This window comes from Vidua chalybeata, chromosome 3 (genome assembly GCF_026979565.1).
Source record: "Vidua chalybeata isolate OUT-0048 chromosome 3, bVidCha1 merged haplotype, whole genome shotgun sequence".
Lineage (NCBI taxonomy): Eukaryota > Metazoa > Chordata > Aves > Passeriformes > Viduidae > Vidua > Vidua chalybeata.
The window spans coordinates 79,293,208-79,408,745 of NC_071532.1; the positions used below are offsets into that span (position 1 = coordinate 79,293,208).

Sequence of the window (115,538 nt, forward strand, 5' to 3'; positions counted from 1 at the left end):
TGGGAGGTTAAATTAGCATTTGTGAAGTACTTGGAGCTCTTTGAATTCAAGACACCAAAGAAATGAAGGCTAAAGCAAATTACATTGTGATGGAAAAGTGTCAACAGTGAATATTATTCAGTAACAGCTATAATTTTTCTATTAACAACACGTAGAAATGAGGCTCCTGCTAGATGTGGATCAGTTATTATTTTAGACTGAAATTTCCAGATAGGCACTTGATTGCATACACAGGGATATAAATAAGGAGCCCAGTAGACATGACCCATTAGGCAGTGTCTGTCTACATATTGATCTCAATCCATGCTTGCTTCTAGAGGCTGTTCCTCTCTTTCAAGCACAAAAATTTGTAGCTATCTTTAACCTCCTGCTCTTGCAAGCTCTGCTATTGTTCCTTGTATGTGGCTCCACTCTGAGAGTACTAGATTATCACTTCCTTTATCACACTCCCTGGAGATCATTTTCACCATTCTACACACTAGAAGCAGCATTTCTTGATCAAACCATGCAGGCTGCATATACAAGTGTGCATGCTAAAAGAGCATTGCGTTTTCCTAATAATAGCCTTGAGTCCTCTAAGTCACCCCAAATTTAGCACAGTATTAGCTCTCACACATGTAATTTCTAATCTGAGGTAGGGTTAATAACTTGTTCCTGTCAATCTTTGGATCTTAAAAAAACACCACTTTCTAGAGCTTCAAGATACTCAGAGTACCATCACTTTCAAGGAGAGTGCTGGCACTCCACTTCTAGAAAACTGTCTCATTAGATAGCTAAATAAAGATTGAAAAATATCAATAATGTTGTGCTTATTCTTCACATAGGATTAACTAGATGTGGCATCAGGAAATATTTGTCCTTTTTTTCTGTACTCAAAGCAATTAACAGGTAATTTTTTTTTCCTCCTACACTGAGTATTCTACAGCAGCAGGATAAACGCAGTTTGGCTTTGTTAAGGATGATGCTTAAGCACATCTTATGGTAATTAGTATTTTTCCACAATGTGTTTACCCAATTACACTAAACTCAAGAAGAAATCAACTTTGATGCATATTCTTTAAGTAGTAATTTAGTTCACTAAGGTCAGGTGCTGCACCTCCTGTAGAAATTAGGCTTTCTTGTGATAACCTCACTGTGTAGTGTGTGAAGAAACATTCCTATCACGGTCTTAAGAATAAAATGAGCTCATCTCCTCATCTATGACACTATTTCTTTATAGCCCAAATTTTCAAGAAGTTGAGGATGGCTTTTCTGGATCTCTCTTCAAGTATAAGCGATTTTGATGAAACTAGAAAATCATCTCACAAGAAGAAGACACATGGAAAGAAATGAGGAATACCCCGTGGGTAAGAAAGAAGTGTCTCATTATGTGCTCTAGATAGAAGTGCTGAAGGAAGAGCAGCTATGAGCATCAGGGTTGTACTGGCATAACCTATGCCAAATACTTACTTGCCAGGGGTGTGGCCATAGGAGTGGCCAATTTTCTTCCTGTGCTGGAATATGTTTTTTCCAATTAGGTGGTCATGATCAGAATGCACAGTGAGCTAAAGAATGGGCAGGGGAACTTAACATTTAACACGGTTCGTTACAGTTGTCTGTGTTTGGAAATTGCAAAAACCCTGAGTACAGTCCCAACCCTGTGAGAGCCAGTGGAAAATCTTTTGGCTTGGCTCTAGTTTGACCAACCACTCTGTGCAAAAGAATGAAGCTCTCTCTTCACAGGACTAGTAGCAACATCTACATCTGGGCAGAAAAAGAATGTCAAAAATAAAACACCTCTTACAGGTGCTCCTGACAAAGATTATTTGTCCTATTCTGCTTCCACTTTATCAAAAAATTTAGCCAATTCAGAGAAGAATTCTTTCCCTTTAGGGAAAGCAGCCTACAGTCATGGTATACATGTATCATGAGGGTATGCATGGACTTCTCTATAAGGAGGACGGAAAGATCCTTCTAAAACTCTAATGCATTTTCTCAAAATTCCATAAAGAGGACATGAAAATAGGAATTTAAGCAGTCTTGTAGTGCCAGTGTCATTCTAGTCATATATAGAAATGGAAATGACACCCCAATCCTGTTGGGAGTATCTGATTACAAAGTCTTAAGCCTGACAAGGTCTTTCCACATAGTATCACACTGAAAGTTCAAATATGTTGTTTGCCTGCAATGACCCCTAATCCTTTTTCAGAGAAAAAGCTTTCCAGCAACTAATCTTATAGGATTTGCTTCTAGATATATAACAATGCTTTAATGCACTTGACTGCATTAAAGCATTGTTAATGATCCTAGTTTTTCAAGCAATCCAAAATCAGAAGGGCTTAGTCTTTTACATGGTTGTGACACAGTCAGTATTGTGCAAGCAAGCCCAATTAAATGTGAGAGTCATAAAGTCAAGAAGAAGGCGTAAAGGAGTTGATTGACTACATCTCATAAACAAAATGGTTCTTAGGTTGCCACTGGAGGCCAGTACAATCAAAAATGTCCTCCTGTGGGTGTACAGATTCAGTTAAAGAGCAACTTCAAGCCTGGAAGAGTAGGAAGTGAGAACTCACTAAGCTGTACCAGTCACACTACCACTTCAAAAGCATAATAGCTGAAGAATTTGATCTTACATTAGCAGACTGAGTTTTAGGCTCACAACCCTTAGTAAAATTATGATGTGCACTGAAAATACCAAAATTATTAAAATATTAGGAATTAAGTATTGCTAGAAACATTACTATTATATACATATTTGCATATGTAAGTCTTTGCCTACGTTCATATCTCTAATTGCATAAATCAGCTTTTTTTCAAGTGAACAGAGGTCATACTTGGTCATAAGGCATCACAATTCATAATCTCCCTTCCCTATTAAATACATCCTTATCTTTTTTTGCTTAAAATTTATTTTACCCTCAGGGTTGAAAGTTGTACTCCTATTTGACATATATCTGGCATCTATTGAACTTCTGCTGAACAAATCTGTCACTGAAATTATAACCTCAGAAATTTCCTAGAAGACTTTGACTGTCACTTGACTATACAGCTGAGAATTTTTGAGCCTAGAGCAGCAGCAGACAGGGCAGGCAGTACATGCTTGAAAGCTCAGTCCTGAAGTTCAGATGGTACCACACTTCCATGGACCATCTGGAAAACTGTTATTGAATCCCTACAGCCTCCTTCTTGCAGGTCAGCTTCATTCTAAGACACACCAAGTTCTTTTCTGGTTAAAACCTGCTTCTAGGATGTCAAAAAGCTCAAGTAAACAGTCACATCACCTGGTAGAGCTCTTGAAGAGAAGGTGGGTCACCCTTCCTGGACCTGGCTGAAAGCCCACTATCTTAATAGCTTTTGCCTAACACTCTTTGTCCAGCAGCTCTGGCAGATACTGGACAACTTGTACAATTTAAAAAAAAAAAAAAAAAAAAAAAAAAAAAAAAAAAAAAAAAAAGTTCTAAATGCACATTATTTGCAAAGGAGTATTCAGCATGTTAGCAGTTACTGTTTAAAACAGCCCTGCTTTTGCAGAAACTGGGGCTTTGCCAAGAGCCAGAGAAGCAGGTGAGAGAGCAGGCTTAGGCTTCAGGATGGCAGCCTTTATTGATTTAGCAGAGCAAAGAAATGGCATTCCCTTCTCTTGAAATCCTTTTCTTTTTTGGAAGAATATAGTGAGGCTTTCTCCCTTGAAAACCATTGCTAGCTGCTTCTCAGGCCTAGTTTGTACCAGTTGTGCTCAATGTAAGATACAGCATTTAATGCTTCCCCTGGCAGAGCAGACAGAAGTCAGTGAAGCATCCTTGGTTCTATACATGATGGTCATAACCAAGATACAATTATTGTATTGTATTAAAATACAATTGTGACAGGTGTACAATTATTACTATTATTAATACAACAATTCACAATTTACAGCAAAATGCTGCCATGGACGAATACCAAAATAATGAATACCAAAATATGAATACCAAAATAATACATCTTTACCAAAAAAAGTTGATTTTTCTTGAAAAGGAAAATTGAATGTCCAAAAAGCCAAGGTCTCTTAAAAGCCTGTTGTCTTTCCATAGATCAAAATTTCTGTGGTACATGAAATTTGATTTTTATTTCAGGCAGCATCCTGCCCTCTTGGAAGAAATGATGCAGCTGGGATCAATGCCTTTAGAATTACTTTGTATTCAAAGACATGACTGTCAATTAGTCAATGAGTAACAAATTTTAAACGTCAGTTAGCACTCAATTATCTGTTTATCTATACTCCTGCAAATCTGTTTTATGATGTCTGCGAAGCTCAGTATAACCTTATCTAATTTTTTGATAAATGTTGCCATTTCCAATAGCAACAGCTTCAATGGAACACAAAACGTTTGTATTGAAGCTGACTTGCAACTTTCTTAAATTAATTCTCCCCTCTGTCTAATATCAAAAGAAAGCTGCTTTTCCCACATTGACTATATTAGAATACATATTAACTATAGAAGCAGGAAGTTGGGTAGCTTTTGGTACACAGACTTTTAAAAATAAATCTGTAAAAGATTAGTGCTCTGTGTAAAAGAAAAGGTAAAAAAAAAAAAAAAAAAATTAAAAAGAGAGACAAATTTAAGCCTAGTCTTAATCTGTTATGTGGAAGTGCAATACACTTCATACCTCCAGACTTTTGCATTGGAAGTTCTATCAGGATTACAAAATTAGTGGCCAAAATCAATACTAAATAGTGAGGAATTTCACAGGTACTGACTTTCACAATTGCACACTTTCACAATGACTTTTGCTCCATTTCTGATACATATGTCCATCTGTCCCCTTTCTGGTCTATTAACCTCAGTGTTATTGCCAGACATAACCCAAAAAACTACTCCAGCAGCAAAAGCTATCCTTGTGATGTGGGTGATGGGGTTCATTAATGCATCAGTCAACAGAGGTCTCTAAGACAATACAGATTTTAAGGTGATCCTTGTAGGAACCAGCATGCTGGGTAAGGGGAAGGAGCACACCTTTATCATCTGTACAGAACATGCCAATTACCATCTTTCTGTAACCATCAACTCTGTAACATGCAGACACTCCATATTCTTCAGAACATGACCTCACTCTGGCATGGCTTAACGAGCAGTAAAAGAGCTCATTGGCTATGCTTTGTGTAACTTTTCTCTTCTATTAATTCTCTCTCTTATCTAAATTAACTTTTTCATTTTCAAAGTTCTTCAAAGACACAAAAAAGGCTTTTCCTATGGGATGTAGAGTATATACTCATGCCACCAAGCCTGTACCTTTACCACTGTGTATGGCTGTTCTCTTAGATTCAGTAGCTCAAGTAGTTCTCCAAAATGAGATGAATCTTCTGCCTGGGATGTACAAACACATTCAGGCTGCATCCTTCTCAGACCATCATTCTGACTGGAAAATTGACAAACTGCTTTAATTTCTCATTGCTGCTTTATATCACAGCAACCAAAGGAACTACTGAAACAAATGCCATTAAGAATGGTGAGTACAGAGGCTGAACAAACAGGACAGAACCTACACAAGACCAAGCAATGAGGTTATATTTGACAGCACAATCCCAGAAACTCATGAGTATTGCATGATTACAAACAACCTACTGTTGTTTTGCAACTTCTGTTGCATTGTAGAGAAAGCCTAATGCAAACTATCTGGCTCCATCAACCTGATACAAAGTCAGGAGGATGCTTCTCCTTTGAAAAGTTTTTTTTTTTCCCCCTCCCCAGAGCTAAACAGATCTGTTCAGGACTGCTGCTATCACTATGGTCACAGCCAGCCTCTCCAGGAGCTCTGTTTGTACCACTGGCCCTAAGAGTAAGAAGGAGAAGCAGAACAACAGTGCTGGGCCTGATGCAGGCTCAGGCACAGACAGGCTGGGGTCTAAATCTCTGCCTGGCCTGTGAAGACAGGAGGAAAGGGCATTGAAGCTGGCTGAAGAACTGGAAGACTTGACAGGAGAAACTGGGAGAAAAAATGGAAAAAAAGCAGAATTATGGTGAGAAACTCCCAAATTTTCAGTGCACTTTAGTGCACGAAAATAGAGTCTACATGCCTTACGTCACCCAGGAGATGGTCATCTCTGGGGCAGAATTCAGGTGTGAGGTGTGATGATTCAGCCCTTACACAGGCCTCCTTCTCTCCACATATTCTTGAATGTGAGGTTAATACAGACCAACTCTATTTTTCTCACTTCAAATTCAGTTAAGAATTATCTTTCTGCTTCAAAATGGCTATTCAGTTAATGGCTATTAATATATCTCCTCTTCTTTAAGGCTTTCATTGTTAAGTTGAAAGCACAGTTACAAAGAGTCAAGAAAGACATCATTGATTCTGTGTTATTTTTAACAGCAAGAACTCTTTCCAGCTGCTTATATGGCCCTCATCTAGACCTCCACCAGTCATGCTGTGAACCAGGCTTTCACAGAGCCAGCACACCAGGCAACTTTTTGGGACTTCATCTAAAACTACACTGTGAAATGGCAACCCCAACTCCCCACCTATTTAGTCCTGGGCAGCTCTCTCCATGGTATATCCTTATTCAAGATGGTTCCCATTTCCTGGGTGGCTTTCAGTACAAACTCCTGTTTTGTGGGGTCGGGTGATTTTTGGGGGAGTGGTGTTTGGTTTTAAATCCAAAAGCAATACAGCTTCAGTAGATCACATCCCTTCACTCTGAATTTAAAGAGTACTAATGTCTTCTTGACTTACCTTCTTAAAGCATCTTAGGTTTTCATTAAGAAACTGCATAAATTTAAGGCAATAGTACAGATTATCTGACTTATCTTTTGCTTCAATATTTTGACAATATGAAGATATAAAATTAGTTGAGTATTAACAAACACAATTTTTGGTGACACAGATAAGAATCTCAGTGACAGTAACTGTTAATAACAACATGGACTAGTTCAGAAAGTATACAGACCTTCACATGGAAGATGTACCTAGATGTTAATAAAAGTTGCATCACTAATTAAATACTTAGACTAGCATAAAGTTGAAAACTATCCTGCTTGCAGAAAATAAAACAACTCTAAATTTCTGCTGTGTGGAGTCATGTAATTCCAAAACAATTTGTGTTTTTCTTCTGTAATATACCAGTTTAAAAGGAAGTTTCTCTTTTAAAGTCAAGCTGTTCTAAACTACTGTCAGTATTACCATGAAAAGTTCAGAGTCACTCTTAACACCAGTAATGGAACACGAAGTATCATTAGATCCCAACTGTTTCTTTCCTCTGAAATCAATTGGGAGTATGACCCCAATAACTGATTGTGAAGTACAGAGGAAAAATTGTTTGTGTGCCTCTGCTAAGACATGCTTTTAGCTGCCATAAATCATGTCATTAATGACAAATTCCTACTCATTGAAGTTAACATTTCTGTGGTAACAGAAACAATTTCTAAGTATTGCTAAAATTTGTCCATACTTAAACAGTGGACTATAGTAATGCTAAAGAGCAGAGTATTATCTTTCTGTGCAATTCCATGGTTTATTTATTTGCTACTCAATATGGAACAGAACTGAGAAGCACGGACACATTCTCACTACTGGAATATGAGAGTCTTTCTTACGGAAATATTCGAAGTTTGCAGATTCCTAATGCTGATTGCTAACAGTGGTATACACTTTACATCTTTTTTTGAAATTGAATTCCTCTCCATAGTCAAACACTGTATTTAAGAAAACCTTTTAATCTTGAAATCCAAATATCTCTATCTGCTCTGCAAAAAAGAAGAAGATTTAACCAATATCAGAAATGTGCAAATCTGGACACCTGTTTTCAGTGGTCCAAGGCACCATTTTACAGCTGTATTGGAAGAGATTTCCCACAGAAAAGCCACCTTGAACTTTCGAGCATTATTTTAACAGCATTCTCAAGCTTTCAGGCTACCTAGGATTTTAAAACATCTGTGTTGTTGGGTAAAAAAAAAAAAAAAAAGAAAGAAAGAAGTAGTAAAAAATCTGCTGTTTCATACTGTCACAGACCACAATCCCTTATCAGTGTTCTGCTCCTGTTATAACAAATGAAAATGGTGCCGTGTGTCTTTGTATGCAACACAACCCAATTATCACTCAGTGTGCACAACTCTTCAATACTGACTGTACATAGTGTTTTCTCCAGCTAATTAATTACATGCGCTGACATCGTCTTCTGAAATTCGTTCTACCAGCAGCTCGAAGTAATTGCTACCAGTGCCATTTCGTTTAGACCCCACCCACTTAAATCACTTTACTCCAAAACTAAGTTCAGCCAATTTATGGTAATATATGTACGCCACATTTCCCAATACTCCACGGATCACTCCGGTAGGCTTCAATTACACAATAAAATTGTAGCAATATATCCTCCCGAGTGTGGTTGGGTTGTAACCAAGACCCGTAGGGTACCTTAGATAACAGAGAGAAAACCCTTCTGGGGACATATTTCAGATGTTTTTGGTAACAATAACACCATAACAACATTCTGGAGAAATCTAGTCTATGTGAGGTTTTGGGATCCCTCAAGGCGCTATTTTAAGCGTTCACGACAGGACCATGATGCAGACCGGGGACGCATCAGTGGCTTCGGCTCCCCCGAGTCGCGGATCCCCACCGGGACAGCCCCCGCGTGGGAGCAGCTCCGGCCGTGCCCGCCGCCACCTCCGGGAAGCGGGATGCGGGTGGGGGAACGGGGTCACCTGACTGCGCCGGGCCACCGATCTGCGGCGGCAGCGGCAGCGCCGCTCGGCTCCGCTCCGTCCCGCCCTCTGCACCGGGGTAGGGGGCGGCGCTGCTGCGGCAGTAGCGCGGGGATTAGGCTGCGGGAGGATTAAGCCGCCGGCTGGAAATAGCAGCGTCGGCTCCCGGGCGTGGACGCCCAGCGCATCCCCGGCGGCGGCGGCGGGAGGGGGCAGCCCGCCCGGCACCTGGCGGGGCTACCGGGGCCGGGGGGACGGGGGGGGCTGCTGCGCCGCGGGGCGCCTCGCCAGCGGGCCGGGCCGGGCAGCGGTCGCGGCGGGGGCCGGCGGTGCCCTCCCCGGAGCGGCGGCAGGAGGACGGGAGGGAAGGACGCGCTGACAGGTCGGCCGCTGGCGCTCGGTCCATCCCGCTGTCCCCCCGCGCCGGGATGCTGCATGGCGCTGGGCGCCGCCGCCGCCGCATCCAGCGGCGCCCCGCTTCCCGGCGCGGGGGAGGGGGGGGGTCCCTATCGGGGCCGGGGGTGGCGGTGGGGGAGGCACCGGGAGGGCAGAACATGGCGCAACGGTGCCATAATCTCCCGCCGGGGAGGCGGCGGCGCGGGCGCTGCAGCGGGGCCGGGGCGCGGCGGAGGCTCCTCCGCGGGTCGGGCGCTGCCAAGGCAGGTGCGGGAGGGCTGCCTCCCCCCCCATCCCGCGGGCTCGCACCGTATTTGTGTGCAGCCTCCTTCAGCTGCCGTCATTATTTCCCCTTCATCTGTTCCTCGCAACGCCTAAAATACCCTTCTTCCTGCCCCGGGCGGCTTCTAGCGAGGCAGAGGCTTACACAACGGGGCGGGGGGGCTGCGCCTCGGGAGGGGCCGGGCTGCCCCAGGGACCATTGTGCGTGTGGCGGGGCTGTGTCAGTGCCCGTGTGCGTGCGCCCCTGCCTGTGCGCGTCCCTGCCGTGCCTCCCCCCGGCCACAGACCCGGCATCTCGCCCTCCCCTCCCGTGTCTTTCGCCCCTGCAGAGCAGGCAGCAGCCCGCACGCCGTTCGAAGATGTCGGGTCAGACGCTGACAGATCGCATCGCAGCTGCTCAGTACAGCGTTACGGGATCGGCCGTGGCCAGAGCCGTCTGCAAAGCCACCACGCATGAAGTGATGGGGCCCAAGAAAAAGCACCTGGACTGTGAGCATCCCTTTTTGTTTCCCCAGCGAAGGCCCGGGGCTGAGGAGCCTGCCCGCAGGGCACTTCAGTGGGCCTTTGAAAGCCGGCTGGCTGTCACGCTTGCTCTAATCCAGCTTGCAAAGCATGAGGGTGATGGGAAATCTCCAGGAGAGGATGAGTTATTATTGCATTTCTTCTCTTATTGCATAATACTGCTCTTTCGGCCATTTTTTCCCTCATGACCTCTTGCCTTTTATCCGGGAAGACAGTGGAAAGAGCGCCTTATGGAGCAGGGGCTTGGGAAGAAGGGGCACAGGGCAAAATGGACACAAGCTTGTCACTGCCGACTTTGGTCAGGATTAAGCTAGGGTGAGATATACACAAATGATCTTCCCAGAGCTGGCCAAGCACCAGCCAGAGTGGGGCCATCTCCACTTCTGAAGAGGTTTGGATGATGGCGTGCTTAAATGGCAAAGCGCTGGGATAACGCCGTGCTGTAGCTTGGGGCAACCTTTGGAGAGTTTACAGGCTGTTTGCTGAGGTCCCAAATATTGGACAGCAACTTTGTGAGCTGTCCAGTAGTTTGTGTCAATGTTTTATTGAAGATGGCTGTTGGCTTTATCTCAGATTTTAGATGTATTCTGGACTGACATTAGCTAGTTAAGGCATGAAACAAGGTTGAGGCAAAACATTTATTGGAAAACAATGAGCTAGTCGTGTTTCATCCTGACAATTTCATTTCAACTGTCAGCCCCTGCTTGGAGACACCAAGCAGCAGAATGGTGAAAGAATTTGGTGGTGTGATGTTAATTGGCCTTGTTTACCAGTAGTATCTCTGTCCAGCATTGAACTTGGCAGATCAACAGCAGGTGTTAATATGTAAAACTAAGTGGATTTCCCATGTTTTTTTTGGACATGGTAAGAAGTACATTCAAGTAAAGATCAGCAGGTTTTATACCAAGCAGTCTCTTGGCTGCTGGCCATTACTAAGTAATGCTGGTGCAGGTGTTTGTAAGTACAGTTCTAATGATGCAGTATTTGCTAAAAGGAGGTAGCATTACTTCTGGAAAATAATTCCAGATTTCACTTCTAATGACTTTGTAGCTTACCCTCCAAGTGACAAACAGTAGGCTGGTCTTTCAGTATATCTAGATACTCTTGCATATGTGTCCAAGAAATGCTGATGTAAGCAGCATTGATTGAAGACTCACTGGAGTCTAAACTGTTATTTAAGTAGATAATTGGTCTTGATATCATGTATTCTGTCATGTTTTCTTGTATACTTAAAAAATAATTTTAGTTATTGATGTCTCTTCTATCTTGTTGTTCGGTAGCCATCAACACTTTTTAATCTTTTTAAACACTTTTTAGGCTGTGTCTGGATTGTCCTATACAGACCATATCTGTTACTAGAAGTTTTAGCTCAAAAAAAACATAGCTTATGTATTTGAAAGCATCCTGTGTCTACGTGTCTCTGTGTTTCTGTGTGTATATACATTTATAAATAAAAGTACTGTCTGGAATAGGCAGGATTAAAGTGAGGTAGAAGTACTCTACCAGTGTTACAGTAAGGACTGTAAAGGATTTGTATTTGGATATTGGTGCTGATAGTACTATTCAAGAAAGTGGGTGTTCTGGGAGACAGAAGCCAGTAGAATTCCACAGAATTTCTTATCTACCTGCATGTCACACATAAAAGAGGAAAAGAAGTTATAATTTCCTGGGAAGATATATGCCTGCTTTTTTTCTTTTTCTATTTTACAAGCTGTAAATAACAGTTCAGAGTTTCGTTGGCTGGGTGCATTTCAAGTTGGAAAAGTAGCATTTGAAGATGTGACAAATGAAAGGTAAAACTTTCCAGTGCCATAGAATAAGTTTTATGTCAAGGTAATGAAGGATTTAGATGATTAAAAATTCAGGCTCCAGAGAGTGATGGTTGGAGTGACACCTTATGAAGAGCTGTAATTCTGGTATTGATGTTGGGGTTCTGTGTCCTTAGGGAACTCTATAATTTTATTTAGTGTCTTAGTGGCCAGGTGTCAAGTCACACAACCTCTCTTCTACTGCCCTACTTAGCAACTGGGCTTTATAAATTAAATTGAGAGATCAACTATTTAACATGTGTTAAGTAGTCCTGTAAGGATAGGATACAATGATGCCTGTTCTCATATGTTTTCTGTAGAAGATAATAATTCCAGAGGGTTATAGGGAGATCATAGGTGACAAGGTAAAAGGTGGTGTATAAGTAAGGGAGAAAAGAACAGAATTAATGTCTTCAGGTAGAAAAGCTGAGCTGCTAAGTGTTTACTTTTGTGTCATTTTCTATACTTGCTATAGCTTTCAAATCCTGACTCTAATAGAGATGCTGCTGTCTTTTGGCATGGGCTCTCAATGCTGGACAGGCTGGTCATGTGAATGAGTACTAAAGTATCATTCAGTTACCATCTTATGCTTGTTAACAGGATTTACCATTTTCTTGAACTCTGGATCTCTTATTAGTGAATGTTCAACAACTGCTGGAAGTAGTACCAGATGGCATTAAATGAGCTTCTCAATCCCTGTCGTGGGAAAAAGAATGTAAATCTGGGATGCTCTGACGGTTTGGGACAGTTGAGCTCTGACCATTTTCGACTTACAAAACTGTTGTCATCCAGGAGTTGTCTAAAAATCACCACAATTATATGGATTCCTACCCTCAGCTAACCAATGTTTGTTAGCTAAATTATTATTCCTGTGAAGAAGTGGGGAGTTAGCAACTTTATTTTGATGCAGTGGGAAGGGCCATTGCAGTGGGTGAATGAGGCATATGGGCTACATTTAGGATATATAAGCTGATAATTCGAGTGAGAAGGCAATACTTGTGCACAGCATAGGAGCTTGATTCTTAGAGTTGTTTTGAAAGATTTGTTAAGGCTTCACCAAGGGTTTAATTGTGTGGGCCAAGTAAAAGGCTGCTTCCAGCCTCAAATGGGAATGACTCTGATGGTATCAACAGGGAGATGCTTTTGGAGAAGGGAAATAACATGACTTTCAAATATGAAAACACATGATAGATGAGGGAAAAGTAGGCAGATCTCAACTCAGCTCTTTTTATAGGATCTCACTCAGAAAGAGACCTTGAAGCTTTCATTTAGGGAAGTGAATTGGAAACTAGTGAGGTTGTTGCATCTGCAGGTGGTTGTAACAAGTTCCTGTTTGTGAAAATGATAGAAATGGCTGGGATTTTCCTTGACTTATTTTGCTGAGTGAATTGCTTTGCAGCAGGAGGAAGTTCTGCAGTGTGTATTCTGAAAAGACCACATGTGTCTCCTTACTTCTTCAAAATAATTTTCATAAGGTAGAGGACCTTCTCAGAAGCCTGATCAAGAGCTGGGACATGTTTGTGAAAAGTCAAAACAAAGCAGAGGAATATCAGGATTTGATTTTCTGTTGCTGTGGAGATGACCTGTGTAACTTATTTACAGATTACAGATCTTCTTACAGATGACACGCTGTAACTTATTTTCATCCCAAGTCTAATTTTGCATATTTGCATGGACCTGGCAAGCAGAGACTCTGTTAGTCTGTTAATAGAAGTGTCTGCTGACCAAAAGCAATGTGTTAAACTTTTTTGCCTAGGCTCAGTAAAGATGATGTTGCTAAGGTTAGTCTTAGAAGCCTCTGTCTTACTCCTGGGGAATATGTCTGTCTCTGATTTTTGGGAAAAGTTGAGGGTCAGTGGACTACCTTGAGTCCCTAGATTTCAGTGTCTGTTGACTCAGTGGGTTAAAGGACAAGGTTAACTAGGATGTGCATATTTCAGAAGTTGTTTGCTGTTGAAGTGATCTGGGGAGTGTTCCAAGACTGTTGGCACTTGTGGCCCTCTCCTAGTGGGAGTAGTGCAGATGTACTGCATTGCTCTGCAGTCCAGGTGACGCTTGGTCTCTACAGCTGTGGGTGTATCTTCAAGAAAATTGCCAAGAACAGAGTCCCTGTACACAGTGGGCTTAATCCTTCACACTTTACTAATGAAACTGCTTTTATGTCTCACTGTTTCTTGTATTGCAGTAATTTGTCACGGTTTCTGTGAGTCAGAGAACTGACTTTGTTTAAAAGTTACTGCTGAAGATCAGTTGGAATACTGTGTCTCAGTTTTTGTTGTCATAGCTGGTGTGGATTTTGTAGTGTGAGCTCCTCTGTTGCTCCAATGAATTGCTCTCACACCTGAAAAGAAAAATATCCAAGCAAGCCGTTGTTTTCTTTAATTCTTTATTAGATTAGCACATTTATTTTGTGTAAGGACCCATCATCAGTTTTTGTGTTGAATGGCTGTTTCTGTGGGCTTCTAACATATCCTTTCCCAAAAGGGTATTGAGGACACAGTTTGTAGGCATGCAGATCTTTGAATAGGAGTAGAAATAAATGTCTGTCATGGGTAAGGGGAGGTAATAGAAATGCTTTTCAGATTAGTTGTTCTTGAGTATTTAAGTGGCATTAACTTTCAATTCCCCCCAGCCCCATACTGTTCTTAAGGTATGTGTAATACCAAGAGAAGGCTGCCCTTCTAATCAAGCTAAGACTTGGTCAATTCTTCAAAATATGTTTGAATCAGAGTAGAAGTTTGAATTCATGTTAAAATCCAAATGTTGAAATATGGGCAGGATCACTTGATCCTCTGCATTTCAACTGTTGTGTGTGTAAGTTGTCTCATGGTGCAATGCCTAAGGAAAGGAAGAGGGAAGATGAGGGAACAGGAAAATGAATAGGCACTGTAATATTAAACTTTTTTTCATGTAAGCAGTGTAACTTGATAAAGATTGACTAGTTCTGAGGGCAGGTATTCTTAGTCTTTTTCAAGAGTAAGTAAGATCCTTCTGTTACACGTGCTTTGTCAAGGTCATGGATGATAAATTCTGGGACAGGTCAGGTCTTTCTGTTGTACTGACTTGCATTGTAGACCTTGATAATGGAGTAGCTTTTTATGAGATGGTCAGGATGGCAGGGACCAGAGAATGGTTTTAATCACTCCTATTTAGTAGTTGAGTATGTTTCATAATAGTCTCATAATGTTGTTCCCTTAGATCTTGGCAGCAATTGAACATCTAAATGACAACAACAAAAATCTGCAGGTTTGATTGATTTTCTGTGTTTTGATTTCATCTATGTCTGATTTCCCAGCCTCACTCTTAAACCCTTTATCTTCTGTGCATGCTTTACATGAGCCTGTCACACTAGTGGGGAATTTTGTGAAGAATGTCCAAGAAAATGCTCTGTAGGCGTGGTCAGTCCATGCTTCTGTGTCTCTGCCATGTGAAGGATCCTCTGAAGTGCTTAAAAGTAGAATGACAGCATAACTTTGAAGGGCGTAAAGCATTTTGAAGGCTACTCATTTTCTCTGCTTCTTGCTGGACTGAGAAATTGGTAGCCAAAGAGAATTTCCTGCTCTCATAGCTCTGACTTTTAAAGAAATGGTAGTGTAGTAGAGGCACACTGCTTTTAGCATTTTTCTGCTGCTGCTCAAGATTCTTGAGACTACTTTGCTCTTCCTGCCCTGCTTACCTTCCCCCAGTGCTGGGTGTCCATGACAAGCTGTTGGCTGCATGGCTGGCCTCTGTGAGAAGGGACCAGGTTATGCTCTGTGCCAGACACAACCACCTCCATGCAACACACAGCTCAGCCCATCCACCAAGCTTCTGGCACCTCAAGGCAAACAAACATAAGAAAAAGCAGAAAATACTGGACAGACAGAAGAAGTGAGAAAATGAAATGGCAGAGAGAACACCAGGTTAAAGGTGTAGCAGGAGGTACAGGATGCACTCCATGGTGCTGGAGCAGATATGCTCTCAACCTCTGGAAGGGACCCCTGTTCTCAAAAGTCACAGCTGCATCTTTTCCCAGTGCTACCAAATCCTTGCCATGTACATCGAATTCACTCCCTGCCACTGAAGAAAACAAAGGGATAGACCTTCCTCAGTCAGCTGTGGACATACAGTATTGCTGAAGGAGCTGGCTCCAGTATTTCTGAGGATGGGGAAAAATTGGGAGTGGAGTGATGACATTAGATCCCCTACCTTAGCCTTACCATAGCCTAAAGGTGAGTCCAAGCAGTATCCTTAAGTTACCCTGCCCTGTTCCTTTTTGGAGCACAGTTTGGGATGCTGGTAAGGGTGAAAAAGCACAAGTTCTGTTGTGTGCCTTGGGTAAATACAGGAGCCTTACCAATGAGTGATAAACATTGCATCTCCAGGCTTCAACACATGACATGCAGATTAGGAATATTGTTCTGGCTGGTTTGGAGAGAGGGGTTTCAAATACCATGAAAACAAAAAAGCAAGGACTAAAGCAAGCCAGGAAATCTGGGTCTAGATCTCATTGCAGGAGATACAAAGAAAAGGATGGGTCATTGGCACAGGACTGAACCCTGATCTCAGACTAAATGAGAAGATAGAAGAAGTCTGCCCAGTAGCCTTGCAGGCAGTGATCCGTAGCGCAGGCTTTGCAGCAGTACTTCTGTTTCTCTGAGTCAGCAGTATCAGCAAGATTGCAGTGTGAAGCCTCACTGGTGAACTGATATTAGAGTATCCTGCCCCAGCAGATTCAGCACAGCTGCTTGATTTTCCTTCTGTCCAAAATTTTGCTTGGATGAGAGGTGGTGGCTTAAGTTAAGCTGAATAAACCAGATGTTGGCAATTGCTGGAAGACAACTGGAATACTTGGCAGAGGCTAGCTTGTCACTTTGCAGAGTATGGTAAGGTCTGCTTTTTCTGGAACCTTGCAAACCATATGCTGGACCCTTAAAACAGTTTTCAATGCTTTTAATCTTGCTATTTTGATCATGTTTACTTCAGAACTGGCTCAAAATACTCAAAATCAATACAAAACATGTTTTGCTTGTGCTCATAAAGTCTTCTCTTTAGGTTGTGAAGCTTATTTACTAAAGCAGTTGAGAGTTGTAATTCACTAAGAGAGGGAATATAGTATACTATCCATCTGCACTAGCATCACAAGTGCTGTTGGACATCAGCCTTGAAATTAATGTAGGTAGAGTACTAGAACAGTATTTTCTGGCAAATGGGGCATTCACTGGGCATCAAGGCTTGGTTGTAGGCATGGGAAATGACAGTGCTCAATATTACCGCTGACTTCTGGACCAGCCAAGCCTAAATACCTTTCTGTTTCTCTTTTCTGCCTGGGATAATGTGATCTCATGCTTTGTTGTAGATTATATCTGTATCTTGACTTAGTTTAATGACAGGGATTGGATGCTAAAAGGCCCTGATGTTATGCTAATGTTGTGTCTTTATGTAATTTTTACTCTGGCCATCTGAGCAGAGGCAGCATGTCAGCCAGTTGCCTTTTCTAGAGTCTGGTTTTTTCTAGCTATTGATAAAACCCAAATGTGTAGAGGGGATTTTGTGAGTAGATAGACATGATCATGCTTGAAGACCACCAAACCCTGTCTCTCACGTATACTGAGAATTGCAGGTTGCTGACAGGACGTGTCTGCAGCTTGGGTCTGACTTGTGGCAATCAACTCCTTTTGGTCGTAGGCCAATGTGCGAGAAATTACCACAGGTAAAAAGCCAATTGGCAGGAACTCCTGTGTTGCAATTGGGCTACAGAGTTCTGACAAAACAGTTGAGCCATATGCTTTGACAAGATTGCTGTACTGCCTCAAAAAAGGAATAAAAAAGAAAATAGCATTCTTTGCTCATTGTTCTTAAGTGTTTAGGAGACTAGGCTATGGCTGAGATGCAAAACACTGATAAAAGTAGATTGGAGAGTTTGGTGTCCAGTTGAGCTAAGATTGTTCTACCATTGCACTTAAAGGACCAAAGGACACGTCTTTTCAAGAAAGTGTCTTAAACTTTTCTGTCCTAAGAAGTGATACAAGGCTGTGGCTTGACTGCTGACAGTACAGTGCATCACTTCAAAGTGACTTTTGGCTTTGCACGAGAGCAGGTGACATGATGGCAGCGGGTGCTTCCATAGCAGATGGTCAGGGGTTAGCCTGCAGAGCCTGGCAGGCTCCTGGTGCCTCTGGCATCGTTTTGTTATATATCTTAAATCACTCTGATACTTTACAGAACGTTCTAAAATGGTCCTCCACAGAAGTGAGAGAAAGACATGACTGCTTGAAGCATGAATAAAACATGCTGACTTGTCGCCCACATTGTTGAAATGTATGCAAGTTTACAAGTGTAGGGGAAGGTCCTCAGAGTAGGGCGGTGATGGGTGATCCTGCCACAGTGCAGGACGGGGCTGGGAGGGGCACGTCTTTAACAGAATTGAAGAGCTGACCTAGATGCACTTCAGTGGGAGTGCAGACTGCTTTTCACAGGACTCATCCTTTCACTTCTCGCTTCAGGGAGGGTAGGGCTTGTATGAAAGGGGCAAACCAGCTGGCCTGTTTCCTCCCTCTGAAGGCTGCTGTTTCTCATTATATATATAAAGGTCAAATATAGATAAAAACTTTAACTTATCATTGCATCAGTCCTTTAGCACCCCTGGAGTTTTCAAATCCAGCCTTTTCAAATGGAGACTTGGGTTTGGATCCTGTTGCGTGGCTCTGGAATCCAGAGTATGTTTATTGTATTTGTAACTCCCAACCTAAGTTTTATAGCTTCATTTAAATGTATTTATAGGAGAATGTACATTCTGCTAAAGGACAGCAAGCCAGAAGCCACTCACCATATTTAGTGTGTCAGTGTTTTGAAAATATGTGCATTTTATTAGGAGTGATGTTTTGTTGCTGGCAAGTGAAACAATGGTATTTTCATATGTGAACCTTATCTGCAACTTTTTGATCTGATCTTTCGTTCTATAAAATGACTATGAAAGACTCTACATTAGAGTTTTTCTGGTTTTGAGAAGTTGATTTAAACTTCAGATTGCTTTGTTGGTGGTGAATGGCAAGAGTGTTAACAGGCAATGTTTGCTATGTTTGTAACAGGTGAGTTTAAAGAGCTGCTTCTTGTTCATCAGAAAGCTGGAAATTGCTTAGACAGTATTATGAGAAACTACCTTTCCAATATCATGCTCCATATCATGCTTAAGAGTTAAATTGACACTTCTGGGTGTTCCAGTCTGGAGATCTGATTCTGCACAAAGCTTTGCTGCCTGGATGTGAGGCTGTGTGATGGATTCCAAGTTCCTCGCTCATCAGTAGCTTCGTAGAAGGATTCTACTGCCAGTGGCAAATGCATCATCCAGAGGCATTGGTGACTTTAAACTGTTAATAGCAAATTAGTACTGTCAGGTTTTTTTTTAATGTTAGTAGTCCTTACTGCATCTTCTATCTCTCAGGTGGATGTTCCATTGAATGTAACATTTTGGAGTTTTTTGCAACATCAAGAAATCAGTAGTAATTGAAAGGCTACCAGCTCATGTTGAAGAGTCAAGTCTTGGAAGTAGACTTCACTGTTTTCAAGATTTTTGAGATTTAAACTCACCTGTGTGGCAGAATGGAAGGATTATTGTTTAACTGATATAGTACAAGGGAATGGACATAAAGGAATTGTGCAGTTTCATATTTTACCTTGATTTTTTTGTTTTTCTTAGCAAGGAGAGGGTAAAGCTTTACTTTTCCCAAAAATCAGAGACAGACATGTTCTTACAGACAGACTAACCTTAGCAACATCATCTTTACTGAGCCTAGGCAAAAAAGTTTAACACATTGTTAATATGAATCACATATTTGTTAAAAAGACTGTTTTAAGGCACAGCAATCACCTACAAGGCAGCCACCTGGTTTTATGAATTCTTCTGCTTTATGGTAGGTACATAGATACAAGATAATGGATTGAAATGGTAGCAACCATGTTACAAAGTACTTGCTGCTTGGTTGGAGCTGCTTCAGTGTGCTTCCAGGAGGTCATACTGTTGCACTGACTTGTGCAGAGCTTTGCATTACACTTGGTTTCTTTTTCCTGCAACTATGTACATGTTTTCAACAGGGCTGCCTGCATGGTTGTGGGCATTTCATTTCTAGTTAAAAAAATGTGGGTTGTGTCGTTATGGGGTGTCCACTGATGAAAAAACTGGACTCAGAATAATCTTGCTGAGGGAGTAGTAAAAGCATGGACCATGGTCTGGATAATGAATCAGATGTGTCAGCTTCTGAGGTTGCCTAGTCAACTGATCTCTTTCCAGCACAAAGGCTGTTGTAGCTAATTACCATGTCACAGAAGTTGTTTGCACGTTGTCTCATCCCCACTCAATTTTTTTTTGTTTGTTTTATTCATGTATTCCCAAAATGTAACAGCTAAGTATTGGAGCTGGAACATCAGGCTTCTTGCAATATATTTTCAGTCTCGTTCAGCTTTTTAGTGGATTACAAATTGCTGTTCTGAGCAGAGTTGATAGTGTAGTGATAGTTTATTAAAAAACAGATGGTTTTCTGAGGAAAGGCAATAATTTGGGGATAGAATTCTTCTCAGACTGCAGCATGGCAACTGAAAGAGCTCAGGTAGCAGGCCTCAGCTGATTACCACTTTCTGCCACATGTGTTTGGAGTGTAAGATCAGCCCAGCATGTAAAGGCTGATAAGGATTAGAAATTGCTGTAGTGCAGAGATTACAGTAAATGGCCCAGTGCTATTGTGGCAAATGTGAAATCCTTGTGTTTCTAGTGTAGCTGTACTCTCTGCCTAAAAGCTGCAGTTGATCCTGTTACTGATATTCCAGTGAGCTCCCAAGTGATAGGAGTTATGAATTGATACAACCAACAGGTAATGTTAGGGGTTGGTCACTTTCATTGAAAGGATAATCACAGGCCACGGCTGGAATCCTGGTATCAGGTTGTGAATGTGCCTAATGTCAATAGGCAATTGACAATAGTAATTTAAGTCGATTTTGTTGACTGTTATCCTTCTAAGCAATAATGTTGCAATTCTATAATGCCTTTAAAATTGCTTTGTTGTTTGCAGCAAGAGCCAAGATGCAAGAGAACTGTCACTTTAATGCTTGCATGGATGGAGAGAACAATTCCCTTAGAGGAAATGGAATAAATGCTTTGAAGGCTCGACAGAAGATTGGCTGGTGATTCCAGTTTTGTCTCTAAATTAATGTGTATTTTGGTTAAAGCTTCCAGGTTGGAAGTGCTGAAGGAAATGTCTTGTAGAATGAGGTCTGAGATTTGCCATGCAGGATAAAAGTTCCTTTTCATGCAAAGTTATTGGTGAAAACCTATTTAAAATGTTAGCAGGGTTTTTTCCCATGTCTCTTCTTCCGCTAGAGTCTGGCATTTAAGAAGCCATATTACAATAGGATGGGGAAATAGCATTTCTTCGAGACAACTGCTGTTATATTTTAATCTTATAACCATTGGTTGGTGTCCACCAAATGCAAATGGATTTTTTCATATCTTAAACCATTAAGAACTATGCAAAAAAGGCACTTCAATAATGATTTGTGATTCAGCTCTTACTTCCAGTAAATCAATAAAAGAGAGAAGTGGCACATTTAGCTCCAGAATTACTTGGTGTTTCATATCCACTTAAGCAGAAATGCTTAATTCTTGTATTTGAGCATGTTTCTGTTGAGCTAGTTGTGGAACAGGATTTGTGTGGAAAGAAGGTTGTAAGTGAGTTCTGTGGGTGAGAGGAAAAGATCATTAAAGCTGTGATTTCTCATCTTTACTTTGCTGAATTTGCATTATAACCTGAGACAGATTCTTTGATATTCAAAGTGAGTGAATTCTGTACAAATGAGGTTCAAGACTCAGCTTCTTATGACTTTGGACAGGGAGAATATTCCACGCTTGATAATGAATACTTTTCCTATAGTGAAGATGCTTTAAAAAGCTGTAGTAGCTGTAGTGGGGAAGAAAGCAGGCAGAATTCTTGGACCATGAGGCCTTTCCCCTTTGTTTGAAATTCCGGCTTCATATGTGTGAGGCTGAAAAGGTGCTTTCCATAGTATGTTTGTACTAGATATTTTGTGTAGCCTATCTTCTGGTATTCCAGGTATGTAATTCCAGACTAAAAATGAAACTTTTATTCTTCTGACTGGTTTCATCACAGGTGTCAGCAAGGTCTCAGACTTTATTCATAAAACAAATATATATTTTATATTAACAAATATATTAATATCTATAACATATATTAATCACTAATTAATTTGCAGTCTTAAAGACTATAATTAAAACCTCAATGAGTGCTCCTTAAGACTTCTTTGTGCTGGAGTACTTGTCCTTTGTATTGGCGTTGTGTTCTAAGTATTTGTCCTCACAAGAGTCTGAGCTTCTGCAGCTGGCCTGTATGTCAGTTCTATTGCTCTCCTTGAGAGAACTCCAATGTAAACATTAAAGGCAGTGCACACTGTTCTGCCCAGTGCACAGAGGCAGTGGAGCTCTAAGTTCTGGGAACTTTTATGTAAATAAATATTCATAATTCATGAAACTTGAAGGAATTGCTTAAAGCAAGATAATTTTTTTTTTTTAACACAGTGTAATCACACTTTCCCCCCATTATTAATACTTAGAGAGACAGCTGCTGTAGTTGCACCCTTTTAGACCCAGTGATGGTTGCCTTTTGTTTCCTGTTTCCAAGAGAGCTGAACCTGAACCTCTCAGGAGGAAAAGCCATACATATAAATAATTAAGTGCAGCATAACTGATGTAACCCTGCTAAAGAGCTAGGGTGATTTTTGCAGATGACTTAAAGCCAAATATCTTGCCTTGATATGTTGGTTAAGGAGGGGTGCAAACCATATGGAAGTATGTCAGAATAAAATCCAGCAGTGTGTATGGGCAGTAGATTTTTCACTTTGTTTCAAAAGAGGTATCTGATAATATAGGAGGTGGTGCACTGTTGTATTTAAAAAGGAGTAGTGATGTAATAAGATTATTCTAAGGCTAATTAAAATTTCAGGTTGAGAAATTGGAGGATACTTCAAGAGAAATTTGCTAGTACTCAGTCATTTACCCTGTCTCTCTGCACATCCTTCATGATACAAAACAAAACACTGCAAAACACTTAGTACTTTACATACTCACGATATGCCTGTGAGTAGGCAGAGAGGAAGAAATTGTATATAAAAGCTTGTCTTGGTGTGGGATGCTGTTGTGTGGTTCAAAGACTGATTGTCGTGACCTCTCAAACTTCAGGATCTGCAGCAAGTATTTGTCCCCACAAGAGTCTGGGATTTATTTTGGAAAGAGGAGATATTGGAAATAAGGCTGGAGAGAGGAGGTAGCACCCTCAAGAGCTACAGCTGCATTGCTGGGAGTGTAAAATACCTGGAGAGCACATGCTGAGTGGAAGGTTGTGTTTAGGTTTGCTGATTTGGCCTAGGCATGGAAGTTCCAAGGAAATATCTGAAAGATGCTGGACTTTGATAAAAGGTAGGCTTGCTGGCATCAAGGTGAGATACAGCAAGCCCTGAGGCAGACTTTTGGGGAGGAAGGAGGAGACAGCATGCACTGCTGTTGGGGTCATTGTTGCAAGCCAGATCAAGATGTGCATTCGTGTAGACAGGGCAAGCTGGAAGTGAAAAGAATAAATAATAAATTACAACCTCAGAAACTAATTCCAAACTCTTTCCATGTAATTGCCTGATAGTCAAAGCCAACAACATTCAAAGTAGCTGATGGTCTTCTGAGCAATTGCAGACGCAGAAACTGGTAACTTTGTTCTGCTTTCTGATACTGCTTTGTGGTCAGGTTTCTGTAGACGGGGAAGTTCAGCTCTTGCATTGGTGAGCACAGTGCTCCAGTAGCTTCCTAATACAGTTCTGTATGGCAGGGGAGGGACTGTACTCTTACTTGCCTACTTAACTTTCTTAGTTGAGGCTTGTAAACTCTTACTCTGAGCTGCTTCTTTCTGTTCTTGACTCGCTTGGATTTGGAACAATCCTGCATTTCCTTTTCAATAGGTTCAAGGCATTATTTAAATACTTATAGGTGAGGGAAAAAACCTCCTGAAGACTATTGTAACATTTGAGTAGTAGTGAGGAAGGTCTGTAAGGGGATTACTGCTGGAGAGATTTGGCAAAGTTTAGGAACTGAATGTATGACACAGCTCAGATGCTGAGGCAGCTTGTGTGTTAATTCAGTCTGGAATGACAGCTGCTCTTAAGTTGGCACTGATATTTCTCTGAACAGAGAGGTCTTGTGCTCTGCTGCTGTTTCTGTGCTTACTGCAATGTAAATTGTGAATAATTAATCATGAACTGGGAAATCCCAGGTCTGCTTATTAGAGGATTTGGGGGAAGGGGATGAGGCAGGAGGGCCAAAACAAAACAGGAAAAAAACCCAGCCTAGATCCAGAATGCCATCTGGAAAGTTAAAGGACTAAGAGTTTCTTCAAAGTGTTGTATAATCTCTCTCGTCTGTTCATTATGAAAAAAAAAAAAAAAACAAACTAGGAACTAGTTTTTAATGAGATGGAAAGAGTCTGAAATTCTGAAACCTTTGAAAAGTTCTTACTGTTCCCTTATGAGCTTAACAAACACTAAAGCTAGTCCCATCCTTTAGTGGACTCTCCAAAATGCCATGAAGAAGAGCCAAGGTCTCTTAAATTACTTCAGTGTGCCTCAGTGAACCCTCTACCATTCTTCCTCTATTTGACAGGTTTGTCTTTTTATTAATGGAGGTGTTAATTACGGAAGAGAAGTAAACCTAGAGTATGATTAAGTTGCAATTGTCTTAAGTCTGGGTGAAAAAATTGGCCTGTCCAAGAGCTTAAAGTCTGCTTTAGATTTAAGGCTGCTTAGATTAAAGACTGTTTAGATTTAAATTACAGTGTCAGAGAATTGATAACCATTTATTTCTTCTATTGCATTGATTTTCCATCTCAAAGTGTAACTAGAAAAAGTATATTGAAGTAAAATTATAATTTTAAAAAGTATCTTTAATTGGAGAAGTCTTTAAAATAGCAACTATGAAAATGTGGAAAGAGGAAGTAGGAGAAATCACATATTGTGATTTGACAATTGTGATTTAGTCCCACAGTAAACAAATTGATTCAAATAAAGCCTATATAGGTCTTAATTCTCCAATGACTTCTCTTCTGTGAAATTTGTGGTAGAAGCACTTGCTGCTATTGCGGTACGATTCAGATTTCTGACTGTGCTTGTAATTTGTATTTGAGCTCAGTGTCTGGGTTTGGGGATTAGCTGTCAGTGTACTGGATGCCTGCAGTAGCAGAAACTTCTTCAGGAAGGTACTTTTAATCCTTGTTTGCCCTACCTGTGTGTGCCCCAAATGGAATCAACTTTGCAAGATTGCTTCATATGGTTTCTGTTCTGTTGTTCTTCATCTGTTACTCCTTAATGTTACCTATTTGGTATTAGCAAATGTATCTGTGACTTCCTTGGAAGACTAAGCTTTATTGTCTCTTGTCCACCCAGCAAATGTCTGAATCCGTATATTTTGAAAATATAGTTTCTAGATTTTTTTCCTGCATATGATTTCTTTTTCCTTGTATCTGTTCTTCCTTACCACATTAAAGTAAAATTAATTTTCCAGCTCTTATTTTAAAATTTAGCTTAGCCAGCAAACTCTGCTGCTGAGTTTGGTAAAATTAGCTGTGCTGGTGCTTCATTCCAGATCCTGATGTTTACTGGTTAAGCTGAGACTCTGTGATACTGGGAAAAGAAACCCAGGAAATTTGAATACCTTATCTTTGTGGTGTGACTAAATAGGAAACAGCTCTGCAAGAATTATTCCCCCACCCCCAATCTCCTTTTTCTGGCCTCAGATGACAAGCGACATCTTCATGCATGGTTTAATTCTTTTCTGTGCTCTGAAAGTAGTAGACTTAATTTTAATCATGCCTCTCTATTTTGCACTCTATAATTACTCATGTCCTAAAACATTCAGAGCTGCAGACTGAGATGCTGTACCCTCCAGCAGTTTGGAGAGGAGGCAGAAATGACCGAGTGGTTGCAGAAGCAGTGCTGTGACATCATATAGCAGTGTCTTGTTGTCTCCATTGCCAGCATTTCTGTGGATGGACTCCTCTGGGGTTTCATTATCTAAAGTGCACTGATGGAAATCACAATTTATAGCGTCGCTCTTTCACAGAAATCTACATACTGACATTTCAGCCCAAGACTGAAAGCTGACAAATTTGATGCATGTCCTTATGTGAATAAGACAAATGCTGTCACCAGCAGTAAAATCTCGGAGTGGGGTAAACAGTGAGTAAGCCACTTGTGATTTGCTTCTAGGCTTTTACAAACCACTGTCTTCTGTAATGCATTAATCAGCAGTACAGAATAAAAGATCATTGGCCTGTTTGTACCACAAGATCAAGGAGAATTCTTGGAGCTCTGTGATCTTGAGCTACTGTCATTCAATAGCATGGCTTTGCTATTATAATATTTTGTCTGCATAACTGCCTCCTTCAAGGGTAGTATTACTGAAGTTATAGAAGTAAACACATTTCAGAGGTGTTCTGCAAAAAACTTCAAACCCAGCTTCCATAACCCAGACAACAAAATGCCATGACAACATACATTTTCGTTCAAACTTGGCAAACAGATCACACAATTTTTGTCTCCTGTATCATCCCAGAAAAATCATTCCTCTGGCCTGAAACTGAGGACAACTTGCAGCTTTTATGCCCATACAATAGACAATTTCATATGCAAGCAAGCACTATGGTTTACCCAAGCTTGTGACTCTGAGCTAGGGATCTCTTGGATCTTAAATAAACAAAGTCTTTGTAATAGAAGGTAAAGAACCCGTAAAGATTATGTGCCAGGAATTTAAAAAATACACCAACCAACCAACCGACCAAAACCTGAACTTTTGAATACTTCTGGTAACAGCAGCTTAGGTTTCTGTACACACCAGGTGGGTCTCAGTCGTTGATGTGACTCATTGATCTATTTAAACAGATTTGTCTTCTGGACTTTTCCTGTTCTGCAAAGGCAGAATCAGTAGTTGAATTATGAGCCTGGACTTTCCACTCTTAGCAACATTAATACTCTCTATTGCTTGGGATTATGTAGGGGAGGCAAAGGAAGTGAAGTGGTGACCCTACTGTGAATTGAACTCCTGTAGACTCACATAGTTTAAGTGTGCAAGGATCAGTCACAAAATATCCTGTCTGCTTTTGAGGTAGAATATCTGTCATCACTGAATTACTTGAACAGTTGGAGGGAAATTTCTAGTCTGGAGGTGGGGAAGAAATCATTAACAATGATTCCTCTGAGGGAAAATAAAAGATGAGTATTTTCATTTCAGATAATGCTTAGTCTAGTAGTTAAACTTTTAATTTTTTTTCTGCTTAAGTCTTCGAATTTGAAGCCTCAGCCCTACAATGAGATCTGTGTTTTGTGCTCTTCATGCTGCATGAAGTCGTCTCCTTGAGTCTTGCTAGGGCTATGTCTGGCATCACAGAGGTTTTGGGCATGCAGTTGCAGTATGCAGTTTCCAGCTGTGTCTCAAAAATAGGTGATAGCTTGTAGAAGGTAATTGCTGGCTGCCAATTTGGAGTCGGTAGATAACAGGGGATGTAGTAAATCACAGATGCTGTGGGATATAGAGGATAGTGGAAAGCTTGCTGCCCCACTGTTCATGATCTAACTGCTTACCTTAATTTCATGCACTCTTCTGTTCAAGTTTACATATTCTTAATGTACAGAACACCAAGCTGTATGTTACTGTTTTTCCCTGAGACAGTCTTACTTCTTCTATGTAAGGTGCAGTTGCTTCAGTATAAAGTAATGTCATTCCTTGTGTTCTTTCTCACTGTTAAAGAAGCCTTAATGCATGCCTGCATGCACTCTTCTGCTTTCTGGGTCTGTTGAAGCTCTAGGAGGTGTGCTGGAGCTTGCTGATTAAAACAGCCTCTGGAATGACAGAGTGTCTGTTTCTGGTGATGCCTCTTTTTGCTGATGTGACTGGGTTCAGTGTGCTTGACATGTTACCTGTAATTGAAGAATTCAGAATTAGCACCTCTAACCCAGAGGTAATGAACTGAGACAATTAACTTAAAAACCTGCAAGCAGTAAAGTCATATGATGTTGTGCTCTCTAACTTCAACTGGCAAAAAGATGGAGAAACGTTTGGTCATAGCTCAGGACAGAATTGTTGGAAAACTGTTGTTGGATGAAAGAGTTAGACCACTGTTGCTGTCAGCATGTACTAATATAATCTCTGTTTGGGTTTTTTGCTGTTGTTTTTGTTTCTTTTTTTTTTTTTTTAATGTGGAATGTAAGCACTGAACTTCCTGTTTGTCACAACCATGGCCAGCAGCCTGGTGGTCTGAGATCTTGTCCATGCTGCAAACTTTTTATCATACTTGTAGAACCTAACACCTTCCTTTTGTCTCTCCCACAGACTTGATCCAAGCAACTAACGAAACAAACGTGAATATCCCTCAGATGGCTGACACGCTTTTTGAGCGAGCAACGAATAGCAGCTGGGTGGTCGTATTCAAAGCCTTAGTCACCACACATCATCTAATGGTCCATGGCAACGAGGTAAGTGTGAACAGCTCTCTCAAGGCCACCTTGGCACTGAACACTCTCCAAGCCAAAAGCGTTAGTAGTGCAGAGGCATCTTGCCTGAACCAGAAAGGACCTGAGAACAAAGGGCAAGAATGATTCTTGATGAAGAGAAAACTTACTGTTAACAACAGAGTTGAACTGTGTCTCAGTCTCTCCATTTACAAAACCATAAGACCAAGATGCATCCTGTGCCAGGATGCTGACAATTTATTCACTGAATCTGAAAACAGCTACACAGGATTAAATACTACTTGGGATTTTTTTACTAAGGTCAAAGTTGGTGTTCTGGCACATGTATACTGCCATCCAAATAGTTGCCTTCTCTGCATGGCTGTTAAAATCTTCCTAGAGCTGTAAATTTAGCTTGGTAGCCTTTTAGATCAAGTTATCCTTATCCTTGCTTTTTATTGACCTGTATAGACAGGTGTGTCTGCTTAAAAAGAGACAGCACAGTTAAAGAACTTCAGTATGACTGTGAAACATTTCCTCCCTGGCTGTATATAAAGTGTTTTCATGCAATGAATTTCTCACAGTGTAAATTCTTACTCCCATTTTTCCATTCCAAGTTTTGGTCAATGTTCTCATCTGATTTCTCTAACTGGTTCAGGCTGTTAGTCCCTGTATTTGATGAGGGGCTTTGCTTGTTATTAAAACAGGCCCTCAGCTTGGCTGAAACTGAGGGCTGCTGGATTGAGAAGCCTGGGACTAGCCTGGATGTGTGCTTTGTAAGCAGATAAATCTTGACCTTCCTCAAATCCCTCAAATGAAACATTTTTTATTGCTCCTTTTGCAATATATTTTGTGTTTTGCACATAATCTTTTTTTTTTATATATACCGTGGAATACTTACTAGGGATTCTGACTAAAAGTAGTTAATTTGAATGCACAAAATGTTTTGGGGAAGGTATTGTAGGCTAAGACAAAAATCAGTGGTTTCATGTTGTATGCTGAAAGTAATCTTGCTGCTAAAAGGTACAAAGCCTTCAGATACAACCTGTGATAAGAAAAATTACTTTGTGTTGCAGAGATTTATTCAGTACCTGGCATCTAGAAACACATTGTTCAATCTCAGCAATTTTCTGGACAAAAGTGGATCTCATGGTAAGCCAACTTATGTATATAATCTTAACAAGATTTTAAATGAGATACTATTGTTAATTTGTTCCTTAATTCATAAGATATAAATAAGATAAAAATGCACTACTGGAGCCTTTTTATAAGAACTTAATAAATACAGGAGCACAAATTAACTGCTGAACAACTTCAGAACAATGTTTTTCATTTCCTGCAATATTTTTACTCAAAAGGTGAAACTGTACAAATCCTTTAAGTGCTGGTTGAAATCTGGGCTGGGTCAGCTATCTCCTTAACTCTTATGGATGTTAAAAGTTGAAATGGATAACTTTCCATTTCGTTTTTTTGGGTTTTACTCAGTCTTAAATAGTAATTTGGTTGCTTGGGGGCTCTGTGCTTTTTAGACATTATCTATAACTTCTTAATGGTAGGACTGTTGGCACCAAAAGAACTGGTTGGTTTTGATTTCATTTGAGTAACGAATTTAGAAAATCTAGGCAGAAATTAAAGACTTTTCTTCCTCTGAACCTTACAAAGCCTGCTCTTCTACTTTTCCCTCTGGAATTATTAGAGAATTTTCCTGTGCCCTCAATTAACGGAGGAAAAGCTTTTTTCATGGTAGCTCTACCAGAAAAGAGGGAAAATATAAAATATAATTCTTCAACTGTCACAGAGAATTTGTAAATTGTATGCAGACTACAGACTTGCTACAATAATGGGTAAATTCAAAGCAATGCTGCATTATTTCATGTCTTGTTGTAGACATGTGACACCAAAAAAACTTTAGCATCTTTTAGATGTGGTAACAGAAGGAGCAAAGCTAAACAAATACTAAGAATGTGTTAATTCTGTTAAATTCATGCACTTGTGTTCTTCACTACTTTCTTTAAACTTAGATTGCCATTTCATAGATAATGCACAGTGCATCATAGATAATGAGGCATGAGGTTTGGTAGTGTTGTGCTTGAGTTGGCAGGGATACTTTAGGATGAGAGATATTAAGGGAAAATACAGTCAGTGACTAAATTGAGGGGTGTGGATTTTTAGAAAGGTAGCAAAAAGGGACCTGAATTGAAGAGGAGGATGAGTTGCCTTTTGCACACATTTCTGTGGCTTAGAGGAAGAAACTTTGGAGGATAGACTGTAATGCTAACTGCTCAGGTGTCATAGTCCTGAAAGTCACTGGAGTTTGAGGCACCTTGTACAGTATTACGTGCCTTGAGTATTTCTGGTGTAACAGTTCAAGGAAGGCAGTAATCTCTGTGGATGTCATCATGATTTCTTTGTTCTGGTAAACCAAGTCAGGGGAATTTTGGAGGTCCATGTAAGAGTCAGAGTGGCTAACATATATGAAACATCAAGAGTGTTTAAGTCGAACTTGAACTATGTCCTGGAAGTCATGTTCTAGTTCAGTAAAAACTTTTTGTTAAATTAGTATTTTCCCCTGTTAATAGAGGGGTAACTTTTTGGCCACCAAGTGATGTTACCCCATAACTATGTGGGGGCCTCTAGCAGGTTTCCCCTGGAACCATGCCACTGGTGCATTGTATGAATCTCTTGGAAGCAGAGGACACTGGTAGATTGTTTTGGTGTACCACTACTGATTTTTCTTCAGAAGCTGGAAGATATCTTGTGATGGCTGTTCTGTATGTGAAATTGCACAGTGTTTCAGAAATCACATAATCTTGGGGTCTGATGGCTATATCTTATTGTTTACTAAAGTACTTCTGAACAAGCATGAAAATTAAATGTAAAATGTGAAACTGTTTTTTGCAGGTTATGACATGTCCACCTTTATAAGGCGTTATAGTAGATACTTGAATGAAAAAGCATTTTCCTACAGACAAATGGCATTTGACTTTGCAAGAGTGAAGAAAGGGTAAGCAAAGTTTAGATATGTAAATTAATAAGGTTGCCTGACCCATGAAATTCTTATCTGTGGCATTAGACTTAGTTATAGTTTATCAGTAACTTTGTTGTTACTTGCTTTGTGTAGCTGCAATGAAAAACCTGATTTTTAAAGTACTTGTAATTGGTTAAAAATTGCCCAAAGAGGAGAGGAAAGACTCTACTTACTGGGTAGTAAGACAAATATTGAAGACCAAAGTAAGGTGCCTTGTGAAACTGGGAGCTTTTAGTGCTAGGTTTAAATCTTACCCTAATTAAACTTTGCTGCAGTGAGACTTTGTTTAGGATTTGAAGAAGGAAACACTCTGAAACTGTGTTTAGGATGTTTCATTATTCTCCAGACACTTCCCCTAAGAAAGATGGCTGATTGCAAACAAAGCCTGGAGTGAATTCCCCAAGTTCTTAGCAGGCAACAGAGCAAACAGTTATAAACTGAACAGAATAAGGTTGTAAACTGCTGGCTGTATTTCCCACAAGAGCTGTGTTAAAAACAAAGTTGACCCAGCACAGAGTAGTGTGTTGGTATTTACGAGGACATTTTTCTGGTCTCTGACTCCTCTAACTGGGACTTTAAGGGCACTAGATACTCTCTTGAAGCACAGTTGACACAGCAAGTGGCTTAACACCCACTGAAGATGCAGCTTGATGGGGTGCATACTAAAGATGCTCCTGCTAATCATGAATTACATACAAGATCCTTCTGACAGTTCTGGTGTGTTCTGCAGCTTGGGATTCTGACCTGTTAATGCAGGCATCACTACCAGGCTGTTCCCTCCTGCTTCTCAAACAGCAAAGAAGTCTAGAGTTCACCATGGCAGTTTTGCTGTGTAGCTGGAAGCCATTCCCTTAGTGGGCACCATACAAGTTCACTCTTGAACACTTGATGTTAAATAAAGTTAAGTTTGGGCTGCTGGGGATCCTACTATTCCTGCCTTGCTCTAAATTCCTGGAAAGGCTTTCTATGCCTGTTATTTCTGGTGCTCAGAACAAGGTGCTGCCTCAGAATATAGCATAAAATAATTAAGAATAGTGATATGCATTTCCTGTCTGCAGCCAGGACAGGGCAATACATAATGATGGTTGTGCAGGTTTGTCATAATCAGAGATAAAAATGACCATGCTTGATGACTGCTATAAGACTATGGATGACACTTAAGGAATGCTACACATCCATGGACATGTCAGCAATGAGCTGTCATTAGTTATTCATAACAAACTTTGTGCACAAAGTATATCAGTTCTCTAAGTACTTCTGTGGCAGTATTTCTAGTTAGTCATTTAAGCTCCCAGTGTCATCTTTCCATAATGAGATCAATTCCTTGCATTCATCACTCTAACACAAAACCTTTCCTCATTTGCAGTCAGGAAGGGTGGCTGGATAAAGGATTTTTCTTACCAGCTCTCACAATGACATGAAAAGCAGGAGAATCAGACTGTGGTTTTGAAATGGTTTGAAATGAGTTACAGGTGCTTCAAGCATAAATTTTAGACAACAGATCAGTTTGGGAGAAGGGAGAGAGGAGATAGCATGGCTTCTAATCTGTATTCCCTCTTGCAGAGCTGAAGGTGTAATGAGAACAATGGCTCCTGAAAAGCTGCTGAAGAGTATGCCAATATTACAGGAACAAATTGATGCACTACTTGAATTTGATGTATGTATTGAAGCTGACACAGTATTAACACTGGGCAGTGACTTAAAAGTGATGCATTGTAATGAACACCTTTCACCTTGTAGGTAATGCTTTACTCATCATCCCTTAGTGAGGGCCAAAAAAATCCCCTTTTCAGTGTCCCACTGAGGTGTCGCGACCAAGGATGGCCCTTGCCCATATGCATGAAATGTAAAGATTGCACTTTTGGTTTTGTAAAGAGAGAACTTGGAGTGTCATCTGCATCAGTGAGGGAGAAGAAATGGACAAAGCAAGGACACTTGCTGAACACTGTTTTCTGTCTCTTGGCAACCAACTTCTTTTGCAGGGAGGAAAAACCCCATTAAAATACCACATGTACATTGTTTGGCTTCCTCAAAATCATCATCTGGTTTTCAGCTGTGAACTAAATTGGCTAATGTTTAATTTAAATTGTTCATAGAAATAAGTGTGCACAATATATTTATCATGTTATGAATGCTGGTGGGATTGTTTATCTGACCTAAGGATAAAACCAGGAATCAGTTGTTGTAGAAGTCACAATGTAACATTTCAAAGAGGTTTTTGAAGGAATTCGTTCTATTTTTGGTGGGCAGCAAGATACACTTTGAGGAAGAAGGCAGAGCCCACTACAGCTCTCAGAGGAAAGGCTTTGAAGTACATGTCTCATTGTGCTTTCCATTCCTTAAATGGCATAGGAATTGTGATAGTGCTCTCAGAAGAGGAGATATTTTTAAGAAAAGAAAGACCTTTTAATAAATAAGCACATATTTTCTTCCCAAGTTAATGTGAGAAAGGATCTTGACATCATTAGTCCAAATACATTATCTCATAGACTATTAAGTTTTTGTTGAACTCTGCTGTAATCTGACATCTTTTGTCCATTTTATTAAAACTGTAAACAGCATCTCTGACTTCCTCTTCTTCATGATAAGTGAAGGAGACAAGACTAAGATGTTTACTGTTGATGTGGATACTCCTCTGCTATAGTAGATTGTTTTGGAGTGGTGGAGAAAGCAATCCTTGATCTGCTAACCAAAACTTTTGTTCAGTGTCTTAGCATGAAAACTTCAGAGCTCAATTCTGTCTACAGCAGCACCAAATACCTGGTGTAAGCCAAAATGTTTGATTGCATTTGACAATTGTTTTGTAAATAACTGATATTTTATTTGTAGGTTCATCCAAATGAACTGACAAATGGTGTCATAAATGCTGCATTCATGCTTCTGTTTAAAGATCTCATCAAACTTTTTGCTTGCTACAATGATGGGGTTATCAACTTACTAGGTAAGTAACCTGGCTTTTATCTCACATACCATACATGAGTGAAGAATCAGTTTCAGATCTGCTTCAGATTTATTTTTACTTAACTTTCATTAAAGCTACATTTTTCTTGACTCTCCTCATCTGAAATGAGAGAAAAATTTAAGCTGTACCCTCTTCCCCTTGTGTTTATCTGAGGCTGGATCATCACATGTCCTTAAAAGTGTGTAGATGCTTTAAAGACAGTGACCATTTCTGTGCTTAAAGAAATGCACAGTGCTGTGTGAGCATGTGTAATATGTCCTGCAAAGTTAGAAGCTTCTGCATTTTTAAGATGCCCACATTCTTCTGTTATATATCACAGAATCAATTAGATTTGAAAAGACCTCTGAGACCGGTGAGTCCAGCCTGTGGCTGCACACCATGTTATCACATAGATCATGGCACTGAGTGCCACATCCAGTTTCTCCTTAAACCCCTCCAGGGATGGTCATTCCACCACCTCCCTGGGCAACCCATTCCAATGTGTGATCACCCTTCTGTGAAGAAATTCCTCCTAATGTCCAACCTAAGCCTTCCTGGCACAGCTTATGACTGTGTCTTCTTGCTGGTTGTCTGGGAGAAGAGACCAAGCCTCAGCTGGCTATAAGCTCCCTTCAGGTAGTTGTAGAGAGTGATAATGTTATGTGATAGCCCTGTATGAAGTAATACACTCCTGAATGACATTCCTGATCTGCCTGAAAGCATGACTGCCAAAACTGGATGCCCTCCACAACCCTACCTACCCTCAGCCCACAAAGTGTAAAGGAGGCTGTGAGCGTGTTCTGAAGCTCAGGCAGCCTGGTGTGATCACCAGCATGACACAGTGGGTTAGGCATAAAAATTCAGTTGCAGTTTCACTGTCTACTGCTACTTAAAGTGTAAGTTTGGGTTGAAATATGTGGCAGCTGTGTTTAATAATGGACATAGATGGACTTTGGAGACTACTTAAGTGAAAAAATACAGTTCTTTGGAGTAAAGACAGTTTGGAGAGGATATATATTAGTATGTGTTCAGGTATCCTTAATTATTTTGAACTTTAAGTTGGGTAGCTACTTCACCTGCTTACTTTTCAGTCTTTAAAAGAATGTTTGACATCACACACAATGCTGTGGCTAGCTGAGGGTCAATTTTATGGTCTATGTAATTATTCAGCAGCTCAGCAAGCCCAGCTTCCAAACTATACTAGGCAAGAGATGCCACTAGATTAATGTCCAAGTAGTAAATGTTAATATAGTGTCATATTCTCGACACGTGATTTGTGTGAAAACAAGACTTGCTGATATAAGACCTAATGTAAGACATCTTAACTGAAAATTACCACATTATTTTTTTAGAGAAATTTTTTGAAATGAAAAAGGGACAATGTAAAGATGCCCTTGAAATCTACAAACGATTTCTAACTCGAATGACCAGAGTATCAGAGTTTCTTAAAGTTGCAGAGGTAAGTGGCTTTCGGTCTTCTGGAGGCCAGCATTTAAATACTGTGTGATTATTTTTTGGTTTTGTTTGTTTAGCACCGATGTAAAATATTAATTGCACTTGTTAAGCATCTGTCTCAATGGATCTTGGATCCATCGGATCCATCCAAGTGGATCTGGATCTTGGTCTGCTTCTTCAGGTCTTGTAGTTATGCCTGCTTAGGACTTCCACATGTCTCTATGGTGCAGCCAAACTCAGCTTTCCTGGTTAAATTAACAGATGACATAACTTGAAATGTTCCAATATTTTTGAGAAATGCTGTGGTAAGGGCATGCTTCTACAACAGGGTTCAACATTAGAGGAAGATGCAGCAATTGGGAATAGAAGCATGAAGATTTTTTAAGTCTGTTTTTTTGGTCTTTGCAGCCAGCATTAAGTTAACTGTAATGTGAGATTTTCCCAGTTTTGCTCTTTGTGATCATCCTCTTATGTGGATAATAGGAATATTACATGGTTAATTAACTCCTTTGCTGGATTCTCATTTGTGGTAGTTGTCTCTTTGGCACAGGGTGCACATTTTCCATGTTTCATGCTTCATTATAATGGACAGTAGTAATGAGCTGCATAAAAAGTTTGTTTCTTTGCTAATTCACTTATCTATGGAGAGACCTGATAGACTCCTTAATGGCTTGTAATGTCAGATATGAATATTGAACTTGAGGGAGTAAAGTACTTTAGAGACACAGGTCAGCTTTTTGGACAGAGGTTATAGTGACTCTACTTCAGGATTACAAGGTGCAGTGGAGCTTGCTCTTCTGCAAAAGCTGAACTAGCAGTCACTCTGAAGAACCACAGTGTGAAGCAAGAGGGCTATTAATAGAAGATTGCAGACTTAGACCTTAATTTGCCATCCTCTGAACAGTATATGACCAGTGTATTTCAGTATAGAGTATGAGGTCCATATGTGTGAAATCAAGCTCCATTTTCTTATCCTTTTATTTTAAATGGATATTTAATTTGTGGGAAAAAAAAACCCAAAAAAAAAATTAAAACAAACCTGCTGCAGGTTGTTGAAGGTAGCTACTGTAAAGATGGACATGCACTTTCTAACTTAGTAGTATTTTTCAAAAGACAGGGTGCATTATAGCTTGAAGAGCGGGTCTACTCAAAATTAATGCCTGCTGCAGTGGAATAATGCACTGAGATTTTACCTTTACTCTTTTATCTCCACAGCAAGTTGGAATTGACAAAGGTGATATCCCTGATCTTACACAGGTAAGCTTCTCTTGTAGTCTTTTTGCATTTATGTAATAAATAAAAGTTCTGTAATAAGGAAAGCACACCAGGAATGCAAATGTTGGTGAAGTCATACCACCTAACATGCTGTAGCTGCTGGCCCATTCTAAGTATCACTTGCAAATTGGCCTGGGTGCCCGGCTTTGTGTTTAATGTGAAGAGGATATTTACTTAGAGGAGGAGATCCATGCTGAAGAATTCACCTGTGGCAGTTTTGATGCCAGTAAAATTAGAACAGAAGAGCAACCCAAACTACTTAGCAGCTGCAAACCCCAACTGTTCACATAGTTTTTGTTCATGCAGTTTTTGATAGCCTCTTGAAAGCCTGGTTTAAATCAACATTAGAATAGCGTCTGTCTCCGTGAAATGCCACTTAAAAATTCTGAAAGTGAGACATCACGAGAAGGTGGAGATTATTAATCTTTGTGGATTTCAGATACAATGGGGCTGAAAAGTCTGGCCACTCTTTCAGCAGCCAAAAGAAGCATGTGCAATATCAGACCTAATCTTGAAATAGCTGACACAGTATTTTCCCCTAACTCTGTACCTCAGGGGCTCTTTTTTAACACAGTGCAGTCAGTGATGAACTAAGTCCTTAAACCAGGAGAAATCACCTGGAACCCAGTTAATGAAATATACTTTATTTTTTCTGTGGCACTTCTATCTGCTTCTGCTTGTGTTGCACCAGCCTGTTTTGCATCATCAGTCAGTGCTGCACTTACTCAGCAGCACCTTAGTTACAGCTACCTTCCACCCCATGAGCCAACACTTTAAAAAAGAACAGTTCTTTTGGAAAGAAGGGGGTCTACAAGGGGGTCTCATCCAACTTCCTGATCATTTCAGTCTCTGCCCAGGTAGTCCCTCACAGCTGTATTCTCCCAAAGGCTGCTTGGGACTCACTTGCTAAGGTTAGCCTGAGACATGCTGTACAGCCTACGTGTAAGACCTCAACAGTGTATTTCAGAGAGAAATAAATAAAAGGTGAATAATAAAACGGAATTTCAGCTAACAATTACCACACAATTCTATGTAGTATCAATGGTACCCCTAAATTCCTATAGCAAGCCATGGCAACAGTGGTAGTATTGTGCAAGAGGTTGGTTGTGTTGACGCTCCATGTGGACATACTCTGTAAATCTAGACAAGTGGTCCCAATAGTGTAATTCAAGCTGATAGTTGTCATCTTTGGACTTTATAGTTTGGCTGCAAAATTTTGGAGGCTGAGAAGGCATCTTAGTAGCTAAAAATCTTGGCTCATTTTTATTTACTAACATTTCCTAAAGTATGACAGTTTTGCCCCTAGTAGCTGCTGGGGAACCCATATCTAAGCTTCCAGCACAATGCTGACTGATAGATTATCGAATGTTAAAGCAGTATCTAGAAGAAATTAAGCAATGTTTAGTGTTGCAAATTGGGTACCAGATAGTATTTCCTTTCCAAATTGTTGCATCTGATTAGAAATTTTCTGGAGCTTCTTCTCTGAGTTCTGCTTGATAGATAAGTTTTATATTACCTTGCTGGTTTTTAAGAAACCTTTGACTAATATATTTTAAAGCTATCTAAAATGTCTAGAGGTAACTGGACAGTAAATCATGCAAGCATTTTTCAAAATCTTTTTTGTTTTTAAACATAGCTTTTACTTACATATTGAAGTCTCACAACGTGTATCTTACAATATAGTCTTTTTGAATACGTAAAAGTCTGACTCTCTCTGGATTTTTTAGTTTGTTTTACCTTTCTTCTTTTACTTCCTACTGGAGAATTCTTATAACTAGGTCACTTGTGTTTAACCAATTCTTATTATGCCCAAATGAATTAAAAGTTAATAAATATGCCTGTAAAAGCAGCAAGGTCAAGACATCTCTGCATTGCTTATATATGTAGGACATATTTAAACTCAATCTCTCATTTAAGATTATTTTGAGCATTTTAAATTTCTGAATGCATTAAGTTACTTGGTTTAATGCTGAAATCAATATGCAGGCACTGGAGGTACACAGCTGTGCATTGGTACTCACAGGTGCTATGCATCCTGAAATATCGGATTCAGCCAGCTGGCTGGTTTTCCAGTATAGGAGCAGAAGACTGGCTGTTTCCAAGCATCACAAACTAACTTGTTTGATAATTATGTCTGCCCTGAAATTAAAGATGTTATTTATGAAAAACATCAGAGGTATTGCTGTCAGGAATTGTGACTGATCTGAAAGAGACTGGTAAAGAGAATTCCCTGTTTAGAGACTGATGAACTTTTAACCCCGATGAAATTACTATATGCTACTGTGTCTCTCAAGGATTTCTTCCCTGCTTGTTGATCTTCTAGGAGTCTACTTATCCAGACTCTATTTTTATATTGGAATAGCTAAGCCCAGTGTGCATTTAAAACTACTTTTTCTATCTGCCATTGTAACAGCAAGTGCCTGTGGGTATTGGCTGCTGACCACAAAAAGGTTACTTAAAATAAAACCTAAGATCAGGGATGCCTGAAAAAGCCTAGTTTTTTTATAGTTGTCTAAAATAGAAATATTTCTGCACTTCAAGCTAGCTGCACAGTAACCTCTGCCAGGGTACCATTTTGAGAACAGCTATAAGGTTTTGTGATGTTGGGAGTCTTGAACCAAAGGGACCTCCTTCTAGGGGCATTGGAAAGGATTTTGTTTTATTTAGGCTGTAAATGCTTCCTAACCCTCTGGTCATGAAAGAGGTGTTGAGGGATCTGACTACAAGCAAAACTGATAGTGTGACCTTGAACCCTTGAATCTTAAAATCAACCCTGTGGATGCCTGTGCTGTTGTCAACATTTAACACTGATTTAAAGCATGATGAACAGCACATCCTGGATTTAGGCTTCAGGTGCTGCATAGTGGAGGTAAATGTTTTCTCTCTGCAAATTTGGATCCAGTAATGTATTTTTAAAAACTGGCTTTGCCTGAGTACTTCTAACATGGAAATCCACTGTTTCCACACTAATGTAAATAAAGTAACTCCATGAGCATCGTGGACTTCAGGGAGGTTGGTGCTGGATTTCAATCTGTGGTTAGATCGCTGCAATACATTGAGGTGTGTATCTTTGTCTTCACTTTCAAGGCTCCCAGCAGTCTCATGGAGACCCTTGAGCAACATCTAAACTCACTGGAAGGAAAAAAACCTGGCAACAAGTAGGTATATATGTTGTACCATGTATCTAGGCATAATAGAGACAGTGTGAGATTAGATGATGTTTAGGTTTGCCTCCCCCGACCTCCTTTTGTCACTTAGCTAGAAAATAAGACAAGGCTTTTCCTTTCCTTTACAAAGTCATCTTAGTGGCAACCTTTTCTTTAATTAATGGTGGTGGGGGAAACACACGGAATGACTAGATGCTTTCCAAAATGAACTAAAATTACTTGAGGAAAACTAGAAGGAACTGGGGCTTTGCTTGCTGCTAAGGCTTTTATCATAAAAATCTATTTCTTTTCTAATGGTTTTGCATCTTCATACTAGATACTTGCCATGGCTAAGTCTAGGAACGATTAAGCTAAACCTCTCTTTTCTCTTTTACTGTTGCTATCCTTGCAATTTAGTGAAGGGTAAGTACACACCTTTACACATCACTTACTTGCAAGCATGGTTATGTGTATTTTTAAAATATTTTCTTGAACACTTAGGTATTTTTTGAACACTTAGATATTATTTTTGAGTTGAGCTAAACTGTTCTTTGCTTTTGTATATAGTCATTAAGTTATTTTTTTGTCATTTCTGTGATTAGAAGATCTGGAAATCTTCTAATCTGTTCTATAGCTCCTAGGACTTACCCAATCCAAGTAATTTATGGGATGGATGCTAGTTCAATACTGGTGCAGCTTTATCTTCAACTCCTCCTTTCATCTCTTAGATCAAAGCAGCTCTAAAAATATGTAGCAGTATTTTCATACCTCATAAGGAAAGCAAACAAATGCACTGAGGTGCATTTTAAGTTATGATTAAGGCTCTGTCAGTTACTGTTAGTGTGATTTGTGTGCATGTGGAAGAACTTTCAGCTTGAACTTTCCAACTCACTGTTTTCATACTTTTAAATGTAGTTATTTTCAAGTAATTCTGACTTTCTTTAAAAGAAAGTAGACTTTGAAAATTTGCTGACACATCTTCAGAAGACTTATGTTAGATAACTGCTTCAGTATTGGTGGTGTTCTGCTGCTGTTGCATGGTTTTCTAATATGGTGACATCTTGCCCCCAGTAACTCTTTCCTGCTGGGTCCTGTAGGCCCCAAAGCAAGATATTTGCATGCATCTCTGCATTTCCTCCATTCAGTAGAGCTTAATAACCCTGTGATGCCAGTTAGCATAAAAGATTTATTTAAGATTTGAAGTAAAATTTGTATTCCTTGTCTAAAGTGGCACATGGAAGTTTGAGAAATGTAGAGGGCATGCAATTGAAGAGATCTTCAGAAAGCTTTCATGCTTAGGTTTTGGTCTTTTTGCAGGAGTTTTGACGATCAGAAACATAGTATCAAAGCTGTACTTATCTGAAAACCCCCTTTTTTTTCTAGATCTGGGGCTCCTTCTCCTCTGAGCAAGGTAAATACTGCCAGTTGCTATACTAGATAATTCTTGTTCAGGTGATACGGTTTAGAACATTGTAAGGAGTTAAATTTCTATCTCTTAATCTATTTTTTAGACTTTGCCACCTAATTGACAAAATTTGATCTTTTAATGGCTTTATAAATAGTGGCCCCATAAGATCATGTCACTGTTCTGAACAATGCAGCGCTGCAGTCTTGTGCCAGTCAGGATGCTAAGGAACTTCACCTGGATGTGATGACTGCTCCTTGTGAAAGCATAAAAGATGCACGTATTTTTATCTCAACTTCTTTTTTTTTTTTTGCCTTCACTCCACCTTAATTCTCACGTCACCAAGAAACATGCTCCAGGGTATTTCTCCTCCAAATCCTTTACCCCTTCACTCCCTCCTCAGCTTTTTAGGAGGAAGTTCTGACTCTTTTAAAACCCATGTTCATATGAAAATCCAGGAAGAAAGGAAGGAAATTTTCATTTGATATGTCTAATTTCAGAAATGACCTTCATTTGTGGGACTGCTGACCTTAAAGCAAGAGTTGCCAGTGAAAATGGCTTGGTTTGAGTGTCAGATAAACTAATGAGCTTTATGGTGTTAGTAATAGTAGCTCCTGGTATCCCTGGAGCATTGCCAGGTGCCATAGCTGTGTCTCATAATGAGTGTTGTCGAGGAAAAACTCAATAAAATCTTCTTAATCTAATGCAGGGAGTTCAATGCTTGATTCTAGAGAAAGCTCTTAAATTTCTTTCTGAAAAGACCTTTACTAAAAAAACCACAACAAAACCAACAAAATACAACCCCCACAGCTCTGCTGTTAAATATGAGAGCAGCTGGTAAGAGCTACATGATGGCTCAGAAAGTGTTCTTATAGCTTTAACCACATCTTCCTTTGTGCACATGAGGGATTGGGACCATTATAGTCTCAAACCTTACTAAAGCTTTGTTGAAAATCCAGAAAGCTTACACCCATCTGCTAGAGTTATGATAATGGGATGGCAGTAGAAGAACTCAGGAGAAAATATCTTCAAATTTGCCATTCTTTTTCCTTCTTGGAAGTGGTCAGAATGGCAAACAGTACTAAAATTAGGACTTGTTCTCAGTTGTTAGGTAAAGGATCTCTAGCATGTGAGATGCTATGCCAAAGCTTACAGTATCTTTTAGAATTAAATTGACACACTACAAGGTAACTTGAGTCTTCAAGTTCACAGAGGAGTTGCAATAGAGTCTCCTGGGTGTCTGTCCTTGCCATACTTGAAGTATCTTTATCCAGAATTGGAGCAGCTAATGAAGCAAAGTCATAGGATGAGCTGTCTTTTCTATCTTCCCAAGGACTTAACCCTGAGCGCTGTTGATGGCTCTTTCAACTCTCTTCTGAAGGTTTACAAACACACCTTTAACTAGTTTCTAACCATTTCTCTTCTCTCACCATTTCTGTGGTTAGAGTACTGAGGTGCTGTTGTGGACAAACAACTATTTCATTCCATAGACAAAATGAAGAGTCTGACAGTTACAGAAACAACTCCTTTAGAATAAACCTTGTAGAAACTTTTTTTCCTTCTTTGAAGTCACCTTGGGGTTTCTCAGCTCTACTACCATCTGAAAACTTAGTCCAGTCTTCCTTAAATCATTTCAGAGGAGAAAACAGCTCACAATAAAAAGACATGTCAAAATTGGGTTCTTAAAGTATGTGCATCTGTGCATGAGCTGGTTGGGGAGAAAGGCTGGTCTATTGAATGTATATTTAAAATATTTCTCCAGTCTTCTCCAGCCACAACTGTTACATCTCCTAGTTCTACTCCAGCAAAAACTATTGATACATCTCCTCCAGTTGATCTTTTTGCAACTTCATCTACAGCTGCTCCAGTCAGGTAAGTTAAAAAGTGTATTTAAGTTACTGAGCTTGATGTAGGTACCAAAGTCATTTGTTTGTTCATTGCCTGGAAATGGAGGGTTCTTGCTTTCTGACATGGCATGCTGAAATATGGAAGTAGAATGGTGCTGGTTTCAGTCATAACAGTTATTTTCTCTGTTTTCAGGCACCACCTGGAATTTTTTCATTTTCTCTTTTTGGGTGTTGTGGTGGGTTTCTTTTGGTTTGGTTAGTTGGGTTTGGGTCGTTTGTTTTTTTTTTTGTTTTTGTGGTTTTTTTTTTTTTTTTTTTTTTTTTTGTTTTTGTTTTTTTTTTTGTCGTTGTTTTGTTGTTGTTGTTGTTGGGTTTTTTGGGTTTTTTTTGTTGTTGTTTGTTTGCTTACTTGGGTATTTTTTAAAGAATTTTAAGTTTCATAGATCTGTTGTAATGCAATTATCAGGCAATGGAAGTAAGTTAAGGTTCCCATCCTGGGTTGTAGCATATTCTTGGGTGCTTACTAGAGGTGCCACTGCTCTAATGCTAAAGCCTGAAAAAAGTGTCTCTATGTCATCCAAAATAAGGTTGATTCCTTAATCCAGTAATGACATTTAAAAAAAAATATCTTGAAATGGACAAATTCCTCCAGTATTTAATGTCTCTCTTCCTTTTCTTGGCAGCTCTTCCAAACCATCCAGTGATCTTTTGGATCTCCAGCCAGATTTTGCCGGTACTGGGCAGGCAGCTCCAGCACCTGCTCCTGTGGGCGCTGCTGCTGCTGCTGCTGGAGGCACTTCATGGGGAGGTAGAGAAACCTCACTGTCAGCATCCCTTCTTGCAGTCTCCATCTTCTTGCCTGCCTGAACTGAAATCAGCCTCTTTCTCTGCTAGCACAAGATGTTCCCAACTCACTCCCAGGCTTCTGCTGACCTGACAGTCAGGCATCCCTCTGCAGCACAAGGCTGCTCCTTCTTTCCAGGGATATGCAGAATAGTATAAGCTGCTTATAAGTGCCTGACTGCAAAGCTGAGGGAGCCAGGATTATGTGACTAAAAGTGAGCAGGAAGGGGATGGATGAAGGTGAGCAGGTGGGGTAAGCACTTCAAAACAGAAGAACCAGAACTGCTTGTGTGTTTACTGGCAAGGTGGGAGCAGAAACCAGCTCTTCTGTTCATGGAGCAAAGCCCACAGATCAATAGGAAGAGAAACAAAAATAGCTTTTAAAACAAAAATGCATGTAAAGCAAATGGTGGCAACTTAGTTCTACTGCAAGTGTGATTACCTCTGACAAGCCTTAACATATTTTAATAAAGTATCTTTTGTGTGTGCTTAGAATATCAATATATAAACAGAAGTAGAGGGCTAACTGCTTTCAAAAAGGAGTAACTAACCAGCTCTCTGAAGTCTGACCCTGTTGTTCCAGGCAGCAGTAGCAGCTGGTGAGATGGAGGACCACAGTAAGTGTAGGCAGTGCTCGCTCTTGTCCTGTTAAAACAAGGAATTAGGCCAGTAAATGTGATTTAATTTATACAGTTGTAAACCGATTGTGGTGTAATCTTAAGGGATCCTGCGTGGCAGCTTAATGAACTCATCAGCCTGCTCCCAGCAGGAATGCAACACTGAGTCATGCTGACTCTGCTATCAGTGCTCATACTGCCAACTGGTGGCTTCTGCAGTCCCTGTTTCTGTTCTTAGCTGTAGTTCATTAAAGATGACACTGTGCTTCAGCCACTTCATTAAGAGAGGATAGCTAGGGCTGTCATGTAGACACTGTATTGCATATTCCAGTTTAATCTGTTGAATTAATTTCTTTTTTTTGTCCCTGAAAATTTCAATTTTATTAACAGAAAGATAATCTTACCCAGACAGCAAGACCAGAGAGTCATCTATTCTGGGATGCCTGGGACTAATTATTCTGCAGTATTTTGACTGTGTCCTATTTATCTTACTTTGTCATTGCCAAGCACTGAAATACAAGCTTTGAGATGTTTGAAAGAGCATGACAGAGCTAACTTTTTTAAGCAGTTGCTCATTCCTGCAATAATAGAAATACAAATAAATAGCCAGTAATATTGTAAAGTATTGATTTGCACAGAAAGTGAAAGTTGATTTGTTTGGGTTTTTTTTTCTTTTTTGTTTGGGTTTTTTTAGGGGGGGTTGTTTGGTTTTTGTTTGGGTTTTTTTGGTTGTTTTTTTTTTTTTTGGGTTTTTTTGTTTGTTTGTTTGTTTGTTTTTGGACAAAACACCCATAGTTTGGAACTTAGGTGTTTTTATTCTTCTGAATTACTAAAAACTTTAAAATTGACTAGTAATGCCCTTAGTCTTACTCCATGACAGAAAAGGACAGCTAATTATTTTCCCATGGCCAGAGATGTTACTACCCTCATTAAGTATACTTCAGTCTTATCTTGCAGAATATCATTTGGGTAACTTAGTAAGCTTCAGCTTTGTCTGCTTTACTGCTGGCAGCAGTCCAGGTATGATGACCTGTTACTGCACTGGAATCTTGCTTTTTGTTATTGTTGTTTTTTGGTTTGGTTTGGTTTTGTTGGGATTTTTTGTTTTGTTTTGTTTAGTTTTGTTTGAACTCTCTGACAGAATAAAAATATTTCACCTGGAGGGTAGGGCAGAACTGAGGCAGATCCCTGATGTGAGCTAGTGAACTCTCCATTCCTGGAGATTTTTCAAGACCTGACTAGTCTGAGCTGTGACTGACCTGATCTGGTGTTGGGAGCTCTGTTGTTCTGAGCAGAAGGGTGGACAAAATGACCTTCATTCCACCCAGGACTTTTGGGAGGCTGTGTAGCCATGCCTCCCTGCTACTTGAGCTGCTTATTCTTCTGGGCCACAGCAAGTTAATGTGGGAACTCATGAGAAAATAGTGCTAGAGGGAGGCAGCTGGAAGAAGTGCTGTGGTTCAGAATAGTCAGGAAAATGTGAATATCAAATACTTCATGTTGCAGCACCCATACATATCAACAATAAACAGTCCTGCTTTTCTCAGTCTCGCTGTCAGTGTAGATTCTATGTATTTGGGCATATGCTGTATATTTAGTATATTTGGATAATATTTGGGGTTATGTACAGTACACTGTATATTTTGTTGTATATCTACTGTATTTCTGAATACACAATATGTAATTTACCAAATGAACTATAACTTGTGAAAATATACACTTCTGTGGTATCAGGAAACCATCAAGATAGGATAATATGGTGCCTTGCAGCATACTGCAAGGAGAATAGATAGCCATTTAGCAAGTGGAGTAGACTATAGAATTACAAAACATACAGTAGGTCAAAGTCTGGATCTTTGTGAGGTTTTACTCTTGGATATAAAAGCAAACTGGCTTGAATTTCTGCTCTGAACTACCTTACAGTGTGCCTTAGGACATGGATTTGCTAACACTATTGTTACTTTAATATTACTGTACAAAAAACCACTGTTTTAAATCATTCCCATATTAAGACTAAGTGTAGATTGGTGTGCTGGATAATTGTAATTTCACTGCATTGAGTTCTATAACATAATAATAACAAAAAGGCATTGAAGACTAAGCTAATAGAACTTAAAAGTTTGCCAACAGTTGTTTATTTCAACTCTAGCTGTGAGACATTCACCTGGTGTGCAGTAATGGGATATACCAGAGTGCTGCATTTTTAATGTACTGTTCTGCTCTTTCAGAATGGTATTTTGGCTTAGTTCAGCTTGTGCCATCAGTCTCAAGTACAGCCTGCCCAAGGAACCAATTATGAAAATTGTAAACCTAAATGTAGGTTTTTGCTGCCTTTTTTACAAGTGTTGTAAAATCAAGACAAATTTGTGAAGGTAGGGCTGTGCCTGCTCAAATCATTTTGCTTCCGAATGCTGACCCACAGGGGACCATCAGGACTCTGCTTGCTGTTCAGTGTGGATAAGATGAACCCATGATCTTGTTATGGGTACAAAGAATCTAGGAGCAGCACCAAGACACTGGTTACTAAATAGGGAGCTGCTGAGCTCAGACTATCCTTACTACAGAATAAAAATTTAATAGGACAAACTCATTAGTTTTTACATGTTTTTATATCTTGTAGTTGATTTTTATGTAGGCAAAACATAACTCTGTGTTTGAGCTCAATCTGACTGATCTTAGAGGACATCAAGTGGTAGGAAAGTCTGTCATTAAAGATGCTTCATTGGCTTTCAGAAACAGTTGACTAAGGAGCCAAACTTGGAGCAGAGCCAGTCTGCTAATGCTTATGCTGTCAACATTCATACTCCTAGTAGCAAGTGTTAACAGAGTTAGTTGTTCCTGCAGAGCATGTTTGCTCTATCATAAATGCAGAAAAGGCTTTTGAAGAGGAGCTGCTCTACTGATTTATTTATTTATTTTGCACTTGACAGTTGTCCCAAGTCCAAGAACCACCACCTGTATGTCTTTCAGAATGTATTTGGGGACTAGGGGTGCCATGTATCATATCCTGAAGTAACAACACTATTTGCAAGCTGCTCACTGCTAAAGTACCCTTGCTTTAGTGCCTGTTCTGTGAAGGGTTCTAGGGATGTACTGGTTCTGCTTTGAAGAGTTATTAAACAGAATGAGCTTTGTCATTTCAGAATAACTTCCTGAATGTTAGAAAAGCAAGTGTAGAAATTATGTTTCTAGACATAACCTAGGCATGTGATTTAGAATGAACATTTGGCTAATGAACATCTTCGATCTGGCAATTCTACTAATTACTCTGTTTTTTTATTCTGCTGTCATTTTAATGGACAATCACTAGACCTCTTGGGAGAGGGTGAGTAGTATTTTTGATTTCTAAGACCTCTATATGTTAAGACTCCTCACTAAAAGCTCCAGCTTTCTGGAGCTGAGCGATTGTAGTCTTTGCCTTTCCCCTTACCTTTCCTGTTTGATCTTCATTACATGGTTGCCTGTAGATAATCTGGCTGCACTTTCCGGTGTTACCTCTGAGCCACAGATTTCAGATCCATTTGCCCCAGAGCCTACTGCAGCTACTGCTCCAGCTACTGATACTACAACTACTACGGCTGCTGCCACTACAGCTACCACTGTCCCTGCTGCCACTGCTGAAGTGGATCTCTTTGGAGGTTAGTTTGGTTGCTGTAGTGCTCTACACCAGTTCGTGATGCAGTCGAAGAAATACTGAGCTCAGCTGTGTAATAAGGCCTCTGGTTTCACCAGCTGCATATATATGGAAAAATATATGGAAAACTGTAAACCTTAAGACTGAATAACCTTATGATTGAACAGCTAAGAACAGTAGTTCTCAGGTGCACAAGGGCATAAGCAGGAATTGTTTCCACATTCTTCAAAAACTATGCACTCTACTACAATTTCTGAGAAAAGCAGCTGTGTTTTTGTAGTTGAAGAGGATGGATGTGGCAGTGCCCTTCCCTTTGTTACGTGTCACATTTGTGCTGTGCTGTGTTTCTTTTGGGTATTTCCTGCAAATAGAGTATGGAGCCAGCTGAAATTACTGTATTTCAGCAATCTTGAATCTGGGTTTTATTTCACAAGTATTTGCAGTAAATTGAAGGTGTGATGAACTGGGACTCAATGCCAACTATGCAAACAATAATACGTAAAGGAAAAAAAGGAAAAATATTCTTAGAGTTTAGTCGTGCTCATTCAGTTTCTAATGTTATCTGCTATCCAGTTGAGTAATAATACATTTCCCACTGTATCTTACCAGTTTTCTTGGTACTCCTGTGGAGCAGGGGGCTTCACAACAGCATGCCAGAAAGTACATTTTTTTGTACAATATACCAGCCCAGTAATGGAGAAATCTTCTTGTTTACAATCTACGTGTAAGATCACCTGACCACTGTGTTTTTCTAGTCTTCTCTCATGCATACTTCCAGCGTGACAGGGAATGTCAGGAATAAGTAATAACTTATTTGCTCTCAAGACTGAATTCCAGTTTATCTATCATTTCTACTGACAGGAGTGCCAGAGAGGTCTCATACACAAGCAGTTTGACTACAAAGGTGTTTCCTTGAGACTGAAAGTTCCCAGTTAGAAGGTTTTTTTAGGACTTCAACAGACAGCACCAAAATATGCTCCTGTAAAGTGCTGGAAAGCTGTAAGAAAGGAATGCAGCTGCTACTTGCTGCTTACCCCTCCTTTTACAAAGATTGATAATAATCCAGATGCCACAAGATCAGCCAGTTGGGAAGCATCTTCAAAATTGTCATGGGCAAGGTTCTGGATGCCACTAGGAGTGAGAGAGAGTCTGATGTTGGTTGCTGTCTGCCTGTTGCAGAAGCCAGGGCCTGTGCTCATTAATAACCCTGGAGATGCATTGAGTGTGAAACTTATGGTATGTAAGCACTGAGGTCAAGCCAGTCTTGGATACAACACCTTCAAATTGCATTATTAATTTATTAACTCAGTAATTTAGTAATTAATTAATTTAGTAATAGGTATATGAGTTTTTGAAAAAACGAAAGAATAGTTAAATGGATAGAAATCACTGTAAACTTGAAGCAGGATTAGAAAAACAACTACCTGTGCTTAGTCTTCCAGTCCTGCAGCAACAAGATGCAATTGTTTTTTCCTACTTTTCCAGTACTCTGTGCCTGGAAAAACAGCTACTGCCAAATCACGTGCCTGCTTCCAGGCTTGTCAGGCAAGGACTAGGATGTGTTTAGTTTCTAGAGATTTAGGTGATCATTAGATAACTTAGTGACGTACGTTAAGAAGTGGAGCTTCACCCTTCAGTGTGGAAAGAATTTCACTCTTGTGGGATGTGGACTTCTGTGACTTGATCTCTTCCTTTTAAGAGAATGTATTTTGTCACTCAAATGCAATAAATCTCCAGTGGATTATATATTAGATGCATACTGATTTTTTTTTTCCTGGAATGCTTCAGAATGGAGCACGGTTCTATTATTTATGATAGCAGAAAACCTCTAGTTCTCAGTTAGAAAATTCTCCAAACACACTCAGCAGTAAAGATACTTTTGCAGTGCCTTCAAGACACCCAGTGGACAGACCCTTTGAAGATCTATGAGTCTGTATTGAACTTCCATCTCTCTGCTCATGGTTTGAGTTTTTTTCTTTGTTTTTTTTCCTGAAGGCTGTGGTGTAAGTATATTCTAGCATCACATGCTGACAGTCTTTGTTACCTTAAGACTGTGTCCAGTGCTAGAGGAGGTCATTTTTGGGCAGACACTGCTACTCTCTAGTGTTTGTGATGCTAGACATGCTTACACTTAATCCTATTGAGTAGGTATTTCACCTTTGAGGTCTGTTGGAGGTAGAGTCTTCAAGGTCACCTTAACTTCTTGCAGCTTGCCAGGGCTTTGTTGTTTCACATGATTTCTTGTGGACAGGAGAAGGTACAGGAGCAGTGATCTCAGGAGAAAGAATGTAAAGAGTCTTCAAGGAGTGTCTGTGTAGGCAAAGAAGCTGAAAGCTGCAGGGAAAATGTAGCCAAGCTGAAGGAAGAAGCAGTAGAAGAGGCTTTGGAATAATTGTTGACTGCACTGTATGGCTGATGCTTCAGCTGATAGGAGTCTGCATGCTGCCTAGGACTGGGCTTTGTCTTTGAGAGATAAGCTCTCCATTATGTGTTCATTGCTAATATGGTATTGGAAAGCAGATGAGACATGCAGGATTGATCCAGCATAGCTTTTTTTAAAGAACTCCATCTCATTAAGAGGCAAACTTTCAGTGACCTGGGCCAATTTGAGGAACTCCTAATCGTGTTTTAAAGATAAACAAGAGGAGGCTGTTTTCAAAGTGTAGCTGGAATCATTCCTGTGAAAGAGAAATGCAAAGGTAGAGGAAAGGCAAAATACCTTGATATGCCACTCAGTAATAGAATTTGGGCACGGTATTTTTGGACATGTGCATTGTGCACTTGCATTGTGCACATATGTTGTGGGATTACTTTGTAATCAGTGCAAGTAAAAAGTCATGGCAGACACTGTGCAAATGTCAGTTATTGGGCATTAAGGTGACTTGAATTGTAAGTAGGCAGAACTGTGGTCTTCCTGTAAAGAAACTACAGGCAAAGTGGTGAAGACTTTTGGCAGTTAAGGGCTAATGAATGTCCCTTATGCTGGTACAGGCTGGTATAGCAAGCTAGCTCTTAGTTAATAAATACCAAACAAAAAACAAACACTTTGCATAATTATTATTATTTCCTACCTCTGAGCATTATGAAATATTTATTTATAACTCATGTCAGGTGTTATATGTCAAAAAGTAATGAAGGGTGACTGAAGAGGGAAAAACTCTCGGAACAGTTTCTTGTGTATGCTTCAGTTCTAGAATTTTTCCTCTACTTGTGACTTCCACAGGATTGTTTCACATGTTTCATAATACATTAATGATTATAAGTCAGCTGTATCATTTGTGTGAGTAAATTTGTCATATATTGATACCATGGCATCAAATAAAGCCCGAATTTATGATGTAAGAGATCACTCTGCAGGAACACTTACTTTGCTGCAGACAAGATCTATTGAAGCACTACTTCAGTGTTTAACAAATTTGAAAGCCTCTTGTTTGCACATTATTTCAGTAAGAACTATATTTATGAATTCAAGTGTAATGCAGTGCATAATATATACCTGTCACTCCTGGTAGATGTTCCATGCAGTGTGAACTTGCAAAGGTTTCAGCAACATCTTGTTAAGTTTTCAGGATGTCAGGAAAATCAAGTGAGGACCATATGTTACTTGATTCTAGAAGTCAAAAGCTAAATTCATTTTTTAGACAGGAGATGCAAAAATAAAAAGAATACAGTAACTGTGTTAAAGGGAGAAAATCTCTTACACTGCTGAATGTGCAAATTTAGAGTTACTACACCAATATGGAGGAAGAAAAAAGAAAATAAACTGTCCTTTTTATTAATAATAAAATATGCAGATGTAATTAATCCATTTTTGCATGTTATGCTAGATTTTAGAAGAGGGCAATTGTGCAGGAGCAGCAGAGCCTTTTGAAAATAACTTAAGCATTAACTTAAAAAAAAAACCCAATGGCAAGCCCTTGGTTTAAACTGTGAGTTGTAGGGTCACCTGTTCAGGTTGATGTGGCTCTATGTTCATTTAGGTTTCTTGAACTAATCAGAGTAACTAACATTCAGAGTTTTTACTATGACATGTTTCGTTTAGATTCCAGTATGAACATAGGTGTTTATCCCACCTGCCATTTAACCCAAGTCTGATGCTAAAAAATTTACAGTGCTTGGCAAGAACCTCACTCAGAATTAGCAGTAAAAAATAAAGAAATAAAGCTGGTGCCAAACTGTTTCCTTTCATCTGTGGGCTAGAAGGAACTTGTGCTCACCTTAATATCTGTGACTGATACATGGAACTTCAATAGCCTAAATCTGGCCAGGAATAGATATCACTCTGAAGCTGAAGTGATCCCAACATAGAACTAGTGACTAGCTTTATACATTCTGAATTTCTGCCTTAAATGTTATCTGGAGTCTATCCTTTCATTCTGGGAAATAATTATTAATAGGGTTGACCAATGTCTGTGCTGTTGGCCTACAAGCTTGTGTGGGCACAAATATGTTTTTTTGAAGGAGACCAGGGTGCCCCTGCATGTGAAAGCTGGCCCTGTAGTGCAAAAGTGACCACACATGATGTTACACAAGACATCTTCTCAAGCAGGATGATGCAAAACCCTTCAGTTGGGTTCTGTGCTGAATTCCTTCCACACGGTGCATGCCAGTGTCTGGTACACATACAGCACTGGGATGTTTGACTCATTCTGATGTTTTTACTTGGACAACTGCCATCCAGTTTTGTTGTTGAACAACCCTGTTACTTGAAAAATAGAATTATATTTGAAATGGCTTATTAGCAGGCCTTTTTTGCTACTAACTCATTTTAATTCTATTGTACAAGACTAGTGGGCTTTCTTCTCTTCTGTTGAAGTTTTGATGCATGTTCTTTTGAGCTTTTTAGATTACCTGGCACGAATTTGTTTGTAAAATGGTTGTTTTCATTTTAAAATTGACATTCAAGTTAAAGCATGTTAAGCTTTTTCCTGTGCTAATTTGACAGCGCAATTGCAGTATTCCCCAAAAGATTTTTTTTAACTTGCTAGTTTTTGTAGCAGTAGAAAAATGTCCTTTACAAGCATCTTGAAGTATTTAATCCTTATTGTGCAGTCTTTTTTTGTGGAGAAAATGCTTGCCTATGAGGGTAGTCCAAATGGCACTGCCCATTAGGACTACTTCATAGAATTAAGAGCACAAATGCTGATTTAAGCCTAGAAATAATGCTGTTCATAGCTTGAAATTTAAGCATGCCACTTAGGAACTGGAAAACAAAAAGAAAAAAACAGTCAAAGAGCAAGCAGCAAACAAAAAAAAATTTAAAAAAACCTTATGAGCAAGTCATTCCAAAACCCCAAACTAGCCGCTTTCTCTAACTTGGCTGGTTGGCCTAGAAATGATCCTAAAAGGACAGACAGGTTATGGCTGGCCAGCCATTAGTTAAGATGGACAATCTTGATCTGTTTGAAGCAAGCTAAGTAAATATAACCTGTGCATCACGTTATGGCTTCAGAAAGATCCAGTTGGAATACTGTTAAGAAACAAGTAAGTTCAATTTTTCAGATGTTGCATGACTGACTTGGCTCAAAGACCAGAAATGGTAGATGCAAATATCTACCAGAGTAATTGGATTGTTATTCATAACAGTGCAAAGCACTATGCAAGTAAACTCACAGTTGTGAATTAATCACATGTAATACAGGCTTTGAGCATGCAAGTTGTTAATATCTGCTCTTAAGTTAATTTTGTTAATTAGTTAATTTTGGGTAGTACATGAGCATGCTGCTCTGAACCCTTATACAATGAGAATAATGCCTTCTTTTACACTCACTGTGCTTATTGTGGGCAACGCAAGAAGCTCCATCTGCAAACCCTGTCTAGAACCTGCTTGTGTGGGGTTGGGGGAGAGACAAAGCGTTTTGCGCTGCATGAGTTGTCTTGCTGTTGGAGTAATTACATTCATGTTGTATAAGGGGATCTACCTATGCAATTTAACTTGGTTCTTTTACTATATTTTTCTTCTCTTTATTCCTTTTTGTTTTTTTTTAATTTCTGTTCTTAAACTGCACCCAAGATGCCTTTGCAGCTTCTCCTGGGGAAGCCCCTGCAGCAGCTGAAGGGGCAGCAGCACCAGCTACCCCAACCCCTGTAGCAGCAGCTCTTGATGCATGTTCAGGAAATGGTGGGTTTTATGTCATTAGATAGTCTCTTGTTTTGCTGATTTTTGTTTTTTTTCTTTTTTTGTTTAAACTACATGGCAGTGTGTTTTTCTGAAATTTTTATACTGTTTGCAATTGGTAAAAACAAACTTTAGGCTGAAGAGCATGCTTAACAAAACTGCTTGTTTCCGGGTCCCAGTGACTTCGTATTTATTTGGTAGTGCTAATGAACAATTCTGTCAGTGCTGAGTTGTAAGCAGTAGCCTGGATAGTTCTTTGTCATATTTGGTTTTTTGGCCTTGTCAAAGAACCTTTGAAAGTTCTCCCCTGTAGTAACTAGACTGCTCAGCCTTTTAGACAGTCTTTATTTCAGAAAAACTTAAGTAACATGTCTGCATAAGTAAGCTAGATGTTAGAGCGACCTCCTCTGTGTGTGTGCGTGTATTTGCAGTATATGCATTGCCTACAGTTGCTTTGTTCTTGACTTCCTCCCTCACTGATCCTAAATATGCATACACATATATTTCCCCTCTCCTTTTTACAAGACCCCTTTGCCCCATCCGAAGGTAGTGCAGAGGCTGCTCCTGAGCTGGACCTCTTTGCTATGAAGCCAACAGAGACTGCTGTTCCTGTAGTTACCCCTACAACTAGTGCAGCCACTCCAGTTCCTGCAACAACTCCTTCTCCAGCTGCTGCTGTTGCTGCTGCTGCTACTGCTACTACAGCTACTGCCACTACCACCACTACTGCCACCACTTCTGCTACCGCCACCACCTCCGCTCCTCCTGCTCTAGATATATTTGGTGGTAATTTTGTTTTTAACTCTTTGATTCTGGTGGATTGATCTGTCAGGAGTACCAAATGAACAATTCGTTGTTGCATGCGTGTTGTGTGCTAGGCTTTCAAACCAGAGAGCCTATTAATTTCAAATATGATGTGCAAAACTGGAATCATCTGTTTTCAGTCCTGCCTTTCAAAAATGAGTTAAAGATGTGTTGTGTTCTTGGCCTTAGATTTATTTGAGTCTGCTCCTGATGCACCTGCAGCACCCAAACCTGATGCTACTCCTAGCATAGATCTCTTTGGTACAGGTAAAGAGAGAATTCTTCCCATACTCTGCTGCTTTGAGGCTGTGCAATGGTGTAAACTGATTTGAGTGATATTATTTTTTGTTCTTTTTTTCATTTCTGGAAGATACATTTTCATCTCCACAACCTGGAGCTTCTCCTGTGCCTGAGAGTTCTCTCACTGGTGATCTTTTATCTGGTGAGTGCTTGTTTGCTTGTTTTCACAGGACTTTCCACAGACTTCTTGGGTTTGGATTTTTTTTTCCAAAAGTAAAAAAAAAAAAAAAAAAAAAAAAAAAAAAATTAAAAAAAATCAACTTCCTGCCAATTTACATCTTCAAACTGAAATATCAAGAAATATTAAGTTGGGTTTGCTTCTTTGGTCACAAGATGTGCACTTGCTGAAGATGCAAATCATGAAGTGGCTGCCACAAGTTCAATAAGTAAGTGATGTGGTTGTTGAGAGAGCAAATCCTCCTCTAAGCATAAGAAAATGCGTAATAAGCAATGTTTTCTTTAAAGTACTGTGGTTTTCAGTTGCTGTGTGAGAAATGTAACACTTTCTGTTTGCAGTTCCAGAGACTATTACCTGAATTTACCAAACTTCTGGTACTAACTGTTGGAGCCCATGTGGCTTTGAAATATTTAGCTATCGCTGTTGCCTTGCTGATACTAAATATTATTTATCCTATGCTTACTGCAGTGGATGCATTTGCAGCCCCCTCTCCTCTACCCGCTGCCTCTCCAGCAAAGGTGGATTCTTCAGGTGTGATTGACCTATTTGGTGGTGGGTATTTTTGTTTCCTCACCACTTCAGAGTTGAATCACTTCATTTCAATTACCTTTGCTTTGCTAAAGCTGCGGGTTTCCCCTTCTCAACTTTTCTGTGTGGCCTTAGGGCTGAGTCTGGCACCTTTGGTTCTTAAACTTGCACTATAACGAACTGCAAATAAGCTGTCTGTGTGGTCGTTCTGTTGTCATGACACTTGACATTCTGTCCCCAGTCAGTGCATGCGTGGCTCTTCCTCAGATGTCCAGTGAAATACTGCTCTGTCCTTTTTCTTCTTTGCTAATCTCCATGGTCATGCTGTTTCCTCTCAGTTCCGTTTCTCAAAGCAGCTGAAGTTTTTTGAGGGTGACTTGTCTCAAACTGAATCACAGGATTTGACAAGGTGGAAATTAGGATGGACACAACCAACTCTAGCCATGTTGAAGAACAGAAGTGCTGCTTAGAAGCAGTGTGTTTCAAACATTAGTAAGATATGCCTTGAAAAAGATTTCATGTGAGCTACTGCCTTCTGGCTGGAATTATTCCAAACTTTCAGCCAGTGCATTCATCTCCAAAGCCCTGTTGTCTTGAATGCTGTGATTTGTGTCTGAGAAGAGGTCCAAATAAAAGAGATTTCTTTCAAGTACTGGTTTGTTGTACATCCTTTTTTCCACCTGGACTTTGCATCCATGGTACTGCTCTGCAATAAGGATGGCCAAGCAGTTTCATTTTCTTCTTCTGATGTGTGAAGTGGCTATTCTTTTGTCATCTTTTGATAAGTGATGAATTGATGTATTTAATATTGAATGCCTCACTTTTTCTTGATGCTTTCTGGAATTGCCTTTAGATGCTTTTGGAAGTAGTGTTTCTGAACCCCAGCCCACTACCCAGGCTGCTTCTAGTTCCTCAGCTTCTGCAGACCTACTTGCTGGTAATAAAGAACTTCTAAAAACTTGTTACTTTAGAGCAATACTAAGAAACTGTGTTTGAAATTTTTTATGTTCTTTATGTGTAGATACTGAAATAAAATACTTATTCACAAGATTTCTTAGTACTTTAAATATTTTTATTAAAACTAGAGTGACTTATAATGGAGGCAATATACTGAAGTACAAGCTAACTTCCTAGATTATCTTCTTTCCAAGATCTTTGTTTCCCTACCTCCCACACAGCCATATTTTTCTGTACTGTTCACTGAGTATGAGTGTCTCCATAAAGTTTCTTAGGCTGTCTGTAGCAGTACTAAAGCAATATTTCAGTCTATGCTTCTTGTTCCTTACTGCTAATTAAACTTTGAGTTCATTCAGTTCGGTTTCTTTAATTGGGTCGAACACCTAAATGTTAGTAGCTTGAATGACTGACTTGGTAGCAGTCTTGCATTTAGGCAAGGAGAGTGGGATGATGAGAGCATGGTTTTCTGAGCTCAAGGACAGAGAAGTGATAGAGACCCTCTCCTTATACTGGGTGAGATGAGGTCTCTCATCACTCTCACACCCTCTATCAAAGGTTGGATAACTGTATTTTTTTAGTCTGCACCCTGCAGGTAAGCACAGCTTCAGCTTAATTCTTTGTGTACTACTCTCCAAAATTCATGTTATACCATGTGTTGTAGTGGCTGAGTTAAACAGCTGTGACTCATCCCCATTCCAGTTTGAAGCTTGTAGAGAACAAAATCCCAAAACATGCACTTCTGGTTTGTAGAGGACTTGTCTTAAATTCTCCCATGTTTCTGAAAGGGGAATTTGTGTCATGATTTAAATTAACGCTACCCCAGCCAAAACCACCACAATTGGTAGAATTGGTAGGTAGGTTATGACTACATTTTCAAGTACCTTCTCAAAGTGTGGACATTGTCTAGTTGGGCCACAGGAAGGAAGTTGTCTAGATAATAATAAGGCATACATCCATTCTCAATCAGCAAACCAGATTCTTAAATTGGGACATAATGTGTAAATGCATGCAAAAGCTTTAGGACAGACTGCTTCAGATTTTAAGGTGGAAGACTATTTTTTTTTTCATATTGCTTCAATAGGTCTTTGTATTAGTTTATAGATGGCTTAGGGCCATAGATCAGATTTTAACTAAGAGATTCTGGAACATGATTGTATTTTGCAGTTGCATGTGCTATCAGGAGACTGGGTGCAACGAGGTTGTTGGACAGAAGCTAATTCTACTTATGCAAACATTACAGTACAAAATATTTTGTCGTTATCTGTAACTAAGCTTAAGTGCAAGTAGGAATTGTGCTCCAGATGGCTTTAAACTTCAGCAATGTGCACTCTGAATCTGATGAGTTGCATTAAATCAAAACCTAAATTATAAAAGGGATGTGTTCTAAGTCAAAATACTCAAGCAGACCTGAAGCAGTTGGGGTGAATAGATGATTTTTTAAAATTTATTTTATTTATGTTTTGAATATACATTCCAAAGGGCTCCAAGTAGATTTGATTTTTTTTTTGGCAGACAGAGGGAGTCTATAAACATTGCAGCATATTGCTAAGCATTTGTTCACTCTATATAATGGCAGATGTATAGCCTGCAGTGTAATCCAGTTTTAAATTTAAGAGTGTCTGGAGTTCATATCATGGCTGAAGGCTTGTCCTTCATGGTTTATGAGTGTTTGGTTGTACTAAGTGTTTATATGCATAGTGTTATGAGTATACTTACTATTCATAATTGTCTTATGTGTTCTGCTGTCAAATGAGTTCCTGCCCCTTCTTGGCTTGCTTAGGAAATTTGGAAGAAATGTTTTCCTACTCTAAGCCTTTCAGCAGACAAAATCAGAACTATGCTGATAAATAAAACAGTCTAGCCATTTTCCCTTCTAGATCTTTCTATCCAATTAAACTGTGTGCTTGTATGCCCCAGTGTGTATACAAATAACATGTTCTTATATGAAATCTTACTTGACTGTGTAAAAGCAACCTCGAAATCAGGCAGTTGGGGGTGTCCAGACAACACATCTAACTCAGTTGCTGCTGTTTCTGCAGGCTTTCCAGGGGTCTTGTGCAATCTCTAGATACCTAGGAACTTGGTTCTTTAAAGAATTTTTATGGCTTCTGTGCCTGGTATTCCTCTTAAATTGCACAAGTCGAAAAGCCATCAGATTAAAACCAGTGATATACAAATCTTCACCAGAAGCTGGGGAGTCCTCTCTTCTGCAGCTGGAAATATAGACACTTTATGGAGCTTTGCAAAAGCTTACAGAACTTTCTAAACAGAGTCTCATTAATGGATATTGGCTCATACCTTTCTGCCAGGTTCCTTGTTCTCCCTCAGGAAGTGGAAAGACAGGCTCTTTAGATGGCTCCTGTGCTTTAGGAATTGCTGCAATGAACTGCCTTTGTCATCCCTGGATCTGTTCAACCTGCTTCTGGTCTGCTCCTGTGGAGATTAGTACTTGTGTGCAGATAGTTTAATGCACAGAGCTTTACCTTGGGCAAGTGGGCGGGTGATGATCTAGTGTTTTAGCAGGTATCTGCTGCAGACCACCTCCTGAAGAAGAGGCAAGTAGAGGAAACCTCTTTTAGGCAGCTGGAGAAAGCATCACTATCACAAGCTTTGGCACTAGGGCAACTGGAACCACCACAGTATGTGCTGGAAGGGAGATAGGGAATGCAGCTGGGCATGGGTAGTCTGGAATGTGTTAGAGAATCTCTTGATGTGGAGGATACCAGAGTGAGTTCAGCAGAGAGCCACAGAGATGGTGACTTGTGCATATGACATATGCAGAGAGGCTGAACTGGGCTCATTCTGCCTTGAGAAGGCCAAAGATGCTTATAGTTGTCTAAACTCTCAGGAGTACGCAGAGGAAATTCTTCTTGGAGGTGCACAAAGATAGTAAAAAAAGGAAATGTGTGTGGGAAACTCATTAAATACTGTAATGGTCTGATATGACAACAGGCCACCCAGAGAGCCAGTAAGAACTCCTCATGGAGGTGCTAAGGCAAATATCTGGGCAACTTGATTTGATTAGATTTGATTAGACTGACTTTAAACAGGATGTGTGGCTGGCTGACCTCCAGAGATCCCTTCCAACCTACATTATTCCATGACAAACTCATGTCAAGAACAGACTGTGGAGAGATGAGGGCAGACTTCTGATGCCAGTGCATTTTTCCATATTCAGGGTTAGCTACTGTGAGCATGAGACTTGCTGTGGGCTAGGATTTGGGTTATGAGGGCCTCTTGGTTCCATTATACTGAAGTAAGCCTCATAAACATAGGGAAGCTCACATAGGCTGCTGAAATGTTCTTTATTTTAACATGGTCTAGTAAGAATTGTCTTTATCATTCCACACTCTATAGAATGAGGTTTTGGTAAACACAGTCTAACAAGGCTGACTCTAATGTCCTCACCTCTCTTATGTGTTTTTTAAAGGCTTTGGAGGTTCCTTTATTGCTCCCTCTCCATCACCATCCCCAGTCACTCCAGCTCAGACTGGATTACTACAGCCTAACTTTGATGCAGCTTTTGGGACAACAGCTCCAACAACTGGCAGTTCATTTGATTCATCAGGTGAGCTACAGGGTTTCTTCCTGTGAATTTTCTAATACGTTTTGTGTGGTAGATAAGTTAATGACACCATATTTAGGCTCTGAGTGCAAGCAATATCAGTGACCTCCTTTTTCTTTCTTACTGGAAGACCCTCAGGGTGGTGATAAGGCCGGTGTGTGCCCAAGAGCTCTCTCTACCCATTTTTTATTCTACCATGTCAGTAAAAAACAAGCTAGTATATACATCATCCTTGCATGTGCTTGATAGCATGAATCAGGAATTACACAAACTAGGAAAACTCTACTCTGTAAATCAAGTATACAGGCAAGTCATGTTTCCACTGCTTCTGATGGTGCTCTGGAGCCTGCATGGCACCCAAGGGTACACACAGCAGAAACTGCCCTAGAGTTCTTTGCCTGACTATAAGCTTAAACTTTTATCACTGCTATCATTTTGTTTGCATCTCTTCCATTCTATATTTTTCATGCTGGGTCCTTGCTACAAACTTAAAATTGGTGAGTTCTACAACTGTACAAGAAAAAAAGATGGAAATAGTACTGCTGCTTGGTTATTTGGTTGCTTGCCAGTGCACATGCTACCCCTCCCTGTTGACTTAACATTAGCATGTACCTCAAATACAGATCAGAAGATAGAACTCAGGCACGAGATGTACCAAGCAGTTTAACTTCAAGGGATCTAAAAAATGAACTTCTGAGTTAGATGACTGGACTAAGGAGAATAGCACTGTCTGTGTGGATGATTCTGGTTCCTTCTGATCTCATAAGATGTTAGTAGGTTTTCCTGATTCCCTGCTGCTTGCAAGTGAATAGTAACATCTTGAGACTGCCAATCCTGTTGCTGTGAGATGTCAAGGTATAAAACTGCCTTTGCCACAGTAATTCTGACTGGTGTTTGCAGCAAGATGTTCATTTTAAAAACCTTTAAATGAATATCTCCTGACAAATGTGTGTGTATCTGACATCTCTGTAAGGATGGTTGTAAGAAAAATAGTGTCATGTGGAAGTGGTGCTGTATCTATGTAGATTCAATGCTCCAGTTAAATCCCTTTTAGGCATGTCTTCTCATATTAATTTTCATTGGTATAGTTTTTTGAGGATTACTGTACATTCAGTGTCTAGTAAGATGACATGCATGCCCTTGTTGGCATTACTTTTAATGTCAAATGGTGTTTTGGTAAGACTTGTGGTGTGGTTGTCTGTGGTGTAATCGTTGAGCAACAGCAGAGTAGCAGGCAGTGCATTTTTGATCACAGCTGCTGTTCTAACTCACTTTCCTTTCACTTCCAGTGTTTGATGGTTTAGGTGATCTTCTTATGCCAACTATGGTTCCTTCTGGTCAACCTGTAGCACCTACAGCCACAGCAACAGTCCCTGCTGCAGCAGCGAGCAAAGCCCTTGGAAGTGATCTTGATTCGTCTCTTGCAAACTTAGTAGGCAGTAAGTGACAAATTTTGGTTTTAAGTGATGCGGCATGCATGTTGCTTTTCCATGGAGCAAATACCCATCTATTTTAGCTTGCTTCAGTGTCCTCTTGTTCTGCTATGGAAACTGGGGAAGCTATCAGCAGGAATAAGGCTTGGTTCAGATGGTCTGGGTTTGTTCTTCTTGGAGCCCAGGATCTGAGTCAAATAATGGCATTTGTTTGGTAGGTGTGATTTGTAATGTCTGATCATCCCAGCTACATTTCAGAGGCACATCAGACTCTTAATGGATGTGCCCCTCTGTAATAGATGGAAAGGTGAAAATTGTCCAAAGTGTCTGATGGCAGTTTAAGCAGCAAAGCTAGTGAACACAAATAGCTGACTTCATGTTTAATGAGAGAAAGAGTAGCAGTGGGATGATGAGTGCACTCAAGAGCAGGCCTTCTTTCAGGGGCAGAGAACTTACCAAACATGTTCTTAAAATGCTAAACTTAAAGATGTACTTTCCTGTAGTAGGAAAAAGATTTGTAATTAGAGATCAGTAGCTGCAACCCCTCCAAAAAACCTAACAGAAGCCCACCTACGCTAAGGTGTAATCCTGCTGAAGTTGTATAAAATATATACTCCCTTAGTATATGTAAACACACCACAACAAAGATGCGACTGATCTTATAATGCAGACATGGCTGTTAGATGTGGGGGAAAATACTGTGCTTAGAAGTCAACAAGACTCTTAATCCCTTGAAATGTCTTCTGCAAGTCATCTGCTATATCCAAGTTTGGAGGAGAAAATCAAACAGCAATTTATGAATTAGAGGACTTATAATGATCCTGTGAGAAGAGTACTCTTTAAAATTTAACTTAAGACTTCTTCCAAAGGGTAATTAAAGACACTATTTGGAGTTTCCATGTATGACAGAGCAGATAAAACAGTGCAAAACTTACAGGCAATGTCCACATTTATGTGTAGGTAGAATACAGCTTTTTATTTCCGTATGTGTAATAAGGAACAGAAACTAGTGTTGCCATTCATGGTAAATAGGTGGGTGCTCTTAAATAGCTTAGCATTTTGTGGCCTACATATAGTTACTTTGGTTTGCTTTTGAAGCAAAAATTACTTTCTCAAGTGCAAGACATCTGCAAGGTTTCTGAGATGTTTGTCCTTAAGAATAGGTAGATGTGGCCAGTCCTCTGATGCTGTCTAAATGAAGACAGCCAAAACGTTTTTGCTCTTGATAGGCCCTGATGCAATGAAATGTAACCTGTTGCTTTGACATGCTTCAATTTTCTAAACGTGTGGTTTCTTTTTTATTTCCCTTTTTTTTTACAATTTTCAGATCTTGGAATTTCTGGTACTACTTCTAAAAAGTAAGTTCAACTTTGCTTAAATATAAAAGGTAGTTTTCCTTTTTATAAGCAAAATGAATTGTTTATATGCCCTGACCTCCCTATCCAGAAAAATTCTGAAGTATTCTATTCTGTACAGGTTCACTGAATAATTAAGGTTCAATGTTCCTGATATAACTTATAAAATTACTGGTTTTAATCTGAGTATTAGAAATATTTTTTCCTGTAAATTACTGTCTTCATGTTGGATAGCTGACTTCCAAGCAGTTTAAAATGAACAAATAGTCCAGATAATATATATTTGTATAGCTCCCCTCAGTAATCTATGCTAATATGTAATAGCTTTGTTACATTTTTACAGATGCTGGATGTATTTACTGTGTAGGCATTGAAATACTTCCAAAATAGAAAAGAGGTTCATTCCATGCAGCGATAAGCTTCTTTTTGCAAAAAGAAATACTTACAACATTGTGTTTATTTTTTTTTATCTTCCTAATCTAACTTCTTGCTTGTGCCCTGAGCCTTCCTCTGTATGCAAGACTTCAAAATGTTTTGTGCCTCTGTGGAGATGTTAGGAAGGATATGTACAAACACATCATGAGGTTTAGCCTCAAAATGTATCTTCCTTCGATCTACTTTGCTCTAATGGTGTATTTTATTCTGGGTAGAGCAGCCTGTAACAAAACCTGGTTTTTCGACAGCCCTTTTATTCTATGAATGATTTATTTCTCTTGTATCTATCAACTTTTTGCAGAACTGAATACTTTCCTTCTTCAGCTGTCTGAGCAAGACTTCCAGCACTGAAATGGCCTTTCAAAGACATCTAGCAGGCAGCTCTCCTGCCTGGCCCCAGTAGAATAGGCAGTAGCAGTCCCTCTTCCTTCTTTGCAAGGGTATATGTGATATGTTACCTTCAGTCAATACTAAGTAAAACTTCTCTTTAATTCTCACCACGAAGGCCATAACCATGTAACTGACTTCAGTTTAGAGTGCTCTGGTGTCTGCTGCTAACAACCCTTGAAACTGAGTGTCACTAAAAGTCTATCTTTCTGTTAATAACTGCATACACCATAAGCTAATGTAGCTGCACGTCTAACGCTAATGTATGCTGTAACTGGTTTTCATTTTCGCTGTGGAAGTATGCAAATAATAGCCTGCCTCTCTCCCTCTCTGTTAGGGGAGACCTTCAGTGGAATGCTGGAGAGAGAAAGTTAACAGGAGGAGCAAACTGGCAGCCAAAAGTAGCGCCTGCAACATGGTCAACTGGTGGTGTCCCAGGTGGTCCTTTGGTAGGTGGTTAATCCATAGATAGCACTGGTGTTAGACTTCCAAGATTTGATGAGACTGTGCAAGCATACTTGTAGGGACTGCTCCACTTTACTGAGGCTAAAGAGATTGCTTCTGTGTAAATTATATGAGTATTTCAAGTCACGTTTTTTTAAGAACAGATTTACAGCTAAATAAACCATTGAGTAGCAAATGAAAAATACACTAGAGTGTGTATCAAGGTATTGCTCTACCTGTACATTTTATACCTGTGGGCATTTCCAAGATCTGGCCAGGATCAGGCCCAGGTCAAGTGCCCAGAATAAAACACTATTGATCCAAAGCTGATGTACTATAAGGAGAGAAAATATATAGATTTTCCTCAAGTTTTAGTGGATGAAGTAGCTCAAAAGACTACACAGTATTCATACTGATCAAGTACCTGATGTTAGATCAGGAGTGAGTAGCTTATTTAGCAGGGTAAAGCAGTTGGAAAAGGTAAGATTACCCCGTAAAAAGTACCAGAAGGCACTAATTTTGAGAGAAGAGGGTCGAATTGAGCTAAAAATCTAAACTTGGAACAAGAGCAACTTGATCATGAGTGAGATACAAAAGTATTCTGAAGGGGAGTAATACCTGATTTCATCAAATGTCTCACAAGGCTTAAAACAGCCTCCATTTGGATGAGGTTGGGTTGGCAAAGGAAAGTAAGACCTCTGAAGGGGAACTATGACCAGTTCAGTTCCTTGCTGCCACAGTCAGGTGCTAACATGACTCTGAGCATGTTCCATAACATTCTGGGATGCACAAGAATTCTCTGTACTTCACTTAATGTGTTAGTTGTAACGTCAACTTTTTTTCTTAATAGAAAGGCTGGGCAATACTGTACAGTGTAAGTGAACTTTTTTTTTGACCTTTTACTGCACTTACTAAACATGGAGATACTAACAGCACCTCACCTGCACTACAGTTACTACTGCTGGCTTTAAAACTAGCTAGAAGCTTCTAACATGGCTCCTCTTGGACTGACTGTCCAACAGACAATTCTCAGCCAGTGGGTTGAATATGGCAGTAGTGATTAACCATTTCTGTGCTGTAAGCTTGAATATTATCTCTTTACTGCTTTACTTGGATGTGAACTACCTACCTGATGACTTGTACTGCCTGAAATTTTGAGCTTCTGCAGCATCAGTCTGATCTTGTAGTGATTTTATCATTTGATAAGTAACTGGTCTTTCTGGGAAGCTTGATAGTATTTCATGAAACATATGTTTTGTATATATTTCTTAAAAATCATGCAGTTAGGTACTTTTTGAAACCAAAGAAACCCAGGCCTGCAGGTAAAATAAATATGAATGAAAAAATGAAGCTTTTATTCATGTCACTTTTGAACCAGTTATGTTTTGGTCACTTCTTCCCTTCCTTCCCTTCCCTTCAATTCCAGGATTAAAATCAGCAGGATTACATCAAACCCCATTCTCTCGAGTGACCTTGTGCTTAGAGGCAAGAGCAGATTCAGTTTGTATGGCCATTTTCTTGGCATCTGCCTGACTGGATGTTGAGCTACAATGTGTTCCTGTAAAAGCAGTCAGATCACTGCATCTGATGTCATTAACTTGTGTGATTTAGTTTCTTGCTTTACATACCTGAGTGTCCAGATCTTGGTTTCAGTTTGGAGACTCTGCTAGCACAGTACAGTTTTTAACTGAAATGCTCCCCAGAAAACTTTCAGACTGGATTAGAATTCATAAATTCCTAGCCAGAAAATGTAGTGGTTTGGATAAATGAACCTGAGACAGGTTATCTTGACTTGTCTCCAGCTTCTTAAGAACCGGGCATGTTTTAGTCTGGAAGCAAGGATCAACCAAGGGCACTAAAACGCAGCATTCACACAAGTGGACTGTACAGTTCCAGCATATCTCCAGAGAAACAGTTCTCCTTTGAACTGTAAGTGTGCTAGCTGCTCTCCAAGTGTGGTTGGATTTTACTGGTAAGGATGTGGAGGCACAGGCATGACATACAGTTCATGTAACAGCTTGAGAAATTGTGCCAGTATGCTTAGGCCATACAAGAGCAGTAATGAAACCCTACTGCCATTTTTACATCCCTTCCTTGAATACTTTCTGCCTCTCTTCAGAGTTGTTAATAATTTGGATTGTATCTATATCTGTGAAAAGGAAAGGTTTAGATGCCTTCAAGGCTGTAAGGAGACATGGGAAGTTACACAGAAGGGAGCCAAAAGGGATGATGTGTAGGCTGTGCTAGATAAGTGAGGTGGGGTGGCCTTTTTAAATGTGCTGTTGTGCTGTATAGCTAGTCAGAGTACTAAACTAACAGTTCTCTCTTTCAGAATTGTAGTGGAAGATAACCTTTTTTTTGTCTTTTTTTATTTGAATGAAAATCATAACAAGTCAAGCATATGAATGAAAATCATAGCAAGATAAACTAAACTGTTCTTAGTAAAGTATGTAATGGTTCTGATTGTGGTTTAAGTGTGTGAACTTATCCTTTAACTTCAATGAATCTTGGTGCATAATTATTTTTTCTTCACTGTAAACTAATGATAGCAGCTATTTCCTTTAGCTTTACAATCTGCTTAAGCTTTTACTAAAATGCAGTGCTACAATAAGTACCATAGTGTGTTAGCTGTTAGGAAATTGGGATGCTTTCTTACACTATGTAGAAGGAGAAGGAAACTATGTGTTTTCTTGGGCCTGTTTTGAGTTGTAGTCAGTAAATGGACTCTGTTCATGAAGAGAATGAAGTCTGTCACCATTGCTTTCTTATGAGGAAACAAGCTGAGCATAAAGAATCATTCAGCTCTCTCATTCTTTGAAGCATTGTGGTTTTGAGGCCGCATATGTGCTGCATAACAGTCCTACTTTCCAGAACAGCTTAGAGAATGCTGGAGACTCTGTGTGGTTTCCAGATGGTTGCTGTTAGACTTTTGCTTTTTCTTGCCTTTTTTTTTTTTTTTAAGGCGGGAGCTGTGCCTCCAGCAAGTGCTGTTCCTGCAGCAGGAGGTACTCCACCTGTCCCACAGCCAGGAGCAGCATTTGGGATGGTGAGTCTCTTTTGCTACAGCGTTCTCCTTCCCTCAGCCAGACCCTGCTGACTCGGTGTTGGTTTGCAGCCCCCAGCAGGTGCAGGGGTGCCCATGATGGCCCAGCAGCCGGTGATGTACGGGCAGCCGATGATGAGGCCCCCGTTTGGAGCCGCCGCTGGCCCTGGTGTACAGGTGAGTGTTACTGCTACACAAATGTTTAATTGCTCTCCATGTCTCTAGAGAGTAGCCTGTGTGTGTGCATTAGCTCAGCTCAACTCCAGCTCTGGGCCTGTAAATGAGATGTCATCAAGGATCAGCTGCCTGCCTTGCAGCAAATCACATGAACCACCTGGATTTTATTTTTCAGTTGCCTTGTATGACTCCAATGGAACAGGTTTGAAAAGTCTCCTACAGCTAACTACATCCAAGATCTGGTTTTGGAGGATATTTGAATAAAGCTCCAAGTGGAACTCTCAGGCACTGCTATTCTGTTCACAGCCTACCAAAATTTACTATAGCTACACTCAGCAGGTGGTGCAGCATAAGCTGTAACACCTGTCTCAGGCTATTACTTCAAATAGAGTTTGGTTTGTAATAACACTAAAAGGAAAAAGTCTTTCCAGAGGAGATGCAGGAAATTATTTAGCTGTAGTATTTTTCTTTTTGTGAGTCCATCTTGCCTTTCAAGTAAGGAGGGAGATGGAAGTTGATGCTGCAACTGTAAAATCTCACTGGTAACCGTGGAAACCAGGCTACCCTTGTTTTGCAAATACTAAGTAATCAACATATAGCAAACCACACTTTTTATGTAGGGAACTACATTCCCAATGAAGCTTGTCAAGGTTTTCTGTGTAAAAATAGAAAGAACTTGAAACTGCTCTAAGAATATACTTAGTCTTGCTTTTCCTCCTATTTTAAACTATCTCTGCACTTACCAGGAATATTGTGATGGGACACAGAAATTTTTTTCTGAAAGAGTGGTCATCAAGGTACTAGGGCTACATATAAAATACCTCTTGTGCCCTGAGCTGAGGTAGGAATGGGGAGGAGTAATGACAGAGTGGGAGAATCATTTGACCACAGAAGTTTTGCATGGAACTTCAAAACTGATATTTTCTATGGAGTGACGATTTTTATACCTATCAAAAGAGGAACATAGTATAATCTAGTCATATTTACAGTTTGTTTTGGACTCTTATTTACCAATGTCAAATAATTTGTACTTGACTGCCAGTAACAGGGATTTTCAGTCGGACCCTGCAGGATGCACTCTGCTTGCTCTGAAGCTTGGTTTTTAATATCTAACAATTGTCTCTCCTGTCTGGGTTGAAGTTTCTAACACCATTCAATTTGACAGGGAGAGAGCCATCTCAAGCTATGCTAATTAAGATCTGCAGTGTCTATAGCCCTATCCACTAAACCTGCCAAGCATTGTTAACCCTGTAGTAAGGATGAAATCCAAACAATGCTTGAGCAAAACGGCTGGACTTGCAGACAAATGAGAACTTTATATGCTTGCAATGTGCTTGTGTGAGAACTGCCTGTTTCTATCTAATGCTTGTGTATTCTTGTCTGCTTTTTTTTTTCCTGCCTTCCTGGCTGGTGTCTGTCAGCTTTCTCCAAGCCCAACTCCTGCTACTCAGAGCCCCAAGAAACCTCCAACAAAGGACCCATTAGCGGATCTTAACATCAAGGATTTCTTGTAAACTATAAGGTATTCTGTGGCTGCCTGCTTGAGCATGTCACACTGTGGTACATGTCTGGCACACAGATGTTGTTTAGGTTGAATATGACAGATAAAATCGCAGCTGCAGAGCTAGAAACATGTACTGTAACAAAAACCAAATTCTCTGTCCACACTCTTAACTTTAGCCTGAAATCTTGACTCAGAGATAACTTTTTCTAACAGCTGCTTTTGGCAAAAAAAAAAAAAAAGTTTCTTCAGTGCATAACTTCCGTTTTTTCCTTGTTTCCATTCAGTCCAAGCATTCATGTTTGGGTATTTTCTTGAAGATATTACTGAAACACATAGAATGATAGCAGAGTACAGATTCTGGAGTGAGGGAAAATGGTGCCAAAGAGGCTTGTTCCAGTCTTGTGGGTATTGAAACAGATTTGGTATTATAGGTATGAAGGTGTCAAAAGGGGAAAAACTTATATATTCTTGTCATCAAGGGAAAGTTGTTTGCAGCTCTTTACTGCTGCCAGCCAATGTTCTACCCTGCCATACAGTTTTTCAAGGCACTGCTTTTCTGAATACTAAGGTCACGAGGTCCTGAGCAGTGCTGTGTAGAGCAACAATGGGGAAGAACAGAGGAGTAAATACAAAGAAAAATGGAGTAGAAGAAAAAAAAAAACAGTACTGCACAATGGAAGGAAATAAAGGTCAAAACATAATTCTGATGGTTCTGGGGGGCCAAGTAGGAATATAAAATTGAATTAAACACTTAAGCCAATAAAAAATAATAATGCAGAAATAAGGTATGAATTTTATAACTAAGACTAGAATAATGTGTCTAGAATAAGGTGAGGAGAGGACAATCATTACATAACTTTAAAGCCTTCTTCATGAGTCACTTTTCTTCCTTCCTAGAGCTTAATTCTAAAATTTGTTCTGAGCCCACTCTGCATTGGAGCTGGCAGCAGTGATTCAGGCTGCTCTTAGCAGGCATCTCCCAGTCCTACTTCACCCTTCTCCAAATTCCAGCCCCAGAGAGGTGTACCTGGCACTTGGCAGAGACAGCCAGGAGTGGAGATACACCACTGCTGGGACTCACTGCTTTCAACTTGTATTTATAATAGAGAGATTCATAACTGGCTCTGGGAAGACTGATACTTCACTAGAATCTGATGGTAAATCCTTTGAGGTGTGAAGAGATGAGCAGATTTCGTGCTCTTTGTAGAGCATGCTTTGCTAACTCATTATACCAGTTTTCATCTAATACTTTTCTATATTCACAGCTGCGTTTTTTCTGACTGGATGCTAAAAACGTGAGTTTGGAGACTACAAATGGATGCTCAGAGTTTCTCAGTGAGCCACCAGTACCAAACCCAGTGCTTACTCAGACTTTCTCTTCCTCCTGAAACGTGTAGCACAGCTGTGAAAGTGAACATTAGGAATGTGTACTACCTTAGCTGTTATCCCTACTCTCTCAAAATTTGTGTACTTGGGTTATTTGTGTTTTACAATTTAAACAATGGATGTATGTTTCTGATGCCTTCTAGTGCTTTTCTGAACCTATCCCACAGGGGCAGATTATGCAGCTGTTGTTTGGTGAGCCATTTGGAGCAATGTCTGTGGTTTTTGAAGGTTTCAATGTATATAACTTTTTGAGGACACCCAAAGTTTCCCTAGGACTCAATTTCTCCTTTATCTGTTACAAAACATAGTGTGATAATAACAAACAGTAAAGAAAATACTTACAAAATTGTGCAGAATACTCTTTTTTTCCCAGTCACAGGAATCTCAATTGTCGTGAAAAAAATGTTTTATTTTTGTGGCACTGTATATGTTAAAATAATTTAAAATAATATAAAGGAAAACTTCCATAACAAATACTTTTTCAATGATTTACCAAGAATGAAAAATCATATCTAAAAGAATATCATATTTATTGCTGTTTTTTATTTTTAAATCGATTTTAGTTGTTTAAGGTTTGCATTTATAATTGGCATAATTTATCAGTTCTTACTAAACGCACTGAAAATAAGTAAAGGGTCAGTTTCTCTCCGTGTAGTTGGGAAAAAACAACCATAGTTGTGCTGGCAGTAAGGGATTTCAAATACGAGAGCACTTTTGGTATATCTGTAGTCAAAACATTACAAGTGATGTTACTCATCTCTGTTCAGTTCTTCCGTACATCTCTTAATTTAGTGCTTATCTGTGTATGCCTTAGGATAGTGTTTTCTCATTGCCCCGAATGCGCTGTGAGTAGCTTTTGTACTATTGGTGATTAGATTTAATTCTGATCCGGACATCCATGCCCTTTACTGTACATACTGTGTTTCTTTAATTTTTATTTGTTCTCATACTGTTTCTGCTGATGGCTTGGTGTAAGATCTTGACTCTTTCAATGAGGTCACTGTTGATCAGTGTTACAAGTGGCTTGGCAGTTCTCTGTAAAAGCATATTGGGTTGGAAAGATATTCACCTAAAGTCTTTCAAATGAACTATTTAATCAATGTATGGTACCATTAAAAGTGGTTGTATCTGAATTTGCTGTGGGGATAACATACACTGTAATGGGAAAGTTCTATAAAAAGTTAATTTCAAAATGGCCTTTCTTTGTATTTCAGTTTAAAAAAACCCAAACAAAAAACAAAAAACCCAAAAAACAAAAAAACCCCAGTGCATGTGTGCCCTCTGAGATGCAATAAACACCTTGATCAAAGTAAATATCTTGTTGCCAGTTTCATACTCATTAAGATGTTGAGCACAATAATATACTTTGAGAGGGGAAAAATGTGTCTAAGTCCTGACACTGATTGATGAGTCTGCTGCATATGGGAATGATTTTTATAGAATCGTTTAGATTGGAAAAGACATCTAAGATCATAGAGTCCAACTATTAACCTAACACTGCCACCTCCACCGCCTATCCATGTCCCTAAGTGCCACATTGACAGCTTTCTGCACTCATTGCACCAGTTTTGCAACCAACTAATTACCAGGTGTGTGCTAGAGGATTTTTTTTTTTGTAGTTTCTTTTATGTATCTGAATAACCCTGTCAGTAATTTCAGCTCGCCACCATTCCCAGCTGTGTTCAGCTGTGCCCAGCGCATGGCAGCCACGGGTAGGAACAGCCCCTTGAGCCTCCTGGGCACAGGGACTGCCCCAGGACCATAAAGGCCTTCCTTGGGAGGGTGGGTGGGGGGCAGGTCTGCACTTGGGGGACCCCAGAACCCTCGTGTCACAGTGCCACCACCTGGCACTGCAGCATTCACAATGCCCCAGGGCAGCACAAAGGGGGCATCAATTTTGTATCTCAGCCTTATGATGAGCTTTCAGTTGCATCCCAATTTTCTGGATTAAAAATAAGTTTGTCTCAGCAAATTACTGTGTTTCCTCACTATTTGAGCATGAAGACCTGGACAAGGTCAGTAACTGCACCCCCAGAAAGGCTCACCATGGTTTTTCCCATCCTGCCTGTGTGCTGTGTCTTGCCAAATGCAGGGAATGCTTGACTCCTTACCACTGTGTTGTGCATGTCTTAAAGTGAGGACAGCATTTTCAGAGGAGAATCATAACCAAACAAGTAAATATATTTAGACCAGTTCATTAGTATTTTACTCAAATTGAGATGATGAGCTACTACTCACTGAATTGCAAATGAATGTTTACAACATCACATGTTCCAAGGGGCCAGACCTCAGAGTGAGGGTTTTCTCCTTGCCAGGTACATGTCCCTGCCACAGAGTAATTGACTTTCTGCACTAGCTTCATCCATGTCCACAGCCCTTGGTCCTGACTTTGGTTAGTTTTCTGTAGATGTCATGGCCAGCAGCTGTGTGTGTGTGATTTCTTATCCTCTGAGCAAATAGAAGCCTGGACAAAAAGGAAGCTTAGGGGAAAAGCATCCAGAAGTTTGTTCACTGTGGGAAGTAAAACCAGTGTATTTCCCGGAATGCTGACTCGGGCTAAACAAATGATTTACTCTCACTAGTGCAAAGGAATTACAAAATCTGGCTTGCAAGGGAACCACATGGTTGTCTCCTGGCCTGTAGACAAGAACATGTTCTTGTTATCATCTGAGTTTCATCATCCAGGCACGAACGTGGCTGTGTCCTGCTATGACTAACCACTTTTCAATACAAGCTGTAGGGAAGAGTGGGTGGAAAGGAGTGCTCCCATCTGTGGAAAGAAGAAACTATCTCCTTCCTCTGCATTTTTCATGAGGGGAGGACAGATTTCAGGCAGCTGATATGTCCCTTATCCAGGTTCTTGCTGACCTGCGTGCTGACTTCTTTAAAAGCTGGGACCTCTGGCCACATGAGGCTTTTGTAGCTCCCCCTTAAGCTGTGAGTGCCTTAAGGAGTGGTAAACACCTGAAGAACCTGAATTCAGCCTACTGCAGAGGTTTGAAAGAAATACAACTCATTTTGCAGAATGGACTTTTTTTTTTTTTTTTTTTGAATGTTTGGAGTTAGCATTTCCTCCTATTCCACTTCTTTGTTCATTTGTTCATTCATTTTAATTGGCTTTATTTGAAAATTTTAGCTGTAAATGTACTGTAGCTTGAATTGATGACTTCTGGATTGATGCTGGTGTTTCCACAGATGAAAGCTTGGATGGTGAGAACTAAAGTTCTAAGTTGTCTTCTAAGATCCTGGGGACCACCTTAGCCTTTCAGGCTGGTTGCACAGTCAGGCTGCTACCTGAACTTCCATTCTTAAGATTTAGTAAGGCAGCTGCAAAGGCTAGCGACTTGCCCTAAAAACAAGCAGGAAAGTCAAGAGCAAAAGCTGTTCTGGGGTGGGGGCAAAAGAGAGGGAAAGAAATGAAGATTTGCTTCTGATTTTCTTTTTGGGGGCAGACAGCATCTAGTTCATGAAATGTCCGGTGGCCACAGCTGACATTGTTTTGTCTTTGTGACATGAACATTGCTCCTGCCCCTCCTTCCCCATATCTCATCCCAGAATAAGAGCTACATGCTCAGATAACTTACATTGCATGGGGAAGGAAAAACATGCCAATAATTCCTAATGACTAGAAAAGCCAAGTGAAACTTGGTAGGAGTAGTGGCAGGGACATAATACACTGAGTTAGTGATTCAGACCTACCAGGACCTGAAATATTTCAGAAATTTTATTAAAATAGAAAATCTTTTTTCCATGTGTTATATACTGCTAGTGCTGGGAGCAGTGTGGGAAGTGGCAGACACTGAGTGGTAATGAGGGGTTGAAATAAGAATTTCAGAGATGGGACTACAGAAGGAGAGAGGCTATACATACTTTAAAGCAGACAGCACTGCTATTTTTTCTGCTCCAGATCTTGGCTCCTAAAGCTCCACCACCTCTTTCCTTTCCCTTAATTAAACTCTGCAAGTGATATGGGCAGCAGAATTCCGGTGCTTGCTTCATTGCCCATGACATCTCTGCATGCAATTGAAGGTGTAAGAACAGTAGCCTTTGGGAGTTAGCAAAGGCAGTAGACCAGAAACAGCAACTGAAACAAGTAAAGAAATGTGTGTCTGGGTGTGCCATCCACTGCAGGAGGACTAAAGAGAGCAAACCTGTTCTCTGATGGAGTTGCAGAACCTGTGGAAGGCTTGGTGAATGCCCACTCTGCACAGCACTGTAAAGCACCTGCGTTAAAATGCTCATGTTGGAACATGGCCAAGTTTGAGCCATATTTTCAAAATATAGTTTATTATGATGGAAGAGATTTCTCCATTTACCTCAATATCCTAAAATTCTAAAGTAGCCATCTTTTTAAGAGGTCCTGCAGGTCCTGCCAAAGCACTATCCCACTCTGTTGGAAGAAGAGATTTCATACCACTAAGTGCACCGATGAAGGCACATCCTGCACAATCTGAGCCAATCTTTCAGAGTTAAACTGGTAGCTGGAGAAAGATTAGTTGTTTTCTGGGAAATTGCAGAGACTGGTGGGATCCCAAGAACATCACTTTTCCATAGTCCTTTTCTGTACTTTTGCCTTTCCAAGTTTGGAAAGAGGCTGTGGGAGAGGGGATAGTATTGCATTAAGGAGGGGAAGGAGAAGATGGATGCACTAGGGAATGGTGTGGGGGATAAATGGTGTGTTCTTGCTCTTGGGGCTGCAGGCTATCTGTAATTCAGGAAGGGGGTGGGCACTGGAACACTGTGGCTACAGAGTGAACCCAGGGAGGGGGCAGCTCTGTGCCCTCAGCCTTGTAAGATGCTGCAGGCCTGCAGTATGGGTATTCAATGTCAGCAAAAAGATTTTGTGTACAGGAACAATTTACAGCTGCAAGCAGACACCAAGCTTTAAAAGACACCTTTCATACTCTGTGTCAGAATATAAATAAAAGGGATTTTTTTAAATGCTACTGAGATGCAAGCATAGGACAAGTTAAATTCTGAAGTTAATTTTAAGATTATGCCTTATGTGTCTACAATATATCCGTAATTACACCCTGTCAGTCTGAGTTGATCAGTCAAGAGGGTTTTTAGTGATTTTTCCTTTGTGTAGTAATCCCACACTTTCTGCAGCCAACTAAAAGAGCAGGATTGAGTTTGTTTTGAAAAACATCAAGATAGAAAATAGAACACTTCTCTCTTGAAACATGGAAAAATGAAATTTTAACAAAGGAAGAAAGAGGTGGGGGGGAAAAAAGGTGACACTAAGACCAGCATACTGCATAAATAAGATTGTCTTACTATACAAATTCTGGCTTAGGTAATAGAGCATCTTTGAAACCGCCTTCGCACAAAAGTTCACAGCTACTTTGAGATTTTGGGTTAGGATCTGTTTCTGTGGGCATGCCTTTGGGAGATAGAGCAACCCTTTGTGCTTGAAAAGAGAGGTTTCCAGCAGTGTATTGAAATCCCCCTTTCCCAGCTCACCTCCATCCCATCATGACACACCTGTCTATCATTCCTGCTGCTCAGGGGTGAGCAGACACACTGAGCTTTCCCAGCTCTGTGTTTTATGGGACATGAGCCCTCCTGATTTTTAATATAAAATATTTATATCTAGATTTAAATATATATGAGTATTTATTTAAATATACAAATAAATATAGATAGTTAAATACATATTTAAGATTGCAGGTAGCTGGTGACTTTTCCTTGCTGCCTGGGCCCCAAGTATTGCTGTTCTCTTTGTGAAAGTTTGCAACGTTGCACCTGAATTACTTTCCCGTCACTCTCATTTCAGAAGTGGTCTTGATGGAAATCCAACTGCTTGCCTCTTTTCGTTTTCTTCAAGATCCGAGTGTGTAGAATTTGCCTAAAGAACCTCTGGCTCCAAGGCAAATTGTACTGGAAATATGCTTCTCTCTCAAAACATTTGACTGCCTGTAGGATGTGATTCCTGTAGGATGGCTGAAATGTTTTACTCTCTAAGGCATGATCGAGGCCCAGACAGGGAGAGAGGAAAGGCAGAATTCAACACACTGAGCCTAATTTTGAATTGACATAAAAGTTCCATCAATTTGAGTTGCATACACATCACCCAGCAGTGCATCTGGGCTTGTGCATGGACAGTTTTTAAGCATCTTCCTAAACTTATGTGAAATTAAATGAGGCTACCTTATTTGGATTTTTTTCTCTTTTTAACTTTATAATTTAAAATCCAAAATGTGCAGATGAAAACACCTTGTTACCATAATCCTTGTACAGACAAGAGAGTTGATTCCCATTGATTAACAGAGACTATACAAAAAATACTGTTTTTTTTTTTCAAAATAACATTAAGAGATTACACAGTGACAGTAAACAGATTTTTCTATTTAAACGCTCAGCTACTTTTTAGGATCGCAAGTAGCAATTGTAAAATTAACATGTGTGTGTGTATAATTCTCTAATGCTCTGCACACTCTTTAGTCTGACATACCAAGAAAACCTATTTCTCATGAGCAGCTCTTTAACCATGTTGCTGGAGGACAGGTAATACTCGTGTCCATGTATACTTAAGCCTACCTGGTTTCTCCGGTGTTTTCAGTTATCTCAAAAAAAGTGCACCTTGTGGTTCCTAAGTGGAGAGTTGTTTTCTGGAGGTTTTAAAACATAGCCTGACAAATTACATTCTTGATGATTACTAAGATGTAATATTAGGTCTTGATGGATATGTCTTGCACATATACATTAAGTGAAGAAAAATGTGATTTTTGTTGCACTGTTCTGTCCACGCAAAATATAGTGTTTTGTATCTAGGATTGATTTCTCTGCAATTTTAGAATCCTGGAAATTATTTATTGTAATAAAGTGGCTTATGTAGTGTTAAAATATTTTCTTTCTTTAGACATTTGGGTTCATGACTGATCATCAAGATTGACTCTAATCCTACTATGTCATTTAGCCTGGCTTGTGGATTTTTTTGATTTTTCAGACAGCTTTTTTTTTTTTTTTTTTTTTCCCCAAACAGATGTTGAAGGCTGGATCTGGGTGGTTTGTGCTTTTAACAGCTTTTAGAAATACCCCCAAGAATTTGCAAACGTATCACTAACAACCTCCATGTCTCTTTAGATGAGGAGTGTGTACTGGGAAATGGGCAAATCATCTACATTCCATTCAACTGCATATTTTAGAGAAACAGAGACATGCAAAAGAATTGCAAGCCCTGGGATTAGTAACACCTAAGCCAGGCTGTATCCCATGAACTTCTTCTGTCATTAGCAAGGAAAATCATCTCAAACCAGCAATGCTGCCTTTGCTGTACCTTCAGCCCTCTGAGGCTAACGTAGGAATTGTCCTAACTTACCTTTTAACCAGTTTAACTTTAGTAACCACTGCAGTATTGCAAGTGGTTGCTCTAAAAAATCTTAAAATGAAGTAGCTGGTCTCATGTATGGATTACAACCCAGTTCAGCACAGTTTGCATGAAGAGCCTGTCGTGGATGTGCTTCTGTCATGTAATGACCTTTAAAATAGCTGGCAGGCTTTGAGAATATTTTTTTCCTAGTAGCAGAGTTCAGCATGCCAGCCACACTTTTCCATTTGAAACTGAACCTACAGTGGCTGGAAACTTGAACTGGTAAATCCAGTATTTTGATAGATCTGTCAGAGATGGAGAAGACATGCAACTGAAATGAAATAATTTTTCCCTAGCCAAACTAAAGAGTTAAGCTGATCCATTCTATGCTTTCCTGGGACAGACTCTGGTGTGAAATACAATATTTTTCTCTTAGCCAAAGCATTTTCTTGCCAATATAAAATATCAGTATAACTATGCATACTGTTTCATTTAAAATTTGGCTTTCTGCTACAGATAAACAAGACCAACACAGCTTTCTGCATTCCACTGCAAAGGCAATGCAGTCAGAGCACATGAAGGTTCCACTTCATGTCTGATAGGCAGGGTGATAAGATAGAAATCACATTTATCTACTCTAGTTCCCTGCTCTAAAACCAAAACTGGGTAATACAAAGCAGGTTTTTCTAGAAGACCTCCATCATTCCACAGCCTTTCCAAACACGACTGAAGAATATCATCACCTTCACCCTGAAAGAGTTACTGGATTTTTTTACTGTATTACCTGACCATTCCTTGCTGCACGTTGAACTGTTATTTCTTCTGTCCCTCTTTGTTCTTTGCAGTAGGATTGATGGTATTTGGACAATTATCATGGTCACGCTTTTGGCTTATACCCTTTGTCTTCAAACTTTCCTTGCCAATCAAGTTTTCTAGATATCAATTTTGATATTCTCTGCACTCTGCTCAGCTGTGGCACCTGTGCCTTCCCCAGCAGGACTGCACTGTTGGGCAGCCTATGCTCCTCTATGTTCTTAGAGACCTTCCTGAAGAACTGTAATTTCAGTAATTGCTCTTCAGGATACATTGATTCATAGTGTGTAGCCATTTTTTGAAAAAAAAAAAAAAAAGAAAAAGAAAAAAGAAGAACAGAAATAAAAATTCTAAAAGGAAGTAACGTTAAAAGGCTTTAAAAAGGAGAAATTTGGCTGTTTAAATAATATCAGTTGAGAGCATTAATGCTGGACTCTTTGTGACATTAATAAAACTTGGTGCACTGCTAAGTCTTTATAAAATAAGAAGAAATTTGGGAAGGAAGAGGGAAGCTGTGGGCCGAATGTCTCTCCACATCCTGCTTTTCATGTGCATGTATTCCTCTGTGCATCAGGAACTGTCCTGGGAGAATTCAGCACACTGCAATGATGGCAGAGCAGAGGGGCTCTGGAGGAGATGGGACTATCCATCCTCCTTAGACCCTCAAATACAGGACCCTCAAACTCTGTTTCTCCTGCATATGGCTTGCTCATGCACCTGGCAGGAGAGACAGAAACAAGAGGCAGCTGCACGTCTCTGGAGGATATGGGACAGGTGAGGGAAGAGACAGGACACAGCATGTTCAGATGAATCCCAGATAAGGATGGTGGCAGCATTAACAGGTTGAGAGCACAGGTTTCTTTTCCTTGCTAGTTGTACTTATTCATGGCACATGTATGTGACACGGGTAGCAAGGGAAAGAAACCTATGCAAGGAAAAGAACCATCCTCACCAAACCCCAAGCTATTTCAAACTACCACAGCTGTGAATATGGAAGGGACAATAGTGAGAGGCAAGGCACAGGTCCGAACTGCTCTGCTGTCATGGAAAGTTTTGTGGGTATTAATGGCCATAATATCTGGACTGGTTTTTGTTTGTTTGTTTTCCAAAAACCAGTCTCATCAGTAGGTTGATCATCATCACCATCCCTACTGCCTTTGGGTTGCCCTCGGGCATGTAACACTGTCTGCTGAAATCCTAATACTGTAATTGGTGGAGCTGCCTAAAAAGCCTTCTGCTAAGAGATGACATTGGAATCTCACTAAAATAAAAAGAAAAGAAAACAGAACAAAGCAAAACAAATTTTTTTCCATGCACATAGTCAATAGGTAGTAGAAAAAAATTCCTGTAAAATCTTTTTAATAATGGCTTTTATTTTATTTTATTTTATTTTATTTTTATTTTATTTTATTTTTATTTTTATTTTATTTTAGCCATTTTCTGCTGCATAGGTAACTTTGTTTCCCACCAGTCTTGTACCTCTGAGCTCTGTCTTTATCATGTTTCTACCAGGAGCTGGTTCCACAGTAATGTTGCCAGACAAACCTAAAAATTTACAAAAATTTTGCTTTCAAATTAGGAAGAGGGACCTGGCTTCTGGATCTAGAAATGTGACTTCTTATGTGTCTAAAAATAGTTACTTGGAAGAGTAATCTTAGCCAAATTAAAAAATTACATTGTGGCCTTGAAAAGTAGGTGGCTGCACCCCTGTGTTCCAGGGCTGTGTAATTTTGGCTCTGGATGTGGGCTCTCACAGCTGTGGCAAGAGATGAGCACATCAGGGCCAGCACAGGTCTCCTCCTTGGGTATTAAAGCAAGGGCTGCATTAGGGATATAATGAAGCATGGCATTTCCTCAGGTCTTTCCAATACTTACAGTGTTTTTAATTCGTGCTGTTTAATTGCGCTGGGGAGAAGGGGAGGGAAGGCAGGTGCATTGTACTGGAGTATGGAGATTCTGCCCTTTCTGTAGAGTTGTGATGTTCTCTTTCACAAATGGCACGTAAAGAAATGCTGCAAGACCTTTCTGAAATGCCTATAACTGCTCTTTTCCAGGCTTTATCCTTGGATTAGCCCTAGAAGGTTGTACTGCTGCAACAAGACATTACCTTAGCAGTGGGCTCAAATAACTGGTGTAATAAACCTCACCCACAGCCAGCTACCAACCAACTTTCTGCCAGATCTCTGCAGGTGTTGAGCAGATGTGGATCCCACCCAGGCAGATCTCCCTGTCAGTGATTGTTTCCTTTTTATTGGAAACTGTCATTACAGCAGATCTTGTGATAGGAGCCATTTGCAGCCCAGTTAGTATAACTTGATTAATAGCATCAAATAATTGCTATTTTTGCAGTCATTTAAACCAGTGAAATTAAATCAGTTTCCTCTGGAGAGCAGGATGTGCCGAGGAGATAAAACCTTGTGCTTGCTGCTGGGGTCCAGAGCCAGTGGCTTCTCCCTCCATCAGCATCTGTGGCAGGAGGAGCTATCAGGGCTTCCCAGAGTTGTTTTGTGAGGATGTCACAAGATTGTTCCTTCAGCTGGCAGCCTGTGTTTACGTTGACTCAAAGCTCACAAAAGCATTTCCCAAGGCTAGCTCCAGATCTGATGTGTTGTCTTAGAGCTATGAACACTGGTTTGCTTTCAGTGATTTTGCCTTTCATTCTCTATTTGCAGCTGTTACCTTAATAGCAACTTGAAGTGGCTTCTCTCAAACAGTAACATGTTATACAGCCATGCTTGGGCATTATTTAATTTAATTTAATTTCAAGTGTTTGGTGTTAGGTAGAAAATTAGGTGAAAATCCAAAATGGGCACAGTTTAAAAAAATTTAAAAGTGGAATTTTCTCCCACTTAGAAAGAATCCAAGATAGGCAGAAAAGAATAAAATTAAGTTGGAAACTGGTATGAAATAATGAAATACAATGAGTGGCAGCTGTTTTTGTGGGGTTTTTAAGCTTGTGGACACTGTTTTCACACAGATGCCTGATTTTATCTAGTGTGAACTGGTAAGGAAAAATCAGTTTCAAGAAGTGAAGGACTCGAGCACATCAACTGAATGAGCAGCATTATTGAATCACAGATCACTGTTGTACCAGGTTAATTGGCAAGCAAGGAAGTAAATTGAGCAGTAAATTGAACACTGACAAAGCTACTTTCCCTTTTGAGTTTTTCCTTCAGAAAAAGAAATGTACAGGTCACAAATGGCTAGTGTATAATGTCCTACAACAAGTAAATATATATATATATACTATGTGATGGGTCAAATTTCCCTTCAAGACTAAGCATTATAAATCAGAGGAGAATATGATGCAGCATTTGTTTACAAAAGCTTACTGTTTCAACTCACTGTTACTAAAAATGGCTTCATACATCCTCCATGTAGATGCAGAGCAAAATGTATAAAACCTAAAATGTCAGTGGCCACACCCTTGGAAGCCTCTGTTCACATCCACTGTTTATGAAAGCTAGGTCTGAGCTCAAACTCACAATAAGCAGCGAGAGTTTGATAGCACAGGTAGCAACAGGTCCCTGTTGCTGTGGGGTGGTGGTGGGATAGACAACCAGCAGGTGGATTTTCTTTCACCATGTAACTCACCACAGCCCTGGAATCCATCAATGTCCTGCACAGACACATGCAGAAAAACCCATGTACCACATAAAGCCTCCATTGCCTTTATGCATAAACCTTTTTCCCAAATATCCTGTTGGTGCTTTTCTTAGAGGTGACTTTTGCCCCCTCTTTGTATTATTAGCAATTCCCTTTGGGGTAATTTAGCATTCTCTTTTAGTGTTTGTGTTTTGGGGAAGGCAAGCCCCTGCTGGCGTTCAAGGCCATGTTGTATCCCCACTACTGTTGGTTCATTCCTGTACAGAGCCAAAAATATTTAACTGATGAATCATTCAAGAAAACACCATGGAATTGTAAATACAAAAACTAGTGTTGCCTTTGACAGTAGGAAAAAATAGAAATCACATTTCCTCCCATTCAGTAAGGCACTGAGTTTTTTGCTGCTGCTCATGGGGCTTCACCTTTGCCTTCTCTTGTCCTCTTCTTCTCCCTGCTTCAAAATGTCCACAGAGAGATACAGCCAGAAAGGCTCCACTGCTGTGTGCTGTCTCCTGGCTGCTTTCATCCTTGATCAAGCAAAGCTTTAAACAGCATTTTATCCATAAATTTGGAAGTTAAACTGGATGGGAGGGGTGGGAGAATGCTGCAACTGCAGCCAAAGGGCGGCTGAGTAATTTGCCTGAAAACCAGCCCAATATGGTTTCATCCAAAGTTTTCAAAACTCTTTCATAAGAAAAAGAAGTAGAGCCATAGCAACTGCAAAAAGTATGGTGTGTACATAATTACCAATAGGCACAAGTAAATATTTGTGTGGCTTTTCCAGTATATCTGATTTCTTTTCTGAGCAATTACAAGTGACGGATTAGCCATTATCAAGATCTAAAGACATATTTGAAGCAGAAAGAATGAATGATTCATCAGAAATACCCGTATAATAAACAGGATAAGGTGCTGCTTTGGAGGATTTGCATGTCTGTTATTTGGGGAAGGCATTTTGAACATTTATTAAACACAATGGGAAACGGGAGCATGACTGGAAAATACCTGCACAAGGATCTGGGTTGTATGGGAACATTTTAGGGCTGAATAGACATTTGGATAAGATTCCAGTTGAAGCCCCCCAAGGCCCGAGGGAATGTGCAATCCATAACATGTGTTGGAATGTATCTTCCACCAAAGAAACCACATTTGTGCCAGTGTCTTGGGAATGGCCTGCAGGGGACACAGCTGTCACCCCTGGGTCCCTGTTGATGTTCCCTGAATAGAGGCTGAGACATTTCTCAGGCACCAAGGCATTCTCCCAGATCATGGCAAAAAGTAGATTTCAGCAGTGAAAAGATTTAGATCCTGTTACCAGCCCCAAAAGGACTTTTTTCCAGGTCAAAGAGCTTTCAGTTTTATTTATTTCCCTGTGGCACTTACTTCTCCCCCATGTGAAGACCCATATAAGAGTTGGTGGGGAAGCCCTTGCCAGACCCCTAGTAAATATTGCTTGTATTAGACACACTGTTAATTACAGGTGTAATAATTTCTTAACTTTCCATTAAATATTTCCAGCAGCTACTGACCTTGCCAAAAATCTCTCCTTTTACCCTCAGAGATAAAATCAGCACCAGTTTCAAGGCCACTGAGTTAAGATAATTTTAAGAACCAAGATTATAATATTTTATGTACTCCTAATTTGGCCTGGTTCAACAGCTCTCCAAGGCAGAAAGTGTAACTATAGCAAATAGCAGGAACAGAACTAATTACTTATTTTAGAATTAATAACTTGAGGCATAGACTATGAGTCATTTCCTTGCTGAACTGAATTTTTTTACTCATCAAATTTGCTCATGGAGTAATTATCTTGAAGACAGGGAGGTTTTTTTTTTTTTTCCAGAACAAGTTTAAGGAGACATTAATATCTTGTAAGACCAAGTCCCAGATGATTCATTGATAAATCATTACAGGCACTTAGAGAAAGAAATTTGTGTAACACAACCATAGTTAACAAACTGCATCACGACAGAGGAAAACAACAGAAAATATTTATTGACAGAATAAGTGCCTCATATAATATCTTAACAGAGCAAAAGTTTGCATTTATTTCCTCAAATGGCTTGTCATTTTGCACAGTTAAAAATATTCTAAAGTTTTCTGTCAGTCTTAAAAAAGCGAAGAACATGAAAGAATCCTCAAAGCTACTTCTGGAGGTTTTTAATCTAAATGTTCTGACACTTGGAGCAAAAGACTGGTGCAAAGGGGACCAAAATATACTTCCAAATCCTTTGAGATTAGAGTGAAATTTTAAGCTTTCAATTTAATAACATCCTTCTTTTTCCCCCCAGTCATTCTTTAATCCAGGAATTTGTAGATGGAACTATCTGCAATAATGTGTGCTTTAAAATTGGAAGAAGTTGATTTAATTTCTATGGATGCCAAACACAAACAGAAGACTCTTGAAAAAAATGTATTGCCTAGAATTTCTAGATACATGCAAAAAATGGAGCCAACATTTAAATGCCTCAAGTCTTAGATTTTTTGTTTATTTTTTTTCCCAGTGGAGAACAGCCTTTACATAAATACCAAAAAAAAGGTCAGGTTTGAGAAACTCCCTTTACTCACTATATTTCTGGTGATCCAGTATACTGGGAGCTTCATACTGCCAAGCCTTTTGGTCAGAACATGGATCTGCTGCTTTCCAAGGACCCTGAACGAACAGTAGCATAATCCCTGCAAATTCAGGCATGGACTGTAGGTCAGGGTCAAAACCCTGCTGCAGCCTGAGTCTGCTCACAGCCTTGTTGCTGTTGGCTGGGAAGCAAAGCCTCATCTTTAACGGTGAAAAATTGTTCATAAACTTGTGAATTTCACAGCTCAATTCATACTATTAAGTGTCTACCATCTGCCTACTCTTTCTCACAATAGATGCCTCTGCTACCTTGCAGCCATTTCATCTGTTACTTTGCATACTTTCTTTATCCCTTGCATACCATCTCCATCTTCCTGGCCTTCCATACCATCTACTTATTCTTTCTTTCTGTTTTATTTGCTTTTTGCTTCCAGGTCACCCCTTATCAGCAGAATAGAAAGAACTCCCAGCTGCTTCTCTCCTTCACATGTGGATAAGTTTTTTTTTAAATTTTTTTTTTATTTAAGCCATATTCATGCTGATTCATACTCCATATAGACACATAAATTTGCAAAATTAAGATGGTAAATCTTAAGGACTCAAGGAGTTTCTTTAAGCAATTATTAAAACATCAGGTACTCTACACCTCATATAACAGAAACCATTTCCCTACATAACGTTGTGCTTTTCTTTTGTTAATACAAACTTCAACTTAATTTTTCACACTGCAGATAACCCCCTTGACTTTCACTGTGTGTCTCAGAGCCTCAGATTAAACACATGCACAAGCACCTTGCAGAAGCTGGTCTGAGTGTGTTAATGACTTGCTTATAAGGTTTATCTTTGGCCCTGAAAAAAACTTACTTGTTGACTTTATAAATTCCAGTAGCCCTCTAGGAGAAAAGAGATTTGACTGAGGGTTTTTTTCCTAAAGCCAGGAATACAGTTAAAGAAAAAGATCTACTATACAAACTCTCATGGAAAATAATTAGTATTGATGAAAACAAATTATGTACAGCCTGGTACCTGAGAGAGGAAAAATCCTTTTGGGAAACATCAGAAGTGCTGAAAACCCAGCCTTGCTGCTGGTGTCCTAGACAACATCTGATCTACGGGGATTTTTCATGATTCCTCCTCATATTTTCTCGTTGGTAATTAGATAGTAACTGCAGGTTTTTAAGAAAATCTGAGATGACTCAGAAATTCTTGTCCCATTTGCAGTGGTGGGTACCAAGAGCTCTATGCAGGACATTTAATTCCTGGGATTAAGTGTAAGTACTTGATTTATGTACTAATGCAGAAGTCCCTGTAGTAGGTAGTCACAATGCCTGCATAAAGCATTTATTTCTCTATTAGGCCAAATGGAAGACCAAAATGTTGCCTACCATGCCAAGACAACAGGAAAAACATTTTGTCTGTGTCTTCTTCTACCTTCATTCCCTGGCCTGAAGGTGCTGACAACACCAAAACTCAATCAAAACAACAAGTGTCCTCCAAGCCTGTATATTTGTATGTATATATGTGTGTATATATACCTGTGCTTGGGCACTGAGACACAGAGGTTTGTTTGTTTGTTTGTTTTAAATTAATTTTTATGTTGCTCTGGCCAACCTCTTTAATCTCTTAGTACTACAGAATTAAACACTGAGCATCTAGTATTTATTCTCTGAAAAGAAAGAGTTCATATCAACTTGGTATGGAAACCTCAGATTGTGGATGAGATATTTACAACAGATGATCATTATAACAAGACCATTTGGAAGCTGACATTAAACATTTTTCATTCTTACCTTGCTCCCAATTCCCAAAGTGATAAAGAAATAGATTTTATTTCTTCTGAGGAGAAGCAGACCTAAATAAGACTCAACAAAACAAGGAATTTACTAAGCCCCCTTATCTTGATCAGTTTTGGACCCAAATCAACAATGACAATAATTGTAAAAAAATCTGTGGACCTGGGTTGTCTTGTATTAGATTAATGATGTGGTATCTTTTTGTCACAGTAACTATGGAAAAAGGCACTTAAGAAAAACATTACAGACCTGACTAAAGAATATTATAAATCTGTTGCATAGAGAGAGAGTATTAAATACTGGACTGAGGTGATTTAAAATTACAGTCAGCAAAGCCACATGTGTTAATAGAGATGTTAACAACAATAAAAATAATTAACCCTAAAATCTTAGAGATTTATCTCTAAACTTTAAAAATTATTATTAGTTTTCTGCAAACAATCACATAAAATAAAATTAAAACATTATAAAGGAAGAAAAGTTGAATGTTCTCTGGAAAGGCTGACATTAAAAGAAATAGTTTCCTTTAAAGTGAGATCTCTTCCAATGAATGAAATATCGTAGGGTTATGATATGGAAGCAAGTCTTAAATTTTTATGCTTTGGCAATAATAGGACAAAGTTGCCTGCACATTCAGTGTGTCAGGTTATATACTTTCAACCATACACCAAAAAAATGGGCTATTTAAAATCATGTTATTTCATGAAAAGATATTATAAGCATGTTTTAAAGATTCCAACAAACAAAACTTATTTTAAAATCTTGTAATTTTTTTTCTCCTGCACAGGAAGAAAATGTATTTTGGTCAGCATAAATTTATGGTAAAAAAATTAAATATTACAGTGGTGAATACTCTGAAAGTATTGAAACCAAAGGATATTATCAGAAAGGCACAGTATCTTTTTATGTTATTAGATTAACGTAGCACCATAAAAATTCTGTGTACTTCAAAACCTTGACATAAAATATATAGACTTATATAGCAATCAACAACGGTTTTTAAGAAGGTGGTTTGTGTTTAAAGGTGTGTAAAAGTCAAGCTCAGTGTGTGTCTCCATTAAATATATGGTTCTGCAAACATATTGAACCAAATTATTTGCTAACTACTGATGCTATCTAACAAGATACCTTTTATAATGCACAGGATAGTTCTACCATTCAGAAGGTGCTATAATTTAGTTGAGAGAAATTTTTTAGTTAACCCTGTGAATCATGTTGAGGTGGAGTCTGAATATAACATGATTAAAACCACACACGTTGCAAAACTGTATAAAGCCAAACTGAAATATTGATTTCCAACTCCCAGTCTAATACATACTACCCTATCTATGAAGCTGAACTCGTATAAAAGTAATTTATAAAAACTGAAGAAATGTTTAGCACCGAGAAAATATATCATCTATGAAGCTCCAAATGATTGTCAAGTAGCCACTTCAGGAGTCAGTGACTTCTCCCAATGGTAAAGCTAAACATTTGACTAGAAACTAAACCTACAGCTCTCCAAATACTAATTGCAAGGCAAATGCATGTGTTTAAGATTTCTATAGCTTCTCTAAGAACATTTAAAGGCATTAAACTATGTCCAAATGTGTCTTCTTCTTCCAAACATGGAAACTTTTTTTGTTAATTTATTTTTTGCTGTTTTTACTGAGCAATGAAGTTAATTTCTCTTTAAGGTGTAACCCTCAGCTACATAAATTTGGAATTTCCATGGGAGTGTTCCTGCAGCAACCAGAAGAGGAAGTTTTCCAAACTAACAATCATTAACTATAGTGCTGCTTCTCAGCATGGACCTGTGGTCTCTAGAGAATGCCAGAATAAATTCTTGTTCTCATGCAGTTCTCTGGATCATTCTGCACAAACAGGAACATGCTATATGCACAACTTGCATTTGAAGAATTGGAACAGAACCCTGAGAAAAGTAAATCCATTGGAAAAAAAATAGATATTGTTTAATAACACCAGCTTGAGATGTTTCAACCCTTCCTCTGGGGAAAAAATGACAAACCAGTGCAGCCATTTTTTTCCTCACTAATGACTTGAATTTATCACAATTGCAAACATAAATATAGTTTGGGATTTTAAGTGCGTATCTAGGTTGATTACAATTAGAAATATTTTGTCTGACAATTCTACCCCTCCCCTAGAAACTCAGCATTCCTTAAGTCACCATAGCACTACTTGAGAGCTTTGAGTCCAAGAACATTCTGGCGTGGAGTGATGTTCTTCCAGTCACTGTTGCAGCTGCCTTTCACTCTATGGCAGTGAGGGTGCTAAGCAACTGAGGCTCGGCTCTTTTCAGCCTTGTGTGCAATTCTCATCATTCCCATGTATCCAGAAGCAAATCTGGGCATATTTGAGAGGAGTTATTCGTACTGCCACATTGTAATCCTGCTGCTCGCCATTGATGTCCACCCATTGATGGCCTGAGTAAACAGCGATGATCTTGCGTTTCCACTTCTTTTTGTTTGGCTCCTTCAGACGGAGATAGATGCCAGATCCTGTGGAGCCAGGCTCAGCATCACAGTACTGATAAAACAGATCATTGGACTCATCAGAAATGCTACAAAATCTATAGACCAGCTGCCCAGACCGATCATTGTCAAAACCTGAGAAGTGGATCATGCTCCCAGGCATCATTTTGATTGTTGGGCTGATTCCCAGCTCCATGTATTTCCTTTTGTGGGGACGCTTGAGCTCAAGAACAGCATAATCATAATCCAGGGCAATATCCCCAGCGACACCCTTAAACCAGCCTTTTGGAATGTGCGTGCTCTTCACCCGGGTCCACTGGAAGGAGGGCATGCCATCTGAGGTGCCTTGCTTCCTCCCAGATCCCCTCTGCTTTCTCTCATCGCCTTTGTATCGTCGCCTTAATTCTGTGGCGGCTTTGGGATCCTCTTTGGCCGCAGAAATTTCTCTCCTACTTCTTTTAGCGCCTTTGCGTTTCCTGCCGTTGCCTCTGGATTTTGTCTTCATCAGGCCCACCCTCAGTCTTTTGCTGCCCTTAACATAATCCTTGCCATTGTGCAGGCAGTGGGCTGCTGTTAGCACATGCTTGGGGGAAATGAGAATGCCACTGCAGCCCGTGGAGATCTTCACAGCTGTGTTGAACGGAAAGTTGGTCATAAACCTCTTGTCATAGATGCTGAACCTACTGTCTGTCCCATATATCTGCCTCTTCTTTCTCAAAGGCCTTTGTGTGGTTGTGTTTGTGGCTGGGTCAGGCACTGCTCCCAGGACATTCACTTCAGTCAGGGTCCGTGTGCCGTTTTCAAAAACAGTCTCATAGGATAAGAGGCTCTTCAAGTCAGACAAGCTTGGCACTGGCAGTTTTCTTTGACATTCAATTCCACATACACTGTTCAGCTCTAATTTGGTTTTTGCTTCAAATTTAGGGTTGTCAAGGGAGAAAGTTCTTTCTCTCACAATCTGAGGAATCTTCTTTAAGTGCCAAGTAAAATCTTGTTCAGTTTCTGTTCCATTACCGAGACCCAATATAGGTATGAAAATTAGGAATAGCAGTAACATGTGCTCCATTTTATTTTATTTTTTTCTAAAACAAGAAAGAGAGATTTGAAAATACACTTTGGAAATATATACAGTTATCTTAATATCTTCTAAGTATAATCATGTAATTTTAGAACTGACATCAGTGGAACAGAATTCTACAATCTGCTCAAAATAGAAGTGCCTCAGATATTCCCTGTATTGCCTCTGACTCTTCCAATTGTTTCTAGCAAGATGGATGCAGATAATTCAGCCAGCATCCATGCTGAGCTACCTACTGGCAGATGAAACCATCTAAGTTTTACCTTTTTTTCCCTCAGTGGACAGCAGTCTGAGCATTCCACTTGGTAGAGCCCCCTGGTTTTATTTACTCCAAAGGCATGCAGTTGCATATTACATTTCTGCGTCTCTTTTCTACATCTATATAGCTGAAGGTAGAACACACTTGAAAACCCTCAGTGTATTCTAAAGTTGGGATCCAAGCAGAGATGGATAGGCAGACTACACTCATGAGACTTAGGAACCCTTGGGAAACCAGACCAATTGTGCTCTTTCACGTAATGGCCAAAACGTGGCTTTAGCTGACTTAAAAGTCACCAAAGGTTCTCCACTAACCACCCAGCTGAGAACTATGAATCTGCCTGTATGAAAAATGGCACTTTGCTAATCGCTATCCCAAGGAACCAAGGTCTTCTAGGATAGACAGAAAAATGAGGGAAGGAGAATGCTGCTGGTGTAGAGGAGTCTCCTGGTTATATATGCATGCAGCAAAGCGCAGCTGAGTAGGAGGGACAAGTCTGGTTACTCATCACATGCTTTTTTCAGGATCCCACAAAGGCCGTAGGAACTGTGCTGTCTGTGCCTTATGGTCACGTGTGGAATGCCCCACCTAGATGGGGTGATCCACCACACCAAGAGCTAATACTTTAAATGGGAAAGACAAAAAGCAGTATTATTCCCATCTCTAGTTGGGAAACGTGCAGGAAAAATGTAACATTGTTAGAAGTCTGAGGCAGAGCCAGAAACTGAACCCAGAACTCTTGATTCTGAACTCAAAACATTACTGAAAAGACCATTTTTCTCTTTTGGCAGCACTGATGTCAGTGGCATTATCCAACTACTGGCAGCTGCCACTGGGAAACCTGTGCTCAGTTCCAACATCCTTCATTCCAATTACATGGAAACCTCAGCAGTGAAGAAAGAAAGGGTCTATGATTAAACTTAAAAAGCCAAGCAATTCAAGGATTTGTATGTGGTTAAGCTCTCTGGTTTACTTTGCAGTGGCAGTGTAGGCCAGGGCAATCATAACCACTTTCCTTAATTTTAGTTTAGAATATTAGAAGTGGTGCTCTCCAGTGAAACAGCATGGCTACAGGCTAACTGAAGGTCTAGCATGAAAAATAGGGGTGTATGGGAAAAGAAGTGGGGAACATTGCTTTCAAAGCTGTATAATGGACCAGTGACTCCTATGATTTTCGAGGCATCTTTACCCTATAGACATATTTGTTGTCTATAATAAGTAATATTTCTATTTTTTTAGCTACGTAAGCACAACAGTTCAACCACAGCTTGTTGTTTCTGATGCCAAGAAGAGGCTGGATTTGTTTTAGCATAGTTTTAACACTTTCCACTTGTGCCAGAATGGAACACCAACTCTGAGCTGGAGTCCACTTACTAGGATATATATATACCACATTTTACAATACAAGGAAACCCTCTCTGGCTTTAAAGTAGCTAACTCAGGTTTTGGAGAAGATGTGTGGACTTTCCTAAGACATCTGGAGATTACAGTGACTCACAGGTCTGAACTCTGGGGTGTATGTGGTCATATGAAAAGATATCTGAAAGTTTTGAAAGCAGAACTGGAGAATAACCCCAGACACAAGATTTTGTAGAGGGACACCAGTAGTTCACACCAGTCTAGCCTATTGGTAGAGCAGAAATGTGCACATTTAAACATTAACTTTGATATACAAAGTTGCCTTCAAATTGTTGGTTCAGTTATTGCTCAATTAGCACTAAATCTGAGGAGAAAATACTATTTTACATATCTGTGGGTAAGCTAGAAGGTGCCAAAATAAAAAAAAAAATACTATGATGAGAACATTAAAATAGCTTCCTGGCCTGACCAAAGGCCTGCCTGTCCTAAAATCCTGTTTCTGACATTGACTAAATGTGTTTGCCTAGGGTAGAGGATAGGGACAGGAAGAGGGCAGCCAGGTATGCCCCTCCTCCCTCACAGTTTCCTAACTTACAACCAGTTGTACCTGGTGGACCTTAGGACAGAGGTAGTCTCTGTAGTGTAAGTAAACCTTAGTTAATTTCTCTTCCATAGTTTGACAGTCTTCCCTTGCATATATATAGAATTTTGTAGTCATAATGTTTTGCATCCAGAAGTGACACAGCTTAACTACATGTTGTATGAGGAAGCATCTCCTTGTCTTTATCTCCAGCCTGTCACAAACTAGCATGGTTTGAGGATAAATAATGTAATATTAATGTAGAAAAGCTGGTTTAAATTTGCTCTGCCCTAATATAGCTGCTGAACAAGACAGTTGTAATATCAGGCTTGAGAATGACTTTTCTATTTTTCTCTAGAATACTCCTCCCTTTCTCAGCTTTTCCTAAGGGTCTGGCTATTTGATATTCCTCTGTAGCTGAACTTTGTGAGCCCTAAGGAAAGTTCAGTCACTAACTGCTTGTTCACATAGAAAGTCTGGGTTGATGTCATTCCACTGTGATGGCTGACGTCTTCCCAGACGATCTCATAAGTAAGTTTATAGAGAAATCAGTTTTTTTCTCTCTGCTTTGTAGAGAGACTTTCTGCAAGCAAATGGGTGGAGTACTATGGCTCCCTTCTGCCACTCTTTAGAAAGAAAAAAAAACAGTCAAAGCACAGAACCTTCCCTAGATGCCTTGGAGCCCTCCATTTGAAACACAACACTCAAGTGCTCACTACTTAAAAAGGCAGTCTTGGAAGCCAAATTCATTTATAATGAACCATTTGTCACTGGGAATGAACTAACTACACTTCAGGATAACTGGAAGAAGTTCAAGGAACTTGATAAACACAGTAATTCTCATTACAGACCAGAGCAGTGGTTCTGCTAGGCAGCTTTGTCATTTCCAACCATGTATTTAAGATCTGTTTACTAACCCCATCTCTACTTTTTAGAGGAGGCCAAATCCAAGCACAAGCAATGTCAGCAGTTGCCATGGCCCAGCACAGGTTGCTGGCAAAAGGGAAGTACAGGGCTCCTCTTGCCAGATGATGAGGACAGAAATGTGTAGATGGGTGCAAAGATAACTTTGCAGGGTGGGAGAAAGGGAGAGAGAATACAGCCTCCAGGAGAAGGAGGAAATGTCCTGAGAAGGCTTCAAGCTGATTGCAAAAAAAAAAACCTCAATTACCCATTCTCCACTCTTCCTCCACACCCCAAGATGCTCTGCCCTCTTCTTTCCTTCACTCCTTTTCCATACAGATTTTGGGTTGGCTTACAGTAATTGGAATTCTTGAGTCAGTTCTTTAAGGTATGATTAATTGCTTGAGAGAAGAGAAGATGGAAACCAGAGAGAGATCCCCAGCTCTGTGAAAATGGTGAAATTCTTCCTCCAGTTTCCAAACTCAGCTGATAACTTTCGTGGCATTCCAGCCACTAGGCGTATCCATACAAGTAAAACTATTTTTAGTTCTTCTCATTTCTTGCTTCCAACACGAAACCTTTCTGCATCCACAGGAAAAAAAAAACAAAAAACCAAAAAAAAACCTACCTAATTTTTGAGGCTATCCTTCAAATATTTTGTCCTACTTTACTCCAGCTGAATGCACATCAGATGCTCAGGAAAAGGCTTATAGTCAAGCTGAACTAGAATAGGTTTCTCTCCAGGCTGTCACGGAAGAAATTTACATGCCAGTGTAGCTCAGACAGAAGAAAAATTCAGTCCAGCTTCCTGACAGTGTTTTATCTTGGTTTGTTCAGTGCAGCCTCTACCCTGGGGTTTCCTTCTTCTTGTAGGAAAGTCAACACATTTCAAACTAAGCTTAACACAATTTTAAATCAAACTTCTAGGCCCTAAAATAACAGAGGCTGCTAAAGTACCCATCTCCTTTAACTGCTTTTGGCCTTATTCTTGAAATGACCTGGAGGTTGGAATTCACAGTTCTGCTCTGACAAAGCAAAATAGAGAACAAATTTTTGATATCTCACACTCCCCGAAAGAAACCATTGCCCTAATTTTATCCACCACTGCTCCTCCAGGTGCGCTCACTCTGTACAGTGGAGTATGGATGTTGTCCTCGTCTCCGATTTGCGAAAAAAAAAACCCTACTGCGGCTCCTGTCTCTTGCAAAACTTCAGGCAGCTTCAGTACTCATAGGAAGAACTAATTTTACGCGGCAGGCGTGACAGCTCATTTCTGAAATCCCCCGGGCGGGGAAAATAAAGGACGCGAGTCAGCGGCGCAGTGCCCGCCGCGGCCGCAGGGCGGCGCTCCCGCAGCGCCGGCAGCGGCTCCGCGCCCTGCTCCAGCCCCGCGCCCGCCGCCCCTCCCGCAGCCGGGACCCGCTCCCCGCTCCCCGCTCCGCCGCGCCGGGAGGAGGTGGAGGGGAAGGAGGTCGCGCCCAGGCCACTGCTCTGCTGCTGAGCGGCTCCGGGGGTCCAGCCCTGCCAGCCGGGCAGCGGCCCCGGCACGGCAGCGGGTGGGCACAGACCGGCAACCGGCCAAAGGAGCGGCGGAGACGGGAGGGTTTTGCCGGGATGGCCGCCTTCCCTCTGCCCTCTGCGCTTTGCCGGCCGCTCCTGTGTGTTGAGCGTGAAAGCTCAGGGCTGTCCTGGAAGAAGAGGAGGATTTGGAGAGTAAGCCTTTATCTCTCCTTAAGCATTCCCTGGTCCTGCTTTCCGCAGGAGGCTCTGCTTCTCCGCGCCTGGTCCAAAGGAGTTTCCCCACTCTACAAAGCCTGCAAGTTAAATACCTTGGCACGGCTCTTTTATTTTTGCTATTCCAAGATAAATCTGTTTCCAGCAGTGACGAATCTGGATGAAATTAGTGTCAGTTCCAGAGGAGCGCGGAGATGGTAGCGCTAATACTGAGGGGATGAATCAGAATTAAAGGAGTTTGTTTTGAAGGGTGAAGAGGCTCCTTGCCTGCTCCCCGCAGAAGGCACAGCACAGAGACAAACGCCCGAAAACCCAAAAAATATGCCCCTTGCCTCAGTCCCGTTAAGCCGTCTTGTGAAACCGGCTTCAAATACGAAAAAAACAAGGACCAGATAAACGCGTGGCGTTTTAGTCCTATCAAAAATATATCCATCAGGCTAAAGAGGCAGGAACTTTATACAAAACATGCTCAGCTGCCGAGCTCAAGGTACTGACATCGCTCAGCCCCATCATCTTTTAAAAACGACCCGCATAGGAAGAATGACATCGCAAAAAATCTATCACCATAGAGATGCTGGTTACCTCGCACTGGCCGGTCCCCCTCAGCCCCCGTCCCCAGCTCCGCTCCTGCCCACCCAGGTCTCTGGGGGCTGCCTCTTCCCCAGAGACCGACGCCGGGAAGGGTCTCGGTCATACCTGGCAGCCCGCAGGACGGACGGAGGGGAGGGTGGCCGCAGCCCCGGGGCTCAGGCTCCCGGCTCCCCGCTCCGCGCCGCTCGTTCGCCGCCCAGCGCCCGCGGCTACTGAGGACGGGGCGGGGGGAGCGGCCAGGTCTTCCCAGGCGGGGGAGGGGATGGAAAAAGGAAAAAAAAAAAAAAAAATAAAAAGAAGGCGAGAGGGAGGAAGCCGAGGGGGAGGGCCGAGGGGAGCGGAGGCAGATCTCGGTGTCTCCTCCGATGGGAAGGGAAGAGAAGAAGGGGCTCTGCCTGCGGAGCGGGGAGGCGCATCGCCCCGGCGGCGGCTTCCTCTGGGCGCCGGGCGCGGGGCCGGGGTGACCCGCGCGGGGATGGGGCGGGAGAGGCTGCCGGGCCGGGGTGGCGAGGCGGGGACAAGCGGGGAGGTGGAGGCACCCCGTCCCGAGGGAAGGGCGGCGGGGCTCGCACCGCTCCACCTGTGCGGGGACCGGGCGGCGGCAGCGGGGAGGGCCGCTCCCCTGCCCCGCCGGAGCGCTCCCGGGGAAGGCGAGGAGCGGGGAATGGCGTTCCCACGGACCGTGGCCTGCCCGCCCCTCTCTGCCCTCGCCCCTGTGTCCCAGCCCCGCTCCTCCGGAGCGCCTTGTTCCTCAGGGACCCTCCCTGCACCCCTCCTCTGGACCATTCCCGCTCTTCTGGGCCTCGGAGGCCAGGTGAGAAGCACCTTCCTCCTCTCCTCATCACTCTTTGTTCCTCTTTGCCTTCTTCCTTTCCCTCGGTGCTCCTGTGGTCTCTCCTCCCCAGGCAGAAAGCTTTGTGTGGAGGTCTCCCCTCCTTGGATCATCCCTGGCACCACAGCAGGGCCCTCCCCAAATCTTTCCACTGCCACACAGACGCACAGAAAGGTGAAAAGTGCCCTCACGAAGCAGCTCTGCTAGTGCTTAATCCAAGCACTTCCATTGAGTTCATCTGCTGAAAACTCATTTCATGCTAAATGAAGGCCCATTGATTTGCCAAAACCAGCAGGAAATTTTTGGCATTGCTGGAGATCAGAGTGAGATCTCCAGAGTGCTGCTTCCTTGTTTTAATCATAGGCATATCCTTCCTTTAAAAGTCTTAACTTCAAAGACTTAGTGGAAACAAATTTGTAAAGAGGTTGGAAATGAGGTTTTGGCCAGCAAACTGCAGCCTGCAGTTTCATTTTGAAGGCTAAGGCTTATTCAAAATGTAGATTTTGTTGCAGTTCTGGGTTTGTTGTTGTTTGTGTGCACAACTTAAAAACAAAGAAAAATAGCAATAATATAATAATAATTAATACGCCAGAGAAAATTACCTGAAGAATTACCAATGTAGTTAACAAGGCAAGGCAGAAATGTAGGCAAAGTAGTTAAGTTTTACAAATGATATATTGAACATGAGAGCTTCCACACTGGGTGAAACCAAGGGCTGTGCTAGACCAATATCGGGTTGCATTACTGAAGGCAATAGTTCCCTCCAGCACTTTCACTGCCACCAATATTTCAGACTCAGAGATTTTATGAGGCAGGTGCAGTTTCTATGATATTAGTAATCTTCACTGGATTTGTCTGTTGGGTTCTTGCCCATCTTCCCTTTAACCTATATGGATCTGTAGTATCTACAGCCTAGTCTGCTAACAAGTTCTCCAGGTCAAACATATCTTTGTGTGAAATCTTGCCTCTTTTAGTGTCTTTTCAACCTGGCTACTGCTATCTTCATTTGATGCTCACTAGTTCTCTATCATACACTCTGTAACTCCTCTCCCACCCTGAAAAATTCTATTTAAGTTAGCTGTGCTTTACATCAAAAACGTTTCTGTTTTCTATCCTATTGCTGAAGTTTAGGGACCAGAAAAGCATCTAAAGGAAGAGGCAGCCAAACACTTCTTGGCAGTGGCGAGTAGAATACAAGGAGCAACAGCTTACTTACATTGGGCAGCTGTGTTGAGCCACAACTGCAGCTAGGGAGGTTCAAACTGGTCATGGGGAAAAATTTCTTCACCAAAAGGAACATGTAACACTGGAATAAATTACCCAGGCAGGTTGTGGAATCACCATCCTTGGTGGTTTCCAACACTCAGATGAAGCCACAGCTGATCTGATCTAGTGTTGGCAGTAGTCCTGCTTCAAGGGAAGGGTTGAGCTGGGTGACCTGCAGAGGTCCCTCTCAACCAATATTTCTATAATTCTTTACCTATACAGAAGATGCAAGCAAAATATGGATTTTTGTGGCAGCAAAAAAAGATATTATTTGTTTTGTTCTTGGCTAATTTCTTAATACTTACTAGTACTTTTAAAATTTATTTTATATTTTTAATCTGGTGATCACCAGGCTGATGAACATCATAGGGAACATCATAACTCCAGGACTCTCTTTCCTGAGAAGTAATGACCAGACCAGATCCTGCCATTTCATACCTGAAGTGAGGGCCCTTTTCCTCTTGTGCAACACTTTGCATCTGCAGTGAACTCCACTGCAATTTTATTGCTCAGTCACTCCCATAAACTTTCCTGCACATAATCAAGGTCGTCTCATCTTTATTAACCTAAATAATAGCCTCATCAGGCTTTGTCACTGACTGCTCATCTCTTTTCCAGATCATTTATGAATATGCTGAATAGTCCAGCACAAAGCAGGTTGTTATTGACAACCTATCATCCCTTGAAAATCTGATCCCCCCTTATCCTATACTTCCTTTCCTGTTTTTCAGAAAATACGGAGCTGCAGGTTCATTTCTGTTTGTTGAACTCTGGGTCATGAGATCAGTGTGCTTTCAATCTATCAGTCTCCTCCCTCCTGATTTTGGAATACAAATTTCAAATTTAAGTTATTTTAAACCATTTTTTCTTTAATTCTGTGTCATGGTTTAACCCCAGTCAGCAACTAACCCCCTCACAGGTTCTCACTCCCTCTCCCCACCACAGTGGGATAGGGAAGAGAATCAGAAAAAGTTAAAACTCATAGATTGAAATAACAACACTTTAATACTTGAAATAAAGTAGGACACTATGGGAACAATAACCATAGTAAGAAAAATGGAGGTAACAAAAAAAAAAAAAAAAAAAAAGGAATAAACCTCCAGACAGACAAGTGATGCACAATAAGATTGTTCACCTCCCACTGACTGAAGCCCAGCCCAGTGCTGAGCTGTGATCTGTGCCTCCAGGCCAACTCCCCCCAGTTTTTACACTGGACATGATGTTCTGTGGTGTGGAACATCCCTTTGGCCAGTTCAGGCCAGCTGTCCTGGCCATGCTCCCTCCTGGCTTCTTGTGCCCCTCCTCACTGGCAGAGCACAAGACACTGAGAAGTCCTTGACTCAGGGTAAGCACTGCTGAGGCACAACTAAAACATCAGTGTGATACCTACACTGTTCTCATACTAAATCCAAAACACAGCTACTAGGAAGAAAATTAGCTCTATCCTAGCCAAAACCAGGATGTCTGTTTCATTAATATTATATTTCTCATAATAACAAGATTATACAATATAGATCATTCTTCATAAATAATGAGAGATTAAAAAAATAATTATCATTAATATATCATTTAACTTTAAAAATTTTTTTGTTCAAAATATAGTTTGCAGAAGATGTAAGTAATGTATATGTCAGAGTAGAGATTCTTTAAGAATATACTGTATAATATACATGGTAGAACTGTAAAAATACAATTGTTGAAAAATTTCCAGCATGCCAATTTTATCCTTCAGAAGTAATTTTATCTCATCAAAAGATTAGCAACCCTTTTGGTATTTTTACATGTTCCAAAAATAAGTTTGAGATCATATACTAACTGAGAGATGTTCAATTGCAACTTTGAAATAATGATACCTAAATTAAAAAAAAAAACAGAAGAGAAAAAAATAAAACCAAATCTGCATTAACATCAAGAATGCACTAACTTCTTTCACAATTCTTCCTGTATATCCACAAAGAATATAAAGTAAAAACTCCAAGTTTTTACCATCAGATTTGTAGCCTGGGTTTGAGTGAATTCACAGAACTTTTGTATTCTTATTTTGGGGTAAATAATGCACAAAATGGGTTACAAAATGTTTCCAAGTAAGATTCTCTCAGATTTTTTTTTTTCAGGTAGAAATCTGAGATAAGAGCTTCAACTTTCCCTGCAGGGAACATACACTGAGCATGGATGTAGTGGTTGGGCAGCTGCACCTGGAATGTCATTTGGCCCTGCAGTGCTGAATGAACATGTGGGTCTTGCACACATTCAAAAAATGTTTGATCACACCACAACATGCCTTGTCTGCAACCTCTGAATTGTACTCCTTGTACTGCACCTACCCACAAAATATTCTTTCACAAGTGTATTAAGGGAAGACAGGCAGTGTGTCTCAGGAAAACTGAAACAGAGTTCATGGATGTAAAAAAGAATGCAAATGCCTATAATCAAATTAAAAGTTATTGTATTATCCACAAGAAGTCAGCTTTAATTCTCTTCCTTTTTTCTCTTCAACTCTTCTTCTACTTATGTATACATGCACCCGCGTGCTTTATTCCAAAACTAATAGTAGTGCAGGTAACTCCCTTTTCTTCATACTTTAATTCTCAAGTTGAAGCTTGAGTACTTGTGGGTACTCTTCCAGCTCGGCTGATATATATTTCCCTTTCTTTCTACTTTTCTTATCCCAGGCAGATTTTTGTTCCTAGACTATTTTTGGTGAGTTTTAACACTTACCCAATTCCCAAACTCTAAACTTGGGGTAACTCATTGGCTCGTGATGAATGAATGTGAGATATTTCCTACTGCTTTCAGAACAAAGGGATGTGAAATACAATGGATATTTCTTACAGGATCACGAATAGTCTCCATGGTAGTGTCTCTTCTGTGGCAGCCTGTTGCCACAGAGGCCCTTTTGTTTTGTGGACCAGTGGGGTTGGTTATTGTGCTGTTCAGAGGTGCCTGTGACACAGTGCTGACCGGTTAGACTGAAACCCTGAATGAAACAGGACTCTGTTAGAGACCCTGCCTTTGAGAACTTGAAAAAGACGCAAAAACTGCAATACATCGCGTAATTGTTTAACGGTGCACACAATGGGGACAGAGAGAATGACAAACAGCATTGCTAGCTCTCCTAAAATGCTAGAATTCAGGAGAATTCTGCATAGACCAATGGACTATAGCAGTACAGTGAGGTATCCTCTTAGGATTGGATATATAAAGTACTGTGGTGCCAGACACATGGAGGTTAGCAACGAGTGCACTGTCATCAACACAGGAACACAAAGGAGGGATATGAAAGTTGAGGTATCTAATTGTGACCTGATTTTCACAATATGGGTTTAAGAACTAGATATATGGGTAAGTAATAGACATGAAAAACTCACTTTGCAGTAGCGCAAACAGATGAAGTCCCATCTCTGAGTTAAAACTGTGTCAAGTTGGTGATCAAAGCAAGCAGATGCATGGAGCTCTGAGCAACCTGGTCCAGTGAAAGGTGTCCCTGTCCACAGCAGTGTGGTTGGAACAGGATCATTTTTAAGGTCCCTTCCAACACATGCTGTTCTATGATTCTACCATTTTTTCTTCAGTGAGGCAGCAAGCAAAAATAAATGTGGTTCTGCCTCAGTATATGACCCACAGGAGAGATGCTTTTCTAACAGTGCAGAAAGTAAGTCAGTTAATAACCCAGTCACCACCCAGCTCCTGACTTTTAGCACATTTTTATGTCCCTCTAGAGCAGCAGTTGAAAATTAAGCAGGACAGGCTCACTGTTGTAACATTTGTGCACTTAGTAGAAAAGCAGAGTCGATTGCCCAGTCATCATTACTAAACAAACAAAATCTACAGTTCTTACCTGACGTGTATCATCCTGGAAATTATTTACATATTGTATATAATGTCCACTTTACATCTATATATATATGTATATATATATAGATGTAAAGTGAACATTTTCCTTAAGGAAAATTTCCACAAGAAGAGGTACTTCTGGAGATGTGTCAGTTGGCAAATATTTTTATGCATGCAGTGTGTTGGCAGGTTGCAAGCAGGTACTGTTAAGGAAAAAAAATCCAACCCACACCATTTTTTGTGAGCATACTACTTTGAAGGAAATAGTTTCCTCTGACTGGCATTCCCATTGCACAGCCCATCAGCAGCTTTGCTGGAAATTCAGTGAGTTACAGATGCTAATGCAGCATACCATGATGTGGATAAATGACATATTGATGTGAGGAGAAAAGAAGTGCATGAACAAAGACTCTGAGAAGCTTTGGAAGAAACCCCAAAGTTGGCTGGCTAAAGCTGGATATTCATCCCCTCCCCAAGCCTCTAAACTCCTATAATGGAAACAGCATACCACAGAGGAAAGTTAATAGAGTGACATTGACATGTTAGATAAAATTAGATTTTAGCTACCTTCAGTATGATCGACCCAAGAGAGGGGAAAGAGAATCCATGGAAAGATGAACTGGCAAGGGACATGGCACCTAATATCATCGTTCAAACCAGCAGAGGGTGAGTGGCAGTGAAATGCACATTTTAAAAAGTCTGAGAAATCAGAGGAATTAACAGCAATATGTTACTGGAAAAAACGTGACATTCAGCATAAAACTGAGTTCCAAACAGAATATTCAACTTCTAAACAGACTTATGGACAAAGTGGGGAAACATGGAGTAACAGAAATTGCATTAAAAAAAAAAATAAATTAAAAAAGGGGATATTGGCCTTAATTCACAGGTATTATGGAATACAGTCTTTATTGTCAGTGTTAATTGAAGGTGATCATAAACCATTTACTGCCATTGTAAACATGCCCAGGAGAGTACAAGACTCATTTTTCAACTGTAGTTGCCTTAATTTAAAATTAATGCAAACATGAGAGGAAAAAGCACACTTAAAAAGGACCATTTACTAAACCACATTCCAGAATGTTATTCCATTACAAGGCTAATTTTTTTTTTTTTAATTCTTAGTAAAATGTAGGTATCAAGTCAGATCAGAAAGAAACATGGTTTAAGAATTCCATTAACAAGCTTGAAATAGCTGGATGTTTCTGCTAAAATTATTAACAATGTAATAACTAATAATGGTGGAAAATTTAAGGTTTCACTTTAGACTTCAAACTTCATTCCACTGGAATGAACACGAGCATTTTATACCTCTCAGAGCCATAATTACTGGTAGGAAAACAACATTATATTGATTGACAAAACCCATGGTGATATGGCATCAGGGTTGCTAAGTATGCCTTGTTGCCACCCAGATTAAGTGCACTTTGTGCCTCTGAAGCTGGCATGGAAAACTAAGACTAAACAGCACCCAGAACATGTTTTTAGTGCAGTCTCCATCTTCTGTTTTGTACTTCATGTAGCTGTCTCCTGTGTCTTCCTGTTCATTCATGTATTCTCACCTGTGACCACCCCTGTGTTAGGCAGGACAGGGTCACATTGGTAGCAGTGGGAAAGCACAGCTGCAGCTAAAGATCTTTAGGGGGATCTTTCTTGTGGGTAATACAGGAGATGGAAGTGATCACTCATAACCATCCCTTTTGGATCACAAAGCCTCTGCATACTTCAGATAGTTTTAAAGCTGTCTGTAGGTTTTCAGTTTGCTGCTGGAATCATTTCCGTATGCTAACAACCCAGTAAATAGTTCAACAAGGAGAGGAAGAACAGAAATGCCTCACCCTCATCAGACACCCCTTCACACTTTCTCAGTATGGATTTCTGCAGTAGCATTTGAAGAGAATCACATCTCCTGAGTGCTATTCCAACTGTGCTAGTGCCCTAACAATTTTTGGGGATCTAGCATCATTCTCAAGAGGTTACAGGCAGATCTACCCTCAAAGGCAACCAACAAATAAACAGGATTATCTATTGATGGATGAGTTTGCCTTTTTTTTCTAATGAAGTCTGACCTAAATTTGAATTTTATCTCAGTAAAGACATGTCCTAACACTGTCTAGCGACCTTTCACTGTCTTTCATGACACGCCCAAGTTCAGGAAAGATGCATTCTAATGCAGTCTCAAAAAGACTCACTGGGGTCTCTCTCAGAAGAGCAGTACTTTGACAAAGGAAAGACAGAAGAAGGAAGATACAGCATGCATCTTTTTCGCCTGTGGTAGGCAAATTAACAAAATATGCTAGCTTCTCTGACAAATTAAAAAGAAAAAAAGAAAGATGACAGAAATTAGGAAATACGTTATTGTTTTCTTTTTCTGATATTGCTTGGGAAAACTGTAAATTTGGGCACAAGTCCAGAGGGTAATTGGAAAAACAGGAGTTGAATTAACCATTTTTTTGGGAAAAAGTTCTGCTTCTGTTCATTCCTGCCTCACAATTCTCTAGTAGATTGTCTCAGCTATAACACAATAGAACACGCAATGTTCTAAAAGTGCAGAGCAGGACACCACTAGCACCTGGAAGTAGTATAAATCAGACCAATACTTTCAGAGGTATCAGCAAATCAAAAGTAACATATTGGTTTATTTATTATCCCAGAATACCTGCACTTCTTATTTTGAATGGCTCTTTGAATTAAATGTACTAGAGAATGCATCTTCAGTGACATCTTCAACAATTCTACCAGTTGTAGATTGGATTGTCTGATACCAATATCATATTCATCTCTATTAATTTATTTAGTCTTCTTGCTGGTACAACTAATAAGGTACGAGAGACAAACCCAAAGCTCAAAGTAAGATAAGTGAAAGGGGTTCTTTTTCACTTCACTTTGTAGCAGTTCTCAAGAGAGAAAAACAATGGTGGGGATTCAATAACCACATAGATTCTCCTCCTCTACCCATTACAATTTTTTCTTCTGATTAACACTCTAAACCACAGTCTCCTTGCAACATTAAAACAAAACAGATGTGAGAAGATTGACTCTAGAATGAATTTCATGCAAGTTAAAACAAATGGAAAGTTATAGCTCCAACTTGCAATGGAAAACTGATACTCTTCAGAATTATCACCCATCCACATACTTCTGCTCAGCCAAGATTTTTAAACTAAAAAACTACATGTGACTCAGTTACCAAATCCTCCTTAGCTGTATGTTTTGTCAAAACTCCCTAAGAAGGGGTTTGCCTGCATCTTGTATTTCTACAAAACTCACCTTGCTTGCAGCAGAGGCAAACATTTATATACATTCAGATTATTATCAGAAATCGTGGGACTGCTCAGTGTATAATCCTTCCCCACCACAGCAAGCATAAGTGAAGTGTCTTCACTTGTGGCTTATGGTTCCCCATTTTCTATTCATTAAGGTGCTGCTTGTTATTATGATGCCAACTCCTCTCACTGCCTGTAACATCATCCAGTGCTTTCCACACCTCGTGTTGGAGCGAACACATCACAGTTCACCTGCTTCTGCTGTTGGCTCTCTCCGTTTCACTTCAAAAGGAGCTTCTCTTTTTCTTCATAAGGCCCCTTCAAATGCTTCCTTAAAGCTCTCCCTTTCTGTGACACACAAAGAATACTTACCACACTTAGGCTATTGATGAGCAGAAACCAAACAAAACCAATCATGCAGACCATCATTCTTTTATTATCTCTTTGTACTCTCCTTTCTGCCTGTATGCCATTTACAATATATCTCAGCAGATGACTGTAGATGGAGATTACATAAGCAATTATAACACAAATAATAAATTATTTTTTGCAGCATGGGATGAAATACATGTGCACATGTATTACTTCAGTTGTCACAATACAGGTTTTGGAAGAAATCTAAATATATGCATTTATAGCAGTTGCTCTGCTTGTGCCATTATCTGTTCTGTTTTAATCACAATTACTGTTAGCACACAGTTGCAGCAACAGCTCTGCACTTCCACTTGAAAATCCTGGGTTTAGCAATTCATGAACTGCATCTAAAAATATATCCTCATTTGAAAACTAGCATTCAAGCTACAGTCTTCAATCAGTTTCTGTTTAAGCAAATTTAGTTAGTTCAGCAGCTTTATCTCAGAGCACAAAAGATACCTTTGTTCCAGAAAGCATTATGTTTTTCTATGTTCAGAACTGTGATGATATTGTTCTGTATTTCAATTATCTCTGACGTTAAAAAAAAGATAGATCATTTACAGTGTATTGGCTTTATACTTCCTTATGCTTTGACAGTCAGTGCTGAATAAAAGTAGGAAGCCAGCATTTATAGTCACATGGATTAGAAAAATAACTGCAGCATGCCAGAAATATATGGAAATAGCTGGTTCCTTGATTTCCTTTGGAAATAGATACTGAAGAATATATGCCTAATTTAAACACTTACTGCAGAACAAAATGGCTTTGGCCTTCCAAGTTAAATAAGCATCCAGCCAGCAGAAAGGCTTCCCAGTTGCTAACAGCACAATAAAAGGGATTTCTCTAGGATAATGTAAAACTTCCAGAGAATGAAGGTCCCAATTTGCTTAGAACCTCTTCAAGCTCATTTGTAAGTCCTTGTTCCAGTTATTTACCCCTTTTTCTCAAACCCAGGAAGATTTTACTCCAGCCTGTGGTGGACTGTTTGAACTTCAGAATGGCTGAGGAAAGTTCTAGAGTTGTCAGTGTCTCTATCAACTCTTCTGCACTTTTCCTACAGGATCTGTCAAACTGCAGAGGAGGAATTAAAAAGGACAGGCCCACTCAGGCAGGCTGGTTCGGGATTTTGCACATGACCAGTGAATGCAAGATGTTAAAATGTTCAACCAATCAATACTGTTTACTTAAGGACTAATTTGCATTGCTTCCTGGAACCTGTTAAAGGTCTGAATGGGGATGTGGCAGCTATCAATATTTAGAAAGGGGCCATCTGCCTTCTGTAAACCTCATAAATGTAATAGCCACTGAAATTCATTCAGCAATTTATTCAAACATTCCAAAATGTGTGGTTACACAGATCTAGAACAGCATAATCACTGTTCTCTTAGCTTAACTGTTCATAGATATGAAGTGTTGCTCACAATACATATGAGTACTTTTGCCTTCTGCCAAATAATGCAAGCATATGCTGTCTGTAAGGATGCCAAGTGCATAACTTACTAGTTATTTGATCTATTTGAGTATCCCATGGCAAAAAATGTATTTCTACTTACTAAAATGGGTGATGTAAAAGTAAAGAAGCAAAAGAAATGGGTCAAATTTTCAGACAAAATTCACTACAAGTTATTTTTAAATTATGTGTACAAGCAGAGCCCATCAAAAATACAATTATGTGTGCAAACTTCTTGAGTGGAGATCATACCAGCTTCCACATAGGAAAATTCCCCTAGGGAGGTAGACTGCTCATCTGGATTATTAACTGGGCTCAGGAAGCCAAGATTTTTAAACAGCAATTGTTAGTGATTTAATAACACATGAATATGACTCTGAGGTTAAAAACTAAAGCACAGAAAATAAAATCCTAAGGGAATAAGATATGACTAATGGGAAAATTCACTGTCTTTGAATTTTTCTTTACATGCTTTGTTGACTTTAGCAAATTGCATGGGTGCTTAGCAATGCAATTATTATCTTAACTTTAAAAGATTCAATTAAGGTTTTCTTGAATTGAGTTAATTAGAAAAATGATGGTATGATCCTGAATTCATTCTTTACTTCTTTATTCTTCCACTTGCCAGAAAGAATTGGAAACACTGCCCTCACTTCCACTGAATCAGCTCTTTTTTGTAAAGCATACAGAATCACGACTGGTAAGTGTCATTTATTAATTCTAGAATGAGTCTTTTTTGAGATGACTACAGGAAAATTTCTCCTTATATGAACTATTCATATTTTCCTTCCAAAAAAGATTTTTTTTTTACTTCTAAGACATGATTCTCAAAAGATATAATTATTAATTAACATTGTAAATTACTAAAAATGTGAAATACTACTGGATAAAGGTTTTAATTTGTAGAGTGGGCCAAGCTTATGTACCTCTGTTAATTTATGTAGTTTTTATTTTTCAAGTCTGCTATCCAAAGAACAAATCAGTTCTGCTAATATTTGCAGAAGTCAAATTCCATTGTTTTGCAAGAAGCAAACATTACAAAACTGAAATTATTGCTTAGATTTGAAATTCTAAAAATGTCAGTTGTCTATGTGGAAATTAAGGTAATTTTAAAAATCAAAGTTTTAACTAATTTTGATTCAAAACATCAGTGGGCTAAAAATACAACATGGTTTAGTCATCATTTGTCCAGATCACCCAATTCAAAAAGCTGGTAATCAAATCACAGCAGTCAAAAGAACAAAGATGTATTTATTAACCCTGTTAATAGAAAATTAAATTGGTTTAGTCAAAACCTTCTTATCCTTCTTTCATTCCCAGCACACAACAGTGAGATTGAAACAGCAGGCAGAGATCTTTCTACCCACATTGATTTTAGTCCCTAGTTACAGTTATTAGCTAAAGCTTTAAAATCAATTTAGCTAGTATTAAATTGCTTCCTATATTTCATATGCAGTGCTATTACACAATTGCAAAATTAAGCTTTGTGCTTTGTAATTGTGCAGTCAATCCAATTCATCTCACAGGATGGAGACCCCACAACGGAGCCCACTGGGCTTTCAGACTCCCTCACCACTGGCTCCTTTTTAAAGTATTTTACTTGCTGAATCTCTTATTGTGTTTGATGAAATGTCAGCAGGTTTCAGGAACTGCTGATTGATAAAGAGAGTGATCAGGTCCTTATCTACGGGCAGAATGATTTCCTAAATATCAAACAGAGATTTTAATTTCTCCTGAAGATAGGAAAGTAGAGAAAGTCCTGTAGAGGGTGGATTTTGTGGGATAGTCACAACTGCTGTCATATGGTAGAAAAGGTGAAAAACAGAGTCTAGGGCTGTCTTTACAGAAAAAAAGTATGCTTATTTTAAATAAATAGGTGATAGCCATATGATCTACTCTGGGTATTATTTCCCAATTTGGGCATTCACAAGGTCACAGAAACAGCTGCAAGCCTCATTGTTAAGACTTTCATTCAGCCCAAAGCATCTTGTGTTCCCTGAACATGCTGGAAATCAGCTGAACAAACCCACAACCAACAGCCCAATCATAGCACCAGGCATAGTTGCTAAGGGAGAATATATGAAGCTGTGTTAATTTTTACACTGTATTGTTTGTACCCATTCAATAAGAAAGAACTAATAACAAGGATCTGCTTTTACATTTAATTGACCTAAGCACCACACAATATAAGCCCTTTAAAGCATATGCCAAGGAAAAATTGACATTTGAGCTATTTCTCTCACAGCCCACTGTTATCATAGCTGTCATTTTCCCCCAGTATATTCTTTAAAAATTAAATTGCACACAAATTGACATCATGATAGTATTAGCAACATAGAGTATGAGGCCACAGAATTTATATAACTAGTAAGTCATAAATTGCAGTTTGCATAAAAATATTAAAATAACTGAACCAATACTACCTTCATGGGTTTCTTAAAAAAGAATATAATAAAATAATTGTGTGAAGAAGCATTTGTTTAAAAATTAGTGACCTATCTTGCCTCATTTTGTTGACTATTTTCATAACAGTTTAACACATTCAGTGTATCAATATCAGTGTAATGGAATAAGTGCTAAGAATGAGATGCCTCACTGTTGTTGTTGTTCATTCTGGTCATTGTTCTAAGTCAACTATTTCAGTTAAACTAAACCTTCAGACCAATCTTTAACCTGATACATATCCATTTGTTTATTGATTTCAGCTGAGACAGGACCAGGGTAAAAATAATTGCAAATTATTTTCTTCCATGTGTTCCAGGCATCCAATTTGGATTTCTTCCTGAGAGACTTAGATATAAGTTGCTTCAAAGCTTTCAGTACCAAATTGTCTGTATCTTTCACTAAGTTAATTGTCTTTCTCTGGTTTTTCTCCAGAAACTGTATTTAGCAATGGAGGAAAAAAAGCAAATCAGTCTACAAGCTCACAATATTCTGTAGCTTTTCCCACTCCATCTGTTTTAAGGTGAGATGCTTTTTGTTTTTAGGAGCTATCAAAGGAAATTTTATGACTAGAGTGAAGACGAGGAGGGCTAGTAAGGCATGTCAGACAAAGGAGGAGCATTTACTTAGGCTTTCAAGGCTCAGTGCAGAGCAGTTGGGATTTTTGGCTCTGGATCTGCTGAAAACTATAGAAGGAGCCTAGAAAGATTAGCTTGAACAGCTAAAGTCACCTTTTTGGAATACTTTACACTTGCCAAACTCTTAGGTGGCTGAATTTAGAGGAGGTAAATCCCATTCTGACTGTGGTGCAATTAATCATGAGCTACTTTATTGCAACTGTCTCCTACGATGAAAATAAGAGAAGAATACAATTTTTTTTTTCTGGATTTAGGTTGTAAGTATAAATAAAAATAATTTTGAAATTTAATTTCTTAAAAAAACTATCAACATTTTAGGACTAGAAGATACATTAAAGAATAAATTATTTTGATAAATTTAAAGAAAAAATCAACCCAAACAGCAAGGTAACAAGAATTTTTTAGACTATATATCCTCCAAGTAATATTTGTGTTCTTGTAGGGAAATAACTATGAATCCTTAATTAAAGGATTAAAGTCCAAAGATTTTTAGAATGAAGTCTGAAAGCTTGTATTTTGTGGTCCTAATGCTTCCTTTGTAATTTTTTAGGATACTATAATAATGAAAATTTTTGTAAATGGGAATGGTAATCCAGATCTTTATTTAAAGTGGAATTTGTCTCTCCAAGATTTCTAGAGTTTTATCTTTTACAGGAAGATTGGATCCACACTGATTTATCACTTTCAAAATACGTATCAGAGATTGTGTCTTGAAACTAAACTTAAAATTTTATCATTCTGTTTTCCCATGCCACTGCTTTACACTTCTCTGCAAGAAAAAACAGATTAAGAGGAGAAAAATTCCAGTACTTGGGGGTGGCTGTTTACACCAATTTCTTTCTCCACGATATCAATTACAAAGAAGATGGTGTTCTGTCCTGTCATACTCCTCATCAAACCATGCATCCAAATTAGTTGCAAGAACACTGACTTTTGAGCTCTTATATTTGCTAGCTTAGCAGAAATGGCAGTCTCTTTCTTTCTTTCTTTCTTTCTTTCTTTCTTTCTTTCTTTCTTTCTTTCTTTCTTTCTTTCTTTCTTCTTTCTTTCTTTCTTTCTTTCTTTCTTTCTTTCTTTCTTTCTTTCTTTCTTTTCTTTCTTTCTTTCTTTCTTTCTTTCTTTCTTTCTTTCTTTCTTTCTTTCTTTCTTCCTTCCTTCCTTCCTTCCTTCCTTCCTTCCTTCCTCCTTCCTTCCTTCCTTCCTTCCTTCCTTCCTTCCTTCCTTCCTTCCTTCCTTCCTTCCTTCCTTCCTTCCTTCCTTCCTTCCTTCCTTCCTTCTTCCTTCCTTCCTTCCTTCCTTCCTTCCTTCCTTCCTTCCTTCCTTCCTTCCTTCCTTCCTTCCTTCCTTCCTTCCTTCCTTCCTTCCTTCCTTCCTTCCTTCCTTCCTTCCTTCCTTCCTTCCTTCCTTCCTTCCTTCCTTCCTTCCTTCCTTCCTTCCTTCCTTCCTTCCTTCCTTCCTTCCTTCCTTCCTTCCTTCCTTCCTTCCTTCCTTCCTTCCTTCCTTCCTTCCTTCCCCTCTATTTATCCAGTATTTCTCATGATACGTTTGTATTTTTTTGCTTCCTTGTTTTCCACTGGTCTTGAATGCCAATACAAGACAATCCTATGCAAAAAAAAGTGACAGGTCTACATAAACTTCAGAATTGTAATAACCTTTAGCTGCTAAAAGAAAGACAATTAAGCAGAAATCTTTAGTTTATAGGCCTATCCTGTCACTTCATGACTTTGGAGAATGCAAAAAATCCACATAAATGTCATTCATGTTTGACCTGGTCTTACATAAATGAACAGTGTAATAAAGAAATCGGCAATACATCCTACTTCAGCTTCAAAAGTGTTCTTTTAGTAGTCATAAGGACAAAGACTTGCTCACATCTTGTCAAATCTTTGTGCTATAACACATATAGCTGAAAACAAGACACAAAATTAATAAGTACGGGGAATTTAATGAGCAGATATAATCATGTAAGTGTTTTACACTGTTCCTAGAGCTATGTGTGTAAGTATTTCTTGTCAAACTTAGACATGTAATTTCAGGTTTCAAATTAAAACAGCATTGGGTTTTGATATGATTTTGGAATAACTTCTTATTTTTACTGTATTTGGCTGTCAAACTCTTTTTCATAATAATAAATGATATGAAAGTATATTAAAAACTTCAGTAATTAGGGGCAAAAGCAGAATATCAAAATGTATTTCAACATTCTGTATTTTAATGAAATAACCACAATTCTGTTAATAGCTACTGCAATTCTGGCAGAGATATCAATCATATGAAAGAAAACCCAAACCCAATAATTAACTAGACAAACAACATCAGCAAATTAAGACCCTTTAGAGTTTTGCCAAGGAAAACTGTGACTAGTGAAATTAGATACAAGATCAATCACCGAATGTAGCAGGTTTGGCAGAAGGGAGTCAGAAAAAACTCATTAATCTGGGAATATGTGCCTGACGACATGGACAGGTTTAGTAAATAAGAACCCATGCCTGCTTGAGATGAAGAGGCAGGAAATTCCCCCTGGGCTCGTGCCACCAAAGGAAAGAGAACTTGTAGTACTAGAAATCTTTGGCATAGTGTTTAGGGTTAGTTGTTGATGGATAAGGGAAGAAGATGAATGAGGAATCAGCTTTTCTGTACAAGGTCAGCATTAATTCTGTGTGAGAAGGGAAGAGGACTGAGAAGGCTGTTGCAAAGAGTAAGTAAGGAATCAGGGAACCTGCATGCTGGATGAGGAAGAGAGCACTCCACATCCTTGCACCTCCTTGGGAAAGAGCATCATTCTCAAGCCTAAGCACCACATTTTTCATTCATTAAAGGAAACAGTCAAATTCACTTGTAATTTACTGAGAGCAGGTTTTAATATATAACCTTAGGCTTTAGCTTTTGATACCTGCTCTCAATATGGCATTCTGCATTCTCAGAAACAGAATGGGAAAATGGTTTGATTTCCTAGGGAATTTTTCTGAAGTTAGATAATAAACTTTCCTGGCAATTGAGCTCATGGAGATGACATGTGGAAGCTGATGTATTAGGTCTCTCTAACTGCAGAAGACATCCAATTATGTGAGGAAGACATGAGAAAGGTACCACTAGTACCTGGGCACACCCTTTGAGCATTGTGAGGTCTTCTGTTTCTAAAAGTAGCTACAGCCCAGCATGGAAGGAGAAAGAAGGGGAATATTCTCCTTCCATGAGCACGATTTTCTTGAAGATTTCTTGTCTCTATACATTCTCTTCTCTCAAACTCTTCCTACATAAGCCAAATCCAAGAAAGGCCTTCCAGGATAAAGTAGGTACCACAGACAATATTTGTAGGTATACTTATGACCAAGGTAAATTAAAAATGGTGGCCAATGTGAAGAGCTGCAAAAATACATGGCAAGTGGTATGTGATTGATGCTCACTGAGTGTCCAGGTAATAAAATGGCAGATAAAACTGAGTGGAGATTGCCATAAAGTGATATGTACGGGAAGAAACAATTTCAGCTTAACATATACCTAGAGTAGATAATTACCATTATGGCCTGAAATCATGCCATAAAAATAGATACTTCTATGAAAATACCACCTCATGGCTAAACAGCTGTCAAAATATATGGAACACAATTAATATCTATGTGAAGTAATGGATATGGAACATACAAACACTTCACAATAATTGGATGCAACAACCTACGGTAACAATACCCACCGACATAAATATGCACAGTTAGACTTTTTGGAACGGTTTGTTTCTTTACATTTGCAGTGCTGCAAATTAGGCTGTTGATCCTGTTGTTACAGCAAAATCATGACCCAACTGAAACAGGCAGTGAGTGGCTTAAATCAGTCACCACTAGGTGTTTCCTACACTACTGTAAAATAACAAATGTCGCCAACATAAACAAATTAAGGACATGTAATGTTTTAGAAAGCTAGATGTCAACATTACTGTAGTATTATTGACATTAAAATGGAAAATACTAAAAGCTTGGTATTAGCAGATATTGTAATACTAATTAATTGTACAAATCCCTGGCTGGATACCACCACACTGTGTCCTAACTGCCAAGTACAGCATATCTTCCCTACAAGTGGATCCCTTGGCCTACAGACTGTCACCTACTGGACGGACCCAGCACAACTGTGGGGTGCAGACAAAGTCAACCCCTTCATTCTTAGTGAGACAGGTCTTAGCTATACCTCCTGGCATTGTTTTTACCATCCTCAGTTAATTACTTTTTTCATTTCTTCTACAAAATTTATTACCTACCAGGTGCTGCTCTGTTCTGAAATGTTTGTGTAAGTAGCTTTACACTCATTTGTCAAATAAATTAACCTGGCATATTCTTTAATACCTTCATTTTTTCTAACTAATTGTAAATCATTCATCCTCAGACAAATTTAATCCTTAATGCTCTGCTGGATTTTAATCAAATAATAAAACTAGTGATACAGAAACTACAATAGGATTTTGAATCACTACAGATTATGTGGATAACATTACAAAGGCCATCTTGTCACATGTCCAAAGATTGGACTTACAAAATATCTTTTTACTGACAGAGGTGGGTTGAGCCTAGCTGGACACCATGTGTCCACAAAAGTCTTTCTATCACTCCCCTCCTCACCTGGACATTGGAGAGAAAATACAACTAAAGGCTCCTGGGTAAAGATGAGGACAAGGGAGATTACTCAGTAATTACTGTCATGGGCAAGACAGGCTCAACCTAGGGAAATTAATTTAATTTACTGTCAATTAAATCAGCATAGTATAATGAGAAATAAGAAAAAATCTAAAATCCATCTTCCCTCCACCCCTACATCATCCCAGGCTCATCTTCATTTGTGAATTTTCCACATGCTTACCTCAGCAGAACAAGAGGATGGGGAATGGGGGCTTCAGTCAGTTCCTCACATGCTTCTGCTTGTCCTTCCTCCTCAGGGGAGGACTCCTCACACTCTTCCCCTGCATGGGGTCCCTCCCACAGGAGACAGTCCTTCATGAACTTCTCCAACGTGGATCCTCCCCACAGGCTGCTGTTCTTCATTAACTGCTTCAGTATGGGTTCAGCCTTTAAGGGACAGACTGGGCCAGTGTGGGTCCCCTTGCAGGGCCACCAAACCCCCTCCAGTGTGGGTTCCTTGCTCTGTGAGGCCACAGGTCCTCCCAGGAGCCTGCTGCAGCACAGGGGCACAGCCTCCTTAGGCACAGGGTGAGGTGCTCCATGGGATATCTGCTCTGTGGATATTTGCTCCAACGTGGATTTCCATTGAGGGGCAGCTGCCCCACCATGATCTGCACCACAGGCTGCAGGGGAATCTCTGCTCCAGCACCTG

General features: G+C 39.8%; 2 protein-coding genes across 4 annotated transcripts; one reads left to right on the forward strand and one right to left on the reverse strand.

The window, feature by feature from the left end:
• Positions 1-8,989: 8,989 nt before the first annotated feature.
• Positions 8,990-72,311, forward strand: SNAP91 (synaptosome associated protein 91). Its single transcript, XM_053938515.1, has 30 exons — positions 8,990-9,039; positions 9,665-9,824; positions 28,074-28,216; positions 29,269-29,344; positions 31,094-31,196; positions 32,784-32,877; positions 34,050-34,161; positions 35,514-35,620; positions 36,832-36,873; positions 39,979-40,049; positions 40,455-40,460; positions 41,421-41,448; positions 43,205-43,314; positions 43,973-44,097; positions 48,060-48,074; positions 48,217-48,387; positions 54,397-54,504; positions 55,027-55,287; positions 55,495-55,572; positions 55,676-55,747; positions 56,252-56,335; positions 57,165-57,248; positions 60,699-60,836; positions 62,123-62,272; positions 63,594-63,624; positions 64,781-64,892; positions 67,850-67,933; positions 68,003-68,107; positions 69,529-69,629; positions 70,877-72,311. Exons 2-29 carry the CDS (start codon positions 9,695-9,697, stop codon positions 69,619-69,621), a joined length of 2,733 nt encoding a protein of 910 aa, XP_053794490.1. The 5' UTR covers positions 8,990-9,039; positions 9,665-9,694; the 3' UTR covers positions 69,622-69,629; positions 70,877-72,311.
• A 12,394-nt stretch (positions 72,312-84,705) lies between these two features.
• Positions 84,706-96,263, reverse strand: PRSS35 (serine protease 35). 3 transcript variants are annotated; one of them, XM_053939124.1, is made up of 2 exons: positions 96,180-96,263; positions 84,706-90,652 (listed from the first exon to the last, which is right to left on the reverse strand). In XM_053939124.1, exon 2 carries the CDS (start codon positions 90,634-90,636, stop codon positions 89,395-89,397), a length of 1,242 nt encoding a protein of 413 aa, XP_053795099.1. In that variant the 5' UTR covers positions 90,637-90,652; positions 96,180-96,263; the 3' UTR covers positions 84,706-89,394. The 3 variants fall into 3 exon arrangements, with proteins under 3 accessions (XP_053795099.1, XP_053795100.1, XP_053795101.1); XM_053939125.1 differs by lacking the exon at positions 96,180-96,263 and adding an exon at positions 96,066-96,089; XM_053939126.1 differs by lacking the exon at positions 96,180-96,263 and adding an exon at positions 94,106-94,182.
• Between the last annotated feature and the right edge of the window lie 19,275 nt (positions 96,264-115,538).

Bases quoted from the DNA above. Each gene is read 5' to 3' on its own strand.
- SNAP91 (XM_053938515.1), top strand. From the start codon at position 9,695: ATGTCGGGTCAGACGCTGACAGATCGCATCGCAGCTGCTCAGTACAGC. The intron at 28,217-29,268 runs GTAAGTGTGAAC...TTTGTGTTGCAG, and splicing joins TAATGGTCCATGGCAACGAG to AGATTTATTCAGTACCTGGC. The intron at 64,893-67,849 runs GTAGGTGGTTAA...TTTTTTTTTAAG, and splicing joins GTGTCCCAGGTGGTCCTTTG to GCGGGAGCTGTGCCTCCAGC.
- PRSS35 (XM_053939124.1), bottom strand. From the start codon at position 90,636: ATGGAGCACATGTTACTGCTATTCCTAATTTTCATACCTATATTGGGT.